The 144,179-nt window shown below is 44.3% G+C and overlaps 1 long non-coding RNA gene across 1 annotated transcript; it reads left to right on the top strand.

Annotated features, from left to right (window-relative positions):
- The first annotated feature begins 61,511 nt into the window (after positions 1 to 61,511).
- Positions 61,512 to 116,743, top strand: LOC137528371 (uncharacterized). Its single transcript, XR_011023376.1, has 3 exons — positions 61,512 to 61,572; positions 65,153 to 65,280; positions 116,663 to 116,743. It is a non-coding gene; the product is annotated as an uncharacterized lncRNA (long non-coding RNA).
- Positions 116,744 to 144,179: the final 27,436 nt, after the last annotated feature.

The raw sequence follows: 144,179 nt of genomic DNA, 5'->3' as shown, positions 1-144,179 counted from the left end.
AGTGGAGCTTCTGTCAGTAACAGCAGAAAATGCCAGATTAAAGTCTCCCCCTAATATGAGAGTGCCAGTCTTTAGTTTTTGGAGTTTATTAAAAAAAGGAGGACAAATAAGTGATTTGGTCTTTGTTAGGTACATATATATTAGCTAAGGTTATGGGTTTACCAGCTAAAGAACCTATAAGTATAAGGTAGCGGTCGCCTGGATCAGATATGGATTTGGAAATCTGAAGAGGGAGGTTTGATCTAAACATAATGTAAACTCCTGCTCGCTTGGTTGGGGCGGAGGACAAATATACCTTAGAATAGAGCTTGTCTCCAAGCCTAGTGAAGTCCTGATGCCGTAAATGTGTTTTTTGGAGCACAGCAATGTCTATGTCCAGTCTCTTTAGGTCTTTTAGTAAAGAAAGTCTTTTCTGAGGTATATTTAGGCCCTTCACATTTAATGTAAGTAATTTAACCATAATCAATATCATTACATGACATGCCTAGAGTATAAACAGCAAGACTTGACCATCGTGACTCAGAAAAAGGGAACAATATAAACCATAACTGTAATGGATATCGGAGAGGCCGCCGCAGCGGTGAGCGACATGGCGGCCGTATCCGCGTCTCAGCCGGCGGCCTCCGCTGCGCGGTTACATGTTGGAGTTTTGCCTGGTCCCTCAGTTGCACATAGATTGAGGGCTACGCGTGCGCGCGCCAGGCGACAGGACTTTTATGCAAGTAGAAGGGGAGTCAGCTGATCAGCCGGTAAGCTGACTCCAGTAGTGCTCCGGATTGGCTGAGTGACTGGGGTGGCGCTGTGGAGCGCTCTGAGTATATATAGGACCTGTCTGTCAGTTGCTCTTTGCCTGCTGTTGCGAATGCTACGTGTTAGCACTCAGACCCTTGGTCAGATCCGAAAGTGTGCTAGAGCCGGCAGGAGCTGGGGATCCACACTTAGCCAGATTCTGTTGATAGCTTAAAGTACTAATTGAATTGTATTATTTGTTATGACCCTCTGCTAGCCTTGACTGCTCTTCTGTCTTCTGATTCTGTGCCTGTGCCTATCTGATCTAGTTGCCGACTCAGCTTATACCTCACTCTGATTCAGTCTTCTGTCTTTGTACCGTTTCTGTCCGTGTGTTGCCGATCCTGCTTGTCTGACTCTTCGGCCCTCACCAGTGAGCTTAGTTCTGGTGAGGGATTCTCAGTTTAGTAATCACCTGCTCCTCAGGTTGATAGTTGCAGTACAGTCTTAATCACCTGCTCCTCAGATTGATAGCTGCAGTACCGTCTGTATCACCTGCTCCTCAGGTTGATAGCTGCAGTACAGTCTTTATCTCCTGCCCCTCAGGTGATCATCTGCTGCAGTACAGTCTGAATCACCCGCTCCACGAGTGATCAGTATACATTGTCCTACTGTGCTTCATCCGCTCATCGGGTGAACCGATCACTAACTCATCTGTTTCTCCAGCCTGCTGGAGTACTGATTCCAGTGTTCTATAGTGATACCTCCCTCTACCAGCTCCTCTGGGATAGTGGGTATCTCTATCTATATTTACTGTTGCACCAAACACTTATCTTACACCTGGGTGTCCTGTGTCTTGCTATACTTGCATTATTCTGCAGATCACCACATAATCAGGTATAACATCTGTATTATTGGTGATACTGCAGATCACCAATAATCAGAAAATCTGTTTTTGCTGACACCGATCGTTACAATAACAAAGCAAATTTCCATATCAATTATGGAGGTACAACAGCATAAACAGTTACTGATTGATAAGGCAGTATATAACTGATGCCACTGTGAACTAAGTGGCCACAAATAATGAGAACAAAACGGAGTTGTCTGAGTGAGTAAGCCTTCGGGGTTGCCAGGTTCCGAATAGACCAGGAAAGCCCAAGTGCAAACCTCCTGAGGTGCATGTGGAGGTCCTGGGAGGGACAGCCCAGGAACCGAAGTCCCAGTATAGATATATTTGAGAACCGAGAACAGGTGAAGAAGCAAGGGATAGTTAAATGAGGGTTCTACCCATTGTAGGAAGGCCTCGTTCATAGGTATGAGGTGCGTAGAAGCCTCATGCTGGAGGTTGAGGCTATTATAGCAAAGTGTTCAGCTAGGCAATGTTTCCATATCATCTTGGGCCTGGGGATATGTAAGGCGTGCTTTTCTGGGAGGTAGAAGGAGATCTGGGGTTTTGAGTCAGCTGAAGGGATGGAAGTTTGAGACCCATTTGCTTGAGGAAGAGGGGGGCATCATCTATGTCAGTGAGGGTGAAGGTCAGTCCTTGACGATTGATGATGAAACGAAAGGGGTAGCCCCATTTGTAAGGGATAGCAGCTTCCCTCAGAAGCTGGGCAACTGGTTTCAAGGCCCTACGTTTTGTCAGGGTGATGAGGGATAAGTCATTGTAGATGTGAATCTCGTCTCCTTTAAAGGTGAGAGAAGGGAACTTGCGCAGCGCTTGTAATAGGGCCTCTTTGGCTTCATAGTAATGCATCCAGACTATAATGTCTTTAGGTCTCTGGTTGTGAGGCTGGCATTCCCCTAGAGATCTGTGAGCCCTGTCCATGCGCCATAGCTCATCTGAAAAGTCTGTCACAATCGTTTTAAATAGTTCCAGCAAGTGTGATTTGATCTGATCAGGTTTAATTGACCTAGAGACCCCTTTCACCCTTAGATTCTGTCTCCTTTCCCTGTTTTCAAAATCCTCCTGTGCAGTGCGAATAGCTCTCAAATCAGACTGCTCGTCTTCTATGGCGGCCTGTTTTTGGGAGAAAATGTCTGCTTTTTCCTCAAGGGCGCTAGTACGTTCTCCCAGGCTTGCAATATCTGCCTTTATATCTTTTACTGCGGTTAAGAAGAGGTTCTGTAGGGAGTCATGTATAGCTTTACAATGTTTGTCTAGGGTAGATTCTAAGAAGGCGGCAATAATTTGAGCTGTATCTGATGTTATACAGACCTGAGAGGTGTTGGTGTCAGCGTGGTCCGGCTGGTCAGTGCCATCTTGAGTACCCGCAGGGGGAACGAAACGGTCCATCATGCACGCCATCTGCGGTGATTTGCAGTGTCCCTTGGCAGCCATTCAGTGGAGGGGATCGCGGAGGGTCTGTTCCAGTTGGAGCCTTGCGGATCAGAGGCGTATGAAAGCGGAGAGTGGCTTGTCTGCAGCGGAGGTGGGCTGGAGCTCAGAGCCTAGGCAGCCATCTTGGTGATGCCGCGCATGCGCCTTCTACTACAGCAGCTTTGTACTGCCCATTGCAAACTGAAACCACAACTGGCCCCCCCAGTTGTAAATTTTCCACCAGGCCAGATCTGTTCAACTTCCCATTATAATCAATTAAACATTGTTGAATATTTCAGTGGGGAAAAGAAAGTTAATGGCAAAATCTATGGAAAACAAAAGTTTGCTCTCTTAAAAAAGAAAGTATTTGCGATAATTCAGGTTGGAGTGAGCTTGAGATGTCTCCCAGTGCATCACTGCTGAATATATGCAAATTAACCATTGTCATCCTTAGAAGCTAAACACACTTCCAGATCCGCTGGAATGCAATGTCATTCCAATGGGTCAGCTTGTAATTTAGTACAGAGCCATAATAATCCAACATGCATACAGTCTGTTTCAGATTGGTTGATCCTCATCAGTGCATGCCATGGATTAATTTGGCTATATGGAGTAGGACTTGAAACACCCAAAGGTACAGACTAACCAGCAAGCTCATGGGGAACCAGAACTCTGGGTGTTTCAAGTCCTACTCCATAGAGCCAAATTAATCCATGTCATGCACTGATGAGGATCAACCAATCTGAAACAGTCTGTATGCATGTTGGATTATTATGGCTCTGTACTAATTACAATCTGACACATCATTGCATTCCAGCGGATCTGGAGGTGTGTTTAGCTTCTAAGGACGACAATGGTTAATTTGCATATATTCAACAAGCTCAAGCCCACTTCAACCTGAATTATCACAAATACTTTCTGTTTTAAGAAAGCAAACACTTATTTTCCATGCATTTTAGTAAGGGGGCTTTTTGGACCATTGTAGCCCCTCACACACTCCAATGAGTTCTGGTTCACCATGAGCTGCTGGATAGTCTGTACTTCTGGCAGAATCTATTAAACTGATTCAGTCTGACAGTTAACAATCAGAGCTTCACAGTGGAGGAGGAATGCTGCAAGGAGCCATCCAGAGGTATTTTAAAAGTAGAACAAATTGCTGCTGAAGGTGAGGGTTGGACTACCTACTATGTGTGCATCAGGTGAACTGAGGTCCTCTAAGCAAAGGCTTTTCAACCTGTGGTACGCATACCACCGGTCAGGGGCGTAGCTTGGGGGGGTCGGAGTAGGACATTTGCCCCCGGGCGCTGGATCCCTAAGGGCGCCCGCCGCCCAGCGCGATGTCTTTTTTTTAAAAATCTTCTCCCCTGCTCGGGAGTCAGGGAAAGGCTCAGCCTTACTGTGTGACGTTCCCACTGACGTCGCACGCCGCCGCCGTGCAGCCCTAATGGAGCGCAGAGCCACCTGGAGCCAATCGCTGGCGAGGAGGAGTGTCCTAGGCTTGCAGGGAAGCAGAGTGTAGAGCGAAGCCAGCAGCCCAAACCCACCATGTCTCTGCAGATGCGGCTTGCCCACCCTCCAATCACGCTGCCTCCTGGACACTTCAGCTCCGCCCCCAGAGTACTGCTCTAGTCCATCCAATCGTGTGGCCGCCTCAGCTTCGCTCCAGAGTGCTTCCCACCTTTCAACCTACCCACGTGCAGTTTGTTGCCCTCATCCATTCCACACACTTGCTGTGATTTGCCGCTCCAGCAAGTAGTTATTTACTCTGCAGCCTGCCCGAGACGCTTGGAACCTGTCCTGTCCAACTACCACGAGAAGACAAGCAGGAGAATAGCAATATATGGTGAGAGTGCTCTGTCAGTGTTTCCTCTCCACTTAGTGTCAACTGCCCACCCAGTCAGTGTCACCCTCCTCCCCACCTTGTGTCACCCTCCTCCCCACCCAGTCAGTATCACCCCCTCCTCCCCACCCAGTCAGTGTTACCCTCCTCCCCACCTTGTGTCACCCTCCTCCCCACCCAGTCAGTGTTACCCTCCTCCCCACCTTGTGTTACCCTCCTCCCCACCCAGTCAGTGTCACCCCCTCCTCCCCACCTTGTCACCCTCCTCCCCACCCAGTCAGTGTCACCCTGCTCCCTACCTTGTGTCGCCCTCCTCCCCACCCAGTTAGTGTCACCCTCCTCCACCCCACCTTGTGTCGCCCCCTCCTCCCCACCCAGTCAGTGTCACCCTCCTCCCCACCCAGTCAGTGTCACCCTCCTCCCCACCTTGTGTGGCCCTCCACCCCACCTTGTGTGGCCCTCCTCCCCACCCAGTCAGTGTCACCCTCCTCCCCACCTTGTGTGGCCCTCCTCCCCACCTTGTCGCCCTCCTCCCCACCTTGTGTCACCCTCCTCCCCACCCAGTCAGTGTTACCCTCCTCCCCACCTTGTGTCACCCTCCTCCCCACCCAGTCAGTGTCACCCTCCTCCCCACCCAGTCAGTGTCACCCTCCTCCCCACCTTGTCGCCCTCCTCCCCACCCAGTCAGTGTCGCCCTCCTCCCCACCTTGTGTCGACCCTCCTCCCCACTGTCAGTGTCGACCCTCCTCCCCACTCAGTCAGTGTCGACCCTCCTCCCCACTCAGTCAGTGTCGACCCTCCTCCCCACTCAGTCAGTGTCACCTTCTTATCCACCCAGTCAGTGTCACCCTCCTCCCCACCTTGTGTTGCCCTATTCCCCACCCAGTTAGTGTAACCCTCCCACCCCACTCAGGAGCTCCATCCCACCAGTCCAGAACCCATTTATGTCTGAGGTAACCTTTCATGAGTGAGAGGTTACGTTTACTGAAATTTAATGTGTGGGAGGTAATGTTTACCTCATTTCCTATTTTCTGCATTTCATTTGTCAGAAGTAAAGTTTGCCTCATTGTTGTGTTGGGGAATCGATTTGCTGCATTTCATTTGTTGGAAGTAACAGTTGTTGCATATCATGTGTCAGAGGTAATGGTTCTTGCATTTCATGTGTAGGAGGTATTGATATTTGCATTTCATGTGTCGGAGGTAATGGTTCTTGCATTTCATATGTAGGAGGTAATGCTTCTTGTAATTCATGTGTCGGAGGTAATGGTTCTTTCATTTCATTTGTAGGAGGTAATGGTTCTTGCATTTCTTATGTCGGGGGTAACGGTTGCTACATTTATTACTTGATGGTCATAGTTGGCTGCATTTTCTACTTTGGGGTTATTGTTGATGCTTTTCTTGTGTTTTGGGGGCTCATGATTACTAAAAGGTATGCATTACACAGGATGTGCAGATTTATCGTTTGCACATCCATGATGTGAATCTCCCATTTCACCACATCATGGGGGAAACGCTGCTTTCTTATGTGTTGTGGGAAATGTTGTCTAATTATCTGTACGGTGGCCACTAATGATATAATTTCCAGAATGATTGTTTAAGAACGATTCTTCTTATGAAAGATCGAAAATGATCGTTTGGGACCACTAATGGACAAAACTCTCCTAACCAATCTGATCAGATTGACGGGATTGAGACTGGAAATCGGATCGATTTTATTAATCTGATTGGATTGGTTAGGAGATTTTTGTCCATAAGTGGTCCCAAACAATAATTTCCAATCATTCATTTGTAAATCATTCATAAACAGTTGTTCAGCAAATTGTGTCATTAGTGGCCATAAAGGGTCACTTTGAACAGGATTAATAGCATTATCTTAATAAAATGCAATATGTATTGCCACAATGCCATTGTTGCGGCTGTGCTCTGCATGCATCCCCCGAACCCCCTCCTCACCTGTCTTTCCATTACAGGGCACAATAAACAGGCAAGGATCAGATGCACCCTAAGCTGTGAAGCTCCGCCCCCATCCTTTGACAATGGTGCAGCCTGCCAAATTCAATACTATCCAGTTTCAGGCGCACATGCAGTAGCTGTAAGCTGTAACCTGGCTGGCTGCTGTAAGTTTTCTGCCTGCCTACTGGCTACTGTGATCCCTCACTCCCAGACACCTCCCCATTCACTGCTGACCAAGGCTTCCAGCCCACTGCCTACCACATGACCGAGCAGGCCTGTGCCTGAGGCCTCTAGCCAGAGACCCCACTAGGCCTGAGCCCAGCACACACCACCACCATGCCTGAGCCAGGTGCCTTCAGCCAGGCCCCACCAGACCTGAGGCTTACTGCCCACTAGGCCTGAGCTCAGAGGAGCTCACACTCTAATCCTACCATACTCCTAGCCTAATGTCTTCCCATATTATGTATTTATATAGCACTGACATCTTCTGCAGCACTGTACAGAGTACATAGTCATGTCACTGACTGTCCTCAGAGGAGCTCACAAGCTAGTCCTACCATAGTCCTAGTCTAATATCCTACCATATTATTATTATTATGTATTTATATAGCACTGACATCTCCTGCAGCACTTTACAGAGTACATAGTCATGTCACTGACTGTCCTCAGAGGAGCTCACAAACTAATCCTACCATAGTCACAGTGTAATGTCCTACCATATTATTATTATGTATTTATATAGCACTGACATCTTCTGCAGCACATTGCAGAGTACATAGTCATGTCACTGACTGTCCTCAGAGGAGCTCACAATCTAATCTCTGCTATAGTCATAGTCTGATGCGTAGTAACACCCATTTTTTTGCGCGCCGCAGGACTGTCCAGGGCAGGGCGCAAAAACTGTCTTTGTCCCCGGGTGCTGAAAATCCTAGCTACGCCTCTGCCACCGGTGGTACTTTGCTGTTGGCCAGGTGGTACACACCAGGTTTGCCTGCCACTTTATTGCCCGCATGCCACTTGTCCTGGTCCTGTCCTGCCTCCACAAAGTTTGGCTCCTCCTCCCTCGCTCCTTGCTGTGCTGCATACTTCAGACCTCAGATCAGTGGGGAAGAGACAGCCAGGCAAATAGTGCACAGTAATGGCGCAGATACAGAAAGGGACATCACTGCTCACTTCCTGTATTTGAAGTATACACGCCGTCACTGTGCACCGTTTGCCTGCCGTTCACTTCTCTGCTGCTGGCTTTGCGATGATCTGAGGTGTGAACTATTCCACAGGGCAGCACAGCAAGGAGTGAGCAAGGGGGAGCCGAACTTTGTGGTGAGTCACTGCCTAGCTCTCAGCTTTCTGATGGTGGGACTAGGCTACCTGTAATTATGCAGGTAGGGGGGGAGGCGAGCTCTGTAATAACAGTGCAGGAGATTTGGGCGCAGCTGGCGCCATCATAGGCCGAAATAGGAATTACGGCTATAGCGGCGCACAGTCAGCAACTTCGGCGCCATCAGAAGACAGTGCTTAAGTTGCTTTTAAAACACTGCAATTCGGCTTCCAGCAATTGCCGTATACCAGCTGTATGCTGCGCCCAAGTCTCCCGGCGGGCAGTTCATATGTATGCGGGGGGGGGGGGGGGGGGAGAGGAACTTGCAAGGCTACCTATATTGGCAATCTACCTACAGATTGCCAATACTGACAATATGTAGGCTTGCAATCTAATTGTAGTCGTTTTCCCCACCAATGCCTCCTACTTTTCCCCTCCCATATGCCCTCTTGTTTTCTTAAAGTGTACCTGTAAGAAAAAAGTGCCCGGGGGGTACTTACCTCAGGGAAGTGGAGACCTTTGTAGTCTAAAGAGGTTTCCCCCTTCCTCCACAGTAGAAGGGATCCAGCTCTGGGAGCCCCAAAATTCTCCTTGTCGGTGTGTGCGCATGCGCAGTAGTATTTGTTTTCCTTGACTACAGTGCTTGAGTTTAGGTCATCTTTAAGGCTACTTTCACACCAAGTTTTAGGGGATGTTAAGGTCGCATAACGTACCCCTAACGCAACGCATGGTGGTGTTGAAGTTGGACGTCAGATTGAGCCGCCTTATGCAGCTCTCAAAGCAGCCGCTCCAGGTTAATGATAGGAAGTCCGGATCTTTTTAAGGATGCGGATCATTTGAATCATTTTACTAGGGAAGCAGACTGAGGGTGAAATTACTAGCAGGACAGGAAATGACTAGTAGGACAGGACTTTCCCTGCACTGTACATTCTGTATGTTCCTCTTTCTTCCAGACAGATATCCACTGTGAACCGAATCTTTCATTGTGATGATCCGGATGATTCGAAACACACAAAAAAGATCCGGATCAAATGAACGATTCGTTCATGATCCGGACAACACTAGAGTTCCACCACAGTGCAGTGAATATTAATTAGCCATGTGGCTGGCCGCAGAGGAGGAGGGGAGACCTTCTCCTCCAACATTACTGAGCATGTGCAAACAGTCTAACATGGCTTATCCCAGTATAACTGCAGCATGCAGCACTTTGTTTAACCACTTCACAACTGAGGGGTTTTACCCCTTCAGCATCCGAGCAACTTTCTCCTTTCAGCACTCCTTACATTCATTCGCCTATAACTTTATCATTACTTATCACAATAAAATGAATTATATCTTGTTTTTTTCACCACCAATTAGGCTTTCTTTAGGTGGGACACTATGCCAAGAATTATTTTGTTCTAAATCTGTTTTAATGGGAAAATAGGAAAACATTTGGAAAAAAAATTTTTTTTCAGTTTTCCGCCATTATAGTTTTTAAATAATGCATGCTACTATAATTAAAATCCATGTAACTTATATGACCATTTGTCCCAGTTATTACACCGTTTAAATTTTGTCCCTATCACAATGTTTGGCGCCAATATTTTATTTGCAAATAAAGGTGCATTGTTTTCAGTTTTGCATCTATCCCTAATTACAAGCCCATAATTTATAAAGTAACAGTGTTATACCCTCTTGATATAAATATTTAAAGATCTCAGTCCCTAAGGTAACTATTTAAGTTTTTTTTTATTGTAATTTTTTTTATTTATTTTAACCACTTCCCAACTGAGGGGTTTTACCCCCTGACCACCACGCAATTTTCACCTTTCAGCGCTCCTTTCATTCATTCGTCTATAATTTTATCATTACTTATCGCAATGAAATGAACTATATCTTGTTTTTCTCGCCACCAATTAGGCTTTCTTTAGGTGGGACATTATGCCAAGAATAATTTTATTCTAAATGTGTTTTAATGGGAAAATAGGATAAAATGTGGGAAAAAATTATTATTTTTCAGTTTTCAGCCTTTATAGTTTTTAAATAATGCATGCTACTATAATTAAAACCCATTAAATGTATATGCCTATTTATCCCGGTTATAAAACCATTTAAATTATGTCCCTATCACAATGTTTGCCGCCAATATTTTAATTGGAAATAAAGGTGCATTTTTTTCAGTTTTGCGTCCATCCCTAATTACAAGCCCATAGTTTATAAAGTAACAGTGTTATACCCTCTTGACATAAATATTTAAAAAGTTCAGTCCCTAAGGTAAGGTAAGACGCTTGCAGGAAGTAGAAAGAGGCTGGGACTTTGTTATTGCTCACAATGATCGCGCTGCTCAGCCGAGCGGCAGCGAATCATTGCGGGGCTTAGATCAACGAACGGGAATGGATTTTCCCGTTCGTTGATCTCTGGGCGAGCGGGCGGCGGCGTGTTTACTAGCGGCGGGCGGCGTGTTTACGAGCGGGAGCGTGGGCAGCGGCGGGAGTGCGCAAAGTACGGATTTCTCTGCCCCTGGGGGTTAAAGGATGGAAAAAGGGACGGAGAAATCCGTACGGGCGGGGGTAAAGTGGTTAATATTACAAAAAAAAAAATATTGGTAACAATTGGGGAGTGTGGGAGTTAATGAGTTAAAATTAATAGTGAAAATAATGTATTTGTATGTGAAAAATGTTTTTGGGTGTAGTATTACTTTTTGGCCACAAGATGGCCATTTTTTTTTTCAGACGTCCTACAAGCGTCGGAAGGACGCTTGCAGGAAGGGAGGCTAAGAAACTGAGTTTTTTCACAATGATCACGCTGCTTCTCATAGAAGCATGCCGATCATTGCGGGGGCAGAGATCAACGAACGGGAATGGATTTTCCCGTTCATTGATCGCGAGCGGGCAGCGGTGTGCACGATCGCGGGAGTACGCGCACGTGCGAGTGGGAGCGCGGACAGCGGCGGCAGTGGCGGTAGTGGCGGGGGGTGCGTATATCTACGCTCTGGGCGGGGAACTCAAGTCCAAAGGAGCGTAGATATACTGTACCTGGGTGGCGAAGTGGTTAAACGTGCTGCATTACTATATAACGCAACGTGTGCACTGTGAACAGCACAATTTATTTTACAGTGCTGTGAGTTAGGCTGCGTTACTGGCTGCTGTAACGTGGGACTTTAATGTCCCACTGTGAAACCAGCCTAAAGAGGTTCTGTGGGATTCTAAAAATCACTCAAACAAACTGACACTTATCTGGGGCTTCTATCGGCCCCCTGCAGCTGTAATGTCAACGTTCCAGACTCATACGATCCTCCGTTCCCGCCGCTGGTCCCGGTTTAATATTCATGTAAACAGACGAATAATGTTTAGCTCCTGCTCGCGTCATCGGGAGCTTACTGCACAGCTGCAGTGTAATAAATTGTGTGATTACACTGGGACCGGCAGTGGGGAACGGAGCATCGGAAGAGGATGGCGTGGGACATTACCGCTGCAGGGGGCCGATAGAAGCCCCAGGTAAGTGTCAGCTTGTTTGATTCTTAGGATGCAAAAGAACTCCTTTTAAGTGAGAAGAATACGGTGGCTGCTATATTAATTTCCTTTTAAACTATATGAGTTGACTGGCAGCCCTGCTGATCTATGTCTTTGCAGAAGTGTCTGAATCACACCAGAAACAAGCATGCAGCTAACCTTGTCAGATCTGACAATAATGTCAGAAACACCTGATCTGCATGTGCTTGTTCAGGAGCAGTGGCTAAAAGTATTAGAGGCAGAGGATCAGCATGATAGCCAGGTAACTGGCATTGCTTAAAAGGAAATAAATATGGTAGCCTCAGTATGCCTCTCACTTAATTTCTCCTTCAACTGCTCACTTTTTTCACTGTAGTGGTCCTTTAAACAGTTGAAATTTGACAGTTGGAAAATTACAGTTTAAATAAGACAGTTAGAAAAGGGCAGTTAAAATTTGGCAGTTGAAAATGGCAGTATGAAAATGGCAGTTGGAAAATGGCAGTTGAAAAATGGCAGTTGGAAAATGGCAGTTGAAAAATGACAGTTGGAAAATGACAGTTGAAAAATGACAGTTGGAAAATGGCAGTTGAAATTTGACACTTGGGAAATGGCGGTTGGAAAATGGCAGATAAAATTTGACATTTAGAAAATGGCAGTTAAAAGTTGAACTGTCATTTTCCAACTGTCAAATTTTAACTGCCATTTTTCAACTGTCAAATTTTAACTGCCATTTTCCAACTGCCAAATTTTAACTGCCATTTTCCAACTGCCATTTTCCAACGGCCATTTTCCAACTGTCATTTTCCAACTGCCATTTTTCCAACTGCCATTTTTCAACTGTCAAATTTTAACTGCCATTTTTCAACTGTCAAATTTTAACTGCCATTTTCCAACTGCCATTTTCAACTGTCACTTTCTAACTGTCACTTTCTAACTGTCACTTTCTAACTGTCATTTTCCAACTGCCATTTTCCAACGGCCATTTTCCAACTGTCATTTTCCAACTGCCATTTTTCACTGCCATTTTTCAACTGTCAAATTTTAACTGCCATTTTTCCAACTGCCATTTTCCAACTGTCATTTTCCAACTGCCATTTTCCAACTGCCATTTTCCAACTGCCATTTTCCAACTGCCATTTTCAACTGTCAAATTTTAACTGTCACTTTCTAACTGTCACTTTCTAACTGTCATTTTCCAACTGCCATTTTCCAACTGCCATTTTCCAACTGTCATTTTCCAACTGCCATTTTTCAACTGTCAAATTTTAACTGCCATTTTTCAACTGTCAAATTTTAACTGCCATTTTTCAACTGTCAAATTTTAACTGCCATTTTCCAACTGTCAAATTTTAACTGCCATTTTCCAACTGCCATTTTCCAACTGCCATTTTTCAACTTTCAAATTTAAACTGCCATTTTTCAACTGTCAAATTTTAACTGCCATTTTTCAACTGTCAAATTTTAACTGCCATTTTTCAACTGTCAAATTTTAACTGCCATTTTCCAACTGCCATTTTCCAACTGCCATTTTTCAACTTTCAAATTTTAACTGCCATTTTTCAACTGTCAAATTTTAACTGTCATTTTCCAACAGCCAAATTTCAACTGTTTTTCGACTGCCATTATTTCCAACTGTCATTTTTCAACTTCCATTTTTCAACTATCCTTTTCCAATTGTTTCCTTCTTCCTTTCCTGTTTTATTTATTTCGCAAACACAAGCCTTGAGATCCTCAATGTTGAATGTTGATTTGCCACCTCATTTTGTGTTGTGGGGGCTACATTTGCATCACGATTTGCACAATCTAAAACTGGCTATCTCTAACAGTGACAGGTGTCAGATATGGTGGCTGGATAGTGTAATGGTTAAGGGCTCTCTCTGCCTCTGACGTAGGAGACATGGGTTCAAATCTTGGCTCTTCCTATTCAGTAAGCCGTCACCTATTCCATAAGGAGTTCTTTGGGCAAGACACTCCATAACACTGCTACTGCCTACTGAGTGCGCTCTAGTAACTGCCTCGCAAGCGCTTTGAGTCTGACAGGAGAGAAGCGCTATACAAAGAAAGGAATATTATATGGATAACTGTAGAGAGGGAGTGGAAGAAAAAGCCTATGTTGGCTTTTTATCTTCCTATCTTGCTCCCAGTCTAATGACCCATTTATTGGCTTCAGCTTTCAGGGCCCGTTCACACTTAAAATCGCAGAACGCCGGCGATTACCGTCGGCGTTTTGCAGGAGTTATTTTCCCGCGATTAGCGCGGAAAAATCACTGGACACTGCGGCGGTTTTGGAGTGATCGTGATTAGCGTGCTATGGACGTTAATCACGATCGCAAATCGCGGAACGCTTGTCGCCGGCAAACCGCTGCATGCAGCGTGGTTGCGGTTATCGCTAATCGCAACCGCGGCAGTGAGAACACTGCCACTCACTACATTGTGTAGCAGTCCTTGCAGAACCGCTAGCGGTTTGCCATGAGCGGGAATCGCGCGATTCCCGCTCAGGTGAGAACGGGCCCTCATAGTGGTTCTCTTTCCAGGCTAGCAGCACTTGTAGCCACCTTTGAAACTTGTCCACACATTCTCTACCTTAGTGTTTGGTACTGGTGTTCCTCCATGATGGTGACCCTCTTTTTCTTGGGCTACTTCAAATGTATTTATTTATTGTGCATTATGGTGATTTATTGTTGCGGAGTTATTTTTCAGATTAACTTGCAGTTTTTTTCTTGATAAAGAGGCTTTGGAATTGTTGCTTTAGAATTTTGGATTATCTTAATTACAGAATGAATTACAGATCTTTCTGTACCAATTTTTTGGAGTGCCAACCATTTACTTCTCTTTACAAAAATGTATGGTGCGTGTTTTGCTCTGCATGGCAGTATTAATTGAAATGAGACAGCACTGTGTTGGCACAGAAATGCATGCAGCAGCTCATTGTCAGAACACACTGCTGCACAGCACATGAGAGTCTAAGATATTACTGAAATAAGCTCAGCAATGCAGTACATCCTGACCTTCACGGTTGTTATCAAATTACCATTTTAAAGGACCACTATAGTGAAAAAGTAAGCAGTTAAAATCTTTCAGAACCAACATGTTTTGGACTAGTCGAGTTCCTCATTGGGGATACAAAGGGTTTTCTTTGTTTTTTTAAATAATTTCCTAAATGACAGTTGCTTAGTCTAACTGCCAAAATAGGACCAGCCAGCGTCCCTACTCGCACACTATTTTGGCAGTCAGACTTAACAATGGCCATTCAGCAAATGCTTTTCAAAAAAAGGGAAACCCTGAGACTCCATCATGAGGAGATGGACTAGTCCAAAGCCTGTTGGTTCTGTCAGCTTTTGAAGCGGACCTAAACTGAGAGCTTCCTCTCTGCTCTAAGGAGATAAGCAACAGCATCATACCAAACACACAATTGGAGAACCTCACTCCCAAACAGTTCTCTGCTGCTTTATAAAGCCTGCAGGCTGCTTATAAGCCAATGAAAAGTGCACACATAATACACCTAGCTTGCAGTGATAATCAAGCAAAAGCTGAGCAAGTCAGCCAATTAGTAGGAGAGGGCTTCAGTTGCATATAGACAATGGCTATATGACCAGCAGGGGGCAGCAGCGTGCAGGATATTCCCTCTCATCTGCCCCCCTCCTAACTAAACTGCATGGGATACTACAATAATTAAAAACAATGGTGCATGAGCCAGCCTGGGGCCCCGGGAACTCTCACTGCCCGGGGCCCTAGAACCAGCATCTAACACCATATGTGAGCGCAGCCAAAACCTTGGAGCTGCCACATCCAAGGCCTGTCTCCTACTGCTCTAAAACTTACTAAAAGCAACAGCATCATAACTTAAAAAAAAACATTTCTTTGTTACAACTTACAGAAATTTTACAAAAACCCTGCAGTGTTTACTTTCTGGTGTCCTAGGAACACAAAAGGGTTAACCTCCTGTGTTTATATATTAGCCCAAACTATGGCATAGAGTGGCACACCTGACAGCCCTAATTTACAGTTGCTGTTTACTTGTTGATAAGGCCTAATTAGACAGGCTAATCTATCTAGACCAGGGCTTTGCACCTGTGGTACGCTTGCCACCGGTGGCCAGGTGGTACACACCAGATTTGCCTGCCACTTTTTTGTCCACCTGCCATTTGTCCTGGTCCTGTCCTGCCTCCACAAAGTTTGGCTCCCCCTCCCTCGCTCCTTGCTGTGCTTCTCTGCGGCATACTTCAGACCTCAGATCAGTGTGGAGGAGACAGCCAGGCCAACGGTGCACATACAGAAAGTGACATCACTGCTCATTTGAAGTATACACGCCGTCACTGAGCACCGCTTGCCTGGCTGTCTCTTCTCTGCGGCTGGCTTACCAATGATCTGAGGTGTGAACTATTCCACAGGGCAGCACAGCAAGGAGTGAGCAAGGAGGGATCCGAACTTTGTGGTGAGTCACTGCCTAGCTCTCAGGTGGTGGGGCCAGGCTACCTATAATTAAGCGCGGGGGGGGGGGGGGGGGGGGTGGAACTTGTATGGCTACCTATATTGGCAATCTACCTCTAGATTGCCAATACTGACAATATGTAGGCTAGCAATCTAATTGTAGTTTTTTTTCCTCACCAATGCCTCCTACTTTTCCCCTCCCAAATGCCTTTTTTTCCTAAAGTGTACCTTGTAAGAAAAAAGTGCCCCGGGGGTACTTCTCTCAGGGAAGGGGAGGCCTTTGTATCCTAAAGAGGTTTCCCCCTTCCTCCTCAGTAGATGGGATCCAGTGCTGGGAGCCCCATAGTTCTTATCGGTGTGCGCATGCACAGTAGCTGCTCTCCGTTCAGACTCCAGCAGAAACAGCCAAGCCCGATTGCATCCAATCTACTGTGCAGGCACACTGGTGGTACTTGAAAGTTTTCAGGCGATAAAAGTGGTACAATTAGTGGAAAGGTTGAAAAGCCCTGGTCTAAGCCAGGCCAGTTGAATGATGATGCCATCACTAGGGAGATAGCACTGAGGATGTGTACCTACCAGAATGCTACGAGCAGAGAGATAGTGGCGATGGAGTGACATCTCTTCTGAACACCTCTGGATTAGAGACTGAGCGCAATCTTTGCAAATACAGTTATCATGAATTGAAATTGTGTTGGGCATCATTAGCAGAATCAGAATAGAAGGTCATGTTGCGGAAACCAAATTTTACATAGAAATAGAGCTTATCACTTTTTGTAGTAGTGAAAAATAGTAGAACATTTAACAAATAACCAGTCATTCGCTAGCTGAGCGTACATTTTCACATGCAGTGTACAAGAATTTCCATGTGGATAAGGTCGCAGGAGTCCTAGTGGTCGGAACGCAAATTGCCTTCCAATCGGTTTCAGCACACGGATCATGCAAGCTGTGGTCGCACTCGGTGCACGGAAATCGACGGAACTTGTGCAGCAGCCCGACTAGAAGGGAGCCTGTGAGGTACGGTAATTACAACTTTACACACTATTTCAGGGTATCTGCCACCACCTCTGTTTTCTGAGACAGAGGAACTCACTAACTGGCTATTTCTCGACCTGCAAATAAAACGGTTAAAACACGCTGTATTCTGTCTAGATATCAACAATAGTAGCGTCTCTTCAGAGACCTGAGTTTAGTTTCTGTGTATGCTGAATAATAGGGTAGCTGGAACAACAAAGGATGATAGGGTCGGATTATTGAAAGCAATATAAATAATTAATATATACAGACAATCATTAAAGTCAACAATTCCTGAAACACTAATAGCCAGTATGAAATAAAAAAAAAGGGAGAAAATACTTAGGGTTTGTGGAAATATGTCCGTTAAGGAAAAATCAGAAAGTTCTTGGTTCAGTAGCAAAGTCCAAATAAACCGGATGCATGGCAAGGATGTAATTCAGGAAGATGTTCAAAGTGGAGGACACTGAGTTTGGCTCCTCTGCCATTCTTATGCCACTGATCCAGTAGGAGGGAGTGAGGGCGGGAGCCACACACCCCCTTAGAAGATGAGATGAGTCCTCCCCTTGTCCTGGAGACCAGAAATCATATCTAACCATATATGGGCTCTATCTCACAGAACCGTACAGGTCAGGGCAGATTTACTAACATTTTCAGGTCTGTCTCGGTTTACCCAGCAGTCTGATACCAAACATGAGGGGTAGGGCCCCTGTGGTATCATCAGGGCACGTTCGAACTGCCTAACTGGCAGTCTTTACCTCAGAATGTTCTGAAACGTTCTCAGAACCTGCGCCAGACAGGGCCCTACATGCTCTGTTATTTTGGAGGGTCTGCCAGCCTGGCAATACAGAAAATATGACACATATAGCAGTTTATGGAATATGATATACATCTGGGATTTACAGCAGGTCATTCCTAGGTGACTGCTCTTTTGAAGCTTGTGGCAGCAAGCTACGTGTCAGCTCCCCTGCGGGGAGGGTAGCCAGAATGTCTGACTTCTTCTCAACTAAATTGGTTCTGCCATCCTGCTTATCAACTACATCTGATGGATTGGCCATCACCACAGCTTGAAGCCAGGGACACTCTGCAGCAGGCTCTTGCCTTTTGGTACAAGGAGGGAAAGAAAAAAAAAACCCAGGAATGTCAGTTCTGATTCCTGTAATGGCTGCACGAATTTAGCCAGAAAGCGATCAGAAATTGAACTGTGCGGATCCTTCCAATCCGCCCGCGTTTCTCACGGCTGTTCCGTGACCGATAACGCTTAGCAGTATAGAAATTCACATATGCATTGGACCAACATAAAGAAAATGTAAACCTCTTGTGTCACTACCTCTCCCTCTAGATTTTAAGCCTTTGGCAGCTTCCTCCTCCTTGTGTCTCCTACCTGATCATACAACTCCATTACCGTACACCCATCCTATGGATCTGAGTGAACTCTTGAGTGAACTTGATTGGTTTAATCTTCATGCTCCCATCCAGTGACTGACTAAGCACTACCTTGTACACATACTGTGCTGCGTGATCTGTTCTGCATGTATTCCTGTTTTGTCTTATTGCTGTATGTCACCCCTAAATAATGTCTGTAACCTTAACTAATGTTCGGCACTGCGTAATATATTGGCGCTTTAAAAATATAATTAAATCTCACTCATATAATAACAATAACAATAACAATAATATTTATATAGCGCTTTTCTCCCTGGGGACTCAAAGCGCTGTGACCCTGCATTATGCAGTCTCAAAGGCTAGGGAAAAGAGGTGAGTTTTTAGCCTTTTTTTAAAGCTGTCCAGAGAGGGAGCCTCTCGTACTGATTGTGGAAGTGAGTTCCATAGAGTAGGGGCTGCGTAGGAAAAGGCCCGAGCACCAAATGTTAAGTGTATCCTGGGAATAATCAGCTTCATCTTGTTGGCAGAGCGGAGGGTGCGTGGAGGGGCATAAAGTTCCAATAGATCCGCTATGTATTTGGGTCCCATGTGGTGTAGAGCCTTGAATGTCAGCAAGCAGATCTTAAAATTGATTCTCCATTTTACTGGCAACCAGTGAAGAGTTTACAGTACTGGGGTGATGTGTGAGCTGCGGGGGGCATTGGCTAGGAGTCTGGCTGCAGCATTCTGTACTAGCTGTAAGGGGTGCAGAACCTTTTCTGTAGATCCGATGAACAGTTGCAGTAGTCTAGGCGGGAGGATACAAATGCATGAACCAGGGCAGGTAGGTCTTCAGCTGGGATAAGGTGTTTGATTTTCGGTATATTTCTTAGATGGAAGAAGGAAGACTTGACGACAGCTGATATCTGCTGTTTGAGTTTTAGATTTCCATCCAGGATCACCCCAAGGTTTCGCACAGAGTCTTTATACTGTACAGTATCTCCCCCAATTGCTAGTTTGAGGTGGTGAGCGTTTTGAACTTTATCCATCATGTGTGGACCACCTACCACCAACACCTCTGTTTTGTCAGTTCAGTTCAGCCTCAGCCAGCTGGTGTTCATCCAATTTTGTAAATCCACTAGACACGCATTTATGGATGCTGATGGGTCTTGGGTGCCAGGCTTGAAGGACAGATACAGTTGTGTGTCATCTGCATAACAATGGTATCCTAGGCCATAGTTCTGGATTATTTTTCCCAGTGGGAGCATGTAGACTGCAAAGAGTAATGGTGATAGTACAGAACCCTGTGGAACTCCATAGGGAAGTGGCACTGGATTAGAGTAGTGTGTGCCCAGACATACTTGCTGTGTCCTGCCAGATAGGAAGGTCTGAAACCAGCTAAGAACAGTACCCCTTAGGCCACAGTAATTCTTCAGTCGCTGGATTAGTATTTCATGATCCACAGTATCAAATGCTGCAGACAAGTCAAGAAGAATCAAAATTGAGCAATCACCCTTGTCCCTTGCAGTAAGTAGATCATTCATTACTCGGACTAATGCTGTTTCAGTGCTGTGCCTTTTCCTGAATCCTGACTGAAAAGTATCAAAGATGTTGTTATCTGTAAACCTGGCTTCCAGCTGGTTGGCGACTACTTTCTCGATAACTTTTGATAGGAATGGTAAGTTCGCAACAGGTCTGTAGTTGGTTACAGAATAAGGGTCTAGTGATGGTTTCTTTAAGAGGGGTTTTATGATTGCTTTCTTTAGTTCTTCTGGGAAAAGTCCACTTTGCAAGGAGCACTGAGTGATTTTGTGAAGTGCTGGCCTGATCAGCTCAGGGCACTGCATTAAGGATCCAGTTGGGCCAGGATCCAGGTCGCAGGTAGTGGGGCGGAGACTTTGAATCAGAATTCCAAAATCTTCTTCACTCAGAGTGTCAAAGACTTGCCATGATGGTACGGTAGTAGGCAGATGGATGTTAATTACTCAATCACACAACAATGGCAGAACAGATTTGAATGAAATTTGGCATGTACGTAGTACATTTCCTGGAATAACATATAAGATACTTTTTATCCCCATAATCAAATGGTAGGTGGAGACAAATACAAATTTCACTGGGAAATGTAAACTGCAGCCATTATTACACTGTTAATGATAGGTTTTCAAACTTTGCACAGTTGGTCACTGGGTGACTGGGATTAATATTCAGAAAAGTGGGTGGAGCCTACAAAATCCAATCAAAATTCACCTATTGATTTTCAAGGGGAATATTTAATTGCTGCCATTCTTTCACTGTTAATGGCACAAGCCTCAAACCTGGTATAGTTGGTCATTGGGGTTCAAATTCAGAAAAGGGAGTGGAGCAACAAACAGCCAATCAGATTTGTTTCATTTCAATGCAAAGTATTGATGCCAAAGACCGCAAAGCTCACAAACTGGGTCATTGAGTAAATGAGTAATTGTGTGTTAGGGTTAGAAAACGTGGGCGGAGCCAACACCAGCCAAATACATACCCAGGCCATCAGCTAGTAAATAAATAAAAACATCTTTCAATTTTCTCCAGGTGATGCAGGGCCATATTAGTATCACTCAAAGCAAAAAATGTTATCACTTGGAATTGCATAGGGTCCCATAGCCCTTATTAATGTAAGCCTGGTAAAACTGGCAGTGTCCAGGAAGCACCCAACAATTTTAAAAATACTTATTATACTAATTGATGGTGCATAGAAGCTGTTGTCATTACAGCAACCAGTGATACTACGGTAACATGCACATTGCTTTAGCAGCACGGGTTGCAGTAATAGTGTAACGCCTGCTACTTCCTTGGCTTTGTTACCCTTAAAGGAAACCTAAAGCGAAAAAAAAAATCCAGTCTAACTACTTATGGGCCACGATAGTTGAAATCTACGCCCTGTTTTAATGGCTATCTGGCTGCCAGGGCATAGATTTCAATTCACCGCCGCTGCGCGCATCGGTCGTTTTCGTTGCTCCCTCCTGAATCCTCGTCACCTCCCACTGCAGCTCACTTACTGTGTCTGTCTCTATGACAGCAGAGCCTTGTGAGTGGGTCATTTCATTGGCTCCTGGCCCTGTCTTTCAATGTAAGCAACTACCATTGGCTTACATTGAAAGACAGGGTCAGGAGCCAATGAAAGCAGTCCTGACCAGCTCATAGAGATGGCAGAGTGGGTGGCCCAGGATCCCGAAGTGCAGCGGTGACAGTAGTTGCAGAGAGTACGTGCGGCGATTCGTCGATTCATTGGGACCAGCGGTCTCTGGTCCTTAAGGGGGCAGAGACCACTGGTACTTAAGTGGTTTACTTACCTGGGACTTCTACCGGCCCCCTGCATCTTTCCTGTGCCCATGCCAGGACAAACCGACCATCCAGTCACCAGCAGTAACCCAGTTTAGTTTCTGGCGACTGAGCCAGTCGATGGCCACTGCTTCAGCATGGCCCTGGCCGCACGTCCTCGATCATGCTCCCGTCACTGGAAGTGCACATGGGAGCACAATCAAAGATGCGTGCGGCTTGGCCGTGCAGGTGCAGTGGCCATCGCCTGGCTAAGTCACCAGAAACAAACCTGGGTTGCTGCGGAGGACCAGAGAATCGTTTTTTCCTGACATGGGCACAGGGCAGCTGCAGGGTCTCGGTAGAAGCCCCAAGTAAGTTAAACTGGCATTTTTTTTTTTGCTTTAGGTTTCCTTTAAAATTGGCATGCACTATCTTAACACAGTAGTTTTACTGGACCTACGTGAATCATGCCAAATGAGAGATAAATCATGAATTAAAATTCACACAAGAGCCCCTATTCAGTTACCTTTACTCCCAAGTTTTCTCTCATGAGATACACCTTATCATTCAATAAAATACTTTTTAAACCCATAGCAAGCAAGAAAATACTCAACGAGTTTGATATTTTCTTTACTGAGAAAAAAAATTGTATATAGAGGCACCCACACTCGTGACTGCTGCAGCTTAGGCACTTTATATTGATCTAAGAAAGTGAAATGTACCCGTGAAATGCGTTGTCTAATGCTCATGAATAAATATTTTATCTACCTCATGTGGTTTATTCCTTGAATGAGGTAAGATCTAACCACTCCTATTTATTGTATTTTAGACCTAAGATTATTTTTAGGGTGCCCTCTACACGTTTTTTTTCTCAGCAATAGTCTAACCCTTTGGGGTATAGTATTGCAAACCTTGTGTTTCAATTATCCAAGGAGGGCGACTGCCCAGCACCTGCAACAACAGACCATACCGGGTTTACCGAATGGTTTAATTTCCCGTAGGCTCTGACGGTGCAGGAGTGCAACCCACCCTTGTGAGTACAACGTGATAACTTACTCAAACCCTGTCTATTCAAATTATACTGCACCATTGGGCTCCTGGTCTCTCTCATTGCAGAATCTTGGAGGTTAAACTCTTAACCACCTAGAATCGTAACACAGGCATTTTGATATTGTTTTACTATGTTGTTGTGTGCTGAAAACTTATTTTGTTAGTAAGATTAAAAATGATCTCCTAGGAGAAAACTCGGGAGAAAAGGTAATAAAATGGGGGGGGGGGGGGCTGCAAAAGTTATGCACTTACAATAAAAATGCCATTGTACAGTACTCCTTGCATAATAAATTAACTGCAGGGTCTATGAGTGCTACCAGGCCGTTCCAAGTCTTCACCTGACTTGTGCTCCAAGAGGCCCCTACAAAGTTTTTGGCAGCATAGCAACACACCTGTCCTGGCGGGAGAACTGCTCCATTAGCTCATGCACTCTTGTCTTTATCCTCACCTGGCTGAATCTTCTTGCACTGGCACAAGTGATTACATAAAAACATACCCTTGGTCACTGTGAGGAAGAAGATGAGAGAGTAACATTTTTTTATGCTTTGGATTTAAGCCTTGGATATGAATAGGGCCAGTACTTATTCGGTAAGAAGTCCTTAGGCAAGACTCTCGAACACTGCAGGGTGGCCCCTTGAGCACGCTCTTAGTGGCTGCAGCTCTTGAGCGCTCTGTTTCCAACAGAAGAAAGTGCTATACAAATGTTAGGATTATTAGGATAAGGTGGGGAAAGCTTGTAGGCTTCGCCAGAGGGTAGTGCTTTCAGTATCCCTGCTGGACAGTTAACTGCACATTTTGTTTTCTATGATGCCAAGGGCTTTAAACTAACATCACTGTGTTTGTCTCTTCTCCATTGTAATAAAGGGTGTTTCATTGCTGTCTCCCTTTCTGTTGGAAAGATTTATTCACTTCCTTTCTGAACAGGAAATTACCGGTAAGTCAATTTTCTAATAGAGACTTTTCTCACAATAATATTATGAAAGGTTATGCAATGCTTTTCTATGTTATTCAAAATTAAAACAAATGTTTGGCTAGAGTCAGTCTTTGAATTGGATAAATTGCTATTACCGGTATTTTGTTAACAATGATCCTTCAGAGGTCATAGTAATTTCCTTGTGTATCATGATAATACATTGTTTGTGTTAGATAAAGGGGGCATTGCCTTAAAATACAGCATTGTGGATCACATCTTTATTGAGTTTGTTCCATAGCATAATTACATAGAATAATTACTTTAGAATGTTTCCCTGTTACAATCTAATCCATGTATCTAATTATAAAATGTTGTAGCCCTATGTTAAAAAACAGACACTGAATTATCCAGTGGTGATTAAATGCAGGAACCCAAGTATTCATCCGGTTATCTCCCTTGTCATGGATGCTCCATATAGGTCAGCAGAAGGGCCGTGTGTGTTCTTACTAAAACACCAACCTTATTCCATTGTGAGCAGCTATGAAAGAATCTTTTCAATCAGTGTAACAGAAAACAGGCCTCATATAACTATATTTCAAATATATAAGGTTACTTCTCTGGTCTAACCACTTCCAGAGATCTGATGGTGAACAATCTGCCCTCTGTGTTGTTTGCATCTCCAAAAATCAGCGCAAAAGTTTCCTAAACCTGGACCTTTCTTCACACAAATTAGTCTGGCCGTGAAAACATTCCCAGAGGAAAAAGCAACACAATCAATAACTTTCACATAATTGGCACAAAGAGCTGAACATAAAGCAGAATCCACTTGTCTGCCTTTCTTTGATAATTTTTATAACACACGTATATTTTGTAGTTTTAGTTTCAGATTGTGGGGAGTTCTTGTTTATATCTCATCCTCTCACTCTTCCCTGTTTCACCTCATTTCGAGAGATACCCAACTTGTATGCATTGTATAGAGACAAACTGATAACTGGCAAGGCAATCCAGTGTAAAGGTGCAGTCTTCAAAATCTGTTTAATCTATTTATTTTTTTTAAATTTTAAAAAGTGTGCACCTGCAAGCCTTATTTTCCTCTTGTCCCCCATACGAGCTGGTTTGACTCAGGGTGTTTTAAGCCAAGCAGTGTGAGGCTCCCCCCTCTGAGCAATGCCAGCCAACATAGTCCATAACAAGTGTGCACTCTGCAAAACTTCTCCTGTTTGTAGAGTGCCCTTGTCTAGCTTTATGGACAAGGGGTTCATCCCCACCTTTGATCCCATGAGGAGGTGGGAATACTTATGGCGTACTTTAGGAACTCCTGTTATTGATAAGAGCTCCTCTAAATGTCTGCACCTGCCAGGAAAATATTTAGGAAGTATTCAATGGAGGAAAGAGGTCCTCCATTGAATACTGTTATCCACTTACAGGTCAGAGCACGCAGTATCTCTGTAAGTGAGCGTACCGCTCCTGTAACAACGCAGTAGCCATCCTCCTGTGACCTTCATATACTGCAGTGCCAGCAGCTTTCTCTCTTCAATAATTGTTGAAATATTTAGGAAGCCCCTCGGTGGGGCCCTATATCTTTGCTCTAAGGCTAGAATTTTTGGGGGGAAAGACTTCTTCAAGAGCCTTCTACATCTGTTTCTATCAAAAAATACTCAACTAGGAATTCAATTAGGAAAGATGCTTTTATTGCATCAAAACGTTTTTATGAAAATATCAAGTAATCACATGAAACATGAAGATTTCCCTCCAAAAAAAACCAGGTTTCCACATCCAAATGTCGAGGGTTACATTGAACTGTTTAGGAAGCTGGTCAGCAAAGGTTTATAAATCACATTCACCAAATATCATCCTTCAGAAAACGTATGTGGCATACGTGACTCCGAACTAGTGTCTGGGATTGTTTGATGAATAACCTAACTGCCTCTAAAATAAATGAAACACAAGTACCAAAAGTAACCATTGTTAATTCTGTATTTAATAATAAATAAATAAAAAACAGGCTTTGTGAAAATCTTATTCCACAATTGCGTGGACAAAAATGATGGGCCTGTAATCTAATATTTTATTGCACTACTGTTTGCTGCACAAACAATCCATTCCTGTATTTCTTAGGGATACTTTTGAATCTGACAACAGCAGTAATAATTTGGACCCCTCTTCCTAAGCAACCAGGTCCAGGTTTGTCAGGTTTTAAGGGTCTTTTCTCCACATTACACATTTAAATGACACCCAAGGTAAAAATAAACGATTGAAATAAACACTTGTATCTGTCCTTCTCCTAAAAATGACTTTTTAAGATATTTAGATCCAAGGAAGCTGGCACCACCTTCAGTAAGTTATAAGCTCTTTATTGAAAAAGTCATAAAAATGACATGTCAAAGATAAAAATGGCTATAGTGGCCGACAGCCCGCTGTTTCAAGCTTAACCACTTTGCATCCACACCTTATTGACCAGAGCAGTTTTGACGTTTTAGCTATGTCCCTATTCAATCAGCAATAACTTTATCCCTACTCACAACACGTAAATGATGTACATATCGTTTTTTTCAGGATAAACTAGACCTTCACTGGGGGATATTTTGTCCCGAGAATTTTTTCTTCTGCGCATTTTAGCGGGAAAAAAGAGGGGAAAACGTTAAAATTGCATTATTTCTCAGGTTTTCTTCAATTCTAGTAAAAAATAAAAAGTGCTACAGTAGGTAAAAGGCATGTCATCAGTATTAAGTCCCCCAAGGATAGATAGCCAGATGTGTGCCCAGTATCAGACCCCCCCAGTACAGCCAGATGTGCCCCCCAATATCAGCCTCCATTATAGCCAGATATGTCCCCGCATTTGCTACCCCCCACATATATATACAGCTGCGTACCCCAATAAAGCACCCCTCATTATAGCCAGATGTGTCCCCAGGATCAGTGTTCCTCATTATAGCCAGATGTGCCCTCAGGATTAGCGCCCCCGCCCCATTATCGCCATATGTGCCCCCAGCATTCAGTTATGTCCCTCAGGACCATCCGATGTGCTCCCCATTATGAAATCCCCCACCCCGTTACCCTGGTGGGCCCCAATAATAATTTCAACCCCCCCCCCTTCAGATTTTAACCCCCCACCCTCTGTTATGGGCAGCCTGATGTGCCCCTCCCCTTATCACTATGCCCCCCCCCCCCAGATCGTAAAAAAAATGCCCCTGCAAGATGGATATCTCACCTTACCTGGTTCCTGCGATCATCCTGCAGCTCCAGCCTCCATTCTCCGCGGTGCACTCAGCCCTCTGATGCCGAACATCCGGGTCCCGGCTTGATGACGTCATCAAGCCGGGACCCGGATATTCAGCGTCACAGGGCTGAATGAAGAGCGGTGAATGGAGGCTGGAGCTGCAGGATGATCGCAGGAACCAGATAAGGTGAGATATTCATCTTGCAGGGGCATTTTTTTTACGATCTGGCCACGGAGGGGGAAAGATGAATGATCACGCTGTTTGCTACAGCGATGATCGTTCATCTGCGGGGGTGTCACTAATTGGCTACAAGGGAACATGTTCCCTTTTGCCAATTAGTAAGGCAGCTGACAGTGCCGCACCTGTTCCTGCACAGCAGGGCTGCAACCAGGTCAGTATAACTACGTCGCTGTGGCTTGGAGGGTGCCACAGCTGACGTAGATATACTGTAGTGGTGGGGAAAGTGGTTAATAGCTCTTCCTCACAGCCAGAAGCCATATACAAACTGAGGAAAACTTCCTCCTTAAATAGGTAGGCAGCACGGTGGCATAGTAGTTAGCGTTCTCGTCTTGCATCGCTGGGTCCCTGGTTCGAATTCCAGCCAGGTCAACATCTGCAAAGAGTTTGTATGTTCTCCCCGTGTCTGCGTGGGTTCCTCCGGACATTCCGGTTTCCTCCCACATCCCCAAAACATACAGATAAGTTAATTGGCTTCCCCCTAAAATTGGCCCTAGACTAAAATATACATGCACTACACAATTCATACATAAACATATGACTATGGTAGGGACTGGATTGTGAGCTCCTTTGAGGGACAGTTAGTGACAAGACTATATATACTCTGTATACTGCTGAGGAAGATGTTGGTGCTATATTAATACTAAATAATAATAATAGGTATCAAACAGACAATTAAACTGTTAATGACCAATGGGAATACTCAGCAGGACCGCGGACCTGATGGGGAACTGAACACCGTGACGTCACACAAAAACAGCCTCCCGGGCTCTTTTTTTAAGATATTTCAAAGTTACATAGTTACATAGTTATTTTGGTTGAAAAAAGACATACCGTATGTCCATCGAGTTCAACCAGTATAAAGTACAACACCAGCCTGCTCCCTCACATATCCCTGTTGATCCAGAGGAAGGCGAAAAAACCCTTACAAGGCATGGTCCAATTTGCCCCAAAGGGGAAAAAATCCTTCCCGACTCCAGGAGGCAATCAGATAAAATCCCTGGATCAACATCATTAGGCATTACCTAGTAATTGTAGCCATGGATGTCTTTCAACGCAAGGAAAGCATCTAAGCCCCCTTTAAATGCAGGTATAGAGTTTGCCATAACGACTTCTTGTGGCAATGCATTCCACATCTTAATCACTATTACTGTAAAGAACCCTTTCCTAAATAAATGGCTAAAACATTTTTCCTCCATGCGCAGATCATGTCCTCTAGTCCTTTGAGAAGGCCTAGGGACAAAAAGCTCATCCGCCAAGCTATTATATTGCCCTGTGATGTATTTATACATGTTAATTAGATCCCCTCTAAGGCGTCTTTTCTCTAGACTAAATAAACCCAGTTTATCTACCCTTTCTTGGTAAGTGAGACCTTCCATCCCACGTATCAATTTTGTTGTTCGTCTCTGCACCTGCTCTAAAACTGCAATATCTTTTTTGTAATGTGGTGCCCAGAACTGAATTCCATATTCCAGATGTGGCCTTACTAGAGAGTTAAACAGGGGCAATATTATGCTAGCATCTCGAGTTTTTATTTCTCTTTTAATGCATCCCAACATTTTGTTAGCTTTAGCTGTAGCGGCTTGGCATTGAGTACGATTATTTAACTTGTTGTCGATGAGTACTCCTAAGTCCTTCTCCAAGTTTGAAGTCCCCAACTGTATCCCATTTATTTTGTATGGTGCTAGACCATTGGTACGACCAAAATGCATGACTTTACATTTTTCAACATTGAATTTCATCTGCCATGTATGTGCCCATAAGGCCATCCTATCCAGATCCTGTTGCAATATGACACTATCTTCCTGAGAGTTGATGATTCTGCACAATTTTGTATCATCTGCAAAAATAGCAACATTGCTCACCACTGCATCTACTAGGTCATTAATAAATAAATTGAAGAGCACTGGACCCAGTACAGACCCCTGTGGGACCCCACTGCTAACAGTCTCCCATTTTGAGTACAATCCATTGACCACAACTCTTTGTTTTCTGTCCATTACCCAGTTCCCTATCCATGCACACAGACTCTTCCCCAGACCTTGCATCCTCAACTTTTGCACCAGACTTTTGTGGGGAACAGTGTGAAAGGCCTTTGCAAAGTCCAAGTATATCACATCTACAGCATGCCCAATATCCATATTAGCGTTCACTACCTCATAAAAGCTTGGCATGTTAGTCAAACAGGACCTGTCTTTAGTAAACCCATGTTGATGCTGTGAAATAAGATTATTTTCTACTATGAAATCATGTATCTCTTAGTAACCCCTCAAATAGTTTGCATACAACTGTTAAGCTTACAGGTCTATAATTTCCTGGATCTGATTTTTTGCCCTTCTTAAATAATGGGAAAACGTGGGCTGTACGCCAATCCACGGGAACTCTGCCAGTTTAAAGAGAGTCACAAAAGATAAGATAAAGGGGTTTATCTATAACTGAACTTAATTCCCTTAGGACCCGAGGATGCATGCCATCCGGGCCAGGTGCCTTGTCTATTTTTTATTTATTTAGTCTTGCCTTCACTTCTTCCTGCGTTAAGTATTTAATATTACAGTTAGAAGATTGAGACTCTTCTGCCTCTGTAATTTGCAACAGTGCTGTTTCCTTTGTGAAGACAGAAGCAAAGAAAGCATTTAATAACTCTGCTTTACCTTGGTCATCCACCATTGAGTTCCCACCCTCATCCTTTAGGAGTCCTATACAGTCAACCTTTCTTTTTTTAGAGTTGATGTACTTGTAAAACTTTTTTGGGTTAGATTTGATATCCCTAGCGATTTGATTTTTAGCTTCGATCTTTGCTAGCTTAATTTCTTTTTTTACAATTTTTATTGCACTCCTTATAATTGCTTAAGCTGGCCATACACTGGCCCGATTTCCCGCCGATCGACAGCAGATTCGATCACTGAGATCGAATCTGCTGTCAAATAGTTCGCGCTAAACGCACCTGACCGATTGATTTCCTCCTGATATCAATCGGTCCATCAATTGCGCCGTGCGGGAAATTACCGTCGATCGACCACGGGTAGGGAGCGCGTCACTTTCGGCGTACGATTCGGGGCATTTCGACGCAGGTATACATTACCTGAGGCTGGCTCCCGGGCATCCCGTCCGTCACTGCTCCCGTCATGGCACCTCCGGCATCCTCATATAACTTCCGCTGTCACGCCAGCACGCCCAGGAGCCAGCCTCAGGTAATGTATGCCGGGGGGGGACAGGCGGAAGCTCAGCAGATTGTGAATCTGTTTCAGGCTGAAATCGATTCACAATCTGTTTGCAGTAAAGGCAGCCATACGATCCCTATCTGATCAGATTCGATCAGAGAGGGATCTGTCTGTTGGTCGATCTGATGGCAAATCGACCAGTGTATGGCTACCTTTAGAGCAGCCTCAGTCCCCTCCTGTTTTAGGAACTTATAGGCATTCTTTTTCCTCTTCATTTTATCTCTAACCTTCCTATTCATCCATAGAGGCCTTTTTTTATTCTTAGATATTTTGTTTCCATATGGGATATACATACTGCAATATTGATTGAGAATAAGTTTAAAAGCTTGCCATTACCCTTCAGTGTCCTCCCCTTGTTGTACATTATTCCAGTTCACCAAACTTAGTGCCTGCCTAAGTTGATTGAACTTTGCTTTTCTAAAATTCATAGTTTTAGTGGTTCTGCTGCCCCGTGGCCTATCAGGCACCAGATCAAACGTTATCATGTTGTGATCACTATTTCCCAAATGTTCTTGAACCTGCACATTTGATACATTATCTGGTCTATTAGAAATGATCAGATCCAGTAACGCATTCACCCTAGTTGGTTCCGTTAACATTTGAGTAAAGTAATTGTCCTGTAGTGCTGCCAGAAATTTGCTGCTTTTACCAGAATGGGTAGCCTTAATACTCCAGTCAATGTCTGGAAAGTTGAAGTCGCCCATAACTATGACCTCATTTTTACTTGCAGCTTTTTCAATCTGCTGTAGTAATCACAGTTCTGCAGCTTCATTAATATTAGATTTAAAGAGACTCTATAAAAAAAAAGACTGTAATAAAAAACATCCCCTAGGGGGTACTCACCTCGGGAGGGGGACACTTCGGGGGAGCCAGCGCTGGATTGCCTGCAGCTACAGGGATGGGGGGAAGCCTCATTGGGACCCTAAAGGCTTCCCCGATCCCTGTAGCTGCAGGCAATCCAGCGCTGGCTCCCCCAAAGCGTCCCGCAATCCTGGCTCAACAAGCCTGACAAGGCTGGATATATTTACCTTCCCTGGCTCCAGCGGGGGAGCTGTTGCGGCTCTCAGCACGGAGATAGGCGGAAATAGCTGATCTCTGTCAGGTCTGCTCTACCATGCAGGCTCAGGAGACTTGCGCCTGTGCAGTAGAGCGGACCGACAGCGATCGGCTGTTTCCGCCTATCTCCAAGCGGGAAGCCGGGATCCGGAGGCTTCCCCCACCCGAGGTGAGTACCTCCCATGGGAACTTTTTTTAGTTACAGGTTTTCTTTAAATCTACTTTTTAAGTCTTTACTGTTTTATTGTTTTTTGCTTAATGACACATTCATTGAAGTATGCCAGAGCTAAAATCTATTGATCCTTTTGTATCTCTTTCCTGCACAGCCATTTTCTGATAAAGTGTTTTACAGTTGTAATTTCTCGGGTATCCTTAGTTTCCTAAGTTTTTTTCCATAAATATTTAATAGGATTCAAAAAGATATTCATAAATGGTCACTTAATGTTTTTTATAAAATCGAAGTTTTTCTGCTGGAACATTCCTGCAGTGATCTCAGACGCAGGTTGGTATTATACAGAGACAGTATTTAACCTACCTGGCGGTACGCAGTTGCAGTGGCTGCGTCCGCGGGAGGAATTTTTAAAAAACAAAAAATGTTTTTTATTAGTTAGCTAGCACTAGGCTAGCTAACTGTGCCCCAAGTCCCCCAGCACCTCTCTGATCCCCCCGATCGCCGCCGGCAATATTTACCCGTCCACGATCCTGCGAGAGCCGCAGCTTCACCAATGAGCTTCACTCGTCACTATGGGGACGATCGGACATGACATCATGCGCAGTCCCGATCCTCCCCATAGCGAAGCCTGGAGCTGATTGTGAGGCTGCGCCATCGCGGGATCCCTGGGGGTACATATTACGGCGGCGATCAGGGGCAATCGGTGGAGACCGGAGGGACTTTGGGCACATGGTTAGCTAGCGAAGTGCTAGCTTAACAATATACAACACTTTTTATTAAAAAAATCCTCCAAGGGCCATGTGATCCCCAGCGGCGGCTAGCTCGAGCGTAGGTCGGGCTTACCGCCAGGGAGGTTAATATGAAAATTGGCACACCAATCTTAGATTATTTCACTAGTTATTTACAATAGTTTCTCGGTGTACCCTTAAGTGTTTAGGGCCTTTGAAAATATTTTCATAAATACATATCACCTTATCTTTTTTAACTTTTTTTTTGCTTTACTTTACATATTATTATTGCTTTATAAAGCGCCAACATATTCTGTGGCGCTGTACAAAGTAAGAAACAAACATGGTATAAAAAATAATACAGACAATGGTGTACACCAATATCCGAAATACAGAGTTGGTACAAAGTATAGAATTGGTACAAAATACAGAATTGGTAATTACAGTGACAAAATTAATATGAATTGATGTGTAATAAATTAATTCCAAGACACCAAAGGGTGAGAGAGCCCTGCCCTTGCAAGATTACAATCTAAAGGAAGGGCGGGGGGGGGAGGGCAAGAGGTGGGATAGTATACATTATTCATACCTAGAGGCAGTGTGTTTTAGGTTATCTAGAGTAGGAATACAACTTGGTCAGAGGTCACAGGGGAACTGGCCTAAGGTAGAGTGTATGCTTTAGGGCACGTCAATGGCATATAGTATATACTAGCTGGTTGCCCGGCGTTGCCCGGGTATGTAATTGGCTAGTGTTACCTCTGCCCACTTTTTCTAATCCTAACACACAATTATTCAAGGATGACCTAGTTTGTGAGCTTTGCGGTCTTTGGCATCAATAATTGGCATTGAAATGAAATAAATCTAATTGGCTGTGGCTCCACTCCTTCGAAAATCAATAGGTGAATTTTGATTAGCTTTTTTAGGCTCCACCCACTTTTCTGAATATTAATCCCAGTCACCCAGTGACCAACTGTGCAAAGTTTAAGAAACCTGCCATTGACAGAGTTAGAAAAACAAAAGTTTGCTTTCTTAAAACAGAAAGAATTTGCGATAATTCAGGTTGGAGTGAGCTTAAAATGTCTCCCAGTGCATCACTGTTGAATATATGCAAATTAACCATTGTTACCCTTAAAAGCTAAACACACCTCCAGAACTGCTGGAATGAAATGTGTCAGTTTGTTAATTTGTACAGAGCCATAATAATCCAACATGCATACAGACTGTTTTGGATTGTTTGATCCTCATCAGTGCATGGCATGGATTACTTTGGCTCTATGCAGTAGGGCTTGTAACACCGAGAGGTACAGACTAACCAGCAAGCTCATAGTGACCCAGAACTCATTGGAGTGTGTAAGGGACTACAATGGTCCTAAAAGCCCCCTTACTAAGATGTTAAGAAAAACAAAAGTTTGCTTTCTTAAAACAGAAAGAATTTGCGATAATTCAGGTTGGAGTGAGCTTGAGATGTCTCCCAGTGCATCACTGCTGAATATATGCAAATTAACCATTCTACCCTTAGAAGCTAAACACACCTCCAGTGTAACAGTGTAAGAGTGGCTGCAGTTTACATTTTCCAGTGAAATTTGTATTTGTCTCTTTTTGGTTATGAGAATAAAAAGTATCCTATACTTTATTCCAGGTAATGTACTATGTGTGTGCCAAATTTCATTCAAATCCGTTCAGCTGTTTTTGCGTGATCGAGTAACAAACATCCAAACATCCGAACTTTCCCATTTATTATATTAGTAGGATTACACAGTACAGAGTATTCAGCACATATACATAGCACAATATCTGTTTTCATTTAATCATGTTTCAGTAGGAAAAAGCTGTAAGGGTAATTTGTCCATCCATGGATATATAAATGTATTGCAAAGCACAAATACTACTGTATACCTATTTACTGTATATCATGTAAGGCTGCTCGGTCTGTTTCTCATATATCCATACTGTGGATTTAAGTTGGATTTCTGACAACTAATGAGGCATGCTATTTTGCTGCTATTAGCACATATAAGAAAGCAGGCTGTGTCTGCAGTCTCAGCAGTGTACAGGTTACATTTTGTAAGGTTTCAGGAGGTCACTGTGAAATGGGAGAGGAATAGCCTGCAGAGCACTCTGCGGGCAACATCATTACAAGTGTGCTCATCCAAGTACAATAGCATAAAGCATTTTCCTATAGCTGATTCCTCCCTTATGCTTTACAGCGGGGGTGCAGCACATAGGGGGATGAACCTACTTCTTGATCTGCAAGGGTGGGGTGTTATTTCTTCAGAGAGCTGCCAGTATACACAGAGTAGCACAGCTGAGAGGAGTCTGCTTTGAGCAGTTTGTGATCTAATCTGTATTTGACTGGTAGCCAACATTTTTATATCAGGATGTAAGAAAGTTAAGATTCCTGCACAGTTGCTGTTACTATGAGGTATGCATGACTGCCAATGTTTCCTGATCTCCATCAGCAATCCCTTTTGTATATGTTTTAAGAAACAAGTAACTTTTCTTTCAAATGTACACAAAAGAGGCATAATTTCCTATTGAAAATAATATTTATAAAAAATACCATTCCATTGATATACTGTATAGTTAAAATGCAACAGTAAAGTGTCCAATAAAAGCTGCGGTATGTTTTATTGAGTTACTGTCCTGAAAACCTCACATGTTTTATATATCTCTGTATTAGTGGTTGTTATCTGTTTAGGGGTGGACTGTTGGTTGCACACATGTTTGTGGTGTTTCCAATACCTTTAGTGATGGTTAATGTAACACTCAAAGCTACCAATTTACACTATTTTGCTTTCAGTGTCAGATATCAGCTATTGGGAGGTTTGATTTGGAGGATTGTGGGAATTTAATAGTGAATGATATAAAAATATTGTATGATTATCATAAAACATTTAGACATCAATATTTTTCTCTACTTTTAGAAGTTCCACTTTGACAAAGGTGAACAGTTCATTGGCATGAGCATAGAACAGTATTGGATATATCATGGTGAGGAAATTCTTATCATCATTTTGGACCTATATATTTTAGCGTCAGCGCGTTCAGCAAAAGTTACAGCTGCAAAGCGCATGTTTGTATTTATTCACTAACACAAAGCTCTGCATTGTAATAAGTTAGTGTGACGTGATGTATAATTTTTGGAAAGGACGTGGACTCTGTGGTGTGATTCATTATAGGGCAAGGATATAAAGGCAAAGGAAGTGTAACCCGTGCCTCAGTCCCTGTTCCTCTGACAGTCACATATTGCCTCCTGTATCCTGTTTAGGTTCAGAATGTTCCATGTTTAGAAGGCTCCCACACAATCACTGTCTAAACAAGCGGCAGATGCTGGATATTAGGGACAGTGGCTTTTTAGACTTCTGTAATATTCTTTGGATAGATGCCCTGTTTATCCTACGCTCCCCTCATCCTCTGCTCACCCTTTGCTCTGCTTACCCTTTTCTGGGGGGTCTGAGCACATCTTTGCTCTGTGGGAGAAGTTCTGAACTCCAGGTGCCTGACAGATGAAGCAAACAAGATCCAAACACAAGAAAAACATATCAAACAATTGCACAAACCAGAAAAAGAAAATATTTATTATTACAAACTTCAATAATAAATAAAATTTGCTGCTATCTAAAGGGCAATAAAAGGCAATACCTAGTAAAAGAACTGATTGTTCCAATCGTACAAGAGGAAATACAAGGTTAGTAAACTTGTCACTTTAAAGTGGCCACAACTGTGGTAAATGGTAAATAAAACAAAATCATTGCTTACTAACTACCGCCCAAAGCCTCATAAATATGGGAAAACTACAAAAATACAGAGCTCACAGAAATAGAAGTAACATAGCTACAGACATCTAATCCCTTGGAGCTGCCGGCAGTTCATTTCTTAAAACTTCTGCAGCTCAGTCAGTAACGAAGCACTATCAATACCACATCAGTTCAGAAGAACCAGTAATGAGTGGAGGCTACCATCATTGTTTTTTAATATGTATTGATTGAAAGCTGCATTTTACAGAGAGCACAGAATAAGCCACAACTTGAGAGATATGGACCGGATCACTTGATGAGAACAACCAAGGACTGACAAAAGGAAAAGATCTGGAGCCAATCTTGTGGTACTATTATGCACCAGGAAAGGTATTATAGTGAATAATACTCACAGGAATGGTTGCATAGAATGCAACCCATAATTCGAGCCTATGGGGAAGAAGCATTCCCCACTCTAGTTTGAGTCATCAGATGCTTCAGTTACTTGAGTCGGCAGAGAGGTGTGAGATTACCAGCTGTATGGTTGAGGCAACTGAAATAAGACAAAACTAATTTAAAAAAGAGAGGTTTGATTGTTACCTTACCCCCTCTCTTGTAGACATACACCAGTCTATTTTCCAGATACATTTTTAGTTATATTTTGACAAAAAAGGACAATGCGTTTTGCGGTTTTATCCCACTTCTTCAGGTCAATAATGACAGGGTGCCTAATAATACAAACCACCAAAATAAGCAACATAAAAAACTCCTAATTTCCATAGCACACCAAATCAGCCTTAAAAGTCCTACTTTTTTCTTTTTTTTTAAACAAGTTTGTCCCTAAGATATTAGGTAAAAATAGATATAAATATATTCAAAAATATATAATGTAATACTGCCATTTGATAATATGTGAGAAGAAATAAATACATCAACAAATGAGTATAACCATAAATACATAATATTGTAATTTCACGATCAGCAAGAAAAATTAATGGTAAAAAAATGTTGTCGCATTGCTGTCTCTCAGTCGGTCTCACAATCTAATCTTTATTTCCTTTGAAAAAAATCGCTGGTTGCCTGGCTATCATGGTGACCTTCCGCAGTTTCTGAGTCACTCATCTGCAGCAAACAACTGTTGGGGTCAGGAGACTGAGCCGCAACACCTGACCTATGTATTCAATCTTTGTCAGTGACTCACAGAATAGAAACCACAGGATCAATATAACAACCAGGCAAGTGTCATGTTTTATAAGCGAATTTCTCTTTTAATAAATAAATAAATAATGTTAGAATAATTGTGATGTCTCAAGCTGATAAATCCATCACAAGTGTTAAACTTCAAATGCTATGAACATTTTCAGGATTCTCCAGAATGTATACAATCTGGCTTTTTTTTATACATTTTCAACTGGTCCAGTGGTGACTAGCTACATATATCTGCCTGTCCTGCCTTCTATGTAGATAGGCAAGGCTACTACAGATTTCTCATACAATTGTCAATGATGCCAAAGATGCAAACTGTATTCTGTTGGGATCCAACCACTCTGCGATCACATTATTCATAAATGTTAACACACCACTTACAAGTTTAATTATTCTGTTAATGGACATTGCACTTAAAGAACTATGGATGTTTTCTAAAATATTTTTATAAATGGAAAGGCTAAGGGGCTGCAGTGTTCACACAAAAATCTGGTGCAAGCAGGGCTCACAGCTCGTCACTACCTCTACCCAATCATTGCCTGAGCTCTTCATCCATTACTGTGGTGCAGTTCACAGCACTCATGGATGGTGCAATGTGGCCCCCAGGTAGAAAATACATACATATGTATTGTGGAGCAGTGTTGATTGGAAGCTTCATTCACTTCTATTGTCCATACCCCATCACAGACTGCAAGCGGTAAAATTCAGCACTGCTGACTCTGGGGAGAAACTTGGGCTTAGTTGCCAGCATGAGTCTGCGAGATCCAAAATATTAGTTAATGTTACCGATATCTTACTATAGTTAAACCTAACCCTTCTCTCAGAACCTACTCCCTCTAATGTCTTACCTCAACCACGCCCGCTTCCTGATGCCTAACACTTAACCCTTCCCCCCAGACAAACCCCGATCCTGAAGTCAAACACTTAACCTCCCTCACACAAGAACCCCGGTCCTGGTGCCTAACATTTAAGCACAAACCCTGGTCCTGACGCCTAATGCTTTAACTCCCTCCCATGCACAAGCCAAATGAAAGAAAGAAATGCAATAAATGCTAAATACTGTGGTCATATGTAAGTCAATGGTGGAGACTGATTTGTCCAGGAGCTGCATACGCCCGATTTGCCTATTAACAGATAAGATGGTAACAGTTCTGCCAATCAAATGCTTTAACCTCCACTATTTTACATCCCTCTAGTGACATGAAAGGAAAGGGCTTATATTTGCTGGAAAGTTTAATTAGAGGAGGCAATTAATTTCACTAGTGCCCTGGTGAGAGACTAGGTGTCAGGATTGATAAGGGTTACCTACAGTTTCATTCATCACATCCTGAAAGTGCATCGGGGGCGTGTCTGGAGACCACGCCTCGAGGGGGGGGGGGTAATGTCAGGATTGATAGGGTTACCTCTGCAGCGGGGAGCAGTGCGGCCGCCGCTCCCGCGTCTGACGTCACCGCGGATCTCGCCGCATCATCTCAGGCATCCTCTTCCGGTAGAGCAGGTCTCTCCAGGGTGCATCAAAGCAGAGCAGCGCACGCGCGCACCAGGAGACAGGACGTTTATGCTTTGAGGGGGCGGGTCAGCTGACCTGTCGGTCAGCTGACAGCAATGGGTTGGTTCTCGCCGCCGATTGGATGGAATCCACGGGGCGGAACTTTCTGAATGTCATCTTGTATTTAAGGCCTGAGCTATCAGTGGCTCATTGTCTGCTGTTGCTGAAACTTTGCAATGAAAGCTCTCAGACAATAGTCAGATCCGTGTGTGTTTGATCCGGCAAGACCCCAGGGATTCACACTTAGACTAGGAAAAAACATATCATTGTATTTATTTATGTGTATGACTCTTTGCCTGAGCCTTTGATTATTCTTACTGCCTCTCGATTCTGTACCTTGCCAATCTGATCTGTCGCCGACCTCGGCCCGACCTCCTCTCTGATATAGCCTTCTGATTCTGTACCTTTTCTCATCTGATTGTTGCCGACCTCGGCTTGTATATTGACTACGTATTTGCCTGACGATATTGTACGACTGCCTGACCGACTTGTTACCGACATTTGCCTGTACGACCACTCTATCCAGTGATAGTCCCTACAGCCAAGGCCTATCACTTAGGAGTACTCCTATATCACTTACTGTGCACAGTAAACACGTGTGTTCACACTCTGAATAAAATACTGACTGACTGTACTGATAGAGCTAGTTCTGTTCTGATTTACGATCTGCTAGTGCCCCTACACTAGCAGATCGTTACACTAGGTAAGTATATACCTTTTGTAATCTATAGACATTCTATGGAAATTTAAAAAAATGCTCCAAGTTGTAGTGTAGGGTGAACATATCATGAGAGAAACATGCAAGTTTATAGTGTTAGTGACTTTGTTATAATGTTACAATATAATTGGGTAAGAGGCATCCAAAAATATAAAAAGAAAAAATCTACTAGCCCTTCGCACTCTCGCATGCAAATGTTCAAACAAATGCATTCACAGATTCACTCATCCAGGCACAACTGTTATCCCTACAGCTAAGTTAAAAGCCGGGGTTTTAGTTCACAGAAGAATGCATTCTTATGCTTAGTCACCTATACTGCGCAGAAGTACCTAGGTAAACATAGGTGTCCTAACTCTGGCCCTGTAACATGCATAGTGCAGACATGCAAACACATTCATTGCATCAAACCTATCAATGGATTAGGAGCACACATCCTGACATCCTCAAAAGAGTTAAAAACTTTACTTGAAGGCAGGTGTTGGTTTATCCCTCAGAATATTCTACCAGCTCTCTGGGTTAAAAACAATTTATTAGAATGAAAGCAAAGACAGCACCTTCAGGTGCCTGCTGGTCTTGCATTGATTCTATCAGTGGTGTAGCAATAGGGGGTGCAGAGGTAGCAACCGCATCGGGGCCCTTGGACTAGAGGTGCCCACCCTTCAAACACAGTATTAGCTCTTTATTGGTCCTGTGCTGATAATATTCAATTCTATAGTTGAGTTGAATAATAGTGAACAGTAACACAGTTTCCCATCTACTTCTTGCACCTCTAATACTGTGGTTGTCCTTGATTGGTTTTGGTGTGTTGTATCAATTGTTATAGCATGCTGGGGGGGGTGGTCAATGCTAAACTTGCACTGGGGCCCACAGCTTCTTAGCTATGCCACTGGATTCTATGACTGTAACACCAGATCAAGTCTGTACATCAGGAAAAGGCAGTGCAAAGTCAGAACACCTGATCTGGATATATATTCCAGGTGATAATTATTATGTGAATTTTTAGATTATGTAAAGTAACAGCAGCAGCTTCTACTGTATGTTACTCTTCTCACAAGTGTGATGAGAAAGGTAAACTGTTGTGTGGTTAGTTAATGCAGTCATTCTAGGACACACGTGTGTCATGAAGCAGATGCATTTGGCATGCTTATTTGGATGCTGGCACTCAGTTACAGCCCTGAATTATTAGCAGCGCAGTGGTGTGCTGAGAACCTGTGCAGAGGCAGAGAAGATGAGCTGTGGTGAATAGAAATGCCTGAAGTTAAGAAGATAAAAGAAAGCATTAGTAGGTTAAGGCTAACCATTGCTAAGTGGGTTAGGTCAGTCAGGGTTAGGTTTAATTGTAAGGAGCGGGAAGGGTTGTATTGAAATTAGTAAATGAATTGGCTATAGCTAAGTTGATGGCAAGGGTTAGTTATGGGGGATGTGTTTGAAATTCCAGGGAATTCAATTACTGTCAGGTATATCAGAGTGGAAGTTAGTTAAACAATCTGGGGGAGAATAACTGAGACTGCATATGAAAACACTGCCACATACACAAAATAGTGAATACACCTCTCACATTTTTAAAAATATCTTCTTGTCTTTTCATGGGACAATAAGACAGACACAAAACATTTATATCGCGCTTACCTCCTGGCGGACTCAAAACACCAGAGCTGCAGCCACTAGGGTGCACTCTATAGGCAGTAGCATTGTTAGGGAGTGCTGCCTAAGGTCTCCTACTGAATTGCCGCTGGTTTACTGAACAGGAAGAGCCAAGATTCGAACTCTGGTCTCCTGTGTCAGAGGCAGAAACAATACATAAGATATGATACTTTGATACGATGTAAATTGATTGGTTTACTGCTTGTATAACAGTGTAAATTTGCTATTTCATCAAAATAACTCAACACACATCCATTAATGTCTAAAGCAGCGGCTCGATGCCGGCGCGTCACCGCTCGTCCGCGCGGATCGATCCCCGCTTGTCCCCGCGGGCATGCCTTATCAGCCGCTCGATTCCCCGCTGTTGTCCACCCGTGGGGATCCAGCGGGGAATCGATCCGGCAGGTCATCGGACCTGTCGGATATTATCAGTCGAGCCATCAGCGGCTCGATTGATAAGGAAGAAACTGCTCGTGTATGTCTAGCATTACACTGGTCAATGGAAGTTCAACATGGCACCTCATGGCAGAGAACTCTTAAAAAATAATTGTTGTTCTACATAAAGCTATAGGAAGATAGCTAGTGCCCTAAAACTGAGCTGAATTCCAACACCAATGTTACAGAAGACCCAGGAGGCCTCTATTGTTGAAAAAAAGCAAAAAGGCCAGTCTGAAATTTGAATGGAACCCACTGTGCTTCTGAGAGAATAGACAGATGAGACCAAATCAAAATGTTTGGTAAATCACGTAAGCTTATATCTATGGCCAAAAACATTAACCTTAATGACACTATATCTATGGTAAGCTATTGAGGAGGTTCAGATATTTTGTGGTCCTGTTTTGGTGTGCCAGGCCTGAGGCACCTTGACTTTGTGCAGGGAACAATGAAATCTCAAGATTATCTCAAAACCAGCTGAAGCGAAACATACTGTCCATTATTGGAAAGCCCTGTCCCAGTTGCAGGTCTGGATCCTCTAACTTAGGGGCCTTCAAACATTTACACTAAGCACCAGTTTACAGTCCTTGAGACTGCTAGAGGTTTAGACTAGTAAAACTTTTGCTGACTGCACCTAGGTATACTATGCCTATTATTTGCAGTCACATTAGTCTTGTTCACACTAGGTCCACTGTTGGACCAAATCCTAGAGCAGACAGCAGTGACCAATGGACATGCAACAGACAACTCTAGCTTGCACATTTTTTTTCAGAGGGTGACTGCATTGCCATCTGCTCCGCAATGCAATGTATACTGCAGTCGATTTCCAGAACAGTTCAGTGTTTCCGTAGTAGTTGAAAATGCTGTTATTTCATCTGGATCTACTGCATTGTAAACCAAGTTTTCAACATGTCCCACATAAAATAAAACATGTATCATATAATATGTGCATTCCTCAATGTCTTCTAGCAAGAGTAGAAAAAAAGGAAAATATTAATCATGCGGCTGCTTGGTTGGTTTTGTGGCAATGTACAGAGAAGGTATTGCAAAAAACATACAAGACATAAAATGTACCAGTATGACAACAGCAAACATCGTAAAACATTTTAGAACAGGTGTGTGGCTACAACACAATTGCTTCAAATGAAATAATTCAGAATATATTAGACAACGCAACATAAGTCCAGGGCGACAGTTAATGGGAATACCGTTAAAACGCAACATGACTAGACAGTGACACAAGGATGGTAATTGCTCATTTACACTGTGATTTTTTTCTAATCTTTACAATATAATTAAAGCAGAACGGTGTCCTACTTACTATAAAATAATCACAAGTCACATTTATCTAATTTAAAGAAAAATAGAAGAAGCTCAGAGAAATATAGCAATGGTTTACTAAAGGAATGTTTTCCACTCTAACTTGTGTCATCTTTGATCCTAATTACAATTTGTAGAAATGAGAAAAAAAACTTCAAGGTTCTAAAAAAGAACACTGACCAGGGTGGTAAATCAAATCTGTAGTCTGTCAAAAAATTTTTTTTTATAGCATCCCAGAAGTTGGCCTTCAGCTTATGAATACAGATCTCAACACAAAAAAAATGTATTTGATCTATACAGAATGATAACGTCACAAGATCTTAACCTCCTTGCCGGTTCAGCTTGGGGTAACCTGCGCAGGAGGATTTCTCAGGCCCCGCTGGGCTGATTTGCATAATTTTTTTTCCTACACGCAGCTAGCACTTTGCCGCTACCCGCCGCGCCGAGCCGCCCCCCCCCCCCCCACCACCACCCCAGACCCCTGCAAAGCCTGGGCAATCAGTGCCAGGCAGCACTGAGGGTGGATCGGGATTCCCTATGAGGTCCCGCCGTCCATGACGTCGGTGACGTCATCCCGCCCTGTCGCCATGGTGACCGGGAAAGCCCTGCAGGAAATCCCGTTCTGAACGGGATTTCCTGCTTACTCTGATCGCCGGAGGCGATCGGAGTGGGTGGGGGGATGCCTCCACTCAGCGGCTATCATGTAGCGAGCCCTGGGCTCGCTACATGATTTAAAAAAAAAAAATTTGCTGCGCTGCCTCCTTGCCGGCGGGAATTAGACCGGCAAGGAGGTTAAAGGACCCCTGACCCAACCAAAGATATCACAGGGGTATGTTCATGATTAATCCACATATCTGACTGAAATGGTAATCTTCCCACCTCGCAATGCAATGCCCCTACCTGGCATCACTATTTCTGTAGATGGCACTTCAATAACGCCTGTCCCCCATGCTTGCTGCCTAGGTGTAATACTAGACTTAGACTCAAGTCTCTCATTCAAACCACACATTGAAAAACTATCTTCCTCTTGTTTCCTCCACCTAAATAATCATGTCCTGCATCTGCCCTTTTCTCACAAAGGACACTACCAAACTTCCGGTGCATGCCCTTATTATTTCACGACTAGACTATTGCAACTCTCTGCTCTGTGGCCTCCCCGCCAACCGTTTAGCCAGAGGCGTCTGAGCCATTAGGCAGCTATAAATTCTTGCCTAGGACGACAGGAGGAGGGAAGGGCGACAGGAAGAGGGAAGGGCGCTGCTGAACTGAGTAGTGAGAGGAGAAATGCCTCTCAACTCACTCAGGTATCAGGTTACATAGCAGCAGCAGCAGAGCCTGACTCATGACTGATTTACTGACTGATTCATTCATTTCCTTCAGCTCAATGATTCAAAGAACCACAGTAATGAATGAGTCAGTGAGAGATGGCACTTATCCTAGTCAGGGATCTGAGTACAGCATCAGCTCCTGAGATTTATTCAGTCCCTCTCTCTCTGCTACTGGTAACTGTGTGGAAGTAGAGACTGTAGCAGCCAGGCATTGACTGCCCCCCAGGCCGCCTTTCATTCAGTGATTTAGGGTTGGTCCTGTGTCTGCTGTATTCAGGTTTGTTGATGTAAGGCATTGTAAAACACTAGGCTAGTGGATAAAAGTGCAATTAGAGGGCAGGCAAGCTGGTAAATATACACAGCATGATGCAGAGGAGGGTCCGTGGGAAAAAATCTGTCTGGTCTCTCCCCATTGTTAAAATGACTGCATGTGCAGATAAGGTGTTAAACAGGTTGAAAAGTTTTGACAGTCCCTAGACTCCAGGAGGGCTGCTTTCTGACTTGAGTGGGAGACTGGCAGGGACAGCAGTCCTATTACCAGCAACTAGCCTCTGTGTAATGTGGGACTGCAATACAGATAAGCTCTCTGCTCCATCTCAGGCTATTCTCAGTCTCACTCCACTCCTATCTCTGGGCTAGTGCACGACAAAATCGCAATCGCTAGCAATTCGCAAATGCGACTTTGTGAAGCGATTTTTGAAAGAATCGCTCCAATAAATGCTACCTGCAGCATGTTTGCGATCACAACACTGCTGTGGGAACACCCTCATAGGGTAACATTAGCCCAGCGCTTTTCAAATTGCTGTAAATTTGAAAAGCGGTCTGAAGCACTCTTGGTGTGCACCAGCCTCCTTCATTCACCTTTGTTTCCCTCTTCCCCTAGTGCTGTCTGTGTCTTCTTGTCATACAGGAAAGCTAAATAAAAGTGCAATCCAGGTGAGGCAAATCTCTTCTTCCCTCTCTTGCAGCTTTTCTCTCCTCATTATTTCTATGCATAAGGGATCAGACACACTATAAGGTAGTGAAAACTGGGATTAGTATAATAGTATAGTGTATTACTGTGTGCTGTGTATAGTGTGCTCTGTGTGTGCGTGTGTATAGTGTGTGTGTGTGTGTGTATAGTGTAGTGTGTGTGTAGTGTGTGTGCGTGTGCATGTTGTGTGCGGTGTATGTGTGTGTACTGTGTGCGTGTGTATAGTGTGTGTATACTGTGTGTTGTGTGTGAGTGCATGCCGCAATAAGTATATTTTATGGTGAAACGCTCTGCTGCTTTACAACTATTTTCTGGTGAACCCATGCCGCAATAAGTGTATTTTCTGGTGAAACGCTGCTGCATTATGATTTTCGGGGGTGGGGTTCAACTCAGGAGTGGGGGGGTATGGGGCTGGGGGCAATCACGGCGGGGGGGGGGGGGGCGCCACAGGATTTCTCGCCTGGAGTGACAAAATGTCTAGAGACGCCCCTGCGTTTAGCCCACTACAGTCCATCATGACTTCTGCTGCACGACTCACCCACCTCTCCTCCTGCTTCTCTAGCCCAATCCCACTCTGTCAGTTCCTTCACTAGCTGCCAGTTACACAAAGGATACAATTTAAAATCCTTACCCTCGGCTACGAAGCTCTCCACAAACCAGCTCCTTTCTATCTAAATAAACTTATTTCCAGATACCATCCTACACACAATCTCCACTTTGCTAACAACATTCTCCTGTCACTCCCGCACAAGACTTCTCTCGATCCTCTCCCCTCCTCTGGAACACTCTACTTTAACACATCTGCCATGCACCCACACTTACTCTTTTTGGGCGCAATCTTAAAAATCACCTCTTCAGGCAAGCATACTCTCCTACCTAAGACACTTCAGCCACAGACCACCATTTATACCATCTCATACGCAGCTTCTCTTTACCTACTGTCCTACCCTTTAAAGTCAATGGGAATCGTTCCTTAAAAAGAATAAAGCCAGATACTAACCTAAGGAGAAGCAAGGTTATGGGTCCTATAGAGCCTTCCCTCTCCTCTCTAAGTCCCTGTTCCAGCGCGGGCTCACCCATAGCAGTATTCAACCAATTTGGTCAAATATTGCTGTCCACAGTACCGAAGGGAGGCTTTGGAAGTCTTCAGAAGCCCAAGTGCTCCAAGTGCTCCACGCGTGTGCACAGTATGAAGCCACCTGTCTTCGGGAGGACTCGGCTCCCAAAGACTTCTGAAGTCCCCCGCAGTGGGGGTTTCAAACGGGACAGCCAGTGCTTAACAGAGGGGACCAGGAGAGGAGCAGGAAGGCTCTATAGGACCCAGAGCCTTCCCTCTTCTTAGGTGAGTGTCTGGGTTTTTTTTTCAGGAACGATTCCTATTGACTTTAAACCTTTAGACTGTAAGGCCTTTAGGCCAGGGTTCTCTTCCCCTTTTGTTTCTCAATGTTGTGTTATGTATTTGCATACCTCCCACCCTTGTGTAAAAATCTGTTGTAGATTTTTTTCACTGCATCAGTTGTACTCCACCATTGTCTTGTATTAACTGTTGTATTGTTTATATTGTATTGTTATACCCTTAATGCTGTTGTACAGCGCCACGGACGAGGTTGGTGTTATATTAATCAATAATAATAATACCTCCGTGCATGGTCCATTCCTTGCCTCATAATTTTCCTTAGACTATGTAATCACTCCTTGAAAAACTATTCAGATGGGAAGAGGCAGGCTTGCTGTGATTTTCCCTTCTATCACCTTCACATTTCCTCCCCTTCTTCATCCCATTTGCTTCCCATAGGGGCAGGGAAGGGGAAGAAATGAGAGGCTGAATGGACATACCAGCACTGCAAGACTCCATCTTCCTGTCTGAAAATTTGACTTCAGTCAAAAGTTAGTTTTTTGAGGAGAATTTATGGGGGCTGGAGGAATGAGAAGCGAAATGGACAATGCTGAGAGGCATATGGACTCAGCATGAACATCCTTTTGTGTCTACCTTAGGTAGTTTTGCATCAGGTCAGGTGTCCTTTAAGCTGAGAGCTCTCAGGTCAGCTGAGGACCCTTCATGTGTACTGGCCCTCTTATCGGGAGGGAATGGGTCAGGGAATAGGAGGGGTTTGGAGGGTGGTAGAAGAGAACATCACTGCAAGCCTGCCTCTTCCTGTCTGAAAATTTGACTTCAGATAAAAGTCAGTTTATTCAAGCAGTGACTACGGGGATAGGGAGTGAGGTGGGGGTTGGGTGAGAAGAGGAACATTCAACGCAAAGAGGTATATGGGTAAATCATGAACATAACGTACCTCTTGCTTACTTAAGGTAGCTTTGCCTCAGGCCAGGGGCCATATGCAATTCACTTTTTCACCTGACTTTTCTCCTAGGTGATATTTTCTAACGTGTCAATAAAATGCCAAATGCAAATGTCAATTAAATTATCAACAAGCAAAAAAAAAATAAATCAAAATTTTGATAGTACTTTTTTCCATTGCAAAGTGCTGAAAAGTTAATCGAAATCAAAGATGAAAAAGTTAATTGCATAAGGCCTCAGGTGTCCTTTAATGTTGATTTAACCTTAATATTGATGTATTGGTATTTCTGAACCTACCATTTTCTGTTTTCTCTTTTTTTTCTAGCTAATGGACTCTAATAAAATGAGGTATACTCTTTAAAATGCTTTTCCTGAGGTTGCAATCATTGTAGCTTTTAGTAAAGATACGAATGTTATACCAAGTTATTAATGTACGCTCCTTAGTACCTACTTTAAAAGTAAATTTTTACCATGCTACTGTCTGAACCTTATGAAAATAAATATGTGAAGGTAATAGAATTTTACATGGATGCGGAGGTGGACTGATTTCAGGTTTGTAATCGAACAAGAGGCATCTTTAAAGCAAACCTGCATATCTCTGGGGGACATATTCTTAGTGCACTGTGAATTAAGCTACATACTCACTGCCCGACGGGTCCAGAGATGCCCCTTGACAGAGGTCGTAAAGAGGCCTTCCACGACGGTCGCAAAGAGAAGTGAGTAATCAGGGTTCTTTGCACGGAGTCGTCAGGGATCTTAAATATTTCCCCTAATATATCATGCCGTGGGTATGCAACATTACAATGAACAGAGTAAAGCCATGTAGAAGATATCTCTTCACTCTGTATGAAAGCACTGCAGGCAGAATCACCAACAAAAGCAGCTCTCAATGTTTCTTACAGAGCATGGACTATTCAAAACCAGGTCACAGATGCTGCAGACCATCTTTGTCCACTTCTTATCTTGAAATATTTTTTTTATTAAAGTAGCTATTTCTAATCTAGGACTGGATTTACCATTAGGCATAATAGGCAGCATCCTTTTCCAAGCACCATTTTTGAGGCTTTTGTCTAGTGTCACTACTGTGGGGGCATCTGTTCCTAGAGACCATCATGATCATACAGATGCAGCTCTGGGGTTTTGAGTCCACCATGAGAAAAGCATGATACAAATGTTACTTGTCTTGTCTAAGCTGCATTAATATTAAACCATGTCATGTCTGTCTGATCTGTTTGCAGATCTGTATCATACCCGACAAAGAAACCTATAAGGTTTTGAAAGCTCATAAGAAAACTCTACAGTACATCCAGTTTTTAACCACTTCAGGATTCTGCGTACGCATAAGTACGCCCCTGAATCCTGAAGCAGTTTCCATGGAAACGGAGGGTGTCTCCGTGAACACCCTGCGAGCCTCCGATCGCGGCTCGCAGGGTAAATGTAAACACGCGGGGAACATCTTCCCCGCTGTTTACATACAAAGGAGATCGGCGATCCCCGGCCTCTGATTGGCTGGGGATCGCCGGCATCTGATAGGCTGCAGCCTATCTGAGACGGCTGCACAGCCCTTAATGAAGAGGGGAGGGAGGGAAGGAGGCAGAGGGGGGAATAGCGCTGCGGAGGGGGGCTTTGAGGAGCCCCCCCCGCTAGGCACAGCAGCGTGGCGGCGATCAGACCCCCCCCAGCAGGACATCCCGCTAGTGGGGAAAAAAGGGGGGGAAGTCTGATCGCCCTGCCTGCTATCTGATCTGTGCTGCTGGCTCAAGAGCCCCCGCAGCACAGATCATCCAAACCACCCGAAACCCGGAAGTGGTTAAAGAGAGTCTGAAGCCTCCCAAAAAAAACATGTTTTTACTTTAAAGACCTCTTTAATATTAATGCCCTAGCTGAAACGCCGCATCCCCATGGCTGAACACTCAATGAATCACCCCAAACTCCCAGGGGCAAATTGCGGGGCTCCTTACGTGTAAAGGCAGAGCTTTGGGCTGTAGCTCTGCCTCCATTCGCGGCAATCAGTAGATCCTGGCATCTCGTGTCATCTCAAAAGCAACATGCAGCCTCTAAAAGTTTGCTGTTGCTGGTTTGAATGGCAGCAAAAGCCACTGAAAGCCAACAAAAGCTAAAATCCCATCCTTTTCCCTTTACTTCCTACAAAAGCCATGAAAAGCCCAGAAAACGCAACACTTTCAAACGCTATGTACCGAAAGCCATTAAAAGCCTTCAAAAGACATTAAAAGCTTAGCTTTTAAATGCTTGTGTTCTTAAGAAAAACAAACAACATCATTTGAACGAGACGCTGAGCAGAAGTTCGGTAGAAGCTTGTGTGAACCAGCCCTTAAGGGGAACTATGGCGAAAAATTGTAAAATTTAAAATATGTGCAAACATAGAAAAATAAGAAGTACGTTTTTTTCCAGAGTAAAATGAGCCATAAATTACTTTTCTCCTATGTCACTGTCACTTACAGCAGTTAGTAGAAATCTGACAGAAGCGGCTGGACTAGTTCATCTCTTCATAGGGGATTCTCAGCAAGGCTTTTATTCTTTATAAAGATATAACCTAAAAAGGATTTAAACAATGAAGCTGGACAGCTTCCTTGCTCGCTACAAAGTTTTTTGGTAGTTGGACAGAGCAACTGTCTTTCACTAAGTGCTTTTGAAAATAAATAAATCTCTGAGAATCCCCCATGAAGAGATGGACTAGTCCAAAACCTGTCGCTTCTGTCAGATTTCTACTACCTACTGTAAGTGACGGCAACGTGGGAGAAAAGTAATTTATGGCTCATTTTACTCTGGAAAAAAAGTACTTCTTACTTGCATAAGTTTGCACATATTTAAAAATTTTAAATTTTTCACTATAGTGCACCTTTAATCTGACAAAAAGTATGTTTCTACGTTAATCCCATGGTTAACAACAGACTTTGTTTAACCTCCCTGGCAGTAACCCCGGCCTGAGTTTGGGTTAGGAAAAATGAGCTGCCAGTGGTAAGCCCAAGCTCAGGTCGGGGTAAGGAATTCCGTGATTGGCATATTGTTTTGGAGTCCCGCGTGGGATTTGAGCTGTGCAGCGGGATTCCAGCCTCCCTCTTCCACTAGATGCTGCTGTCTGCGGCTTCTCTGGCCGCCGGGATCCCCATATCCACGCTCTTGTTCCAGGGACCTGGCAGGCAATCAGTGTGGAGTGGCTGGGACCTGGCGGCCAATCAGTGCAGTGTGGATACAACATACGCCCATATTAAAATGAGAAAAAGTGTGATACCAACACTTTTTTTCATTTGAATATGGACGTGTCCCTAATTACCACACTGCCATTTCCTGCCTGTCAAGTGTATATTAACCTGGTTGATTTCATTTGTATGTTGGCCTGTATTATGCTCTAAATAACAGAAGAGCTGTGTGCTGCAATCCCACGTTTCCTTTCTATATTGCTTTGTGGGGACTGGGCACCCCTGATTGCGTGCATACCCCCCAGAAAGTGGTTCCTGTGATAGCTGCTGACCTCTCTTGGACTCTATGTATATACATGGCTCACATTTTTCTCCCTAAAAGTCCATGTCCAGGTGCTGCCTGCATTACATGTATAGACATGTACAGTGGTTTGCAAAAGTATTCGGCCCCCTTGAAGTTTTCCATATTTTGCCATATTACTGCCACAAACATCAATTTTATTGGAATTCCACGTGAAAGACCAATACAAAGTGGTGTACACGTGAGAAGTCCAACAAAAATCATACGATTTAAATTTCTCAATAACGTTATCCCTGACTTGGCTGGTGTGTTTTTTGGACTTCATGGTCTTGTTGCTCCCAATATTCTCTTAGACAACCTCTGAGGCCGTCACAGAGCAGCTGTATTTGTACTGACATTAGATTACACACAGGTGCACTCTATTTAGTCATTAGCACTCAACAGGCAATGTCTATGGGCAACGGACTGCACTCAGAGGGCCGAATAATTACGCACACCCCACTTTGCAGTTACTTATAAAAAATGTTTGGAATCATGTATGATTTTTGTTCCACTTCTCACGTGTACACCACTTTGTACCCTAAAAGACTGGCAGCAGTAATTGCAGCAAAAGTTGGTTCTACAAAGTATTGACTCAGGGGGCTGAATAATTACGCACAACCCACTTTGCAGTGCTTTTTTAAAAAAATGTTTGGAATCGTATGATTTTTGTTGGACTTCTCACGTGTACACCACTTTGTATTGGTCTTTCACGTGGAATTCCAATAAAATTGATTCATGTTTGTGGCAGTAATATGACAAAATGTAGAAAACTTCAAGGGGGCCGAATACTTTTGCAAACCACTGCATATACATATATATGTATATACATATATTTGTTTATACATGTATATACATGTATATGTATATACAATCTATATATTCTTCTGCCTGCACCGACGTCTGCTTGGATGTTGACTACTCTCTGCCTTCCGCCTGCACTGACGTCTGCCTGGATTTTGACTACTCTCTGCCTGCCGCCTGCATTGACCTCTGCCTGGATTTTGACTACTCTCTGTCTGCTGCCTGCACCGACGTCTGCCTAAATTTTGACTATTTTCTGCCTGCCACCTGCATCGACCTCTGCCTGGATTCTGACTACTCTCTGCCTGCCATCTGCACCGACCTCTGCCTGGATTTTGACTACTCTCTCCCTCCACCTGAACCGACGTCTGCCTGGATCTTGACTACTCTCTGCCTGCCTTATTTGTACAGTTTCACAATTTTTTAAAGTTTATTCTGGTACAAAAAACAGTCTTGTAAAAGTAATACGTTTTAATGGCTAACTGATAAAGTTAAATTATGCAGGCTTTCTGGGAACTAGTCCCCTTCTTCAGGCATATTTCCAGATGTTAGCTGAAGTAAAACACTGATGCAGGTAAATAGTAAACACGAAAAGATGGCAGTTGTGCTGGTTACTGTTTAGCAGTTAGATGTCAGGTGATCAGCAGGCTGAAGCCAGTGAGTTCATACAAGCAAACATGAAATCTAGCATGTTTCTGAAGGTCATGAAGCCAAGTCAATCATGGAATAACATTTTATTCATAAATTTAAAAGGGGCACTATGGCGAAAAATTTTAAAATTTAAAATATGTGCAAACATATACAAATAAAAAGTACGTTTTTTTCCCAGAGTAAAATGAGCCATAAATTACTTTTCTCCTATGTTGTTGTCACTTACAGTAGGTAGTAGAAATCTGACAGAAGCAACAGGTTTTGGACTAGTCCATCTCTTCATAGGGGATTCTCAGGGATTTATAGCAAAGTTACATAGGGAACAACTGACTCTTGGGTGCATGCTAGATCATTTTAACCACTTCCCGACCGCCTAACGCACAGCGGCGGCCGGGAAGTGGAGCCCTGAAGGACCGGCTCACCCACAGAGGCGGCGGTCCTTCTAAGGGCATGGGCGGAGCGATCGCGTCATCCGTGACGCGCTCCTTCACCGGCGCCTGTCACCGCACGCCCGCCGCAACATCCCGCCGGCTATACGGAAGCGCCGGCGGGATGTTAACCCCGCGATCGCCGCATACAAAGTGTATAATACACTTTGTAATGTTTACAAAGTGTATTATACAGGCTGCCTCCTGCCCTGGTGGTCCCAGTGTCCGAGGGACCACCAGGGCAGGCTGCAGCCACCCTAGTCTGCACCCAAGCACACTGATTTCTCCCCCCCCTGCCCCAGATCGCCCACAGCACCCATCAGACCCCCCCCTGCCCACCCCCCAGACCCCTGTTTGCACCCAATCACCCATCAATCACTCCCTGTCACTATCTGTCAACGCTATTTTTTTTTTATCCCCCCCCCCTGCTCCCTGCCCCCTCCTGATCACCCCCCACCCCTCAGATTCTCCCCAGACCCCCCCCCAGACCACCCCCCCCTGTTTACTGTATGCATCTATCCCCCTGATCACCTGTCAATCACCCGTCAATCACCCCCTGTCACTGCCACCCATCAATCAGCCCCTAACCTGCCCCTTGCGGGCAATCTGATCACCCCCCCACACCAATAGATCGCCCACAGATCCGACATCAGATCACCTCCCAAATCCATTGTTTACATCTATTCTCTCCTCTAAACACCCACTAATTACCCATCAATCACCCATCAATCACCCCCTATCACCACCTGTCACTTTTACCTATCAGATCAGACCCTAATCTGCCCCTTGCGGGCACCCAATCACCCGCCCACACGCTCAGATTGCCCTCTGACCCCCTCCCCTTATCAATTCACCAGTGCATTAATTACATCTGTTCTTCCCTGTAATAACCCACTGATCACCTGTCAATCACCTGCCAATCACCTATCACCCATCAATCACCCCCTGTCACCCCCTGTCACTGCCACCCATCAATCAGCCCCTAACCTGCCCCTTGCGGGCAATCTGATCACCCACCCACACCATTAGATCGCCCGCAAACCCGCCGTCAGATTACCTCCCAAATGTATAGTTTACATCTGTTATCTTCTCTAAACACCCACTAATTACCCATCAATCACCCATCAATCACCCCCTATCACCACCTGTCACTGTTACCTATCAGATCAGACCCTAATCTGCCCCTTGCAGGCACCCAATCACCCGCCCACACGCTCAGATTGCCCTCAGACCCCCCCCCCCCCCTTATCAATTCGCCAGTGCATTAATTACATCTGTCCTTCCCTGTAATAACCCACTGATCACCTGTCAATCACCTGCCAATCACCTATCACCCATCAATCACCCCCTGTCACTGCCACCCAACAATCAGCCCCTAACCTGCCCCTTGCGGGCAATCTGATCACCCACCCACACCAATAGATCGCCCGCAGATCCGACATCAGATCACCACCCAAGCGCAGCGTTTACATCTATTCTCTCCTCTAAACACCCACTAATTACCCATCAATCACCCCCTATCACCACCTGTCACTGTTACCCATCAGATCAGACCCTAATCTGTCCCTTGCGGGCACCCAATCACCCGCCTACACGCTCAGATTGCCCTCAGACCCCCCCTTATCAATTCGCCAGTGCAATATTTACATCTGTCCTTCCCTGTAATAACCCACTGATCACCTGTCAATCACCTGCCAATCACCTATCACCCATCAATCACCCCCTGTCACTGCCACCCATCAATCACCCCCTGTCACTGCCACCCATCAATCACCCGCTGTCACTGCCACCCATCAATCAGCCCCTAACCTGCCCCTTGCGGGCAAACTGATCACCCACCCACACCAATAGATCGCCCGCAGATCCGACATCAGATCACCACCCAAGCGCAGTGTTTCCATCTATTCTCTACCCTAAACACCCACTAACTACCCATTAATCACCCCCTGTCACTGCTACCTATCAGATTAGACCCCTATCTGCCCCTAGGGCACTCAATCACCCACCCACACCCTCAGAATGCCCTCAGACCCCAGCCCTGATCACCTCGCCAGTGCATTGCTTGCATCTATTCCCCCCTCTAATCACACCTTGAGACACCCATCAATCACCTCCTGTCACCCCCTAGCACACCTACCCATCAGATCAGGCCCCAATTTGCCCCGTGTGGGCTCCTGATCACTCGGCCAAACCCTCAGATCCCCCTCAGACCCCCTTCCGATCACCTCCCCAGTGCATTGATTGCATCTATTTTCCCCTCTAACCACCCCCTGAGACACCCATCAATCACCTCCTGTCACCCCCCTAGCACTCCTATCCATCAGATCAGGCCCAATACAACCTGTCATCTAAAAGGCCACCCTGCTTATGACCGGTTCCACAAAATTCGCCCCCTCATAGACCACCTGTCATCAAAATTTGCAGATGCTTATACCCCTGAACAGTCATTTTGAGACATTTGGTTTCCAGACTACTCACGGTTTTGGGCCTGTAAAATGCCAGGGCGGTATAGGAACCCCACAAGTGACCCCATTTTAGAAAAAAAGACACCCCAAGGTATTCTGTTAGGTGTATGACGAGTTCATAGAAGATTTTATTTTTTTTGTCAAAAGTTAGCGGAAATTAATTTTTATTGGTTTTTTTTTCACAAAGTGTCATTTTTCACTAACTTGTGACAAAAAAATAAAATCTTCTATGAACTCGCCATACACCTAACGGAATACCTTGGGGTGTCTTCTTTCTAAAATGGGGTCACTTGTGGGGTTCCTATACTGCCCTGGCATTTTAGGGGCCCTAAACCGCGAGAAGTAGTCTAGAAAACAAATGCTTCAAAATGATCTGTGAATAGGACGTTGGGCCCCTTAGCGCACCTAGGCTGCAAAAAAGTGTCACACATGTGGTACCGCCGTACTCAGGAAAAGTAGTATAATGTGTTTTGGGGTGTATTTTTACACATACCCATGCTGGGTGGGAGAAATTTCTATGTAAATGGACAATTGTGTGTAAAAAAATCAAACAATTGTCATTTACAGAGATATTTCTCCCACTTAGCATGGGTATGTTTAAAAATACACCCCAAAACGCATTATACTACTTCTCCTGAGTACGGCGGTACCACATGTGTGGCACTTTTTTACACCCTAAGTACGCTAAGGGGCCCAAAGTCCAATGAGTACCTTTAGGATTTCACAGGTCATTTTGCGACATTTGGTTTCAAGACTACTCCTCACGGTTTAGGGCCCCTAAAATGCCAGGGCAGTATAGGAACCCCACAAATGACCCCATTCTAGAAAGAAGACACCCAAAGGTATTCCGTACGGAGTATGGTGAGTTCATAGAAGATTTTATTTTTTGTCACAAGTTAGCGGAAAATGACACTTTGTGAAAAAAAACTAAAATTAAAATCAATTTCCGCTAACTTGTGACAAAAAAATAAAAACTTCTATGAACTCACCATACTCCTAACGGAATACCTTGAGGTGTCTTCTTTCTAAAATGGGGTCATTAGTGGGGTTCCTATACTGCCCTGGCATTTTAGGGGCCCTAAACCGCGAGGAGTAGTCTTGGAAACAAAAATGACCTGTGAAATCCTAAAGGTACTCATTGGACTTTGGGCCCCTTAGTGCAGTTAGGGTGCAAAAAAGTGCCACACATGTGGTATCGCCGTACTCGGGAGAAGTAGTATAATGTGTTTTGGGGTGTATTTTTACACATACCCATGCTGGATGGGAGAAATACCTCTGTAAATGACAATCTTTTGATTTTTTTACACACAATTGTCCATTTACAGAGGTATTTCTCCCACCCAGCATGGGTATGTGTAAAAATACACCCCAAAACACATTATACTACTTCTCCTGAGTACGGCGATACCACATGTGTGGCACTTTTTTGCACCCTAACTGCGCTAAAGGGCCCAAAGTCCAATGAGTACCTTTAGGATTTCACAGGTCATTTTGAGAAATTTCGTTTCAAGACTACTCCTCACGGTTTAGGGCCCCTAAAATGCCAGGGCAGTATAGGAACCCCACAAATGACCCCATTTTAGAAAGAAGACACCCCAAGGTATTCCGTTAGGAGTATGGTGAGTTCATAGAAGATTTTATTTTTTGTCAAAAGTTAGCGGAAAATGACACTTTGTGAAAAAACACAATTAAAATCAATTTCCGCTAAGTGTCATTTTCCGCTAACTTTTGACAAAAAATAAAATCTTCTATGAACTCACCATACTCCTAACGGAATACCTTGGGGTGTCTTCTTTCTAAAATGGGGTCATTTGTGGGGTTCCTATACTGCCCTGGCATTTTAGGGGCCCTAAACCGTGAGGAGTAGTCTTGAAACGAAATTTCTCAAAATGACCTGTGAAATCCTAAAGGTACTCATTGGACTTTGGGCCCTTTAGCGCAGTTAGGGTGCAAAAAAGTGCCACACATGTGGTATCGCCGTACTCAGGAGAAGTAGTATAATGTGTTTTGTGGTGTATTTTTACACATACCCATGCTGAGTGGGAGAAAGATCTCTGTAAATGGACAATTGTGTGTAAAAAAAATTTACAAATTGTCATTTACAGAGATATTTCTCCCACCCAGCATGGGTATGTGTAAAAATACACCCCAAAACACATTATACTACTTCTCCTGAGTACGGCAATACCACATGTGTGGCACTTTTTTGCAGCCTAACTGCGCTAAGGGGTCCAAAGTCCAATGAGCACCTTTAGGCTTTACAGGGGTGCTTACAATTTAGCACCCCCCAAAATGTCAGGACAGTAAACACACCCCACAAATGACCCCATTTTGGAAAGTAGACTCTTCAAGGTATTCAGAGAGGGGCATGGTGAGTCCGTGGCAGATTTCATTTTTTTTTGTCGCAAGTTAGAAGAAATGGAAACTTTTTTTTTTTTTTTTTTTTCCTCACAAAGTGTCATTTTCCGCTTACTTGTGACAAAAAATAATATCTTCTATGAACTCACTATGCCTCTCAGTGAATACTTTGGGATGTCTTCTTTCCAAAATGGGGTCATTTGGGGGGTATTTATACTATCCTGGAATTCTAGCCCCTCATGAAACATGACAGGGGGTCAGAAAAGTCAGAGATGCTTGAAAATGGGAAAATTCACTTTTTGCACCATAGTTTGTAAACGCTATAACTTTTACCCAAACCAATAAATATACACTGAATGGTTTTTTTTTATCAAAAACATGTTTGTCCACATTTTTCGCGCTGCATGTATACAGAAATTTTACTTTATTTGAAAAATGTCAGCACAGAAAGTTAAAAAAATCATTTTTTTGCCAAAATTCATGTCTTTTTTGATGAATATAATAAAAAGTAAAAATCGCAGGAGCAATCAAATAGCACCAAAAGAAAGCTTTATTAGTGACAAGAAAAGGAGCCAAAATTCATTTAGGTGGTAGGTTGTATGAGCGAGCAATAAACCGTGAAAGCTGCAGTGGTCTGAATGGAAAAAAAGTGGCCGGTCCTTAAGGGGTAGAAAGCCCTAGGTCCTCAAGTGGTTAATGTAGAAAATTGATATACAAAATACACATATACATATTGTAAGAACATGAATAACACACATTACACAAACAAAGTTAAAACAGGGACAAAACGGGGGCCCTGAAAAAAAGGCCAAATCTCCCACAACCACACTTGTGATCCCTTGGAGGCTGCAGTCCTCCTAAAGGATATGCACCAGGACACCTAGTATAAGGGAGCACTATGTTGAAAACAATCCCTATTAGACCAAAATAGTACCTGCTGGGATAATTAGTGAACCAAGGATTACATGCATCCAGCCTCTCATGTTCCAAGAAGACCTGTGGCTATTCAAGCAATATACAACTCCTCATGCTGGACAGGTGATGGTTACAGCAAGTTGGCTCAATCATAATCATGTACAATGTCTATATCCGTTGGCTGAATAGATTAGTTGGACCCAATCGCAGTCCTCGATGTAACATGGACAATTCTCCAGTGAATGTTAAATGCTGTACATCAAGCAGTAGTTTGTGTGAAACATGCACATGAAAATAGGTTAGCTGTGGCAAATCAGGAGTGTAAAGCCATGCTGGTGTGATGCAGAAGCTTGGCAGTGACTGTCCTCAATATAGCAATCACGAAATACTTAAAGTATGATTGTATGCAAGGCTCATGCACATTGATCCAACAGCGTCCACATGAAATAGATGAGATGCAGCCAGCAACATAGACACTGAGTGGTGAGTTCATAGGTTCATAGTTACCACACCGCTGGTGTGCGGTCTGAGGATGGAAGTAGAGTTCCAAGTTCCCGGTGATCCTGGTGGATGGTTTAAAGGGTGTGGGAGATGGCGTCAGAGGCTATTTCATCTGACATGTTTCGCTGTTACACTAACAGCCTCTTCGGAGATTTAGCATCTGATTCATAAGGGCGCCAAACGGCGAGTATTCAAGGCGTCTCGCCGGAGCCCGCCCATCTCCACCTGATTGCCGCAGCCAATAGGATTTGGCCCGGCGTGAGCGCCCGACTCCGCCCACCACACACCGTGCATAGCGGCGGGGGTGTATGCGTCCGTTTTGTCCCTGTTTTAACTTTGTTTGTGTAATGTGTGTTATTCATGTTCTTACAATATGTATATGTGTATTTTGTATATCAATTTTCTACATTAAAATGATCTAGCATGCACCCAAGAGTCAGTTGTTCCCTATGTAACTTTGCTATTTATCTTTGCTGACAAGGTGCATGCTGGTTATTATATTGGGATTCATTTAATCAGTTTTGATATATGGTTGGTGGTCTGTATTGGGTCACCAACAAACTTAATAGGTTATCTGCTCCTTAGGTGTCTTTTCTTTGTCCTTCTACACATTCTCAGGGATTTATTTATTTTCAAAAGCACTTAGTGAATGGCAGTTTTTCTGTCCAACCGCCACAAAACTGTGTAGCGAGCAGGGAAGCTGGCCAGCATCATTGTTTAAATCCTTTTTAGGGAATATCTTTATAAAGAATAAAAGCCTTGCTGAGAATCCCCTATGAAGAGATGGACTAGTCCAAAACCTGTCGCTTCTGTCTGATTTCTACTACCTACTGTAAGTGACAGCAACATAGGAGGAAAATAATTTACGGCTCATTTTAATCTGGACATACTTCTTATTTGTCTATGTTTGCACATATTTAAAATGTTAACATTTTTCGCCATAGTGCCCTTTTAAACAAATGTGTGTTCTAGTATTTTATTTATATGCAGAATGTCTACCAGACTTTTAGTCTGTCATATTTTGGTGAGTTATGACTTAAGAATTGTAGGCCTACAATTCTTAAAAAACAATGTACCGCTTTTGACTCATAATTCCAGACAGAAATGAACTGCCAGGGAAGTTAATTAATCTTATCCTCAGACACACACCGACTGAACTCAGCTGAGTCGGTGGTTTGGTACTGTCTCACCCAAGAATCTTATGTTTGTGCAGATACCCCCAAGCCACATTTTTAAGTCCCGGCAATGATCGAGTACATCATACCACTCTTAACGCCTACTCCTGGCGCATGACAGAGCAGGGAGAATGAGTAGAACAATAGTGTCAGCCTGCACTCGTCTGAGACAATCCGCCAGGCTTGTTCACTGATGCATCAGAGGGCCACTGTCAGTGGCATAGCATTAGGGGTTGCGGTGGTCTCAGCCGCCCCGGGGCCCTTGGGCCAGAGGGGCACCGTAGGGCCCTCCCTCAACCGCAGTATTAGCTCTTTATTGGTTCTGTGCTGGTAATGATCACTTCTATAGATGCTTTGGATAGTAGTAATCATTAACAAGCTGTTCCCCAGCCCCTTCTTGCACCTTTGACACTGTTGTTGTCCTTGGCAGTTTTTTTAGAATTCTAAGACTGAGGACTACATTCATACAGGGCCGGGCCAAGGCAAAGGTGAGAGAGGATCCAGCCTCAGGGTGCAGTGTAGGAGGGGGCGCACAACTCACTAAGCTATCATTCCCCTATTGTGTTTGAAGCAGAGAGAAATAAGGAGATACATGGCAGTGACTGCAAGCCAGATAACTAGAGATTAAGGTGTTGGGGGCCCTGGGACGCCTCTTAGTCTAATAGCAATCAGTGTGTGACGGCTGGGGTGGGAGGGGTGGAGGAGCGCACTTTGGTGTCTCAGCCTTTGGTGCTGGAGGACCTTGTCCCGGCTCTGCATTCACAAAAGAACCGTACATTTAACACGTGCAGACAGTGTGCTTAGGTTTACACAATTTTCATACCATTGCTTATGTGGTACATAGGCAATGCTAGTGGTACATAGATGTAGCAAGTCATGCAAATTGCTGTCTGCACACATGAACTAACTTTACTATTTCTTGTGAGCATCAATGAAAAAGTACTGTGGTAATCAGTGGGACTGATTTACAGTATAAACATATTCACAAATGGGGAAAAACTGAAGCAGTTGCACAGGACAACGAGTTAGGTTTCAAGGAAACAAGGATTCTGATTGGTTGTGGGTAATTACAATATTTCTGCTCCAGCTTTGCACCTTTCTTGTTAAACCATCCTTTGTGACACTTATTACACCCATTAACAACCAATACACAATTGTCTTTAATTATAGGCGTTTGCAAAAACATTCCCAGTGATGGAGGAATTTACTGTAAACAGAAAAAGGTGATAGGTGGGTACCCTTGTCATTGTGATGTATGACATATTCAGTAATAATTTATGTTTACATAGCACATGACACTCATGCTTAGGTAAGGTATGAAGCAGCACTTTAAAGAGATTGTATGATAAAAACAAACATTTATTCTAATGAATGATGAGGTTTAAAGAAGAACTCTACTTCCTCTATGAAAATACAATCTTAACCAGATCAGTTATTTATAGTGTAAGCCTTTGAACAAGCGCTATTATGCTGGATCCACACGGTGCGTTCGCGCACTCGATTTCCCGCTCGATTCCCGTCGATTCGTTTATTTCCAACATGTCCGATTTGGATTTCGATGAATCGTTAGGTCGATTCGGCATACTTTGCATGCGAATCGACCTAACGATCCATCGAAATCCAAATCGGACATGTTGGAAATAAACGAATCGACGGGAATCGAGCGGGAAATCGAGTGCGCGAACGCACCGTGTGGATCCAGCATTACACTGACATACCTGCTGTGTTCTAGATCTGGCCACACAATGCTCTGAAACGAAATGATAAGCAAGACACCCCCAGCATCATAACCAATGAATAATTAGCATTCTCATTGAAGTGTGCTTACTTGAATGGGCTGCTGCAATCAGCCTGGAGATATTGAGATACTGGAAATGTTGCCTCCTGATATGTGAAGACTCCTGGGTAAGTGAGTAAATGGCACAAGAGCTTTAAAATTCTGGGAAGTCTTGAGTACAAGTCAAGATGCTGTTGCTATGGTTTTCAGATAGTTTTGTCTGAATATATTATAGTAGCCTGTATTAAAACATTATAATAGCTGCAAACGAAAATGGATAGTTAGTTTTTTAAAGTATTAAATTACACATTCTAAATTCTTCAAGAAAGTAGAGTTATCCTTAAAACATTGCCTAAAAACAAACAAAAAAGCAATTGAAATGGATATTTTTACCTTAGTCACCAAGTGACCAGCTGTGTCAAGTCTGGGGACTCTGGCTTTATAACTGTGATAATTGCAGCCTTTTAAATTTTTCCCATTGATGTGAATGGGTGAAATTTGATTGGCTGTTCGTGGTTCTGCCCAAGTGGGCAGGGGGGATGCGAGACCCTCAGAACATATCATCCCAGGTAGTAAAGGATCTGTATACCAAGTTTAATTGAAATCGGTCAAGTGATCGCGACACATACCTACACACACACACACAACACGCATACACACAAATGTACAATTTTATGTATATAGAGATTAGAGCAGCAATGCAACTTCAATTCATAAAGTATTACACGTTATAATGCAGAAAACAGCTAATTTTACCAAGCATTTTGGAAAATGTCAATTGATAAAAGCTCTATACGGTCTCTTAAGAAAAAGACACAGAGAGCCCAATATGGTGTAGTATGCTTGGAACAATAGTGAATAATGTAATGTGAGAAGGTTACACTCACAAACAAGGGTTACCGCAGAGGCAATCACTGTGAATGCAGGTGAGGAGATTAGACCTGTCCTCACTCAGGGTTAAGAAGTCGCTCTCTGTAGATAGAAGAAAGGTAGGGGTGGGTTCCCCTTCCACCAGGGGTGGACACTATAATGACTTTGATGAACAGAGGTGCCAGCAGAACAAAAACAATAATTAAAAGTTTTAAAATATTCTGGGGAGGCAGTGGTGGACTTACCTCCGAAAGCAGACTCGACTACTTGTCTGACATAAATGAACACTTTATTAGTACCCCAATAGATGCAACGCGTTTTGCAGGACAAAGCCTGCCCCATCAGGCAATAAAACGGGACAAACAGTAGCTCTCAGGTAGCACGTATAGCACCTCTGGGGACCTATACGGTCTCTTATTTAGTCCACAGCACCTAAGACTTATTCAACGCCTGTTAATAGCTGCAAGAACAGCTTAACACCCTGGACTGACTTCAAAGGCATTAGTGAGGAAGAGATCTCGGACATCCTCCATCACCTCTGCCAGACAACCTGCGACCTGGACCCTGGACCAACTAAACACATGCTGAAATTCCCTGACCTGTTTGGACCAGCATTTCACAAAATAGTCAATTGCTCTCTGCAAGCAGGGAGGTTTCCTACCTCTCTAAAAGAAGGACTCATCAAGGCCCTTCTTAAAAAAAACTGTCCTTGGATCCAGATGAAATGAGCAGCTACAGACCGGCCTCCAACCTCCCCTTCTTAGGTAAAGTTATTGAAAAGGCTGTCTACCTGCAACTAGAAACCAGGCTCTCAGCATACAAAATCCTGAACCCTCTACAATCTGACTTTAAGAAACACCACAACTGTGAAACAGCTCTCATGGAAGTCTGCAATGATCTGCTCATGGCAAGGGACAGAAGGGAATGCTCCATCCCAATCCTGTTGGATCTCTCAGCAGCTTTTGATACAGTTGACCATGAAATCTTGCTCAACAGACTTCAGGAGTACTGTGGCATCAGTGGCTCAGTCCTCAAGTGGTTCAGATCATTCTTGGCTGTTAAAACACAGAGAGTATCCCTAGGACCTGTCATGTCCAACCCTGCACCTCTAAAATTTGGAGTACCACAAGGATCTATCCTATCCCCTCTGTTATTTGCAATCTACATACTGCCACTTGGTACTATTATCCAACAACATGGCCTGAGGTACCATTGCTATGCCTGCCTATTGCTTTCTACTTTTTTGTACCATTGCTATGCCGATGACTCGCAGCTATATCTGTCCTTCAAACTTAGTGGAACAGACCCTACTCAAAAAATAAATTCTTGCTTAACTGAGCTACCGATGTGGATGAATGAAACTGAATGCTAACAAAACTGAGGTCCTTGCTGTCCAAAGCCAGCGCTTGGCATCAAACAGCTCTATCCTAAATCAACTAGAACACAGAGAGTAACATGTTCGGTATTTACCTCCAGCTCTGTTGGGTCGGAAACATTCAGCATGCGATAACACATGACTGACTGCAGTAGAGAGCCAATAGGAATATCCTCCCCTTCTTCTACTCTCTCTCTTTTGGCTTCAACATGTTCTCGAGAGGGACAAGTTTCTCTACCCCCAGGCAACAGAGGAAATGACCTGGACAAAAGAGATTTCCCCTGCAGCCCTTCAGACGTTAACCCTTTAGGTTCCTGTTTGAAGATGCTGAGGAGCAACTAGTGAAATCATCCAGAATGATGTGTCTTATGTTTCTGGGAAGTTCATTGAAACTCTGGCCATTAAAATAAAATGCTAAGAAAGAATAATAGACAGAGTCAGAGGCTTTAGAAGGAAATGTACATCTAGAGGGATGCTGGGATGCCTCTAACTATTGTAATGCCCTCACTGCACAGAAGTGGGAGAATATCATGCAACAAAACAGAGACCTACTCCATGCTGTTCTACCGCACAGGACTTTGTGAATTGAAGCCACGTTTTTTGGTAAATTACCGAACGTATACCGCACCTTTGAAAATCCTTATGAATTTGCAAAAAAAAAAAGTCTATAATACCTAATGCAGTATTTTACTGACCAGGTTTTTTTTTATCGAACAGCCTTTAATGAATAGAAGCCCACATCTTATACAAATTACTAAAATATTGTTCTGTTTTTTTTTACCACTCAGCTAGTGGTCCTCAGTCACTGTAGCTGTAGCCTTCAACTCCTTCTGCTGCTCTACTCAGACCTAAGCATCAGCACTAAACCAAGCAGACTGAAGTGGAGTTCTGGCTCTCCCTGATATTGTGATTGAAGGTATGTTGGAATGTTCCAGTTTTTGGGGCTGCATAGATACTGAGGTGCGGGCAGCAGTGAAGTGAATGTACTGGGGGTGGGAAGGGGGTGTTTACCACACTTTTTGAACTGACAGAGACTAGTCACTTCAAGATCCCCTTTACACACACACAAATAGCAATGAGGTTGATTCATTAAAGAGACTCTATAACAAAATTTTCAGCCTTAGTTCTTCTATCCTATAAGTTCATTTGCCTGTTCTAATGTGCTCTGGCTTACTGCAGCCTTTCCTAATTGCAAAGTGGCTGTGTTATCTCTGCTATATGTATATTATATCTAATCTGTTTTCTTCTGTCGGCTCTGTCGGGCTAGGGCTGGAATGTGTGGAATGTGCAGGGCTGCTTGTGATTGGATAGAAGCGATACACACCCTCTGCAGGCCCCCTGCAGGCTCTGTATGACTCACACACTCTGCTTATGTGAGCCTATCACAAGCTGGTTAGTTTGTTTGTAAACACTGCCTAAAACTGTTAATTACAAGCCAGAATTGCAGCAGAGAGTGGCAGAAACAGCACAGAGGGGCCCAGGAGAACATAATGAATAGAATGGTATGCTTAGTACAGATTCTCTTTAAGCTGCGCTGCTACAGCAGGGAAGCTTAATGACAGCAGCGCGAGGTAATAATCTCCAGCGCATGCTATGCACAACCATAACAGCCATAGCCTGCGCTGCTAAATTACGCTCTGCACCAGTAGTTTAACGAGTGGTTCATTAAACTTAACAAGCTCTCCACTGAACCCACATTGAGCCTGGCGGGTGCAGTGGCTTCAAAGGAGGAGATTCCTGCACTTTGATTGGCCCAATAGGCTGACTAACAAGTGGCTTCAATGGAGCGCTTGTTAAGTTTAATGAAGCGCTTGTTAAACTATTGGATCAGAGCATAATTTAGCAGCAAACGCTATAGCTGCATAGCATGCTGGAGATTATTACCTTGTGCTGCTGTCATTCAGCTGCCCTGCTATAGCAGCGCAGCTTAGTGAATAAACCCAATGTCAGTAATACCACTATTGTCATACAACAAATCTGGTCTTTAATCTAAACTTAAGGCAGAAATATGATTGTTAACTGTCTATGCATATAGAAACAGCCATGCTTGTTTCTTATTTAGGTTCTTATGAATCCTGTCGGCATACATGTGACTGTTTAAAAAGTAAAAAGTGTAATTTCACTTGTGATTGGTTTATGATTAGTACATGCAGACAGTTAAAACTTTTTGTTTTAAAAAGGAATAAATAAAATGTCGGAGGAATTATTTTAAAGTACAAGTTAGCATATGTCAATATTATGTTTTATGTCGGCGAACTTAGTACCATAAGTTAAACTCATCTGCAATGTTTTTGAACATTCTGGCATCTAACCATAAGCAGAGGTAACTATATTGTTTTGTTTAAATTAAAATTAATGAAATAATTACTAAAGTGAATTAACCTCCTTGTTGCATAGAAAGACACCAATGTTTTTTGTGCTATGTAGCTACAGCAATGAAATAAATGACTTGCTAGGCCCTCTGGCACAGTGTCTGGTGAAAGAGACTTGGAATAATGTATGTAATGACCTTAGCTAAAGACCTTCACCGCTAGACTCATTTGGCAGCCAGTGCAGCTAATGTGAAGTCCATGTTACTAGAAGGGAGACTTTTAAACAAGCCCTTATTTGAGAGTAAGATTTAACTCAGTGAAAGGTCTGTTTAGTTCATATTAATTGACTTTCTCTCAACAGACCCGACTTCTCATCCAAAATATCCAGAACATATAGTGACAGGGAATTACGTCAAAATTATTCCACTGAATAATACCAACTTGACACAAGAATGGAGCAGAAATTCAGGCCTGTTCAGCTTAGTGGGGGATAGATGCCCTTAACCAGTCTATGACAGTGCCAAGCTGTAAGACCAGGGAATGATCTCAGCACGGCTAAAGGGATAAAATAACTGCAACCAGTTGTCAAGAGCAACAAATTAGATTTTAATTAAAAGGGCTTGTTGTCAGGATTCAGGAAGACACAGCAATGAGAGCAGAGCATAAGCCCACGTGGAAGTGAAGAGAGGATGTGAGGTTATGAGTAGATCCTCTGAGGATTTGGGGGAAATAAAGCATAATAAAGTATAATCGCATTTAGAAATGAAAGCAATCTGTCTACTTCCACCTGGCAGGAGGAATAGGGAGAGGATGACGTGGTGGGAAAAGATGTTTCTAAAATCGGATATTACAATGGCTCTATAATTGTCACTGTGAGAGTTCTATGACATTGTAGCCTCAGTGTTTTATCAGCACTGCATAGGATTATCAAAATCAGTATCAGAATAATGCATGACTGATGTATAAATCATCCAGTTGGGAATAAAAGCATTTGGCAAATCCTGTTAAAGCAGACCTCCAGCAGTAAAGAAAATCCTGCAGCCTCCTAGCAAAACAAAAGTTATGTTTACCTGAAAAGCCTTGTACCGCAAAGCCTTCCCGAAGACCCCACATTACCCGGCTTCCGGCACCTGGCCCCGCCCCCTCTCTCCCTGGAGAAGAACACCAAGACAGTTACTGTAGCAAATAGCTGGGCGTTTTTCTCCAGGGAGAGAGGGGATTGGGCCAGGCGCCAGAAGTCGGGTAATACGGGGCCTTCGGGATGGCTTTGTGGGACAAGGCTTCTCACGTAAATATAATTTTTTTTTTTACTAGGAGGCTTCAGGATTTTCTTTATTACTCTGGAGGTCCGCTTTAAACATCTAATATACATGCTTGTTTGGGTCTATGGCTAAAAGTATTATGCCGGGTGCACACCATGCAATTTCCCATCACATAGACAGGTCTAATCGATTATTTCCGACAGGTCCAATCTGATTTCCAATTGTTTTTCTCATTGACTTTCCAATCTCTTCTATACAAAATTGATCAGACAAACGATTAGAAAGCAGATCAGACCTGCTAGAAATACCCAATTTGACCCATTTGTCTGACAAGAAATTGCATGGTGTGTACCAGGCATTGGAGGTATAGGATCAGCAGGACAGGCAGGTGACCTGCCTTGTTTAAAAGCAAATAAATATGGCAGCCTCCATATCCCTTTCACTTCAGGGGCTTGATTCACAAAGCGGTGATAACTCAGTTATCACGCCTAAAAGACTTTAGGCGTGATAAGCGGTGCAAAGCTGAGTTATCACCGATTTGTGCTGCTCTTCGCGCGAAGCTTCCGCGCGCAAAGTCCCATAGGGCTCAATGAACGCTGCGCGCGAAGCACGGCACACTGCGCGCGCAGCGCGGTGCGCTACGCGCGCAAAACTTTGCGCGCGGGAGATCGCGCGAGTTTCTTCTTATCACTCCTAAACTGAGTTTAGGCGTGATAAAGGGCTTTTCACAGGCGTGCAAACACTTTGCACCGCTTTGTGAATCAAGCCCCAGGTGTCCTTTAATGCAATGTTTCAGAATGATCTCCAATAGAGGAGAAAGCATACAAACTAGAAAGATAGCTGAACTGTAATTTCCAGTGAAATAAAATAAAAAATTTTCCTCAGTAATGTGTATTTTAAAGCAGAATAATTTTAGCCTAAACACTACTTTTTAGTTATGAACAAATCTGGGAAGGTTTGAGACATCTGCTAGTGCTAGGTTTTGTTTTTTTTCTCTTTTTTTTTTTATTGTCCGCCACCCTTTTGGAGAGATGTTAGGGAATCTCAAGAAAAGTGGTAATCGATTGGATACGATCATTTGGGTTCACTTACAGAAGGAAAGCTGCTAAGCAATTTGATCAGATTGATGGAATCTATCCAATTTTCCAGATCAATTCCATTAATCGGAACAAACTGCATAGTAGCTTTCTTTTCGTTAGTGAACCTGAACGATCATTTCTGATTGATATTGCTTTTGAATTGGATGATCAATCGTCCGAAATATTGTATTGTTAATGGCCACCTTTAGAAAAACACATCCCAGAACCTTTTGTCTGGGGTTTCACACTCCTCCCACATGCTAAAAGTTCTTGAAACAGTCCAGAAGTCTAGGTTCTCTAGAAAATGGTGACTTGGAAAAAGATGTTTTAGTAATTTAAAGTAGTTACATTTTTCATAACTTCTTCATAACTTGGCTACACATGTTCCTGTGTCTTAGTCATTTGTAAGAAGTAGGTCCTTCTCAAAAAATTAGCATATTGTGATAAAGTTAATTATTTTCTGTAATGTACTGATAAACATTAGACTTTCATATATTTTAGATTCATTACACACAACTGAAGTAGTTCAAGCCTTTTATTGTTTTAATATTGATGATTTTGGCATACAGCTCATGAAAACCCAAAATTCCTATCTCAAAAAATTAGCATATTTCATCTGACCACTAAAAGAAAAGTGTTTTTAAAGCAAAAAAAAGTCAACCTTCAAATAATTATGTTCAGTTATGCACTCAATACTTGGTCGGGAATCCTTTTGCAGAAATGACTGCTTCAATGCGGCGTGGCATGGAGGCAATCAGCCTGTGGCACTGCTCAGGTGTTATGGAGGCCCAGGATGCTTCGATAGCGGCCTTAAGCTCATCCAGAGTGTTGGGTCTTGCGTCTCTCAACTTTCTCTTCACAATATCCCACAGATACTCTATGGGGTTCAGGTCAGGAGAGTTGGCAGGCCAATTGAGCACAGTAATACCATGGTCAGTAAACCATTTACCAGTGGTTTTGGCACTGTGAGCTGGTGCCAGGTCGTGCTGAAAAATGAAATCTTCATCTCCATAAAGCTTTTCTGCAGATGGAAGCATGAAGTGCTCCAAAATCTCCTGATAGCTAGCTGCATTGACCCTGCTCTTGATAAAACACAGTGGACCAACACCAGCAGCTGACATGACACCCCAGACCATCACTGACTGTGGGTACTTGACTTCAGGCATTTTGGCATTTCCCTCTCCCCAGTCTTCCTCCAGACTCTGGCACCTTTATTTCCGAATGACATGCAAAAGTTGCTTTCGTCCGAAAAAAGTACTTTGGACCACTGAGCAACAGTCCAGTGCTGCTTCTCTGTAGCCCAGGTCAGGCACTTCTGCCGCTGTTTCTGGTTCAAAAGTGGCTTGACCTGGGGAATGCGGCACCTGTAGCCCATTTCCTGCACACGCCTGTACATGGTGGCTCTGGATGTTTTTACTCCAGACTCAGTCCACTGCTTCCACAGGTCCCCCAAGGTCTGGAATCGGTCCTTCTCCACAATCTTCCTCAGGGTCCGGTCACCTCTTCTCGTTGTGCAGTGTTTTCTGCCACACTTTTTCCTTCCCACAGACTTCCCACTGAGGTGCCTTGATACAGCACTCTGGGAACAGCCTATTCGTTCAGAAACTTCTTTCTGTGTCTTACTGTGAAGAAACGCGGAAAAGCCGCCGCATGGACGCAAGATGAGGCGGCTGTTTCCGCGGCTGACATAGCGGAACGCGGAGAAACCGCCGCGTCTGACACGGCGGTTTGTACGCATAGGCCTGCTTCTCTCAGTAAGGCGGAATGCGGAGGAAACACCGCACGCTCAGACAGCGTGGAGGCGGATTCCGCATCCCATACAGCAACAACATTACAACACATGACTGGTGTGGCTGGGACTGATAGTCCACACTGGTTGAGGAGGATGCGTGCGCGCGCAGAGGAGGAGGCTCAGCTGACCAGGCCGGTCAGCTGACAATTGCAGCAACTTTCATTGGTCCAGCACTTAAGGGAGGTGCTGGAGAGCACTGGTGTATATATACTGGGTGCTGGTCATTCCTCTGGTGTCTGGCATTGCGATCACTACATGGTAGCACTCAGGCCTTGTCTGTATCTGTGTTCTAGCATAGTTTCCAAAGGTGTTGACGATCACGGACCTCACACCTTAGCGTTAGGAATATTGAACTGTATTATTTGTTATGATCTTCTGCCTGCCTGACTATTCCTCTGAACTCTGATTCTGTACCTTGCTATTTCTGATATCCTGTTGCCAAACCCTGCTCGTTCCTGGACTCTGTATTTGCATCCTGATTCTGTACCTTGCTATTCTGATACTCCATTGCCAAACCCTGCCTGTTCATTGGATTCCGTATCTGTCTCCTGAATCTGTACCTTATCTGTCTGTGTGTTAACGACCTGGCTTGCCCGACCTCTAGAACTGACCTTACTGACTGTTAGAGGCAGTTCCCAGACCTGTTAGTGACACCCTCTCACTGGTGTCACTCACACTCTGTCCTTCCTACTCTCAGCCTAGCTCCTCCCCCGGGAGAGTCTAGGCCAACGGAAGGAACATACTTCTGTGCAGTACTCAAAGTATTGTTGTTGCACTTAACACTCACTTGTTATCTCAGGTGTCCAGAGGTTAGTAGATATATCTGATTATCGGTGATACTGTAGATCATCAATAATCGGGTATATTCTGTATTCTCGGTGATACTGCAGTTCACCGGTAATCAGACCATCTCTGTGTTACACCGATCGTTACACTTACCCTCTTGCTTGAGGGTGTCAATGATGGCCTTCTGGACAGCAGTCAGGTCGGCAGTCTTACCCATGATTGCGGTTTTGAGTAATGAACCAGGTTGGGAGTTTTTAAAAGCCTCAGGAATCTTTTGCAGGTGTTTAGAGTTAATTAGTTGATTCAGATGATTAGGTTAATAGCTCATTTAGAGAACCTTTCCATGATATGCTAATTTTTTGAGATAGGAATTTTGGGTTTTCATGAGCTGTATGCCAAAATCATCAATATTAAAACAATAAAAGGCTTGAACTACTTCAGTTGTGTGTAATGAATCTAAAATATATGAAAGTCTAATGTTTATCAGTACATTACAGAAAATAATGAACTTTATCACAATATGCTAATTTTTTTAGAAGGACCTGTATATATTTTTACATTGTTACTTTCTGTATATATTATCATTTACTTAGTTAGATAGATAGTCAGGTGTTATATATATTTACCACTGCTTTCTTGGGTTGTTGTATATATTGTGTGCTGTGCATAGGTTTGCATGATATTTGCATTCATGTTTGTATGCCTGCATTTGCAATACATCTTTATTTTTGCACCTTATCCCCTGATTCCAGTGTCTATATACTGCAAACTGTGGTCAAACCCTGTTTCTCCATTCCGGCCAGTGACCGGGGGAGGGAGAAATAAAAAGAAAATATACGTTTTTATTAAAAATAAAATAACAATTAATAAAAAATAATACAAAGCCTGGAGCAGCGATCAGAGCCCACCAACAGAAAGCTCTGTTGGTGGGCAGAAAAGGAGGGGGGGGGCGTAATGTGGCTGCTAATTTGTATGGCTCTGCAGCAAACTGTTAAAGCTGCAGAGCACTGAATTGTAACAAATAGCCTGGTCACTAGGGGGGAGTAAGCCTGTAGTCCTTAATGGGATCCTTAAGCCTAAGAAAAAAAAAATCAGTTTTACTCACCTGGGGCTTCTACCAGCCCAATGCAGCTGTCCCGTGTCCTTGCAGTCCTGATCAGATCCTCCTGTCCCCCACCTCCAGCTACTTTCATCTTCAACCAACAGGCTTACTGCGCCTGTGCAGGCCTGGCCACGTGTCTCTTTCTACGCATTCCCGTCCGCAATAGCGCCCTACACAGGTGCAGAACGCTATTGCGAATGGGAACAAATAGAAGGCAATGTGTGGCCAGGCCTGTCGGCGAAGTGAAAGTAGCTGAGAGTAGCTGGTAGAAGGCAACATTGCTGCAAGCATGCCTCGCCCCATCTGAAAATTTGACTTTAGCCAAAGAACATTTTTCAAGGAGTGATTACAGGTACTGGGGGGAATGAGTGAGGTGCAGATAATGCACTACTGAGCTAAGTGGATCCGGCATGAACATACCTCTGTGCTAGCCTTAGGTAGCTTTGCCTCTGGTCAGCCTGACTAGGTCAGGTGCCTTTAAGTGTCTGTCTCTGCCAAGAATCTAGTTCCAATGCGACACTTAGAGATCTGCAGTGCTGGATCGTCTCGGCCGAGCACATTATTCCCCTTCTTATCCCTCCTGCTGGAAGCCAACCAGTCATGCACTGCTCTTCAGTGCTGTCCCCTCATCTACAGAATACATCATAAGGCTACAGCCTGCCCTGTACACAATTCGTCCCTGAACTGTCACCCAATAGATCAAATCCTGATTCCTGCAGGCAACCATATTAATATAGCTTAATATATCTTAAAGCCAGTTTACTTTTCGTATGTTTTTGGGATGTGGCAGGAAACTGGAGTGCCTGGAGGAAATTCAGTAAAACACAGGGAGAACATACACACTCCATGCAGATAATGTCCTGGCCCTGAATGAAAGCAAGGATCCAGCACACTGCAAGGCTAGCATTCTTGCCACCATGGGCGTAGCAATCACCCCTGCGACCTCTGCCATCGCAGGGGGGCCCAGAGGCTTTGGGGGCCCATCTACCGCCCTCACCCCAATTACAAGGTCAGCCAATTAGCAAAGAATCCTCCCCATTCACTCACAAAAATTGTGTGCAGGAGCATGTGTAATTTTTTCCTGCTTCCAGAGGTTGCATTACAGCAGAACACTCTCTACTGCCATTTGCCCGCTCCCAGTCTCATGGGGTTTGGGGATGGGGAGTTGGGGACAAAGGGGGCCCCGTGCTATCATTTTGCAGGGGGCCCTATTAAGTCTAGTTACGCCCCTACTTGCCACTACAGTACCATAAATGTGTTTTATTTCCTTACTGTGCTAACATTATAGGCAGATAAAAATAGCCCAGAGACCTGACCAAAAACTCAACAACAACTTGGGAGAGTTCCACTTCCTGCTACCTCTCCCATCTCCCAGGCACTGAATATGCATAGCAATAACAGGATGGGAAGGTGGATGCAAAAGTGATTACATGTTTATAATTCGTCTCTAAATGCTTGCTTTTCTTATCTTTAAATGCTAATATAAGGAAAGGATTGGTGTGATAATAAAAACGATAATGTCTTTTGCTCATGAATTCTTCATCACAAGCCTGATAGGAGATGTTATGTGAGTGTATGTGTATGTTTTTTTCTGTGTGCTAAACAGTGTCCTTCTTTCTCTAAAGATAGTAAGGTCCCTTTTGCACTTAGGGCCCGTTTCCACTGTACGCGGTACGATGCGGCTACATAGACGCAACCAATGCACAGCAATGTAACAGTTTGAATAGTTTGAAAACTGTTCCCCTCACTCTTACACCTCTCTAACGCTGTGGCTGCCCTTGGCAAGTTTTGGTGTTCCATATCAAACATTATGTATAAAGTGCAGGAGGTGGCCCAATGTAAAACTTACAATGGAGCTTAAAGTTCCTTTGCTATGCCACTACTCTCACATTGTGACTGTCCATGAAACTCAGGTTTTGGGAGTTGTATCATGCAAAAAATCGGCAACATATCAGAAAATACAGCAAACGAGCAAACAATGGGCCTGATCTTAATGTGAAGGAGCGCCCACTTTGCCTCCCTTACATTGCAGAGCTCGCTGGCCGCTGCTATGCAAAGAGCATGCCTTCCTTAGTTAAGCACATTGCGTACATAGCAACGCGCGTAACTTTAACTGCAGGCGGTCCTGTGAAATATGGTTACTGCGATACTTCACTCGCAGCCACTACTATGTCCTAATATATGGGAGGTCCTTTGCTACTGTGTATATCGCAGCCGCTACTTTGTTAATTTACATAGTTACAAGTGAGGTATCACGGCAACGATACTTCACAGGACCGCCCACAATTAAAGTTACACGCATTGGTATGTGCACAATGCTCATAACTAAGGAAGGCACGTTCCTTACATAGCAGCAAGCGCTGCTATGTAAGGGAGGCAAAGTGGGCGCTCCTACACACTAAGCTGCGATGCTAAGCAGTGCAGCTTGATGAATCAGGCCCAATGTCTGCTCTTTGTCAAACCCTCTGTAACTGTCATTGCCCCTCCCATTCTGTGTGCAGCTTCCTCTATCATGTACAATAACTCCCCTCTTCCTGTACTGCATCCCATGTACAGGAGTCATCATGTAAAATTATCAGCCCCCCATGTACAGCTTTCTTATCCCATTTGTAGCCAACATTTCCAATTTGCAGCCACTACCTTAATAGAGCCTAAAGGCTCATACACACATCAGACTATAGTCTTTTGAAAATGAAAGATCACAGACCAATCTTACCACCCTTCATGTAATATGAGAGGCTGAGAGCCATGCTCTACACAGTCTTTTCTATGGAGCTGAACTCCCCAGCAGACAGAAATCTTTGCAAGATGCTGCACACACAGATGCTGTACAGACACAAAAGATCAGTATCTGCAAAAGATCTGTTCCTGCCAAAAATCCATTCCTGCAAATTGCAATGATAGTCTATGAGATCTGCCGATCATCATACACACATGATTTAACTGACATTCATCTGCAGATCAAGCAATCATCTGCAAATCTGAAAATCCATCCTGGTGGATCTGATCTGCAAATGAATGTCAGTTAAACAAGGTGTGTATGATGATCTGCAGATATCATAGACTATGAATGCGATTTGCAGGAATGGATTTTTGGCAGGAACAGATCTTTTGCAGATACTGATCTTTTGTGTCTGTACAGCATCTTTGTGTGCAGCATCTTGCAAAGATTTTTTTCTGATGTGGAGTTCAGCTCCATAGAATAGACTGTGTAGAGTATGGCTCTCATACTACATGAAGGGTGGTAAGATTGGTCTGTGATCTTTCATTTTCAAAAGACTATGGTCTGATGTGTGTATGTGGCCTTATACTAGACTTAGATCTATGTGGCTTTTGTAGAAATCTGGCTCTGCGCTGTTGCAGCCTGATGTGAACAACAATACGTGCTGGCAATTGTTTTTTGTGGTTTTATACCCCATTCTGTACTGCTGTACCACGGACATTGCACATATGTCCAGAGTTTGCACACACAATAAAGCTAGTCCATTTGGAAGACTTAACGAGTCGTTTATCTTGGTACTTCACATTCCCTGCCGTGTCGACCTAGTCCCAGAGGAGCAATGAAGTTCCTAGTGTAATAATGCCATGGGCTACATATGCACTGCTTCCCCCATCATCAACATATGCACTGCATTGACTGATTGCCAGCATTACTCCTATGACAGCTCATGCTTCATCAGATATTCACAGATGTTTTATGTGTAAAAGGAAAATGCTGATGATGATTTTACAAAGCCCATTCAACTCTGCTGTACTCTGCTCAGCTGCTATAAGCTATTTTGTCTTTATGGACAAAGTCCCAAAGGTGCTAAATGCAGTTATAAGTGATTATTATGTATGAAATAAAAGAAATGAATGTACACTAGCATTGCAGTTTAGTATCTCTACTGACAAAGCTGAACACTGGATAGGTGGCTGGATAGTGTAATGGTTAAGGGCTCTGCCTCTGACACAGGAGACCTGGGTTCGAATCTTGGCTCTGCCTGTTCAGTAAGCCAGCACCTATTCAGTAGGAGACCTTGGGCCAGTCTCCCTAACACTGCTACTGCCTATAGAGCGCGTCCTAGTGGCTGTAGCTCTGGCGCTTTGAGTCCGCCAGGAGAAAAGCGTGATATAAATGTTCTGTGTTTGTTTGTTTGACATTACTCTGGAAGTGTACATAGCGTCTGACGTCTCACAGGCTTACATTACAGTTGGAATGTATTTCAGTGGACGGGGCCAATGACATTTCTCTGCACAGAGAATTTAAATGTGTGCATTAAACACCAAGTGAACACCTGACACAACTGGCTGAGCAAATTTGGCCTGATTGGCTATTCATGAGGCAATGCTCATGCAAATATGCATTTGCTTTCGCATGCCAACTAATGCAGGGTCCATTGAACCAATGCCGCAAAGCGGTTTGCCCTGCGGGAATTAGTTCATGCTATACAGCACTATCCAGGAGCGCCTCGGGGAGGCTTCCCAATGCCCCCATACAACCGGGGGACCGCGGGGTCCCAGGCGCTCTCACTGCCTGGGAACCACAGCAGCACCCCGGAGGGGGGAGGCTGGGTGGCGCAGGCGGCCCCCCAAGCGTGGCCAGCGCCGGGGAGAGCCATCCGCACCTTTCACCTCCCAATATTTAAAAACAGGCACTTACCTTGACGTCCATTGCGTTCTGCTGCTGAGCATAGCTTGGGTGCAACACATTTGAAAAGGAAAGGAATGAAGCATGGGTCGCACCGAGCTTTGGAGCTCAGGGCTGGCTCACACACTGCACTCCAAGGGGGGTGGAGGACAGGCACTGACAGCCCACTCCAGGACTCACACTACCTGGAATGAGCCATCCGCCACCCGCCTCCAAGGGAAAGAAATTCACAAATCGCTGCACAGAGAATTTAAATGTGTGCATTAAACACCAAGTGAACACCTGACACAACTGGCTGAGCAAATTTGGCCTGATTGGCTATTCATGAGGCAATGCTCATGCAAATATGCATTTGCTTTCGCATGCCAACTAATGCAGGGTCCATTGAACCAATGCCGCAAAGCGGTTTGCCCTGCGGGAATTAGTTCATGCTATACAGCACTATCCAGGAGCGCCTCGGGGAGGCTTCCCAATGCCCCCATACAACCGGGGGACCGCGGGGTCCCAGGCGCTCTCACTGCCTGGGAACCACAGCAGCACCCCGGAGGGGGGAGGCTGGGTGGCGCAGGCGGCCCCCCAAGCGTGGCCAGCGCCGGGGAGAGCCATCCGCACCTTTCACCTCCCAATATTTAAAAACAGGCACTTACCTTGACGTCCATTGCGTTCTGCTGCTGAGCATAGCTTGGGTGCAACACATTTGAAAAGGAAAGGAATGAAGCATGGGTCGCACCGAGCTTTGGAGCTCAGGGCTGGCTCACACACTGCACTCCAAGGGGGGTGGAGGACAGGCACTGACAGCCCACTCCAGGACTCACACTACCTGGAATGAGCCATCCGCCACCCGCCTCCAAGGGAAAGAAATTCACAAATCGCTGCACAGAGAATTTAAATGTGTGCATTAAACACCAAGTGAACACCTGACACAACTGGCTGAGCAAATTTGGCCTGATTGGCTATTCATGAGGCAATGCTCATGCAAATATGCATTTGCTTTCGCATGCCAACTAATGCAGGGTCCATTGAACCAATGCCGCAAAGCGGTTTGCCCTGCGGGAATTAGTTCATGCTATACAGCACTATCCAGGAGCGCCTCGGGGAGGCTTCCCAATGCCCCCATACAACCGGGGGACCGCGGGGTCCCAGGCGCTCTCACTGCCTGGGAACCACAGCAGCACCCCGGAGGGGGGAGGCTGGGTGGCGCAGGCGGCCCCCCAAGCGTGGCCAGCGCCGGGGAGAGCCATCCGCACCTTTCACCTCCCAATATTTAAAAACAGGCACTTACCTTGACGTCCATTGCGTTCTGCTGCTGAGCATAGCTTGGGTGCAACACATTTGAAAAGGAAAGGAATGAAGCATGGGTCGCACCGAGCTTTGGAGCTCAGGGCTGGCTCACACACTGCACTCCAAGGGGGGTGGAGGACAGGCACTGACAGCCCACTCCAGGACTCACACTACCTGGAATGAGCCATCCGCCACCCGCCTCCAAGGGAAAGAAATTCACAAATCGCTGCACAGAGAATTTAAATGTGTGCATTAAACACCAAGTGAACACCTGACACAACTGGCTGAGCAAATTTGGCCTGATTGGCTATTCATGAGGCAATGCTCATGCAAATATGCATTTGCTTTCGCATGCCAACTAATGCAGGGTCCATTGAACCAATGCCGCAAAGCGGTTTGCCCTGCGGGAATTAGTTCATGCTATACAGCACTATCCAGGAGCGCCTCGGGGAGGCTTCCCAATGCCCCCATACAACCGGGGGACCGCGGGGTCCCAGGCGCTCTCACTGCCTGGGAACCACAGCAGCACCCCGGATTATATTGGGAGGTGAAAGGTGCGGATGGCTCTCCCCGGCGCTGGCCACGCTTGGGGGGGCCGCCTGCGCCACCCAGCCTCCCCCCTCCGGGGTGCTGCTGTGGTTCCCAGGCAGTGAGAGCGCCTGGGACCCCGCGGTCCCCCGGTTGTATGGGGGCATTGGGAAGCCTCCCCGAGGCGCTCCTGGATAGTGCTGTATAGCATGAACTAATTCCCGCAGGGCAAACCGCTTTGCGGCATTGGTTCAATGGACCCTGCATTAGTTGGCATGCGAAAGCAAATGCATATTTGCATGAGCATTGCCTCATGAATAGCCAATCAGGCCAAATTTGCTCAGCCAGTTGTGTCAGGTGTTCACTTGGTGTTTAATGCACACATTTAAATTCTCTGTGCAGCGATTTGTGAATTTCTTTCCCTTGGAGGCGGGTGGCGGATGGCTCATTCCAGGTAGTGTGAGTCCTGGAGTGGGCTGTCAGTGCCTGTCCTCCACCCCCCTTGGAGTGCAGTGTGTGAGCCAGCCCTGAGCTCCAAAGCTCGGTGCGACCCATGCTTCATTCCTTTCCTTTTCAAATGTGTTGCATCCAAGCTATGCTCAGCAGCAGAACGCAATGGACGTCAAGGTAAGTGCCTGTTTTTAAATATTGGGAGGTGAAAGGTGCGGATGGCTCTCCCCGGCGCTGGCCACGCTTGGGGGGGCCGCCTGCGCCACCCAGCCTCCCCCCTCCGGGGTGCTGCTGTGGTTCCCAGGCAGTGAGAGCGCCTGGGACCCCGCGGTCCCCCGGTTGTATGGGGGCATTGGGAAGCCTCCCCGAGGCGCTCCTGGATAGTGCTGTATAGCATGAACTAATTCCCGCAGGGCAAACCGCTTTGCGGCATTGGTTCAATGGACCCTGCATTAGTTGGCATGCGAAAGCAAATGCATATTTGCATGAGCATTGCCTCATGAATAGCCAATCAGGCCAAATTTGCTCAGCCAGTTGTGTCAGGTGTTCACTTGGTGTTTAATGCACACATTTAAATTCTCTGTGCAGCGATTTGTGAATTTCTTTCCCTTGGAGGCGGGTGGCGGATGGCTCATTCCAGGTAGTGTGAGTCCTGGAGTGGGCTGTCAGTGCCTGTCCTCCACCCCCCTTGGAGTGCAGTGTGTGAGCCAGCCCTGAGCTCCAAAGCTCGGTGCGACCCATGCTTCATTCCTTTCCTTTTCAAATGTGTTGCACCCAAGCTATGCTCAGCAGCAGAACGCAATGGACGTCAAGGTAAGTGCCTGTTTTTAAATATTGGGAGGTGAAAGGTGCGGATGGCTCTCCCCGGCGCTGGCCACGCTTGGGGGGGCCGCCTGCGCCACCCAGCCTCCCCCCTCCGGGGTGCTGCTGTGGTTCCCAGGCAGTGAGAGCGCCTGGGACCCCGCGGTCCCCCGGTTGTATGGGGGCATTGGGAAGCCTCCCCGAGGCGCTCCTGGATAGTGCTGTATAGCATGAACTAATTCCCGCAGGGCAAACCGCTTTGCGGCATTGGTTCAATGGACCCTGCATTAGTTGGCATGCGAAAGCAAATGCATATTTGCATGAGCATTGCCTCATGAATAGCCAATCAGGCCAAATTTGCTCAGCCAGTTGTGTCAGGTGTTCACTTGGTGTTTAATGCACACATTTAAATTCTCTGTGCAGCGATTTGTGAATTTCTTTCCCTTGGAGGCGGGTGGCGGATGGCTCATTCCAGGTAGTGTGAGTCCTGGAGTGGGCTGTCAGTGCCTGTCCTCCACCCCCCTTGGAGTGCAGTGTGTGAGCCAGCCCTGAGCTCCAAAGCTCGGTGCGACCCATGCTTCATTCCTTTCCTTTTCAAATGTGTTGCACCCAAGCTATGCTCAGCAGCAGAACGCAATGGACGTCAAGGTAAGTGCCTGTTTTTAAATATTGGGAGGTGAAAGGTGCGGATGGCTCTCCCCGGCGCTGGCCACGCTTGGGGGGGCCGCCTGCGCCACCCAGCCTCCCCCCTCCGGGGTGCTGCTGTGGTTCCCAGGCAGTGAGAGCGCCTGGGACCCCGCGGTCCCCCGGTTGTATGGGGGCATTGGGAAGCCTCCCCGAGGCGCTCCTGGATAGTGCTGTATAGCATGAACTAATTCCCGCAGGGCAAACCGCTTTGCGGCATTGGTTCAATGGACCCTGCATTAGTTGGCATGCGAAAGCAAATGCATATTTGCATGAGCATTGCCTCATGAATAGCCAATCAGGCCAAATTTGCTCAGCCAGTTGTGTCAGGTGTTCACTTGGTGTTTAATGCACACATTTAAATTCTCTGTGCAGCGATTTGTGAATTTCTTTCCCTTGGAGGCGGGTGGCGGATGGCTCATTCCAGGTAGTGTGAGTCCTGGAGTGGGCTGTCAGTGCCTGTCCTCCACCCCCCTTGGAGTGCAGTGTGTGAGCCAGCCCTGAGCTCCAAAGCTCGGTGCGACCCATGCTTCATTCCTTTCCTTTTCAAATGTGTTGCACCCAAGCTATGCTCAGCAGCAGAACGCAATGGACGTCAAGGTAAGTGCCTGTTTTTAAATATTGGGAGGTGAAAGGTGCGGATGGCTCTCCCCGGCGCTGGCCACGCTTGGGGGGGCAGCCTGCGCCACCCAGCCTCCCCCCTCCGGGGTGCTGCTGTGGTTCCCAGGCAATGAGAGCGCCTGGGACCCCGCGGTCCCCCGGTTGTATGGGGGCATTGGGAAGCCTCCCCGAGGCGCTCCTGGATAGTGCTGTATAGCATGAACTAATTCCCGCAGGGCAAACCGCTTTGCGGCATTGGTTCAATGGACCCTGCATTAGTTGGCATGCGAAAGCAAATGCATATTTGCATGAGCATTGCCTCATGAATAGCCAATCAGGCCAAATTTGCTCAGCCAGTTGTGTCAGGTGTTCACTTGGTGTTTAATGCACACATTTAAATTCTCTGTGCAGCGACCAATGACATTTCTGCCACTCACGGGGCCACTATTAAGATTAGTTTTAATATTTGAATTTGAAAGAGCAATGTTAAATTTGGAGCTGTTCTGAACTTGAAGGGAACCTGAGGTGAGAGGGATATGGAGGCTGACATATGTATTCCCTTTTAAACAATACAAGTTACCTGCCTGTCCTGCTGATCCTCTGCTTTTAATACTTTTAGCCATAGACCCTGAACAAGCATGCAGATCAGATGTTTCTGTCTGAAGTCTGATTAGCCACATGCTTGTTACAGGTGTGTGATGCAGACACTACGGATGCCAGAAAGAACAACTGGACTGCCGGGCCGTCACCGGCCGACAGGCATGGGAACGCGAGTGATTCTTCGCGTTCCCAGCCACAATTGCGCCCCCTATACTGCTATTGTGGCCTTCTTGCCGCAATAGCAGCATGAGAGTGCTATTGTGGCTGGGAACGCGAAGAATCACTCACGTTCCCATGCCTGTCGGCCGGTGACTGTGAAACCGCAAGTGGTCGCCGGCGGGTCCAGGAGCATCGGAGCGGGGCTGCGAGGGCACTAATCAGCTGCAGGGGACTGAGGAAAGACCCAGGTGAGTAAATCTCATTTTTTTAGTAGGCTTAAGGTTCACTTTAAATGTAAATAAATATGACAGCCTCCATATCCCTTTCACCTCAAGTTCCTTTTAAGTTGGCATGACATATCCATATGACATCCATGTGACATGAGAACATGTTCCATTAACTGGGAAGGGAGGCATCACTTAAGGCTGGATTAACAATGGCCCATTGCGTAACACACACCTATGCATTAAATGTGTGTGAACTGCAATGAAGACTGGACACACATGTTAATTCAGAGCCTGCATGCAGTGAGTTAGAATAACAATATCCATAGAAATGTATGGGCAGTGAGCTGACATGCAGAATTATTCTACAACCCAACTGATGCACTGCGAACGAGCCCTAAAGCTCACCTCAGGCAACAAAAACATCTTCAGCAGCTATATCAGCGAGCATCAGTTCCAGAAGTCAGTCTTTGTCAAGCCCCCTCCTACCTCTTCCACCTAAGTTCCTCAAAATGATGCATAGTCTCATTCACCAGCTGTGAAATGTGAGAGGCAAGAGACTGAGAAGTGGAGCAAACTATAAGAGCTGAAGTCAAAATATTTATAACTGAATGCCCTGGTTTTCCAGGCTGCTGGAACACTGAGTGAGGTACATGAAAGCACATGCAGGCATATCTAGGTACCTGCCTCTGTGTCCTGTTTGCAGTTTAATGACTTGGGAGTAAGTTTAAACTTTGAACTGAGTAACCTATTGTAACGCTCGGTGAAGCACAGAGAGGTCTGATTACCGGTGAACTGCAGTATCACGGGAAATACAGACGTATATCAGATTATATGTGATCTGCAGTATCACCGATAATCCAATATACTAGCTAACCTCTGGCCACCTGAGTAGAGTGTAGTGATTGGTGCAACAGTAATATGGAGGACAAGCCTCAGTGCAGCAAGGAGAACTGCACAGATTCCTTCCACAGGTCTGAGCTCTCCGAGACGGGAGGAGTCAGACTTACAGTGGGAAGGAAAGTCCGAAAGTGACACTCAGGCGTAAGTGTCACTAACGGGACAAGGAACCGCCTCCAATCGTGAGGTCGGTTCTCGAGGTCGGGCAAGCCAAGTCGTAAACACACTGACAGATAAGGTACAGATACAGTAGGCAGAGGCGGAGTCTAGGTGCAGGCAGGGTTTGGCAACAGGTATCAGAAATATCGGAGTACAAAATCAGGAGGCAGAGGCGGAGTCTAGGTACAGGCAGGGTTCGGCAACAGGTATCAGAATAACGAGGTACAAGGTCAGAGTTCAGAAGGATAGTCGAGGCAGGCAAAGGTCATAACATATAATCACAATCAAACTAGTACTTTAAGCTATCAACAAAATCTAGCTTAGTGTAGGATTACAGCTCCAGCTGGTCCCGGCACACTAACGGATCTGACTAACGGATCTGGGTGCTCCCACGTATGTGAACGCAACGCCAGACAAGGAACAAATGAACAGCCGGCAATATATATACCTAAATGCCTTTCAGCACCTCCCTAAGTGCTGAACCAATAGGGAGAGGTGCTGGCGTCAGCTGACCAGCCTGGTCAGCTGACTCTCCTCAGGAAATCATAAATTATGTCTGAGTGCGCGCGCGCGCGTCACTCTTACTCCTGAGGGACTACATGTCCCAGCTCCAGCTGCCCCGCTCTGCGGAGTCTCCGCAGCGGGGTTATGGGCAGCAACCGCCGCGTCCCACGCGGCGGTTCCTGCGTGCCCTGCCGACGCTTGCCCGGAGAGAGCCGCCTCATACAGAGGAGAGGCGGTAGCCTCTCCGTGTGTGGCAAGCGTCTGTACGCGGAAGGAGCCGCCTGCCGCCGGATCATGGCGGCGGCTCTTCCGCGTTCTCACAGTACCCCCCCCCCCGAGGAGTGGACTCCGGACAGCTCCTTCCAGGTTTCCCTGGATGTAAAGCATGAAATTCCCTAACCAAGTCATCCGCATGCATACGGTTCCCAGGTACCCATTGCCTTTCCTCAATGCCGTACCCCTTCCAATGTACGAGATACTGCACCGAGTTTTGTACAGTACGTGAGTCAATGATCTTCTCCACCTCATACTCGGGTTGGGCATCGACTAAGACAGGAGGAGGAGGAGGAGTGGGGCCCACCTGGACTGCGGGTTTGAGAAGTGATACGTGAAAGGACCTCACTCCACGCATGCTGGTAGGAAGATTAATGGTATATGTGACATTGTTGATCTTCCTATTAACTGGGAATGGGCCCACGAACCTGGGACCAAGTTTGTCAGAGGGTTGTTTCAGGGTCAGGTGACGGGTTGACACCCAAACCAAATCTCCTGGTTGGAATTTCCACTCTAACGAGCGTCTCTTGTCAGCCTGACTTTTCTGACTCTGAAATGCTCTCACAAGGTTGTCTTTTATGGTCCTCCACATGACCCTAAATGTCCTCTGCCAGGCCTCCAAGGCTGGGAACGGACTGGACGCAACCGGCAGCGGGGAAAACTTAGGTAACTTCCCGGTCACTATCTGGAACGGACAGAACCCCGAGGAAGAACTCTTTAAGTTATTGTGCGCAAATTCTGCGTAAGGTAAGAATTTAACCCAATCATTCTGCGCTTCAGCCACGTAACATCGTAAGAATTGCTCTAAAGACTGGTTGACCCTCTCAGTTTGGCCATTAGTCTGTGGGTGGTAACCCGACGAAAATGACAGTCCCATGCCCATTTGGCGACAGAATGCCCTCCAAAATTTTGAGACAAACTGGACTCCCCGATCGGAAACTATGTCCTCCGGAATGCCATGCAACCGGAAAATATGAGTGATGAACAGGTCGGCCAATTCCTGGGCCGAGGGGAGTCCTTTCAAGGGCACGAAATGGGCCATTTTACTAAAGCGGTCGACTACCACCCAGATGACCGACATGCCCTCCGACCTCGGAAGCTCCCCCACAAAATCCATGGACAAGTGGGTCCATGGCTCACTCGGGGTGGGCAAAGGCTGTAAAGTACCAACAGACGCCAGCCGGGAGGGCTTGCTTTTTGCGCACACCGCACATTCCCTGACAAACTCCTTGCAGTCGGCTGCCAGAGAGGGCCACCACGCACACCTTGCCACGAGATCTTGTGTCCTAGACGCCCCAGGATGTCCCGCATTCTTGTGTGAGTGAACCAACTCCAAGATCTGGAGCCGAAAGGGCAGCGGGATAAACAAAACCCCCTCAGGTTTTCCTTCTGGGACATCCTGCTGGAAAGGACCCAAAGTTTCCTTCCAGTTCTCCCACGTCTCGGTAGCGGCTAGCACCAACTTCCGTGGAACAATGGTCTCAGGAACAGAGGGCTGTGCTGTTTCTGGTTCAAAACACCTAGAGAGTGCATCTGCCTTGGTATTTTTACTACCAGGAGTGTATGTAATCAAGAATGTGAACCTCGAAAAAAATAACGACCATCGAGCCTGTCGGGGGCTTAATCTTTTAGCCCCCTCGATGTACTCGAGATTCTTGTGGTCGGTATAAACCATGATCGTGTGCTCCGCTCCTTCCAGCCAATGACGCCACTCCTCGAAGGCTAATTTGATGGCAAGGAGCTCCCTATTACCTATATCATAGTTTTTCTCTGCCGGAGAGAACCTTCGGGAGAAATAGGCACACGGGTGTAATCTCCCCTGAAGACCTGAACGTTGAGACAGCACAGCCCCCACTCCAACTTCTGAGGCGTCTACCTCAACTATAAATGGAAAAGAAGTGTTCACATGCCTCAATATGGGTGCCGAACAGAACAATCTTTTTAGAACGGTGAATGCCTGTACGGCCTCGGGAGACCAGTGAGTGGTGTCTGCCCCCTTCTTAGTAAGACTGGTGAGGGGTGCAACTACTGTAGAGTACCCCTTAATAAACCTTCTATAGTAGTTTGCAAACCCCAAGAAACGTTGTAAAGACTTTAACCCCACCGGCTGCGGCCACTCCAAGACTGCGGAGACCTTAGCAGGGTCCATAGACAGGCCCGAGGTAGAGATTATATATCCCAGGAAAGCTACCGACGTGACCTCGAAGATGCATTTTTCCAACTTAGCATATAATAAATTCTGCCTCAGCTTGTTCAATACCCATCTGACATGAGTTCTGTGATCAGAAAGATTGTTAGAAAATATAAGAATGTCGTCGAGGTAAACCAGAACGAACTTCCCCAACACTTCTCTAAAGACCTCATTAATAAGTTCCTGAAAAACGGCCGGGGCATTACATAACCCAAAGGGCATCACCAGGTACTCGTAATGCCCGTCCGGAGTATTGAAGGCCGTTTTCCATTCGTCACCCTTTCTGATCCGTACAAGATTGTATGCCCCCCTTAAATCCAGTTTCGAGAATATCCTAGCCTCCGTGACCTGTGTAAAAAGGTCATCTATTAAGGGCAACGGGTAGCGATTCTTTACTGTGATCTTATTAAGCCCCCGGTAGTCGATACATGGCCGTAACCCCCCATCTTTTTTCTTAACAAAGAAGAACCCTGCCCCGGCGGGTGACCGAGATGGCCGAATGAAGCCCTTGGCTAGGTTCTCACGAATATATTCTCCCATGGCCACTTTCTCGGGTCCCGACAAATTATACAGATGGCCCCGGGGAGGAACACAACCTGAACGGAGGTCGATGGGACAGTCGAATGGCCGATGTGGGGGCAGTTTGTCAGCTGCCTTGGGACAAAATACGTCGGCATATTCAGAGTACTGATCTGGCACACCTCCCACCTGAACTTGGGTTTGTCCCAATGTCAATTTTCCCAAACACTGTTGGAAACAATGCGGTGACCAGGAGGTTAACTGCCCCGTGGCCCAGTCTATTTGCGGCGAATGGGTTTGCAACCACGGCATGCCTAGGATAATAGTGGAGGTGGACATGTGTAACACAAAAAAACGTAATAGTTCCCCATGCAGTACCCCTATGGTGACTTTCACCTCCGGAGTCTGTGACAGTGGGCGTTCCCGTTGCAGCGGGGAATCGTCCACTGCCGTGACCTGAATGGGGGGATTCACTGGAATGAGGGGAATACCCAACTCCTGAGCAAATGCAAGATTCATAAAATTAGCCGCTGAGCCGGAATCAATAAATGCTTCAGTGGCTACTGACTTATTCTCCCATGTAATCGTACAGGGGAGAAGCAGTTTTTTCTCCTTAAGGGGTGAAAATTGTGTGCCTAGGGTGTCACCCCCCACTACTCCTAGGCAGACCCGTTTCCCGACCTGTTAGGACAGTTTCGCACCCTATGCCCTGCCTCTGCACAGTATAGGCACAGTTGTTCCGTCATTCTCCTCCTCCGCTCCACCTGGGTCAGCTTAGATCGACCAATTTGCATTGGCTCTGGTGGAGGCAAGGCCGGAGAGGTCGAGACAGACGGAGTTGTTGTTACTGGGGATGCAACAGCCGGTACTGTGTACGAAGTCACCCTGACCCGGTGACTACTCCTAGCCTGCCTCTGATGGCGTAGCCTGCGATCTACTCGAATGGCTGACGATATGGCTTCGTCAACTGTTTTGGGCTCGGGCACAGTCAACATTAGGTCGGAAACCTCTTCCGACAACCCAGACAGGAAGTAGTCCATGAGGGCAAAATTATCAAATCTCGAGGTGACCGACCACCTACGGAACTCTGCCGCATAATCCTCGACCGACCCTCTGCCTTGCCGTAAGAGTTTGAGCTTCCGCTCTGAGGACGCAGCAAGATCAGGGTCGTCATAGATTATGGCCATGGCCTTAAAGAATTCCTCCACTGAGGTCAAGGCAGTATCGGTAGCGGGCAGGTTGTATGCCCACGACTGGGAGTCCCCAGTCAACAAAGTTTTAACGAAAATGACCCGTTGGGTCTCAGTCCCCGAGGATCGGGGCCTTAACTCAAAATATGACAACACTCTACTCCTGAAATTCCGGAAGTCAGACTTGTGGCCGGAAAATTTATCAGGGACAGGCATACGGATGTCATCACTAGGAGGGGATCGCACTGAATCAACTGATGTCTGGAGGGTTCTCACAGAGCCTGATAAGGCATCAATTAAGGCTTTGTGCTGGCCTAGTGCTTGATGAATGCTATCCACCGAAGTGGCAAGCACAGTCAGAGGATCAGTGCGTTCCATCAGTATTTTTGGTCTGGCGTTCTGTAACGCTCGGTGAAGCACAGAGAGGTCTGATTACCGGTGAACTGCAGTATCACGGGAAATACAGACGTATATCAGATTATATGTGATCTGCAGTATCACCGATAATCCAATATACTAGCTAACCTCTGGCCACCTGAGTAGAGTGTAGTGATTGGTGCAACAGTAATATGGAGGACAAGCCTCAGTGCAGCAAGGAGAACTGCACAGATTCCTTCCACAGGTCTGAGCTCTCCGAGACGGGAGGAGTCAGACTTACAGTGGGAAGGAAAGTCCGAAAGTGACACTCAGGCGTAAGTGTCACTAACGGGACAAGGAACCGCCTCCAATCGTGAGGTCGGTTCTCGAGGTCGGGCAAGCCAAGTCGTAAACACACTGACAGATAAGGTACAGATACAGTAGGCAGAGGCGGAGTCTAGGTGCAGGCAGGGTTTGGCAACAGGTATCAGAAATATCGGAGTACAAAATCAGGAGGCAGAGGCGGAGTCTAGGTACAGGCAGGGTTCGGCAACAGGTATCAGAATAACGAGGTACAAGGTCAGAGTTCAGAAGGATAGTCGAGGCAGGCAAAGGTCATAACATATAATCACAATCAAACTAGTACTTTAAGCTATCAACAAAATCTAGCTTAGTGTAGGATTACAGCTCCAGCTGGTCCCGGCACACTAACGGATCTGACTAACGGATCTGGGTGCTCCCACGTATGTGAACGCAACGCCAGACAAGGAACAAATGAACAGCCGGCAATATATATACCTAAATGCCTTTCAGCACCTCCCTAAGTGCTGAACCAATAGGGAGAGGTGCTGGCGTCAGCTGACCAGCCTGGTCAGCTGACTCTCCTCAGGAAATCATAAATTATGTCTGAGTGCGCGCGCGCGCGTCACTCTTACTCCTGAGGGACTACATGTCCCAGCTCCAGCTGCCCCGCTCTGCGGAGTCTCCGCAGCGGGGTTATGGGCAGCAACCGCCGCGTCCCACGCGGCGGTTTCTGCGTGCCCTGCCGACGCTTGCCCGGAGAGAGCCGCCTCATACAGAGGAGAGGCGGCAGCCTCTCCGTGTGTGGCAAGCGTCTGTACGCGGAAGGAGCCGCCTGCCGCCGGATCATGGCGGCGGCTCTTCCGCGTTCTCACACCTATACTCTAGATTGGAAAACAGTAACATTTTTCTGGGCATTGTCTCTCAAGTGGTAGACAATGTCAAAAGTAGTCTGTGAAGTAGTTTGTGAACAAAATGCCCGTATGATATGGAGAAAACACATTTCTCACAACAAAAATAAAATATAAAATGGGTGAAATTTGTATCCATGGAGGTTAGTCCCCATATTTGACACTTTTTCCTTAGGCCATAAATGTTGTTCTTGGGATGTTGGAGAAAACCGGAGTGTCTGGAGGAATTACACATTCCAAAATTACCAATATTCTACCAGCTAATTCTGAGAGTAAAATATTGGTAATCTTTACTGAGGCTAGAGGTGTATCTAGAAGGGTGCCATGCCTACCCATGTGCTGCACCCCCATGCCTGCCCCCTTGCCTCCCGGTTACTCAGACCTCAGATCAGATTAATTCTGTTATTTAGGAAATATGGCTATTTAACTTATGTATGTATGACTCACTTGGCCTAGTGTTAGAAAAGAGGACAGAGAGGAAATAAGAAGAGGTATTTCCAAAAAAAGTAACTTAAGCAATTTGATATGGCAACCATAACGTATGTACGTGAGGAAGGATGCTGTTTTTAGAGGGGAAGGGGGCTCTGACCTGGGGTGCAGAGTACAATTTCAGTGTTCACCATAGGCTCAGTATTACTCAAATATGCCCCTGCTATGGGCTAACCTAAGCTTATTCTAACACTAGCCCTCCCTCTCCATGTGTAACAGTTATTGATCCCCCCTTGTAGATGCCTGCTCTTAAAAGCCCCCTGGAGCTGCCTAAACTCTACGGGTCATCCGGAATGTAAACAAATAGCTGCAGATTGCATAGTGGTTGGCCCCGGCATCCCCTATTTATTCAGGAGCCTCTGGTGCCCACATTTCCGCTAATAGCCACTAATGGTGACTATTAACATTGCCGCCTATGGCTGCACCCTTTTTACCAGCTTCGGAAAACATACAACCTCCATGCAAATAGTATCCTGACTGAGGATCAAACCTGGGATGCGGGCATTGCAACACAACTGTGATACCCACTGCGATGCCCCTTTCATTTTAGCTAAATAGAAAATAGTTTGATTAAGAAAAAAAACTCAAGCATTCGATACACAATCACAAACTGAATTAATACCCATAATTATAATACCAATATACAAAAAAAACAAAAACTCAAGGTTCTTTTCAATAAATCATCATCCCTTTAGCCACTTATAGAACAACCCAAGGGATTAGACTCACGTCTATAAGTTAAAATACCTCTAGGTGTATCCGAGATTAGATTTCTTGCAATAGATGCCCTCTGCCCCTGGCTCCACCCCTCTCTTACCCTCTTTCAGCAGCCAATTTACTTGTTTATGTAAAATAAACTCATGAGTTAGTTGGAACCTCTTTCTACCCTGGGGCACACGCTTGGATGCTGTGTTCCACTGTTATTAGTCAACAGCAGGAAACAAGTATTAATAAAGCCCTACCGCTGTGCCTCACAAACTTCCCTGACATGATTGATAGGCCGATCAACAACTTGTATTCACTGGAGGAGCAGAAAGGGAATGGGGACCCTTCCACTGTGGGTGACAGAAGATATTTGGAGCCATTAGACAGCATAGGAGACAGACACCAGTATAACCTGTTAATTCTGTCACTCTGCAGGGGGACTTCATGACAGAGGTTGCCTTGCTCATAAAGACAGGCGATATGGCTCATCAAGTCTGTCCCTCCTTCTGCAGACTTAAACACTACATTATTGCTCTCAGGTTTTCAAATAGTTCTCTCAGGAGGGTGCTTTGAAAATGAGACATGCAGTATATTACACTTCCTTTATGGATCAGGGCTTATTACCCCTAATCAGGGAGTGCAAGTCTCATCTGACTGTCTGTTTTACATACATTAGAAAACTTGACTGCTTTACTCTAAGTGACAGTTTAAAGGTTATTATTTGTACATAGAGATGTGACAGTGATTTGTCAGAATTTACAGCTGACTTACCAATAATTCTCTTGATGCAGAGAGCATAACAGGTAATGCGGGTTCTATTATACTGTAGAGTGATAGAAAAGATAACAAACAGAGCAGTGTCCCTACTGGAATTCAGCCCTGGCCCTGATCCAGACAAGCATACTCTTTTTTCCATACTACAGAAGTGAAGTGGATCCACATACTTTTATTAGTGCTTTTATGCTCACATGATTATTATGTTATGTATGGAAGGTATTGGTCTATACGAGGTGAAGTTGAAAAAGTAAACTTGTATTGAGGCTGCTGATCACGTTCTGCATTGGGTCCTAAAGAAGAACCCTTACAACCCTAGTGTACAGAGAAACTGGTGGACCTAATCAATCCTGAATGATAGCATTATTGATAGTTTCTTTAAAGAAATTGTCAATCGGCGTGGTGGATTTTTCATAGATACAATCATAAATTGTTTAGATATGATTGCGAGTTGGATTTTTTAATTCTGTGGATCAGATCTTTGATCTGAGTGATCTTTTTTTGCTAAAAATCGCACTGTTAATGGGCACCATTAGCATCTCTTTGATTTAAGGCAGATGCCAACTACATGCCAAGCAAAGCAAGTTATGAACCTTAAGTGCGACTGTTTTTGTGTCTAATTAGAAAGCCGGTGAGTTATAAAGTCAATACAAAAGACAGTGGTGTCACTCACATATCCAAATATGCACTGTGACAGACAGGTGGAACAAAAGACTGCAGGGTATCACAAATTCTATGCCAGTTAAAATGATTTACATTTTTGCATTTTTAATTGCGTATTTTGTGCATTTTGCCTGCAATTCTAATTTATTTGTTGTTGTACCACATACTGTTCTTGAATTCCAAATTTATTTTAAAACCAAGTTTGACAGGAATTAATCTAAACTGGTAATTTGGCAGGGATTCCCATTGTTCATGGGTGACTGAAGATTGCTTGATGCAGTGTGGCCCATTCTCATATCAGTTAGTGAAACATTTCCACTGTGCCCAACCTCTCCCGATTTTATCCTCTCAATTTGGTCAAGCATTACCAATGAGTTGAGGAAATCAGGTTGCAGATTCAAGATCTGAATTCATATTACATTAATCATCGGGTTTGATAGGTGTCCCTCATTGCAGTTATGCAGCCCCATCCCACTGAAGTCATCAAGCATTTACAGAGCAAAGATTCCGCTAAAAGGCTGCAAGCCTATTTCCCACTGTTCTATTGTCACAGTCTAGATACACATCACAGTTTTACTTTCACCAAGACAGAAACTTGTGGTATCTTCAGCCTCTGGGCTATAATTCAAAAGCAGCACTCTCTATGTATAGACAGGTCAGAGGCTATAACACCATGCACAGATACAGTTTCTCTACAAGGCCTAACAACAAAGTGCAGCATACCTTTCATTACTTGCTCATACATTCCTGTGAGAGGGGAAAGAGGGACACCTTTCAGTAACAGCATTTTTTGGTAAAGAAAAAAAAAGCATTTGTTGCTCCTCAGGCAGGTTTCCACATGGGGGAGGGGGGGAGGGGGAGCGTGCTATTACTAAGTAACGTAGTATCAATGCATTGCATAGCATGACCCTATTCTCTCAGGCTCTGCATTCTGCTTTTACCCTCTGTCACAAGAATCCTTTCCAAAGGGCAAAGTGTTTTCAGTGAGGCTGTGGGGCCTTCTCAGAATGGAATCCGTTTGCAGTGCTTTAGATGGCCACGTCATTTTATTATTATTACTGAAGGATAATAATCATCTTCTGTGGTGCTGTACAAAGTAAAAAAGAATGCACACTGAGATGGCAAACATCACCAATTTGATGGTGACCAATACAGATTATGTATTGATCTGTATTGGTCACCATACATATGCGCTAACCAGCACGGTAGTGGTTAGTGCGCTTGCCTTGCAGCGCTGGGCCCCCATGACATCATGACCACCCCCATTTTTTTCACTGACATTTCCCCCGTGAGCACCACCTGCCAGCCATTGTGCCCCTTTTGAGCCCCCCCAAAATCTGAACCTGGAGCCACCACTGCCTCTCAGCAACAAGGAACTGTCACAGAGTGCCTTACCATGTATGTGGAGCAAGAATGCTCTGTGGCGCTTGGGTATTTCACAACTCTGAAGTGGCTAAACATCTGGGATGTGTATAATTTTTGCCACTTAGAGGAAGTAACAAATACGGACAGTCGTGATCAGGCAGTCATCAGTAGCATCATAAAAATAAGCTGCCTGCTGGAACAGATCCTCTTAGGGCTAAGGGACACGGTTGGAGACTTATATTCAGGGGCGTCTCTAGCCATTTTGTCACTCCAGGCGAGAAATCCTGTGGTAAAATCATAATGCAGCAGCGTTTCACCAGAAAATGTACTTATTGCGGCATGGGTTCACCAGAAAATAGTTGTTATGCAGCAGAGCGTTTCACCATAAAATATACTTATTGCGGCATGCACTCACACACACCACACACAGTACACACACACACACACACTATACACACACACACACAGTGTACACACACACACACACACACACACACACACAGTACACACACTGCACACAACATACACACTATACACAGTACACACACACACACACACACACACACACTAGACATGCACAGCACAGTACACACACTATACACACACACACACACACACACACACACACACACACACACACACACAGTACACACACTGCACACAACATACACACACACACACAGTACACACACTGCACACAACATACACACTATACACAGTACACACACACACACACACACTTTAGACACGCACAGCACAGTACACACACACACACACAGTACACACACTGCACACAACATACACACACACACACAGTACACACACTGCACACAACACACACACACACACACACACACACACACACACACACACACACACACACAGCACACAGTAGACATACACTATACACATACAGAGGAGTGGAGTGAGACTGAGAATAGCCTGAGATGGAGCAGTTTATCTGTATTGCAGTCCCACATTACACAGAGACTAGTTGCTGGTAATAGGACTGCTGTCCCTGCCAATCTCTTACACAAGTCAGCAAGCAGCCCTCCTGGAGTCTAGGGACTGTCAAAACTTTTCAACCTGTTTAAGACCTTATCTGCACATGCAGTCATTATAACAATGGAGAGAGACCAGACAGATTTTTTCCCACTGACCCTCCAGACGAGTTCTACATCATGCTGTGTATATTTACCAGCTAGCCTGCCCTCTAATTGCACTTTTATCAGCTAGCCTAGTATTTTACATTGCCTTACATCAACAAACCTGAATACAGCAGACACAGGACCAACCCTAAATCATTGAATGAAAGGCGGCCTGGGGGGAAGTCAATGCCTGGCTGCTACACAGTCTCTACATCCACGCAATTAGCAGTAGCAGAGAGAGAGGGACTGAATTCTCAGGAGTTGGACTCAGGAGCTGATGATGCTGTACTCCTCGGATCCCTGACTAGGATGAGTGCCTTCTCTCACTGACTCATTCATTACTGTGGTTCTTTGAATCATTGAGCTGAAGTCCAGTCAGCCCCGCTGCTGCTGTGTAAACTGACACCTGAGTCAGCTGAGAGGCATTTCTTCTCTCACTACTCAGTGCAGAAGCGCCCTTGCCTCTTCCTGTCGCCTTAGGCGAAAATTTATAGCTGCCTAATGGCTCGGACGCCAGTGCTTATATTGATGTCTATATATTAATGTGTAATATTTAGGACTTTATATTATTATTATTTATGAAATTATATATTGTGAATATGTTTTAGACTTGTGCAAGAATGACTTGGATGTGACAAGGCTGTGTCTTTTCTTAATACTAAAAGATGTCCCTGGGGATGCAAACTCCTGCATTGCAGCTCTGTGTTCCTGGGTTTGAATCCTACCAAATGAACCAACTTTTGTGTTTTCGCTAGCTATGTGTGTGTATAGGATTCCTTTGAACCCCCCCCCCCCCCCCCCCAAACAGACTGATAGGCTCGTTTTATCTGACAAAGCTATCCCTAATCAGCGTGACTGTAGAAAGAACAATAGAAGGTTCTCTCTGAGGACGATTACCATAAGTGGTCCTGTGTACTCTGCAGAGTGCTGTATGATATGTGTGCACTGTATAAACATGAGAAAGAAAGAAATCTCTCATTTATTGGTATGAATGCACTTTCTAAAGCTATTATTATTATTATTGATTTATAAAGCGCCAACATATTCAATGGCGCTGTACAAAGTAAGAGACAAACATGGGGTACATAATAGTACAAACAATGGTATACCCCACTATACAAAATACAGAGTTGGTACAAAATACAGAATTGGTAATATCACTGACAGAATTAATATGAATAAATGTGTAACAAATTCCAAGACACAAAAGGGTGAGAGAGCCCTGCCCTTGCAAGCTTACAATCTATAGAAATAGGAGGGGGGGGGGTCTAAAGAAATAGAGGGAAAGATATTACTAATAAGATAACAAAGTATAAACCCACATTTCTTGTGTTCTATAATAATTTGCAATTGACAAGAACCGGTCCATAGTAGGTAATATTTTTACATAGGAGCAGACTGACAGACCGAGGACTATGGCAGGTATGATGGATAGTACATTCTCTCTGGACTTTGTATATTCCAGTCCTTACAGCACTCTCTCCTCTGTTCACACTCTCTTTTCAAGGAATTCCCTGCATTAAATTGATGGATTGGAAGCAGAAGTCATCCAGTGAGAGTCATTCATTAAAAGTCTTACCCCCTCACTTTGTTTAGACAGGGTATACAAATCTGGGAGCAGACTGACCTGATAGGGGCGAGAGGTCAAACATGAAGTCTGTATTGGGCCTGTAAATGTTATATAAACTATCCCTTCTGTTTACAGTATAAGGCTACTACTCCTCCTTCTCATCTTCATTCTTCTTTACACTGTGTCTTCCATCAGTGTTGGAAAAGATAACCTCCTGAGAGCTGTTCTTTATGGATTAATGTCCTTAATGGTGCAGTGTAATCTGTTCAATCTCCTCCATATATGGTATAGTATGGTATGGTAGAATCACCCCTTTATATTTACATTTTGTAGCTTTGCAGCCCGAAGTGAAAACACCCTTCTTCTTTTTTTTCAGTTGCAAAGTATAACAACCAAGTGACAGATACAATAGTAGCAGTTCAAAAATAATGTCACCAAATAAATAATTATATAAACAGAAATAGATAAAGCATTGATTCCTAAAAATATATTATAAACTCAATTAAGTATAACTAATTACTTTTTAATTGAACACCAAGCTAATTCGCTTTCACCTGTAATCATTTTGATTAGTTCAGCAGAAAAATAGCTATTCTTGGAGAATTCCAGTGCATCGCAGTGCAACTGAAAGCAAATAATACACTTTGGGTAGCAAAGCACTGTCAAAAGATCTCTAGAAGTAAAGGTAAGTCTATTATGCTGGATACACACGGTGCGTTCCCGCACTCGATGCACCGCTCAATTCGCGTCGACTCGATTATTTCCGACATGTCCGATTCGCGTTTCGATGGATCGTTAGGTCAATTTGGCATACTATAGATGTTAATCGACCTAACAATGCACTCGGAAATGCTCGAAAATAATCGAGCGCCCGGAAATCGAGCGGCACATCGAGTGCGGGAACGCACCGTGTGTACCCAGCATTAGGAAGATGAAAGTGAATGAAAGGTAAGTATTGACTAGGGTTAAGTTTCGAGAAGCAGGGGTATTGGTGAGAGGAGAGACAGAGTAGAAGGGAACATAAGTCAGGTTGAGGGATTTAACCACTTGACCACTGTGGGTTTTTACCCCTTTAGGACTAGAGCAATTTTGACTTCAGCAGTGCTCCCATTCTTTCGTCAATAACTTAATTACAACTAATCACAACGACTTGATCTATATCTTGTTTTTTTTCGCCACCAATTAGGCTGTCTTTGGGAGGTACATTATGCTAAGAATTATTTTATTCTAAACACATTTTAATTGGAATAATAAGATTAAGCCGGCACCATCAAATTGCTCTTTCAGTGTTTATTTAAACCGGTTTGATGCGGGCTGGGAGGGTGGGAGCCACACACAGGTGAGTGTTTTGAATCTATTGGCACACACCAGGTGTAATAAGTTCCCCATCAGGTCCACTTTGTACACAGTGGCTGGGGATTGGCTAGATAGTTAGACAGCCTACTATTGGTGTATTTGAATATGATGTACTATATAAACTAACTGTTTGTGAGATACATTGAGACTGTCATGGCTTGATAAAGGGGAATGTTCTAACGCTCCGAAATGTTGCTTTTGTAATGCTTTGTACCAGATGACAGTCTTTAAATAAACACTAAGGCCTGGTGCACACCAAAAACCGTTAGCAGATCTGCAAAATGCTAGCAGATTTTGAAACGCTTTTTCTTCTTTTTTCTGTAGCGTTTCAGCTAGCATTTTGCGGTTTTGTGAAGTGTTTTTGGTGTAGTAGATTTTATGTATTGTTACAGTAAAGCTGTTACTGTGAACAGCTACTGTATCAAAAAACGCCTGGCAAACCGCTCTGAAGTGCCGTTTTTCAGAGTGGTTTGCGTTTTTCCTATACTTAACACTGAGGCAGAAATGCCTCCCGCTCTGGTGTGCACCAGCCCATTGAAATACATTACCCTAGCGGATCCGCACTCGCAAGCGGATCGCAAACCGCAGCAGAACCGCTCTGGTGTGCACTAGGCCTAAAAGAGCAATTTGATGGTGCCGTTTAATCTTTTCTGAAGACTTTACTTAGGTGGTTACTGAGTCAGCCGTGGCACATCTTCTGATGATCTAGGGGGTTGTGCATTTCTTCACCTATTGCTGAATTGGAATAATAAGCAAAAAATTTAAAACATTCATTATTTCTCAGTTTTCAGCCATTATAGTGTTAAAATAAAACATTCTACTGTGGATAAAACCCACACATTTTATTTGCCCATTTGTCCCAGTTATTGCAACGTTTAAAATATTTCCCTAGTACAATGTATGGTGCCAATATTTTATTTGGAAATAAAGGTGCATTTTTTCAGTTTTGCGTCCATCACTAATTATAGGCCCACAAATTAAAAAATCACAGTTATATACCCTCTTCACATACCTATTAAAAAAGTTCAGTCCCCAAGGCATCTATTTATGTATTTTTTTATGTACATTTTATATATACTGTTACCGCTAACCGGTGGTAATGGTAGCACGTGTGGCCGCGTGCGCGGGAGCAGGCGGCGGCCACCTGCTCCCATTGACTAATTTTCGCATCCCTGGGACTTCAAATGAACTTTCCCAGGGCTTGATTATACTGCACCTGGTGCACTCCTCTCTGCTCTAAAAGATACACAGCAAGATAATAACCTTTAAAAAAAATTATTTCTTTCTTAAGCCCCATACACAAACTCAACAGCGGTCTTTTAAGGTGCGTACACATGGACTACTATAAGGAACGGCGGGTCCGTCAGACCCTCCCGCTGGGCAGCTTTCCAGCGACAGTAGAGCGTGTATACAGTCTGTTGGCAGACTGACAACACTGTTTCTGAATGATCCGCTGATGGACCTGTCGTTCCTTATGCTGGGAATACACGGGTCGATAGCTGCCGGATGCGTCCCCGCTCGTCCGCGCGGATCCGATTACCGCTCGTCCCCGGCGGCGCTCCTTATCAGCTGCTCGATTCCCTGCCATTGTCCACCGGCGGGGATCGAGCGGGCGGGGATCGAGCAGCGTGATCGGACCAGCTGAATATTATCAGCTGGCCGGATCAGCTGCTCGATACACGGTACAGAAACGTACCGTGTATCCCCAGCATTATAGTAGTGTGTGTGTACGCACCTTTATGCCAGGCATACACGGCAAGATTTTCCCTTATTAATCGAGCCGCTGATGGCTCGATTGATAATATCCGACAGGTCAGATGACCTGCCAGATTCCCCGGGACGAGCGGGAATTGGCGGGAGTCGATCTGGCGGCTAATCGGCCGCCGGATCGACACGTGTATGCCAGGCATTAGGCTCTCACAACGTTTCTTGTGAAACACCTAATAAGAATCTCTTGCTATTGTTCAAGCAGCTGATAAAACTGATAAGAAGTCAATCCAATTCAAGTCATTTTGTATCAGTCTTCTCAGCTGCTTGAACAATAGCAAGAGATTTTTTTAGGTGTTTCACAAGAAAAGTTGTGAGAGCCTAAAAGACCTCTGTTGAGTGTGTGTGTATGGGGCTTTATAGCTGATACAAATCCTAAAATAAATCTTCACTGTTTCTACTTCCTGATTCATGGAAGCAGACATCAGACATATTGTTTACAGCCTGTGCTTTCAAATGAGCTTATCTACCTTATCTGCTGTGGCAGTCATGAGACACAGGGGAGAAATCAGATTACAACTTGTGATTAGACAAAAATGAGGGGGAATTAGACAAGCTAAACTCTCTAAATACATACAGAGTGCATTTCTCTGGTTTCCTTCTGTCCTGTGCAAGAGTTTAGATCCACTTTAAAATTAAAGCAAATTGTGAGTTTCAGAAATTAAAAGGGCTTGTCACCGTTTTTTGGGAGGACCCAGAAGCTTTCTTCTTTTGAGGTGAGTACCCATTTGAGGCATTTTTTTCACTACAGGTACAGTTTAAGCATCACTAAATGGAAGGGAAAAGTTATGGTTCGGCATCATTTATGGGATTTTCATCAGAAAGGAATTTTTCTTAAAGATAGAGGTTAGAGTAAGAATTAGTTGTCAAGAACGTGTTAGGGCAACAGCAACATAGTGCACAGTACAATAACAAAATTGTCTGCTATTAGTCAGCCATGGTTAGCAAGCATTGACATTATTATACTGTATCAGAAAATAGCAAGGGTTGCTGACAGGTAATTGCATTATTGGGCAGTAAATACTTTTTTTGTATAAATCACATATACTGTACATTTTGTACAAGGGACATCCTGGATTTACAGTATATTTGAAAGGTCCTCCTTGGACTGGTGTACATGCCGCTGCAATTGTGCAGCCACTAACTACCGATCATTTTTCAACCCTTGCTACAGCCTAAATGCAGATGCTTTTTTTTTTACTAAAAAATATGGAGGATTGTTTATAATCTTGAAAAATTGAAAAATGTATCTACTTTATAAGGTGTTCATCACTAATACAATCTTGATGAACAATCTTATCAAATCTATGTAGCAGAAGGGTAAACTGAAGAAATAGGATGTGAACAGCTACTTATGCTGGGAATACACGTTTCGTTTTTGCCTTCGTTTAAACCTTCGTTTCGATTGTGCCTTTTGTCCTTTTCGATCCCGAAATAATCGACCGTACGGTTAATATCACCACCCACGGTTTCGTTTTTTTTTTCGATTCTGATGGTTTCGTTTTTCCAATGATCGAAGGCTGCAAAGAAACGAAACGTAGTACAGGGACGGACGGCATAAACGAATATATAATCGATCTGAACAGCCATCAAGCCTACCAATGGCTCGATTAGATGGATAAAGAGAGATAATATCAAACATGTTCGATCACTAGTCGTTCGTTTTTGGGGTCTATTAATCGAAACTATAATGAGATTATGACTATTTTCACATACGTTTTCAACACTCGATTCGTTTACCGAACGAATCGAAGGCTAAAACGAAGGTAAAAACGAAACGTGTATTCCCAGCATTAGTCCCTCATATTATAAAGTGGTAAGATTTTACAATCAAGACTGTATCACTGATTGTCACCTTTGCATTATGCAGTCTTATGGTGAAATGGAAGAAGATAAGTTACAAATGTATGAGCATTATATAACAAATAAATCCATCAGCCCCAGCATTAAAACCACTAATAGGCAATGTGAATAACAAAGCTTATTCTATAACAATGGTACCTGTTAAAGGCTGGGCAGTGGTGGATGGTCTACACTGGATGGGGAGCTACCTAATACTGTGGATGCTTATGGTTCCCTATGCTGCGTGGTGGGGGGCTACCTAAAACTGGGGGCACATATGGCTACCCAGGGCCGGGCCGAGGCATAGGCTGGAGAGGCTCCAGCCTCAGGGCGCAGTATAGGAGGGGGCACAGAATTCATTCAGATGTCATTCCCAATTGTGTTTGAAGCAGAAAGAAATAAGAAAAGGGGATACATAGCAGTGACTGCAAGCCAGATAACTAGATATTAAGGTGTTGGGGAGATTGTGGGCCCTGTGGCGCCTCTTAGTCTAATAGGAATCAGTGTTTGATGGCTCGGGGGCAGGGATGGAGGGGCACACTTTGGTGTCTCAGCCTTGGGTGCTGGAGGACCTTGTCCCGGCTCTTACTGGAGGGTGCTAATACTAGGGGCACATATGGCTACATATACTGGGTAGTTGGGTGACTACCTAATCCTGGGATCTCATCTGGCTACCTATACTGGGTGGGTAGGAGGTACCTAACACTGTGGGAACATATGGTTACCTATAATTGGGGGTACTACCTAATACTGGGGGCACATCTGTTATCTGTACTGGGGAGGGAGATACCTAATACTGGGTGCGCATCTGGCTTCCTATATTTGGTGGAACCTACCTAAATCAGTAAGGAGTCTTTGTCTTGTCTAATAATGGTGGCACATTTGGCTTACTATACTGGATGGAGCTCTACTTAATACAGAGGGAACATCTGCTACCTGTACTGTGGGAATCTAATACTGTTCATAAATCTGCTATGCAGCAACCAGACTCCTCTACAGTGGGATGTGAACGTTTGGGCAATCTTGTTAATCGTCATGATTGTCATGTATAAATCGTTGGTTGTTACGATAAAAAATGTCAGTTAAATATATAAAAAATTAGAAGAAATGAAATCAATATTTAGTATATCCTCCTTTTGCAGAAATTACAGCCTCTAAACGCTTCCTGTAGGTTCCAATGAGAGTCTGGATTCTGGTTGAAGGTGTTTTGGACCATTCCCTCTTTACAAAACATCTCTAGTTCATTCAGGTTTGATGGCGTCGGAACATGGACAACTCTCTTTTACTCACACCACAGATTTTCATTTATATTCGGGTCTGTGGACTGAGATGGCCATTCCAGAACATTGTACTCGTTCCTCTGCATGAATGCCTTAGTGTATTTTGAGCAGTGTTTAGAGTCGTTGTGTTTTTGAAAGATCCAGCCCCGGCGCAGCTACAGCTTTGTCACTGATTCCTGGACAATGGTTTCCAGAATCTGCTGATACTGAGTGGAATCCATGCATCCCTCAACTGTAACAAGATTCCCAGTCCCTGCACTGGCCACACAGCCCCACAGCATGATGGAATCACCACCATATTTTACTGTAGGTAGCAGGTGTTTTTCTTGGAATGCTGTGTTCTTTTTCCTCCATGCATAACGCCCCTTGTTATGCCCAAATAACTCAGGTCATTTGAGAGTTGTTTTGAGACCCCCATGTTGCTACTCTTCAGAGAAAATTAAAAGATTAGGGAAACTTACAATTGACCCCCTTAAATACTCTTTCTCGTAATTGTATTCACCTGTGTATGTAGGTCAGGGGTCACTGAGCTTACCAAGCCAATTTGAGTTCCAATAATTAGTTCTAAAGGTTTTGGAATGAATAAAATGACAACGGTGCCCAAATTTATGCACCTGCCTAATTTTATTTAAACCATTATTGCACACTTTTTGTAAATCCAATAAACTTTATTTCCTTTCTCAAATATCACTGTGTGTGTCTCCTATATGATATAGTTAACTGACTTTTTTATCGTAACAACCAACATCTATACAGGAAAATCATGACGACTAACAAGGTTGTCCAAACTTTCGGATCCCACTGTATGGGATATGCTAGAAAAATAATACCCCTTTGCAACTTTCTGATTTCCCATTGCAACTTTCAGGATATAGGGATTTGTGGATTTGCTACAGACATTTTGCTGCTAGATACCACAGAGCACCTTGATAGATCTTGTGGAGCCCATGCCTTGACGAGTCAGTCATTCTGGGAGCACAGGGAGGGCCTACACACTATTAAGGCATCCATACACTGGTTGATTGCCACCAGATCGACCAGCAGATAGATCCCTATGAAATTGATTCACAATTTGTGGAGCTGCCGCCTCCCCCACCATTTGTCATCAAGATGGCTCCGCATCGGTAGCCACGGCCACAGGGCTCCGGCCTTTTCTTTTGTTTTCTATCTCCCTTCTCCCCATAATCCCCCCAATCTAAAGGGGAGGATACGGGGACACAGAAGAAGGCATGCGGAGACACTTGAAGACACGTTTCGGTTACTGGCTGCGGGTCGCTAGCTGATCAGCCGTTCGTCCCCTCGTGCTCACCCCACCACCATCACTGCCGGACTCTTGCAGCTAACCAGCCCCCCTCACCACTGCACAAGGGGAGCTGACTCCATCGCCGCTGGCTGCCACATCGCCTTCGGACTGCCGCGATGGGAGGAACAGAGAACAGCAGAATCCCACGTGGTAAAGCCACGGCTCTGCTGCCAGGGCAACCAGACGCCGCGTAGAAGACGCAGCTGCTCTGCGACCATCCGAGGACCCGTCCCACACCGGCGCAGCTGCAGCACCACTGCCAGGGTAACAAGACGCCCTGCCATGATCTGAGAACCCTGAGGCTGCCTGATCCACACCGCTTCTCTCCACGTGGAGCCACTTAACAGCTGCTGTCCAGAGATGCAATCACAGTAACATTCGGGGCCCTCCACCCTCCCAAAGGGTATGTACACTACCGTTCACACTGCTCCCTGTCCTGCTCTCTCACGGCCACTGAGAATCATAGTCGTAGCCGCTCCACACAGCAGCCCTGGATCCCCATAGGCCCTGGATGGCTTAGTGTTTTCTCCACCAGACCTGGCTCTTTGTACTTCAGCTGCCAGGAGCACCGGGTCCCCTCTGCCTGCAACCACCATCGAAACGGATTTTGGACCTAACCAACCCAGACTGGGGGGAGAAGCTAGCCAGAGCTATGCTAAGCGTGACCCCCCCCCCCCCCCCCCTCAGTGACCCCCACAGGTCGGCTGGGAGCACAGGGGTTCGGACTGATTATCTGACTGTACACAGGGGTGCTTCAATCTGCAGCCCTAGAGAGACTCTCTGTCTCTCTCCTCTTGCCTGACTCTCTCTCTCTCTTTCTTTCCTCACTCTCTCTTTTAACTATCCATTCTCTCTCTCTCTTTCTCTATCCACTTTTTTTCCATTACACAGTGCGGGGCATCTGGAACTGCTGCAGAGCGAGCGCCGCAGGAAGATGTGGCTGCTACCCTCACATAGCACTCCAGACCTCCCCACATGTCCTTCACTAGAGTAATGTGCTGTGTGTATATATATATATATATATATATATATATATATATATATATATATGTATATGTGTGTGTGTGTATATGCTTGCTTATGTACTATACTGTACCTGATTGCATGTGTTGAACCATTGCGCATATGTGTTTGTACCATCACCGACCCTGTATGAGCCAAAAATAATTCTGGGTACAACCCCCGTTGTGCTTGGCGAAATAAATTATTCTGATTCTGATACATTACCTGATCCAGCCGGTGCGAGACCCCCCGGTCTGTCCCTTCTCCGCTTTGGGCCCCAGCTTCACTTTACTTCCTGTCAGGGGAAGATTAAACAGTAGAGGGCACTCTACTGTTTAAACTTCCCCCGACAGGAAGTAAGTAAGCCAGGCGGAGCCCAGAGCGGAGAAGGGACCACGGGGACAGCAGGGACACGCGCCGGCGGAACAGGTAATGTATTGCCGCTAGCGTCGGTCATTTAAACGCCGCTATCGACGCACTCCCGACCCACCAGCGATCGAGCAAAATTTTCCGTGCGGACGGGATTGATCAATTTTGGACGGAGATCGGTCAGCGTTTGCGCATCGATTTTACAGCAGATTCGATCACAGGGATCGAATTTGCTGTCTATTAGCGAGAAATCGAGTAAGTGTATGGGCACCTTTAGGATCATTTGTTTGGGCTGTTACAGTCCTTATATATCTACTTGGGTTGCAAATTTAGTTTTTTGATGGGAGTTTCTAATTGTATATAAGATGATTAAGATAAAATAGGATTGTCAGATAGGTGTTAGTTAATGTTGGCATACACTTATAAGATATGGCAAGCAATCTGTGTATACTATCCTGCCCCTCTCAGCATTCTGATGTAATATAATTTGCATTGCTTATGCAACCTTATTCACACATGTCTCTACATGTGGCCCTCCCATCTTATCTCATCAAGGGTGCTTTCATTTTTAAATAGATTTTTTTTAGATTGAACGTTTTATCTAATCTAACATCTAATTTATTAAACTGTTTGATAGTCTATGCCAGCATTACGTGCTATGTGCATTATAATGTGAATGAAATATGTGCAGGAGTCCACTGTGCTTCCTCAATTTGCATTTCATAATGAACCATTTGCTGACTGTCTTGTCCTCATATGCCATGGCTTTGTTGACAGGAAGGCTACAAAAGACCTATATTTCTAAGAAATAATCTGTTGTTTTCAGTTCACTTCTGCCTCTAGCTGCCATGAGGTTGTCTGCTGTTGACCTAGTTCTTGTTGTCCTTTTGTGTTACAGAAGAGACCGGAGCTAGAAATGGCTGCAGTATTTTAACCCTGAAACCATGTGAACTTAGGAAGAGTGTCATGGATAGGGCTCTCCTGCAAATATTTACTTGCAGACAGGAAGCCAGATATAGTGAATGTGTCCTGCAACTCTTCTCACACATGAAGAACATTATTACTACAGAAAGAAGAGTTTTAACACTTGACTGTGTACAGGAACCATATTGTTAAGCATATCCCCGACATTAGAGGCCAGTCATGCAGGAACACAATTATTCCAAGGGCAGAATGCAATTATTAGGAAACTTCTTAAACCTGAATGCTAAATTGGCTGAGTGAAAGTGTTTTTATCTTTGATGACAGCCCAAACAAATCGGCAGTGATGAGTGGACTTGCTCAATCCTGCCTCACCTGTATTTTCATGAAAATTCAAAAATTAGGTGGAACAAATTTATTCAACTGATATGGTGATGTTTGGGTGATTTCTGAGGATATAGGCATTGTTGATTTACTGTACAAAGCCTCAACATACGTTATGGTGCTGCACAGACTAACAAACAGTGGAAGAAGTAAAGTAATATTAAACTTCACTTAACTCGGGATAGGTAATTTATTTTGAGTACTTTTTGCATATTTGGGGTTGAAAATGTATTTTATTGATAAGAGACATAGACATGAGGTGAGAAAGCTCAGGAGAAAGGTTTGTTGAATCAGAGCCACAGAAACATGACATAACAATGTGCACAAACAAACCGTATGTGCCGCCACCAGCTTGTATGCGGCTGTTAGAACCCAGAGAGATCGATGGACATCGCAGAGAGGCTGCTACAGGACAGGTAATGTATAAATGCACACACATTCGCTCATTCCAAAATCGGCTGACATTCCACCGCACACCCGACCAACCAACTTTGGCCCAACATCTTGCAGCATGTGCAATCGACAATGCGAATTTCCGTCCCAAAATTGGTCGCTTTGTCAGTCGGGCATGCACTTGGGGGCACCAATTTTCATCCAATTCGATTATAATAATAAACAAATCGGATGGTTGACCGGCCGCCAAGTCGCCTGATGTATGGGACCTTTAGTTTTACAGCACTTTTTAAAGATTGCTATTAAACAACCTAATTTCCAATTTTTGAAACAAAAGAAGCCCAAAAATCTAAAAACTTTTTTTTAATGAGCTGGAGGTGGAGTCAATAGCACTGGTCGCAAATGCAGCATTTACTTGCTCATAATTTCCATTTTTGGAAAGGGAAGGTAGGATGGGGAGAAGGATAATAGTCAGTGACTGACCAGCATGGGTGGGGTGGGGAGAAGGGTGATAGTGACTAACCAGCAGGGGGAGAGAAAGGTGACAAAAAAAAGAAAAAAAACAGCAGTGTGGAGGGAGAAAGGGAAGGTGACACTGAGCTAGAAGGGTTACAGTGAATGACCAGCAGGGGTGAAGGTGAAATATAATTTCATATGAAATGATCCCTTAAGAACATCGCAGCATCTTAAAATATTTGGTAAATATTGGCCTTAAATTGTGTTTAACTACTTCCGTACCAGCAGTCTCTGGCCCCTTAAGGACCAAAGATTGCTGGTACAGCAAAACGGAGCTTACCGACAATTGCCGCACAGAACTGTTGCTCCCGCCGGTCACGTCACTCTCCCATCGCTGCAGGTCCCTCTCTCTGCCGTCCCTATGACGGCAGAGCTCTGTGAGCCACTCAGGAGCTGCTTTCATTAGCTCCTGATCCTGTCCATCAATGTAAGCCAATGTGATTGGCTCATAGTGATGACAGGGTCAGGAGCCAATAAAATCAGCTCCTGACCAGCTCACAGAGCTCTGCCGTCATAGTCGTGCGAGTGAGTTGCAACGATGTGAGAGTGGCGCACTAGGCAGGAGCGCGTAGCAGCGATGTTTGAAATCTACGTCCTGTCAGAGCTGTGCAACCACAAGCAGGATGTAGATTTCAACCGTGCTGGTCCGGAAGCAGTTAATAAAAACTACCAGTGAGGTCTACAATCTAATAGATTGAAATCTCACTTGAAACAAAATAATTCTGATCTTTGCTTGTAAATAGGGTGAGAAGTTTTGAATCAGGATGATACAATTTATTGGCTAACTTAAAAGAATAAGAAGTTTTAAATCAGGATGATACCATTTATTGGCTAACTAAAAATGAATAAAAATAAGCAAGCTTTCGGCCTTGCAGCCTTCGTCCGGCTTATATCCAATTAGTTTGCAAACTGGTGGTACAGACAGCTTATATACATGCAACATCAAAAGGGAAAACAGATATTTTCTCAAGCATAAATACATGTCATTAAGATGCCTTAATTCACACAGACCATCGACCTGGGGTTAGAGGTTGTAGGCTAAGATAAGGATCCTTGTTTAACACCTGCTCACAGACCTGGGAGTTGGACTGACACAGAGGTATCGTAAATTCTTAGTTCACAAGTTCAGCTATAATGGCTAATGCTGGGAATACACGTTAAGTTTTTACTTTAGATAGATGGGTTCGATAGATAAATTCCAACCTGTCGGATCTGGTCGATTCTACTTTCGTTTCGATTCTCCTCATTCAAGTGAATGTAATTGATAAGAAAAGATAAGGAATCGAGAGGGGAATCGAGCAGTGAATCGAGAGTAGAATCTATCGAAAGCGAAAACGACGGCAAAAACGAACGCAAAAACGCATCGTGTATTCCCGGCATTAGAAAGTTCAAATATCATCAATCTCACTGTATGTAAAGCAAAGAAACCCTGGAACAAGCACCACTCAATAGTATATCGTGAAAAATAAAAGATCTTTATTACAAATGATCTACCTTACAGTACACATTGGCAGGGATACACTCCCAGCAGCTAATAAAACCACATGATAAAACTTCCCATAAAAAATTCTCCATACTGAGTAATTATATGCATGTTGCTCAATAATTAAGATAAGACACACAATATATGATATGCAAGAATACGGGTTCTTAATAGGACCCGTATCTTGTTCAGTAATTACTGTAAGTGCAGTGCAATAGCTCAGAAAAATAATATTCAAAAAATCACCAATCCAGCAATTACCCCCTCAACCTTATTAATTCTATATAAATATACACACTTGAAAGTACCATATGAAAAGTGCTTTAGCGCATAGAAAAAACACACATAATTGAGCTTGTGCAAAGTAGCTTATGAATGAGGTATTGACAGTGTAGCAGCCCACAGACTAGGTGCACAGGAATAATCAAAGAAGTGATACTTAGCCCAGGTAGATGGTGGAATAGGCAACAGTCAGCAAGAGAGACGGCAGATCCCCTCAAGCAACCCCACTAGTTACGCGGGCGCAACCCCGCTTTGTCAAGGAGAGGAGGAACCGGTTCCTCCTCTCCTTGACAAAGCAGGGTTGCGCCCGCGTAACTAGAGGGGATCTGCCGTCTCTCTTGCTGACTGTTGCCTATTCCACCATCTACCTGGGCTAAGTATCACTTCTTTGATTATTCCTGTGCACCTCGTCTGTGGGCTGCTACACTGTCAATAACTCATTCATAAGCTACTTTGCACAAGCTCAATTATGTGTGTTTTTTCTCTGCGCTAAAGCACTTTTTTCCATAACAGTGGATCTAATCATCTTTTTTGATAGTCATCATATGGTACTTTCAAGTGTGTATATTTATATAGAATTAATAAGGTTGAGGGGGTAATTGCTGGATTGGTGATTTTTTGAATATTATTATTTTTCTGAGCTATTGCACTGCACTTACAGTAATTACTGAACAAGATACGGGTCCTATTAAGAACCCGTATTCTTGCATATCATATATTGTGTGTCTTATATTAATTATTGAGCAACATGCATATAATTACTCAGTATGGAGAATTTTTTATGGGATGTTTTATCATGTGGTTTTATTAGCTGCTGGGAGTGTATCCCTGCCAATGTGTACTGTAAGGTAGATCATTTGTAATAAAGATCTTTTATTTTTCACTATATACTATTGAGTGGTGCTTGTTCCAGGGTTTCTTTGCTTTACATACAGTACCATTTTCTTTGACCCTAGCACACTTAAATTGCCTCCACAAGGGTGCGAACTAATTTTTGTATATCATCAATCTCATACCGATATAGAAAGTTGTTGTCCTTATTCAAACCGTTCTGCACAGCTTTGAACCAATTTATAAATTTTGTTTCTGCTATTAATCGATCATTTGACGTTTTGAAGCCACCCTTCAGGGCAGTGACACGAAGATCATCCATGCTGTGTCCGTTGGACCGAAAGTGTGTAAGAGTAAGCAAGCTTTCGAATGTATAGCATTTGTCAGCCAACTTTACAAGCTTTAAATCTTTTGAAAGCTTTGGAAAAATGAGTTTATGGGCCTGATTCACAAAGCAGTGCTAACAGTTAGCACGCTGGTGAAAAGCCCTTTATCACGCCTAAACTTATTTTAGGCATGATAAGTTTAGGCGTGATAAGTTTAGGCATGATAAGTTTAGGCATGATAAGTTTAGGTGTGATAAGTTTAGGCGTGATAAGTTTAAGCACCAACTGGGTTAGCACCGCAGTGCACAGCTGATCAAAAGTTTGCGCTAGCAAAGTCTGGTGCACTTCGCATAGAGTTTAATGGCGCTGCTTTGCGTGCGGGACTTTGCAGGCGATATAAACTTATCTAAACTTATCATGCCTAAACTTATCATGCCTAAACTTATCACGCCTAAACTGGCTTTTCACCAGCGTGGTGCAATGGTTATCACGCCTAAAGTCTCTAGCTGGGTTAGCACCGCTTTGTGAATCGAGCCCTATGTGTGTGTATGCATGTGTTTGTATTTGCATGTGTTTGTGTCTGTATGTTTGTGCCTGTGTATATGCTTGTATGTATGTCTTTGTGTCTGTGTCTGTGCGTGAGTACAGGTATTTGATTTGCATGTCTAGTACCTGGTTTTGATGTAATCTTCTCACAAATATGCCTTAGGTATGAAATGCATCATACATTTTCTTGTTATGAAATAACGGGATCATAAATCAAATGCCATCAGCAGCATGCGCTTCTTTTCTTCCTAACCTAGCAGAAGCAACTTGCAGATGGCCCAGCATTAAATTAGCAATAAAAGAGCTAACACGGTGCTACGGTTTGTATTTAGCAATGTGCGTTATGTACAGTTTGGCCTTTGAAGCATTTTTATGTCACAAGGAAAGGAATGTATTTGAGTCATGTGTTTTCATTTTGATGTGGAGTGGTATTTTGTGTGCACACATATCTAGTTTAGCCACTAAAGTTATTAAATAACTGGTGATGTTGTGTATACAGGGGTGCTGGCATAGATTTCCATACTGTGGGCTTAAAGCAACACAGGTAGGCTGAATGCCTAATGATAAATAATATACCATCTATGTAAATGAAAGTAGTAGAGAAATAAATTGTACAATTGATTTAAATGCAGCAAAGGTTCATAGTCTGATGCAAATAGACATTTTAGTAGTGTATACATTATAGAAGAGAACCTTACAGTTCTCTGTTAAAGCAATAGTGGGGGCCCAACTCTTGTACTAGGTTGGGTGAAAAGTTGGTAGCAGCAGGAGAGGAGAGCTTACAAAAGGAATAGCAGAGAGCAGTTGTGAGTACCCATGACAACTGATATTTGTCTAGCCCTTTTCCCATATTTGGTGTGTATGCATAGATTTCAGCTCGCATGGTCCCATCATGACATATTACTCTCACAGAAAATAATATCCCACTGCTTCAATGGCATCAATCTCAGGGTGGTGCTAAGCAGGTCTGCAAGTGAACAGCTGGACTTCATTTTAAAGTAAAACTATAAATACTGTTTCAAACTGTTTGATCATGATGGCAATGATAATCATCATTATTTTACTTTACTTTAATAAAATACTATATATAATTGTGTGTTTAATATATATGTTTATACTTAGTAGCTGTTTATGGCACAAAGGGGGAGGTCATAAGCGATTGTGGTGTAGGTTTTATGGACTCAGAACACTTAGGGCCTGATTCACAAAGCGGTGCTAACAGCTAGCACGCTGGTGAAAAGCCCTTTATCATGCCTAAACTCAGTTTAGGCATGATAAGTTTAGGTGTGATAAGTTTAGGCATGATAAGTTTAGGTGTGAGAAGTTTAGGCATGATAATTTTAAGCGCCAACTGGGTTAGCACCGCAGTGCACAGCTGATCAAAAGTTTTACGCTAGCAAAGTCTGGTGCACTTCGTATAAAGTTTAATGGCGCTGCTTTGCGTGCGGGACTTTGTAAGCGATCTAAACTTATCTAAACTTATCATGCCTAAACTTATCACACCCAAACTTATCATGCCTAAACTTATCACACCTAAACTGGCTTTTCACCAGCGTGGTGTAATGGTTATCATGCCTAAAGTCTCTAACTGGGTTAGCACCGCTTTGTGAATCGAGCCCTTACAGTGTAACCTCGCCTGTGCAGCAAAGCTCACCACTGCAAAAGGCGATGGAAAGTGAAATGTTGCTATTCTGGGGAATCATTTGCAACATTTCTCTTACGTAGCTCATGTGAAAACCTTTCATTCTGTGGTCATGCTTATGTCACAGCGCCATATAATATGTTGGAGCTTTATAAATCAATGATAGTAATGTCATGTGCTATAAAGATCATCAATAATACCATTGCTGAAATGCAATATATTTGGGGGTTGCTCAGTGTGGAATAGTGGTGTCACTAAAAAATCACTCTCCCCCCAGTAAAAGTTTTTTGATGCCCACCTAAATTCAGACCTGCTTTTACTAGGATGACCTCAACAACTAGGAGGACCATCTGCAAGAATCTGCAAACAAGTGTGGTGGGCTGGTGGCCATTATTCTCTCCGACTCGTGGCCACCAGCTAAACCACACTGCTCTGGAGGGACCCTTGTACCAGAGGAAAAGAGTGGCTCCTGAAACACCTGACGCACTAAACTTGTTGCAGTTTTTTTTCAGTTCTGGGAGGTTAAAGACGTACTTCAGACACAAATGTTTTCCTAAATATGTACAAACACTCATTTACAGAACTCAGGGCCGGATTTACCATTAGGCACTGTAGGCACGTGCCTACAGGCGCCTGATGATGGAAAGGTGGCTCACTCCCCTGCCAAGTGCCTGTCTTCCTCCTTCCCTATGCAGAGTCCTGATGAGAATGAAAATGAGAGAGAAGGGACAGCTGGACCAGCCAGCACACTTGCGGTGCAGGTCATCGGGGGATTGAGGGTTCATGGAGGGCAGGTGCCATGCAGTCTAAGGTGCCAGGACATCTGTGCCTATAGGCTCCTGTGAGGTAAATACGGGCCTGACAGAACTTGTTTTAATCTGCGTCTAAGCATCTTGATAAGCTGCCAAATAAAGCACTATTTAAGTACCTGACCAGGTACTATACTGCACTATAGACTGTTATTGTTACAGGCTGCAGTTTTCTTGCAGGGATTCAGTCTTTGCCTTCCTCCTTCAATCCGAACAATGGTATGCTATCAGAGCAACAGCAGCTGCCACACCCACCGGGGGCTGAGATTCTCAGAACGCAAACTGTTCATAGATTTTTCACATGTAATTTTTATAAATGGACAGCATATTAAAACCCATATATGCTTTAAGACTTGTGTGTTTACTTTTATTTTTACATTTTAATCTCCATGCAAGCTGAATTTTTAGCAACTCATTAGCTATATCTAGAATACAGGCTTGTAAACGTCTATTGGATTACAATAGAGGAAATGGTTATTAGAAAAGCTATATGTATGACATGTTCTCTTTAGTGTGTTCCACCAGCAGAGGTATGTTCACTGTGCAAAGCATATTCTGCGTAATTTGCCTTCTTAAAATAGAAAGTATTTGTGTCAATTCAGCGTTAAGTGAGCAACTGTGTTTTCCCAGAATGCATCACTACTAAATATGCAAAATATCTCTATGCATCTGAAGCCAGGCTTACCTCTAGAACTTAAATAGAAAGCTACGGGATATCTACCTAAAATACATATATATCCGTCTCACCTTATATATTGGATACGATTAGATAAAGAAGGTTAAGGGAGTCAGACCTGAAATTTATCAATAATCAATGTATTACCCAATATTCAGTATCAAAAAACAGTGATCAAAACACAAGCTGTCCTCCGCTTCAACATTGTGGAGACGCCGGATTCCAGGGTGGATGCAGCCACCTTTACCTGCTTGGATGAAAGCAATCACCCGCTTGGAAGTTTTGGGTTCCGTGAGACTTTATTCAAAGTTTCTCACCTTGAGCTGCAATACAACTGCACACTACTGGTGCATGCATAACGGGCAGCATATGCTGTATGGTGGTGATGAGTTTGCTTTGTGGATACCGGCTTGAGAGGTTTCACATATAACCCATAATGTCAGTAATGAGCGTGAATGTGTGTATCATGCACGGAGGCGTGCAAATGGATGTAAGCACACGGGGTTGACCTACATTTTCCATACTGTTTGGATTCCACTATTTGTCAATTTCATACAAGTTTGGGCCTGAAGAGAAATCTATTGCAATAGAATTTACAGCTGTGAATCTTCTTTGATGGGAGTGCACTCCTTGGACTCATAGTTTTTGCATATGCATTCAGGTCTTTGGCAAAATGTCTATTTTATGGGGGGGGGGGGGGGTTATATGTGTCGTGATCACTGTTTTTTTCTACTGAATATTGAGTAATTGATTATTGATGAATTTCAGGTCTGGCTCCCTTAACCTTCTTTATCTAATATTACCTCTAGAACTGCTGGTGTGTAGTGAGCCTATAGATTATACATTTTACAGAACCGCATGAACCCAACATGCAGATAGACTGTTTCAGGTTGTTGATCCTCCTCAGTGCATGGCAGGGATTGATATTAGAGTTGTCCGGATCATGAACGATTCGGATCTTTGATCCGAATCATTTTTGTGAGTCGAATCATCCGAATCATCAAAATGAGTGATTCGGATCGCAAAGGGGGCGGGGCCAGCAGCGACACGCCCCCTCTCAGCGGGCAGCGGGGTCCTGGAAGCAGAGCGGAGATGGATCGCTCTGTTGGAGGGGAGGCAGCCATGCACAGGGACAGGTACATGAGAGAGGGGACATCCATGCCACTGCCAGATTTCTGTCTTAAGAAGGCAAATTATACCAGGATTTGTGTAGAGCACAGTACTGGCTGCAATGTGTTGCTCATTTTAGGCTGTCTGTTCCGTAGTTGTGCAGAGTGAACAAATGGGAAACTTTTGGCTCAGAAGCAGCACAGCTCAGTAACTTTGCAGACAGTGCTGGGCTAGAATGACAGGGCAGGCACTGTGATTGCAGGGCAATATCATCCTCCTGCATTGCTCTAAACAGCTGCACTTCACTAATGGGAATGCTTTCTTTCACTGTGCTAGGTTTGCATTTAAAGTATACAGATGAACATCTAGGTGCAATATATGTAAAGCTATTGTATGATTGCAGCTTGTGGGTATTGTGTGCAAACAAACATTTCTGCTCTCTGCTCATCCCTCCTCTGTCCACTCCCTGCCCATCTCTGTGTGTCCACCGGCCTCTCCTTCTGTGTCTACTGCAGGGAAAGTCCTCTCCTGCTAGTCATTTCACCCCCGAATGCTTCCCTAGTAAAATGATCCGAGATTCGGATCAAAGATCCGGATCTTTTCAATGATCCGATTCGAATCATCCGAATCATTGAAAAGATCCGAACTTCCCATCTCTAATTGATATGGCTCTATGGGATAGGGCATGGACCAGTACAACAGAATACCCAAGCAGCTCGGGGTGACCCAAAACCACAAGGAAAGTATAGGGGACTAAAAGACCGAAAATCCCTCCTGCTAATAAGCAACACTAAGTGTAATTTGCCTTCTTAAAACAGAAGGTATTTGTGATAATTAAGTGAGCAAATGTGGTTACCTGCAACACATCACTACTGTATATGCACCCTGAGCTGCTAGCATGGTGACTACTATAGCTTAATATGGAGATCTAAATGCAAGCAGTCAATGAGCATTGCCAATTCACTGCATGAGTGACACAACCATTAACCTACAATTCAATTTCTATACTGCTCACATTTTGCAGATGTATTCTCTTACATAAACAGTAATATATTTTAATAAAGAGCTCTTATATTTCTGAAGCCGGCTGACGTTTTGTTTAACAAAAAGGTTTAGCCCTGTAGTAAACAGCATATTCTCCCTCCCAAATAGCACCAGACTATTTCTGTGACCAGATGCTAGTGAAGTTTCAATGCTGGAGTGCAGCGCCATCTTGTGGATAATCATAGTGCACAAAGGTATTGTTTCCTTAGCCTTGAATTGTCTTAGGAAACCTGTTTGTTTAACTAGAATAATTTATTTTTCCTTGTCTAATGAATGAACAAATACAAGGTATTTACTTGTAAACACACAAAATTAAACATGATGATATCACACACATACATCACAACTATACAAAATGTTCTTTTGAATAAAGGACGTGTTTCAAATGCAACACCAGTCTTTCATCATTATTATGATTATTTACTTATTATATTTATAAAGCGCCAACATATTACGCAGAGATGCACAATAGACACATGGAGTAACATACAAGGTAGGACATAACAGGAACTTACTACAAAACAAGATCATGCAAATGTCTTTAATTGTAGTTCAGAAAATGTAGTTCACAAAGTAAAATGAAAATGCTTGACTGATTACAATGTAACATATGAAGTGTGTGCAAATTTTTACCACTATACAGGAGTATATAGAAGGCTTAGTGTTTCTATTTTTCAATGTTTCTACTTGGACACTATTTAGCAAACGTTATGTTGGTTTGACTTAACCACTTGCCGACCAGGGCTGTATTGGCTGATCTGTGCTGCGTGGGCTCTCCAGCCCGCAGCACAGATCAGTATTATGCCAGGGCAATCAGACTTCCCCCCTTTTTTCCCCACTAGGGGGATGTCCTGCCGGGGGGGTCTGATCGCCGCCGGCCATTTGCGTTTTGCGGGGGGGGGGGCTCCTCAAAGCCCCCCTCCGCAGCCATTTCCGCCCTCTGCCTCCTTACCTCCCTCCCTCCCTCTCTCCGTAATGCGCAGGACGGATTTCCGTCCTGCGCATTGAAGGATAGGCTTCCGCCTATCAGATGCCAGCGATCCCCGGCCAATCAGAGGCCGGGGATCGCCGATCTGCCTTACGGCGCTGCTGCGCAGCAGCGCCGTATGATGAAAACAGCGGGGATTTCTTCCCCGCGTGTTTACATTTTGCCGGAGAGCCGCGATCGGCGGCTCTCCGGCTGTTCACGGAGACACCCTCCGTGAACTGACATGGAAAAGCTGCTCGATCGAGCGGCCGTTTCCATGGTAACCCGCAGACAACCAGTTTACGCCGATCGGCGTTAGCTGGTCGTCAAGAGGTTAAAGGGACACTGTACGGGGGTCGGGGGGAAATGAGTTGAACTTACCCGGGGCTTCTAATGGTCCCCCGCAGACATCCTGTGCCCCTGAAGCCACTCACCGATTCTCCGGCCCCGCCTCTGGTTCACTTCTGGAATTTCAGACTTTAAAGTCTGAAAACCACTGCGCTTGCGTTGCCGTGTCCTCGCTCCCGCTGATGTCACCAGGAGCATACTGCGCAAGCCCAGTATGGTCTGTGTCTGCGCAGTATGCTCCTGGTGACATCAGCGGGAGTGAGGACACGGCAACGCAGGCGCAGTGGTTTTCAGACTTTAAAGTCTGAAATTCCAGAAGTGAACTGGAGGCGGGGCCGGAGCATCGGTGAGTGGCTGCGTGGGCACAGGATGTCTGCGGGGGACAGTTAGAAGCCCTGGGTAAGTTCAACTCATTTCCCCCCGACCCCCCTACAGTATTCCTTTATTCATCTGTCATGATCATTCCTCATGTCATATAGATAGCCCGGGGGGGGGGGGGGGGTAATATGCAATGAAGGTTCCCATAGCTTTGTACTGCATTATACATTAGATAGTGGTATCAGCAGCCTGATCAATATTTAACAAGATTTCTGCTTACTCCGATGATTTCTGGTGAAATTGTGTTTAATATCTTATGGTGGAAGGTGGTAGACTAGGTAGTTGATCGATATCAAAAGACATTGAGGCTTTGTTCACGTCTAAAATCAAAATCGCTGACGGCTGCCTTTTGCAATTTTGAGATTGATTTTTTTCCCTTCCTCCCGCGCTTACCTGCACGCTACGATTCTGTGTAAAACGCTTTCCAAAGCGCTTTTGCAGAGCGATTTCTTTTTTCACTTCCCGACGAAAGTTAACTTTATTTAACTGGATGCAGATGTAGACCTGCAATATATGCTATTTATGGTACAGAAATCAAAGCACTTATCCCTAATGTAGTAAATCTGATCCTCCGTCCATGAATGTGGCCTTATTAAAAAAAAAAGGAAAAAAAAGATGTTTTTTCTGTCTCCTCCATTTCCAAAGTCCAGAAAGAAGCTGAATCCAACCTCAGGTCGCATTTGCAGGTTCTCAAAACTAGGCAGGAGAGTACTGACCCAGAGGAAAAAAAGGGTCATTTTCCCATGAGCCGCTCTCTTTCCGTTAAAAGGGGCTGTTTGATGGGCAGCAGTCATAAGTGGCCCCCAATATCTGGTAGCAGTCATAGGTGTTTCCATTGTTTTGTTCCCCATGCCCAGTCTTCCCCTGGAGTTAGGTGAGATATTACATATTTGTTAGCCAAGCAAGCAGTGTATACCTCAAACAAAAGCAGGCAAAGGTTAAACTGCTATTAAGTACCGTAGCTATTTAGTTATTCATTGCTGCATTTTTGTATTTTGTCTGGCATTTCTTAGTAAAGGAGACTAGACAGCGGGAAATTACTGTACACATTAACATAAATGACAGGTCATATACCAAACTGTTAAAAAGTTGTCTTTTCTAATGATATAAATCTGAAAAATATATTACCAGGGTTACCGTTAACTCTGGCCATAAATCACATTAAAGATCTAAAAAGAAAAAATAATACATGAACATCCCCCACCACTATTACCATTTACGTCTACTCCTTATTGCCATAAATGTTTAGTCACTTTACTGGCCATGTATAATGTTAGATGCCATTCAGTCATTGTAGGTGGAGGGAGTGGGTGATAAAATAAGCAGTGTCTGACTTCTGCCAATGCTATATAAACTGTAGTCTAGCGTGGAGGCTGGGCTACACATGGCAGAAGATGGGGTGACTGCACATAACTGGGGTACTGCAAGCTGCAAATGGAAAAGGAAGGCTGCACATGCGGAATTCCACATGGATGGGTTGTACAGGAAACAGGGAAGACTTCTACACAAGGGGGTAACTTGGAATGGGAACTGTTGCAGTTCATGTAGAGAGAGGGTTTGTTGTTTATGAAAGTAAACATCAGCACATTAAATAAGAAGCACATGCAACAGAGGGCATGCATACATCTCAGAGGGGCGAACCAGAACATAAAATAGTGGGCCTGCTGTACATGGAAAAAGGACTGATGAGCAGGGCCGGGCCGAGGCATAGGCTGGAGAGGCTCCAGCCTCAGGGTGCAGTGTAGTAGGGGGCGCAGAATTCATTCAGCTGTCAGTCCTAATTGTGTTTGAAGCAGAAAGAAATAATAAAAGGGGATACATGGCAGTGACTGCAGCCAGATAACTAGATATTAAGGTGTTGGGGAGGTTGTGGGCCCTGTGGCGCCTCTTAGTCTAATAGCAATCAGTGTGTGACGGCTGGGGAGGCAGGGATGGAGGGGCGCACTTTGGGGTCTCAGCCTTGGGTGCTGGAGGACCTTGTCACGGCTCTGCTGACGAGCACGTAGAATAGAGTTGCTGTCAGTGGCTTTGTTTGGTTATCGTACTTTATGCGAGGTCCGTGTCCCAAAATCTTGTCATTGTGCCTTGAATATTCCTTTAGTAGGACTACATAGCTCCTCGTCCTATATATCTGTCATGCAGCCGCCAAAGTTCCATGCAATAATGTTATACTATAATGAAAGGTTCACATGCTGCAGAGAAATATGTTCTATGTCACATCAGGTCCTGAAGCATGGGAGGATTGCCACTGCAGTAGATGGCGAGGCTGCAGGAGACAAGTGAACTTCAAGGTAAGTATAGGGTCTCTTTTGCAGGGAAAGCCGAACATTAGTGATTGACAGTAAAATTAACATGGGTGAGATGGTATCAAGAGATTAGTGAGGAAATGTATGAAGGGGACAACTTATGGAGAGCTTTGTAAGACTTGGGGGTTAACTCACAAAATTGCAGTAATGCTGCCATAGCGTGGTACTTGAGTAGCGTGACCGTTGCTACGGTAAGGTGCATTACTAATGGTAATGCTCATTAGTAATCAGAATCAGAATTATTTTTAATCACCAGGCACGACTGGGTCATGCTCGGAATTGGGTTTGGCGCATACAATTGCTCAGAGAAGGGATATAAGGTATAGATAACAGAAAGGCATAAATAATACCAATAGGCATAACAGGAGTGCAAATTGATATACAGGCAGGAAGGCAGATTGATACTGATAATTAGTTATAACATGAGTGAAAGTTAGAAATTAAAAACACAGAGTGCAGTTGCAAACACAAAGTTACTTCCGGTGCTAGGCGGAAGATGAATCAGGAGTGCAATTATAAGCAGGATGACAAGTTAAAAACTAAGGAAAGGCAAGGTGCCATTCAGTTCACAGCAGTAGATGGGGTGGGAAGACCTGAAGGGAGTTCAGGAGGTTGACAGCAGAGGGGGAAAGGGAGTTCCTGTGCCTTGAAGTTTTGGTGGCGATGGCCCAAAACCTCCAGCCCAGAGGGAGCCGGCTGAAAAAGCGGTGACCAGGGTGAGAGGGGTCGCCAGCAATCCTCATTGCTCTGGAACGTAGTCTGGAATTGTGGAGGAGGTCAAGTGAAGGGAGAGGTCTGCCAATGATTCTCTCTGCCGATTTAATGACCCTCTGAAGTTTGTATTTGTCTCTGGTGGAGGAGCCCGCGTACCAGACTAGGATGTAGGCGCAGAGGACGGATTTGATGGTTGCGGTGTAAAAGTATGTCAGCAGTTCTTTGGCCATGCCAAGCTTTTTCAGTTGGCGGAGGAAGAAAAGCCTCTGCTGGGCTTTCTTCTGGGTCAAGGCTGTGTTTTCCTTCCATCTCAGGTCTTTGGAGATGGTGGTGCTCAGAAAGCGGACGCTGGCCACTCTTTCGACCTCTCTGCCGTCATTGAAGATTGTTGGGAGGGTGGGGGCAAACTTCCTGAGACTACTATCAGCTCCACAGTTTTGGATGTGTTGAGGACAAGCCTGTTCTCACTGCACCACTGGCAGATTCTGTCAACCTCCTGACGGTAGGCCTGCTCATCATTATTTGTCACTAGGCCAACAATGGTGGTGTAATCAGCAAATTTGATGACCTTGACAGAGCTTGCCATGGATCTGCAGTTGTTTGTGTAGAGGAAGAACAGAATTGGTGACAGGACGCAGCCTTGTGCATTACCGTAGCAACAGTCATACCACTCAAGTACCACGGGCCATGCTTATAGCGTAACTCATGGTACCTGTGGCCATAAACAAGGGGAATACTGTTGTGCATTGTCTTTGCATGGCAGTATTACCGCAATTTTGTGAATCAACTCCATGGTCAGGAGTTTGAACACAATCCTTTGGGTAACTGGCAGCCAGTGGTGGGACTGGCAAAGAGGGCAACATCAAAGGAGCAGGAGAAGTGGATAAGATGGGCACAAGAGTACACTACAGACTGGAAAGGTTCCAGTCTGGTTTTGGCAGACCAGATGCTCCGATGAAACCCTCCTAATTCTCAAGCCTCTCACTCTCACATCCAGAACTTCTCACTAGAGGCTCTTCTCCTTTGGAACTCTCTTCTACAGCTTGTCCTTCATGCTGTCCTTTGTCCTTCAGAGTAGAAACCATTTCTCCCGCTATTCTTCCTTCAGCTATTCAGCTCCTCCTCCATCTATCCCTATTCTTGAAATGTATAATGAATAAAATAGATAGCAAGCATGACAGCCAAATTCTTATCATGTGCATCAATGCATAGATGTAAATGCGCCCATTGTGGGAGCATTGCAGTGTGTTACTGTGCGACTATAACATGTGCTTTTAAAGGGTCTGAAATACTTTAAAAGTTCCTTGGCCATGTGCTTTTTCCCTTCTGGCTGCTCACCTGCAGTATGAGATGGAAGTACTTCAGTTTATGCACAATGTAAGCCAGATCTTGTGAAGGTAAGATAGAATGTGCATGTATTTTCCACATTCTTTTGTACAAAGTGTCATTTTATTGTTTTTTTTATATTTTGTTATAGCTATAGAATCCCATTAGACCTTTAACTACATTTAGTTCTAAAATGTACCTGGTAAAATTTTCCATTCTTTTAAATCTTAAGCAGCACCCTTGAGGGCCAACTCCCCTATGGAATCCAGTAGAGAATGATCTGCACACCTTAAACAACTAATAAAGTTAGAATGGATCCTATATAATGACTGCCCCTTCCCATGATGCTCATGTAATAAAAAGCAACAAGGAAAAAAACAAGGAAAATAATGATTTACACGGGGTGGGTACAGGAAATGTGTTCTCCTTCTGGACTAAATTCACAGAAAATGTCTTCACTTCAGATCAAAGTTATCATCCTGTTATGCCCTCTGACAGTATACACAGTATACTGTATACCATGGACGTTGCGTAGCTTTTTAGGAAGAGATGGAATTTTCATCTAAACCATTCTAATAGTGGATTTACACATAACCAGGATGTCAAACATGTAATGTTTTATTACAAAATTGCAAACCTTTATTCTGTATCAATGGGCTTACATCCCTATTAAATTGCAGCTTCATGTGCAAAATGCATCTCCATAACCGTGCATTAACCCTTCACTTTCATAGCGGTCACATGTAAGCAAACTACTCATGCTTCATCTCACACGGGCTGGAATAGTGCACCTGCACCACCTCAGATACACCTCCCAATCCCCCATCTAAAGTGCACTGTATGTTGCAGGCCTGAAAAGCTCCTTCTTGTACAAAGGCTGTTCTGTTCCCATTTAATTATAACAGTCCTCCTCTATAAGTAACACCTATCAACGTATTCCCTGATGACAGTCCAATACATGTGACTTGCTAATCAGATTGTAAAAATCTGCAAATGTGCCATTTCTTTAAAGTGCGAGACGTCCCTGACAGGGGCAGGCACAATCACAGCAGCGATTACAGTGCAACATTACGCTGGGGGATGTTCCGTTGCCGCCACGGATTGTAAGGGGAAAAGTGGACCTGACCAGTCATCAGCGGAACACGCGAGTGTAACATTCTGAGATAAGCGTCCTGGAGGACTGGATGCACTTTAAAGAAATAGGTGATAGGTCTTATGAAATAGCTATCACTCTTTTTGAATGTGCATTAAATATAGCAACTTTAATTATTGTTTCTTCTAGGCAGTTAGAGCAGTTGTACTTGCTCTTAGCCCCTTCCTTGGACCAGTGGAGGAATAAACTCCTCTGCATGCAGTTTTTGCAGTCTATATTGCTCTGCTCATGTCAAAAATATGTCACTTCTTCTGCTTCTTATGTGGCAGTTGGTATAAAAGTGTAGGCACTACTTTCACCTGAAAAATGTTTGTTATAGAAGCAACTTTTAGAATAATCCCTTGCATAGGCAAAGCTTTTAGATTTGGCTCATTATAAGCGCTTGCTGGTCTTCCACTCTTAGCCAGTGGCATATCAATAGGCGGTGCAGAGGTAGAGACCGCATCGGGGCTCTTGGGCTAGAGGGGCCCCGAGGGCCCACCCCTCAAACACAATATTACCTCTTCATTTGTCCTTTGCTGATAATATTCTCTTCTATAGATACTTTAAATAGTAGTGATCATTAACACACAGTTTCCCATCCCCTTCTTGCACCTCTGACACTGCCGTTGTCCTTGATTGTTTTTGGTGTGTTGTATTAATTATCTGTAGCATGCTTGGGGGGGCCCCAATGCTAAACTTGCATTGGGGCCCACGGCTTCTTAGCTACGCCACAGCTCTTGTTATTGTGACAAGAAATAGAACTTTCCATAACAAATACTTAAGCATCCTGAACAGGTTCAGAGTGCTTCTTGGTGAACGCATGAAACACAATATCAGGTCCCATGACAGTGCTATATTCCTTTAGGGCAGGGGTGTCAAACTCAAATACAAAGTGGGCCAAAATTGTACACTGGGACCTAGTCGCTCGCTGAAATTGTACACTGGGACCTAGTAGCAGGCCAACTTCAATGTCTACTGGCCACATTCCTCCCTTATAAAGTTCTTTGGTGTCTAGTGGTGCTTCCTCCCCTATACAGTTTTCTGGTGTCTAGTGGCCCCCACCCTCCCCTATACAGTTCCCTAGTGTTTAGTGCTTTCCCCCTTCCTCCCCATATAGCTTCCCTGGTGGTCTAGAGTGGGGAAACCACCTGATGGCCAAATTTAATGGCTCTGAGGACCAAATGTGGCCTGTGGGCCAGAGTATGACATGTATGCTTTAGGGTAAGCCTTAAAGGGAGTCTAAAGTGAGAATAAACTGACTTACATAATGAATTGTATGTGTAGTACAGCTAAGAAATAGAACATTAGTAGCACACATGATAAGTCTTATCAGTAGCTTACTTAGAGATTATAGGGCCCCATAGCAAAACTTTCATGGGGCCCTCAGATGTAGGCACTTTCAAGCAATGCCATCTGCCCCCCCCCCCCCCCCTATGGATATGAGATAATTTGGCAATTCACGTTCTCATGCAATAAACACTACACATAGTTCATGGGCAATGAGACAAAGTCAGAGGGTGGAGAAACACAAGAAAGTTAATGGTGAATACATTAAGTACCTCCTAGCTTCCCTATTCTGCAGGGTCACATAGCAGCTGCTATGGCTATTGCTACGCCCGAGTCTCATATTGTTTTCAGTACAACAAGAGTTAAGAAACGTCAGTTGTTATCTATGCAAAAGAGCTTCCCTGAGCTCTCCAGCAAATTTTTTTCATAGAGCAATGCTATTTTGTGAAGCACTTATACATCAAAGAAACAGTGAAAGACAACTTCAAATAATATTTTACTGCAGATAAGTTCAAAGGGTCATGATCTCTGCTCTGTTTTATAGTTTAAGGTATAGAGTGTGCTTTCTAAACTGCAAACATTACAGAATGATGCAATGTTATTAAAAAAAAAAAAAAAGCTGTATAACTGAAAATAAAAATATGAGTATTTTCTTTGCAACTAATGTTCTATTAATTATCCGTAGTACACATACATTTCGTTATATCATAAGGTTTTTTTCACTTCAGTGTCACTTTAAGTTCTTGACTACCTTGTAGACTCTTTTGACTGGAGGCAATTCCTGGAGGGACGCTCGTCAGATGGCTTCACAAATATTTTATAAAGTTTTACTAAGTTGTTATTCGTTATTGTAGTGTGACTATTCAGTTTTTGTCAGAAAGATTGCTCTAATCCATGCTCTTAGATATGCTTTTCTCCCCGACACCTTTCACTCTTTAATAGCAGGAAGGGAAGGGAAGTTGTCTGACTTGTTCTTGGAAAAATAAAAAAAGACTGCTGAATCCTCTAGCCACGGCATAAATGTATGGACTCTACTGGCCAGTAAGTTTTTTAAGGAACGTGCTTAATTGACATTTTTTGACATTGGATGTGCGATTAGGAAGCATTCTTGTAGTAGTAGTTTGGCTCTGCTGTAGGCGGGGATATTTTAATCCTTCTTTCAACAGCAAGAGTGACGGTACTGTGAAGGAGAATTGCCTGATTGAACGCCAAATCATTGTCCTGTACATTTGAATGATAGATATATTTTAACAGATATATTTTATTAAATATTTTGCATTATTAATTTGCATTGGCGCATGAGTTATTTTGATTGCTATTTTAGAGTGTGAGGTAGTGGTATTCCTTGCTAACTCTGTGCTGCCAACCGATAGTGCACAAACAAGCGCTACAACATAAATCTTGGTTTTATCCTGAATGTCTTCTTAAACAATGGTATCTTAGTCATCATCCAGGTCAACTACTTCACCCTCAGAAACTGTTCCGATCTGACTGATGAAGTGTCTGAAAGGCCAGACCAGGGCAGATCTAGGCACCCTAGGCATGAGCCTAAAGGCACCAGTCTGCTGAAAAACAGCAGTCATGAGTTTGTAAACCCATGCTCACTATCCTGGACTGCTGGGGTCGTGTTTATGCCACTACTCTAATGGATGGGACTGCCCACCAAGCCTGGCCATTCAGCTTTCTATGCACTGGGAGCAGTGAAATCAACGCAGCTCCAGGATTGTGAGGGAAGGTGGAAAGAGGTGATGGTCAGTCCAGCAAGTAAATAGTCAGCCAGCACCCATGCGGTGTGGTTTAACCAGCGTTTACCTCAATATTTGCCCATTGCCTCGAGAGTTGAGTTTAGGGTGTCAGGACTTCTGTAACTTAAGACTTATAAGATGTAAATCCGACCCAGGGCCAGAGTCCCGACCACATGCCTCCTATATTTCCTTCAAGACATCCTTCTGACTTCTGATCTTCTTACTTTCAGCCAACCCATAAATTGCTGTGTTTGAGGAAATTTAGCCTCAGAACAGTTTTTACACATATTAGACTTCCAGTCTTTTGGAAGCAGCTGTTCACAAATGTTACAATTTGCTTGTTTACCTTTTCTCTTCTTCCTGCCAGATGCTCATTAGATACAAGATACATCTACAAACAAGAGCAAAAATCACTACTTAATAATGGGAAGCAATTACATTGCGTGAAAAGATTACCCAAATCCCGATAAAGAATTAATCATAAAGGGTATGAGAGCTTAAACTTCATAAAGCCTACAAATACAGTACACTTGAGTATCATAAATAGTAATAGTGAAAATAGTAAAATAAAATAAATAAAAAGAAAAAAGGCCCGACCGTTAAATAACATGCGCTAGACCAGTGAGCACGTGCCGCGTGTGCGCTCACGACCTTGCACACATGGCCACAACTCCCGTAAAGGATATAGGATTACTAAAAGAAATAATTTCTTGCAAAACATACAGTTACTAAGGCTAGATATGAACTGGCCATAGCAAATAAACTACCCACACTGGCTTAAAGGAAACCTGAGATAAAACTTATGAAAGCATTTATACTTACATGGGTAACCCACTTTAGGCTGTGTTGGTTCCTTCAATGTCCTCCTGCGCCACTCCAATCATCAGCTGGCCGACCCGGTCTCTTCTTCCAGTCACCACGAAGTCTCACCATACTGTGCATGCTCGGCCAGGCCACACACTCGCACCCATTGCACTCCCATCACCGGGAGCATTCTGTGCCTGCGCAACTGAGTCAATAGGAAGAAGACACTGGGCCATCTAGCAGACGATTGGAGTGGGCCGGAACTTTTCACCTGCTTTGAAGTCCTATTACCCATGTCCTGCCAGCTTCTTTAGGCATTTTCTGGAGCCTCCTTTATTAAGGAGACCCCAGATGCCTGTTTTTTAAACAGGTAAGTGGAGTAATTTTTGACTACCCATTTACTGTAAAGAAAAAATTAAATACAATTGTCTCATCCATTACCTACGTGTCACTCCTCGAGATCACCTGTCGCTCCTCCGCTGCTCACTGGGACACATACCACACATGCTTGCTCCTCAGGGAAGATTGTCATTGGTTCAAACGCTGGACCCATAGGGACCCTTGATGAGAGACTCAAAGATGATTTGCCAGGGCTCCCTGAACAGTATAGCTCTGATGAGCTGGCAAGAAGAAGACTTTCAGCGTTTGGTCCTGGCGGGCAGCAGGGGAGTGATGAGTGGACCAGGTGACCAGCCGTGGAGCAACAGATGGTCAGCTAGCAGCAGTGAGGACTAACGGGAGGAAACTTCAATTGAGATATAAAGGAGAAGCAAGACGTAAAAGAAGACATTCCAAAATACAGGTTATTATTCTATTTTTAACACTTACCCTCTATTTCTATTTAAATGGAAGTGGCCAGACATCTGGGGGTCCCCTTATTAAAGGGGCTCCCAGATTTCAACATAAGCTTCCCTGGATCTCTGCACATCTACCTCCTCCTGGGCACCGGAGAAGGGGAGGAGCCCCTTGCCCATTACCCTTGCTGGCTGATATAAATATTTTATTGATCAAAGTCACCAAATACATTTATTAGAATGTATATTACACTCCTAGAGCATATGCTAGAGCGCTTATACACATTGGGTACCCCGCAACAGCAGCACCTTTATCTGCCAAAGTGGGCAGAGACCTGCAAAATGCATTGCACCTAGTGCATTAAATTACACAGAAATGTATTATTATCAGGAGGCAAGTGGCCTGTTTTTTATTCCCCCTTTCTGTTGCTTGAGGAACTTTTATGTCATGCATTTAAAGGGACCCTAACCAGTGAAAAGAAAACAAACCTAGACTTGCCTGTGGTTCCTCCAGCCCCCTGTAGCCTGCGAGGTCCCTCCGCATCCTCTGGGTCCCCTCCGTGATTCTGCGGGCAGTCCCATTAGCCTTACCTCTCCAATGATGACCCAAATAGTCATTTTTAGTAAATACTCTACCTCCACTTGTAACCAGTTTTTGTTTATATATTTTATACTTGTTGGGGCCTCTGTTACATTGTTTTTTGTTGCTGATTGTCCACTCCTGGAGGAGGAGTGTCACCCCTTTCTTCACTACAGAGAGCGACTTCCTAACCCGAGTTGAATTGGGTATATTCTCCCCACTTACCTTTACAGTGGTTACCTTAGATTTCGAGGTAACTCTGACTTGTTAGTATATTTCCATCTAGCAAACTAACATACCCTCTGGTATACTAACAAACTACACTATATTGGGCTCTCACCTCTCTCCTACTGAATTCTCAATTGGACAAAATTCTTAATATTTAAAGAAAAGGAACATTTATTTGACATTTATATGCATATGCTAATCTTTCTTTCCAGGGAGAAAAGAATTCTAATCATTCCATAATAATTGGTTGTAATGGCATGGGTCAAAAGCACTATAGATTAGCAATAGCTTTAGAACATGTACTAATGACAAGTGTGGCCTGCAGACAAGGACAGGTGCTAAGGGATGTAACCAAATCAAACACTAATCTATAGTGGCTTGGCTTTTCGCTCTCTTGCCCCATGCCATTATAGCCCGTTTTTTATTAATGGTGTGACTGGGAGAATTTGTTACTCCCTGGACAAAAAGAGTGGCGGATGTATATGAATGTTCCTATCAGTGGCGTAGCTAGGGCGCTGTGGGCCCCGATGCAAGTTTTACAATGGGGCCCCCCAAGCACTCTATACATAACAATTGATACAATTGTACCAAAACTGGCCAATGGCAACTACAGTGTCAGAGGTGCAAGAAGGGGATGGGTAACAGCTTGTTAATGATTACCACTATTCAAAGTATCTATAGAAGTGATTATTATGAGCACAGGACCAATATAAAGCTAAAACTGTAGTTGAGGGAGGGCCCTTCGGGGCCCCTCTGTCCCAAGGGCCCCGATGCGGTCGCAACCTCTGCAACCCCTATTGCTACGCCCCTGGTTCCTATATTTTAAAGATAAAGAACCATACAAAGTTCACAATATATTGCTATTGAAGATCAGATGCATGAAGTACAGTATATCAATTGCATACTGGCTTGTGCAGGTACAAGAGGAACAAGTTCTTTTGGCAGAACCTTGTCGCTGGTGATGAACCAGCTTTATAACAAAAACATTTTTTAAAAAACACATATGCTCTATTTTACATCTTTAGTGGATTTATTCACTATCTAGTTCATAGATTGCTGTGTGTAGGAATTATATTGGTTTGTGTTTGATTTGTCTATGAACCACAGCCAGGAGAGCTGGAAGCAAGAGCAGGAACATGGTTTGCTGCAATGTGTTCCTTTATCACAAGAGGAAACCAGCTTTTTATAAATAGGCTGTTATTCCTTGTAGCGATCTGCTATGATCGGGCTAATGCAAGGGGAGGAGGGAAAAAGACGATCTTTTGCGGTTTTATAGAGAAGCCCCTTAGATATATAATACTTATTGGGGAGTGGCAATCAGGAATTGCTGTTTCATCTGTGGCCACCTTTAGCTGTATTGCTTACAATGCTAAGTGTTGATTACAAGTAGTAACTTAAAGATGTATTGATCTGCATTAAATATTAACCACTTGCATGATTAATGGGGGGAATGAACATATTGTGTTTCTTTTCACCCATCCTTAGAAGAAAAAGAGGTAGTAATACTAAACTGAATAATATTTCTTTTTCATTTTAATTTGTCATAAGAACAATTATTGGCCTTTGTGTTGAAAAATAGATACATTTGTTGAAGATATCAAAATATATAATCTGCTACCAGCAAGAGTAATTTTTCTTCCTAAAATACAAACTACAAGATTAATACTTTGACCAGTCTAGAGCATGCAGAAAAAAGGCAGTGTTTGGGGTACCCTGCTCAGCGCAGTCACAAAAAGAAAGAGACATTTACAGTGGTGTAGTGAATAGCACTCTCAGCTTGCAGCATTGGGTCCTTGATCTAAATCCGGCCAAGGACACTATCTGAATGGGGTTTGTATATCCTCATATTTGCGTGGGTTTCCTTCCAAAACATACAGATAAGTTAATTGGCTCCCCTCCCTCCCAAAACTGGCTTTAGGCCAGAAACCCACTAGTAGCAATTTATAATAGCTAGTGATTTGAAAAAGCTCTTGCTAATGCAATGCTATGGGGAATTTTTATAAAATCTTATCGGTCAAGTGGGATCACACCCATAGCATTACATTAGCAAGAGTTTTCAAATCGCAAAGCACTCAGAAAATCGCTCCTAGTGGGTTTCTGACCTTAGGCCTGGAACCCACTAGGAGCGCTTTTCTGAGAGCTTTGTGATTTGAAAAGCTCTTGCTAATGTAATGCTATGGGGTTGATCCCACTTGAGCGATGTAATTTTATAGAAATCCCTCATAGCATTGAATTAGCAATAGAGATGGCTCGAACCTCCAATTTTCGGTTCGCGAACCTCGAATTCGAACTTCCAAAAAAGTTTGTGAACCTGCGAACTTTTCGAACCGCAATAGACTTCAATGGGCAGGCAAACTTGAAAAACTGCAAACACTGTTTCTGGCCACAAAAGTGATGTAAAAGATGTTTCAAGGGGTCTAACACCTGGAAGGGGGGGGGGGGCATGGTGGAGTGGGATACATGCTAAAAGTCCTGGGGAAAATTACGGATTTGATGCACAGCAGGGTTATAATCCCTAAAACACAGAAATCATATTGCATTGCTAAATTGAAGGCCTAAAGTGCTTGAAAACATCTTGCGTGTGTATACATGGATCAGCACTTAGTGTAAGTAGTGTACTGCTTCACACTGATAGACCAAACTCGGTGTGTAACTCACAGCAAACATCTGTTTGTGTAGTGATGGCCATGCTGGACTGGTGCGCACCATGGCGAGAGTGCAGACGATGGCGGTTGTCAAGCCCATATGGTCGGGCTGAGGAAGCTCAATGACAGAACTACTGTCCACAATGAAGCAACGACCTTATTACCTTGGGTCAGGTGTGCCCCCCAACACACTCATATAGCCGGTCATTGCTTCATTGTGATACGCAAGCCCCTTCACCGCGACAAGGTAACGATCACGAAGGGGAATTGACACATGTACATGCCTCTTGTTTTGTTGTTGTAGCCGAAGTGCAGCCAGAAAAATTAGGCATGTACACGCACCAGAAAAAATATTATTATGTTTGGTATCAGCCGCTGCTAGCAGCAGCGGCCATAAAAATTCAGGAATCCACCTGGATTCTTGGACCCTGTTGGTGGTGGCGGAGAAGGCAGTCAAGCGGCCTGCAGGCAGAGATGCTGTGTGGGGACTGACTTAGTCTTGGGGCAGGCAGTCACAAGGCGTGCAGGCAGAGATGCTGTGTGTGGGGACTGACTTCGTTTTCGGGCAAGCAGTAGTAGCCCTCCGGGATCCATGCCTCATTAATTTTGATAAAGGTGAGGTACTGAACACTACTTGACCTTACTGCTGGTGGTATAACACAATGTGCAGTTAGACAGGTGCAGTGAAAAGGTATGCACTGACTGCTGCTATAAAACAATTGTGCAGTCACACAGGTGCAGAGAAAAGGTATGCAGTGACTGCTGCTATAATAGAATTGTGCAGTCACACAGGTGCAGGGAAAAGGTGTGCAGTGACTGCTGCTATAATAGAATTGTGCAGTCACACAGGTACAGGGAAAAGGTATGCAGTGACTGCTGCAATAATACAATTGTGCAGTCACACAAGTGCAGGGAAAAGGTATGCACTGACTGGTGGTGACATTGTATAATACAAAGTGCAGTCACACAGAGGCAGTGAAAGGGACAGTTAATGACATGACTTTATACTTTTAACAATGCTGCAGACCTTGTTTCTGATAGGTATATAGTCAAAGAGAAGCAAATAATTCTGAGTGGATGCAGATTTATGCAAATAATTACTACAGCTTGAAAATGGACCGATCATCACCCACCTTAGCATCATTTGATTTGTCCATTTTCAAACTGCACAAATCTGCACAATAAATGTGCATAATTCAGAATTATTTGCAACCCAATGACAATCCCTAGTCAACATTATATACAGTGGCTTGCAAAAGTATTCGGCCCCCTTGAAGTTTTCCACTTTTTGTCACATTACTGCCACAAACCTGAATCAATTTTATTGGAATTCCACGTGAAAGACCAATACAAAGTGGTGTACATGTGAGAAGTGGAACTAAAATCATACATGATTCCAAACATTTTTTACAAATCAATAACTGCAAAGTGGGGTGTGCATAATTATTCAGCCCCCTTTGGTCTGAGTGCAATCAGTTGCCCATAGACATTGCCTGATGTGTGCTAATGACTAAATAGAGTGCACCTGTGTGTAATCTAATGTCAGTACAAATACAGCTGGTCTGTGACGGCCTCAGAGGTTGTCTAAGAGAATATTGGGAGCAACAAAACCATGAAGTCCAAAGAACACACCAGACAGTTCAGGGATAAAGTTATTGAGAAATGTAAAGCAGGCTTAGGCTACAAAAAGATTTCCAAAGCCTTGAACATCCCACTGAGCACTGTTCAAGCAATCATTCAGAAATGGAAGGAGTATGGTATAACTGTAAACCTACCAAGACAAGGCCGTGTACCTAAACTCACATGCCAAACAAGGAGAGTGCTGATCTGAAATGTAGTCAAGAGGCCCATGGTGACTCTGGACGAGCTGCAGAGATCTACAGCTCAGGTGGGGGAATCTGTCCATAGGACAACTATTAGTCGTGCACTGCACAAAGTTTGCTCTTATGGAAGAGTGACAAGAAGAAAGCCATTGTTAACAGAAAAGCATAAGAAGTCCCATTTGCAGTTTGCCACAAACCATGTGGGGGACACAGCAAACATGTGGAAGAAGGTGCTCTGGTCAGATGAGACCAAAATGGAACTTTTTGGCCAAAATGCAAAACGCTATGTGTGGCAGAAAACTAACACTGTACATCACTCAGAACACACCATCCCCACTGTCAAATATGGTGGTGGCAGCATCATGCTCTGGGGTTGCTTCACTTCAGCAGAGACAGGGAAGCTGGTCAGAGTTGATGGGAAGATGGATGGAGCCAAATACAGGGCAATCTTGGAAGAAAACCTCTTGGAGTCTGCAAAAGACTTTAGACTGGGGCGGAGCTTCACCTTCCAGCAGGACAACGACCCTAAAGATAAAGCCAGGGCAACAATGGAATGGTTTAAAACAAAACATATCCATGTGTTAGAATGGCCCAGTCAAAGTCCAGATCTAAATCCAATCGAGAATCTGTGGCAAGATCTGAAAACTGCTGTTCACAAACGCTGTCCATCTAATCTGACTGAGCTGGAGCTGTTTTGCAAAGAAGAAAGTAAAATTAAATTACATTAAAAGCTACCTGTTTAGTCTGGCATTTTTCCCTGTACATATCACTATGCACTGATCTGGGACAAGCTTATGTGCTTGGGTCCTATGGGAGAAAAGCACTTTACAAATGTGTTGTTGTTGTTGCACATTTGCTCTTACAATCATACGATACTTCCTGCTGCAGTGTTAGAATTATGTGTAAAATGTTATTATTAACATTTATTTAGTAAGCACCAAAATATTAGGTACATTACATAAGGCGGGTATGCTACAAGCTTGAGATGGGCAATCTCGGACAAATGACACAGGAGAGAGGAGTAGTTCCCTGCTCTAAATATAGCTATGCCACAGGGCACGAGATATGCTGCTTTGCATCATAATGAAAATAAAGCGTTTAACAGACTTAGCCATCTATTCTAAGCATTCCGTATAATAATGATAATCTACTGCTGAATTTCTCAGATAATGGTCAAAATTTAGAAAGTAAAAATGTGCCACTAAAATTCAGCAATTTGCAAAGTGTGATTATCAGGCTTATAATAGGGGCTGCAGCTTGTGTGTCTGGAAACATGTTCTGTTTCATGTCAAGTGCTTCCTTCTTCTAACTCACTTTGTATCTCTTACAATCTCTTCTGGGAACAATTACTCGTAATTAGCACTGATAATTGGACCCATTAAGACAAAAGCTTACATCTGCTAAGAAGAAAGGAAAATCTCAGAGATGGGATTAAGTCATTTATTAACTCATAGACCCCCTCCCCCAGCCACTTTCATCACATGACGTGAGCTCATGAAATACAAATCTCCAAGACACAGCTTTTACTGAGAAAATACCTAATAATAATAATAATAACAATAATAATACTTTAGATAACAACATGATTGAGCCTAAATAGCTGGCTCCACCTGGAGCATCACAGCAGGAGCAATCTAATACCATAAATGTAAATAACAACAGAGTGGTAATAAAAATGCAAAGCAGAAATACTTTATCATTCATGGCTACTTCCTGTGAGTTCTCAGTTCTGTTCTTCAGTAGTGATGGGCCGAACCTCCGATTTTAGGTACGCGAACCGGGTTCGCGAACTTCCGCGGAAGGTTCGGTTCTCGAATAAAATTCGCGAACCGCAATAGACTTCAATGGGGAGGCGAACTTTGAAAAATAGAAAAGATTATGCTGGCTACAAAAGTGATAGAAAAGATGTTTCAAGGGGTCTAACACCTGGAGGGGGGCATGGCGGAGTGGGATACACGCCAAAAGTCCCGGGGAAAAATCTGGATGTGACGCAAAACAGCGTTCTAAGGGCAGAAATCACATTGAATGCTAATTTGCAGGCCTAACGTGCTTTAAAACATCTTGCATGTGTACAGGATCTTCTAAAAAAATTAGCATATTGTGATAAAGTTCATTATTTTCTGTAATGTACTGATAAACTTTAGACTTTAATATATTTTAGATTCAAATACACACAACTGAAGTAGTTCAAGCCTTTTATTGTTTTAATATTGATGATTTTGGCATACAGCTCATGAAAACCCAAAATTCCTATCTCAAAATATTAGTTATTATTATATTATATTATATTTCATCCGACCAATAAAAGAAAAGTGTTTTTAAAACAAAAAAAGTCAACCTTCAAATAATTATGTTCAGTTATGCACTCAATACTTGGTCAGGAATCCTTTTGCAGAAATGACTGCTTCAATGCGGCGTGGCATGGAGGCAATCAGCCTGTGGCACTGCTCAGGTGTTATGGAGGCCCAGGATGCTTCGATAGTGGCCTTAAGCTCATCCAGAGTGTTGGGTCTTGCGTCTCTCAACTTTCTCTTCACAATATCCCACAGATTCTCTATGGGGTTCAGGTCAGGAGAGGTTGGCAGGCCAATTGAGCACAGTAATACCATGGTCAGTAAACCATTTACCAGTGGTTTTGGCACTGTGAGCAGGTGCCAGGTTGTGCTGAAAAATGAAATCATCTCCATAAAGCTTTTCAGCAGATGGAAGCATAAAGTGCTCCAAAATCTCCTGATAGCTAGCTGCATTGAACCTGCCCTTGATAAAACACAGTGGACCAACACCAGCAGCTGACATGGTACCCCAGACCATCACTGACTGTGGGTATTTGACACTGGACTTCAGGCATTTTGGCATTTCCCTCTCCCCAGTCTTCCTCCAGACTCTGGCACCTTGTTTTCCGAATGACATGCAAAAGTTGCTTTCATCCGAAAAAAAGTACTTTGGACCACTGAGCAACAGTCCAGTGCTGCTTCTCTGTAGCCCAGGTCAGGCGCTTCTGCCTCTGTTTCTGGTTCAAAAGTGGGTTCATGCTTCCATCTGCTGAAAAGCTTTATGGAGATGAAAATTTCATTTTTCAGCACGACCTGGCACCTGCTCACAGTGCCAAAACCACTGGTAATTGGTTTACTTACCATGGTATTACTGTGCTCAATTGGCCTGCCAACTCTCCTGACCTGAACCCCATAGAAAATCTGTGGGATATTGTGAAGAGAAAGTTGAGAGACGCAAGACCCAACACTCTGGATGAGCTTAACCACTTGAGGACCTAGGGCTTTCTACCCCTTAACCTCCTTGGCGGTAATCCCGAGCTGAGCTCGGGGTATGCCGCCGGAGGTCGCCGCTCAGGCCCTGCTGGGCCGATTTCAATTTTGTAAAAAGCAGCACACGCAGCCGGCACTTTGCCAGCCGCGTGTGCTGCCCGATCGCCGCCGCTCCGCGGCGATCCGCCGCATGCAGCGGCGAAAGAGGGTCCCCCCAGCCGCCCGAGCCCAGCGCAGCCGGAACAAACAGTTCCGGCCGGCGCTAGGGGCTGGATCGGGCGGCTCTGACGTCAGGACGTCGACTGACGTCCATGACGTCACTCCGCTCGTCGCCATGGCGACGAGGAAAGCGAAACAAGATAGGCCGCTCATTGCGGCCTATCTTGTTACTTTCGATTGCCGGAGGCGATCGAAAGTACGCTTCCGGAGCGCCCTCTAGTGGGCTTTCATGCAGCCAACTTTCAGTTGGCTGCATGAAATACTTTTTTTTTAATTTAAAAAAAACCCTCCCGCAGCCTCCCTGGCGATTTTAATAGAACGCCAGGGAGGTTAAGGACCGGCCACTTTTTTTCCATTCAGACCACTGCAGCTTTCACGGTTTATTGCTCGCTCATACAACCTACCACCTAAATGAATTTTGGCTCCTTTTCTTGTCACTAATAAAGCTTTCTTTTGGTGCTATTTGATTGCTCCTGCGATTTTTACTTTTTATTATATTCATCAAAAAAGACATGAATTTTGGCAAAAAAATGATTTTTTTAACTTTCTGTGCTGACATTTTTCAAATAAAGTAAAATTTCTGTATACATGCAGCGCGAAAAATGTGGACAAACATGTTTTTGATTAAAAAAAACCCATTCAGTGTATATTTATTGGTTTGGGTAAAAGTTATAGCGTTTACAAACTATGGTGCAAAAAGTGAATTTTCCCATTTTCAAGCATCTCTGACTTTTCTGACCCCCTGTCATGTTTCATGAGGGGCTAGAATTCCAGGATAGTATAAATACCCCCCAAATGACCCCATTTTGGAAAGAAGACATCCCAAAGTATTCACTGAGAGGCATAGTGAGTTCATAGAAGATATTATTTTTTGTCACATAGTAGCGGAAAATGACACTTTGTGAGAAAAAAAAAATGTTTCCATTTCTTCTAACTTGCGACAAAAAAAAAATGAAATCTGCCACGGACTCACCATGCCCCTCTCTGAATACCTTGAAGGGTCTACTTTCCAAAATGGGGTCATTTGTGGGGTGTGTTTATTGTCCTGACATTTTGGGGGGTGCTAAATTGTAAGCACCCCTGTAAAGCCTAAAGGTGCTCATTGGACTTTGGACCCCTTAGCGCAGTTAGGCTGCAAAAAAGTGCCACACATGTGGTATTGCCGTACTCAGGAGAAGTAGTATAATGTGTTTTGGGGTGTATTTTTACACATACCCATGCTGGGTGGGAGAAATATCTCTGTAAATGACAATTTGTTAATTTTTTTTACACACAATTGTCCATTTACAGAGATCTTTCTCCCACTCAGCATGGGTATGTGTAAAAATACACCACAAAACACATTATACTACTTCTCCTGAGTACGGCGATACCACATGTGTGGCACTTTTTTGCACCCTAACTGCGCTAAAGGGCCCAAAGTCCAATGATTACCTTTAGGATTTCACAGGTCATTTTGAGAAATTTCGTTTCAAGACTACTCCTCACGGTTTAGGGCCCCTAAAATGCCAGGGCAGTATAGGAACCCCACAAATGACCCCATTTTAGAAAGAAGACACCCCAAGGTATTCCGTTAGGAGTATGGTGAGTTCATAGAAGATTTTATTTTTTGTCAAAAGTTAGCGGAAAATGACACTTTGTGAAAAAACACAATTAAAATCAATTTCCGCTAACTTGTGACAAAAAATAAAATCTTCTATGAACTCGCCATACTACTAACGGAATACCTTGGGGTGTCTTCTTTCTAAAATGGGGTCATTTGTGGGGTTCCTATACTGCCCTGGCAATTTAGGGGCCCTAAACCGTGAGGAGTAGTCTTGAAACGAAATTTCTCAAAATGACCTGTGAAATCCTAAAGGTACTCATTGGACTTTGGGCCCTTTAGCGCAGTTAGGGTGCAAAAAAGTGCCACACATGTGGTATCGCCATACTTGGGAGAAGTAGTACAATGTGTTTTGGGGTGTATTTTTACACATACCCATGCTGGGTGGGAGAAATACCTCTGTAAATGGACAATTGTGTGTAAAAAAATCAAAAGATTGTCATTTACAGAGGTATTTCTCCCACCCAGCATGGGTATGTGTAAAAATACACCCCAAAACACATTATACTACTTCTCCCGAGTACGGCGATACCACATGTGTGGCACTTTTTTGCACCCTAACTGCACTAAGGGGCCCAAAGTCCAATGAGTACCTTTAGGATTTCACAGGTCATTTTTGTTTCAAGACTACTCCTCGCGGTTTAGGGCCCCTAAAATGCCAGGGCAGTATAGGAACCCCACTAATGACCCCATTTTAGAAAGAAGACACCCCAAGGTATTCCGTTAGGAGTATGGTGAGTTCATAGAAGTTTTTATTGTTTTGTCACAAGTTAGCGGAAATTGATTTTAATAGTTTTTTTTCACAAAGTGTCATTTTCCGCTAACTTGTGACAAAAAATAAAATCTTCTATGAACTCACCATACTCCGTACGGAATACCTTTGGGTGTCTTCTTTCTAGAATGGGGTCATTTGTGGGGTTCCTATACTGCCCTGGCATTTTAGGGGCCCTAAACCGTGAGGAGTAGTCTTGAAACCAAATGTCGCAAAATGACCTGTGAAATCCTAAAGGTACTCATTGGACTTTGGGCCCCTTAGCGTACTTAGGGTGTAAAAAAGTGCCACACATGTGGTACCGCCGTACTCAGGAGAAGTAGTATAATGCGTTTTGGGGTGTATTTTTACACATACCCATGCTAAGTGGGAGAAATATCTCTGTAAATGACAATTGTTTGATTTTTTTACACACAATTGTCCATTTACATAGAAATTTCTCCCACCCAGCATGGGTATGTGTAAAAATACACCCCAAAACACATTATACTACTTTTCCTGAGTACGGCGGTACCACATGTGTGACACTTTTTTGCAGCCTAGGTGCGCTAAGGGGCCCAACGTCCTATTCACAGATCATTTTGAAGCATTTGTTTTCTAGACTACTCCTCGCGGTTTAGGGCCCCTAAAATGCCAGGGCAGTATAGGAACCCCACAAGTGACCCCATTTTAGAAAGAAGACACCCCAAGGTATTCCGTTAGGTGTATGGCGAGTTCATAGAAGATTTTATTTTTTGTCACAAGTTATTGAAAAATGACACTTTGTGAAAAAAAAACAATAAAAATTAATTTCCGCTAACTTTTGACAAAAAATAAAATCTTCCATGAACTCGTCATACACCTAACAGAATACCTTGGGGTGTCTTTTTTTCTAAAATGGGGTCACTTGTGGGGTTCCTATACCGCCCTGGCATTTTACAGGCCCAAAACCGTGAGTAGTCTGGAAACCAAATGTCTCAAAATGACTGTTCAGGGGTATAAGCATCTGCAAATTTTGATGACAGGTGGTCTATGAGGGGGCGAATTTTGTGGAACCGGTCATAAGCAGGGTGGCCTTTTAGATGACAGGTTGTATTGGGCCTGATCTGATGGATAGGAGTGCTAGGGGGGGTGACAGGAGGTGATTGATGGGTATCTCAGGGGGTGGTTAGAGGGGGAAAATAGATGCAATCAATGCACTGGGGAGGTGATCGGAAGGGGGTCTGAGGGGGATCTGAGGGTTTGGCCGAGTGATCAGGAGCCCACACGGGGCAAATTGGGGCCTGATCTGATGGGTAGGTGTGCTAGGGGGTGACAGGAGGTGATTGATGGGTGTCTCAAGGTGTGATTAGAGGGGGGAATAGATGCAAGCAATGCACTGGCGAGGTGATCAGGGCTGGGGTCTGAGGGCATTCTGAGGGTGTGGGCGGGTGATCGAGTGCCCTAGGGGCAGATAGGGGTCTAATCTGATAGGTAGCAGTGACAGGGGGTGATTGATGGGTAATTAGTGGGTGTTTAGGGTAGAGAATAGATGGAAACACTGCGCTTGGGTGGTGATCTGATGTCGGATCTGCGGGCGATCTATTGGTGTGGGTGGGTGATCAGTTTGCCCGCAAGGGGCAGGTTAGGGGCTGATTGATGGGTGGCAGTGACAGCAGGTGATTGATGGGTGGCAGTGACAGGGGGTGATTGATGGGTGGCAGTGACAGGGGGTGATTGATGGGTGATAGGTGATTGGCAGGTGATTGACAGGTGATCAGTGGGTTATTACAGGGAAGGACAGATGTAAATATTGCACTGGCGAATTGATAAGGGGGGGGGCTGAGGGCAATCTGAGCGTGTAGGCGGGTGATTGGGTGCCCGCAAGGGGCAGATAAGGGTCTGATCTGATGGGTAACAGTGACAGGTGGTGATAGGGGGTGATTGATGGGTAATTAGTGGGTGTTTAGAGGAGAGAATAGATGTAAACGTTGCGCTTGGGTGGTGATCTGATGTCGGATCTGCGGGCGATCTATTGGTGTGGGTGGGTGATCAGATTGCCCGCAAGGGGCAGGTTAGGGGCTGATTGTTGGGTGGCAGTGACAGGGGGTGATTGATGGGTGATAGGTGATTGGCAGGTGATTGACAGGTGATCAGTGGATTATTACAAGGAAGGACAGATGTAAATAATGCACTGGCGAATTGATAAGGGGCGGGGTCTGAGGGCAATCTGAGCGTGTGGGCGGGTGATTGGGTGCCCGCAAGGGGCAGATTAGAGTCTGATCTGATAGGTAAAAGTGACAGGTGGTGATAGGGGGTGATTGATGGGTGATTGATGGGTAATTAGTGGGTGTTTAGAGGAGAGAATAGATGTAAACAATGGATTTGGGAGGTGATCTGATGTCGGATCTGTGGGCGATCTATTGGTGTGGGGGGGTGATCAGATTGCCCGCAAGGGGCAGGTTAGGGACTGATTGATGGGTGGCAGTGACAGGGGGTGATTGACGGGTGATTGACGGGTGATTGACAGGTGATTGACAGGTGATCAGGGGGATAGATGCATACAGTAAACAGGGGTGGTGGTCTGGGGGGGGTCTGGGGAGAATCTGAGGGGTGGGGGGTGATCAGGAGGGGGCAGGGAGCAGGGGGGAGATAAAAAAAAAAATAGCGTTGACAGATAGTGACAGGGAGTGATTGATGGGTGATTAGGGGGGTGATTGGGTGCAAACAGGGGTCTGGGGGGTGGGCAGGGGGGGTCTAATGGGTGCTGTGGGCGATCTGGGGCGGGGGGGGAGAAATCAGTGTGCTTGGGTGCAGACTAGGGTGGCTGCAGCCTGCCCTGGTGGTCCCTCGGACACTGGGACCACCAGGGCAGGAGGCAGCCTGTATAATACACTTTGTAAACATTACAAAGTGTATTATACACTTTGTATGCGGCGATCGCGGGGTTAACATCCCGCCGGCGCTTCCGTATAGCCGGCGGGATGTTGCGGCGGGCGAGCGGTGACAGGCGCCGGCGGAGGATCGCGTCACGGATGACGCGATCGCTCCGCCCATGCCCTTAGGACCGCCGCCTCTGTGGGTGAGCCGGTCCTTCAGGGCTCCACTTCCCGGCCGCCTCTGTGCGTTAGGCGGTCGGGAAGTGGTTAAGGAGGCCCCTATCGAAGCATTCTGGGCCTCCATAACACCTGAGCAGTGCCACAGGCTGATTGCCTCCATGCCACACCGCATTGAAGCAGTTATTTCTGCAAAAGAATTCCCGACCAAGTATTGAGTGCATAACTGAACATAATTATTTGAAGGTTGACTTTTTTTGTTTTAAAAACACTTTACTTTTATTGGTCGGATGAAATATGCTATTTTTTTGAGATAGGAAATGTGGGTTTTCATGAGCTGTATGCCAAAATCATCAATATTAAAACAATAAAGGGCTTTAACTACTCCAGTTGTGTGTATTTGAATCTAAAATATATGAAAGTCTAATGTTTATCAGTACATTACAGAAAATAATGAACTTTATCACAATATGTAAATTTTTTGAGAAGATCCTGTATACATCAATCAGGTAGTGTAATTAGAGTACTGCTTCACACTGACGCACCAAACTAACTGTGTAACGCACCGCAAGTTACCAGCTGTTTGTGTAGTGACGGCCATGCTGGACTACTGCGCAACATGGCGAGATTGCTTTTCCTCACTCAGTGATGTCAGGTAATGTGTGACTGCCTTATCAACTTTCCATGGCATTGTTAAAAAGCTTACGTTTTGTTTTTAAATTACATTTTCTACTTGCTGTGTACTTGTTCAGTACCGCTACAATGAGAATCCTATGGAGGCGGGCAAGTCTGGCATTGTGACCCCGGGTAATGGCCGGGGAATGAGGGTTTGAATCCGGTGTGGAGCCTGAGCAACGGCTACCACTACACATCCAAGGAGGGCAGCAGGCAGGCATGCACTCCCGCCCCGAGGTAGTGACCAAAAATAACAATACAGGAGGACTATCGAGGGCTTGCTGTATTTGAAATTAATGTACTTTAAATCCTTTAACGAGAACCAGTTATGGCGGGCAAAGATGACACCACATTCCTTTCACGAGAATCATATGGAGGCGGGCAAGTCTGTCATTTGTGACCCTGGGTAATGGCTGGGGAATGAGGGATGGAATCCGGTGTGGAGCCTGAGCAACGGCTACCACTACACACCCAAGGAGGGCAGCAGGCAGGCATGCACGCCCGCCCCGAGGTAGTGACCAAAAATAACAATACAAGACTCAGGAGGACTTTTGAGGCCCTAATTGTAATGAATCAACTTTAAATCCTTTAACGGGAATCCGTTATGGAGGGCAAGTCTGCCATTGTCACCACGGGTAATGGGCGGGGAATGAAGGTTGGATTCCGGCCCGAAGTGGGAGCCTGCTGAGACCCATGCTGTAGCTGCCCTGACCGTGCTTTGCAGACCAGGCATCTGTGGTCAGATGGACCCTTGACCCAGCGGAAGACAAACCAAGTCGAAAGCATTTGCCAAGAGTGTTTTACGGAGGGCAAGTTTTTTGCCATTTTTTTAAATTGTTTGAAACTGTAGATGGTTGTATTTTTAAATTGTTTGAAACTGTAGATGGTTGTATTGCGTTCCGGGGTTGGAGCCTGAGCAACGGCTACCACCACACATCCAGGCAAGGAGGGCAGCAGGCAGGCATGCACGCCCGCCCCGAGGTAGTGACCAAAAATAAC

The sequence above is a fragment of the Hyperolius riggenbachi genome, chromosome 8, assembly GCF_040937935.1.
Source record: "Hyperolius riggenbachi isolate aHypRig1 chromosome 8, aHypRig1.pri, whole genome shotgun sequence".
NCBI classification, from domain to species: Eukaryota; Metazoa; Chordata; class Amphibia; order Anura; family Hyperoliidae; genus Hyperolius; species Hyperolius riggenbachi.
The sequence above is the reverse complement of the archived record's forward strand: the minus strand, read 5'-3'. Positions and strand labels throughout refer to the sequence as shown.